Here is a 137,234-nt window from a genome sequence, read left to right on the forward strand (position 1 = left end):
TCCGCGCTCTGAGTTAGATCGCACAAGCTCATGATCGCAGAAACTGGTTTTTAATGAGTGAGCTGCCGAGTCGCTGACAGCCTGAAGATGATAAGGGAAAAGTCGCCTCGTCTTCAGGCGGATTTCAGTCTGCCCACCTGTCCCGGCGCGGTGGCAATTTAAATCTGAGGCATTCTAGCCGTAACGCGACTCGTCCTGGTTGGCTTCACTTTTTCTATTCCACGATTTAGTCTGGTGGGTCTGCGAATGGTCATATTTTATAAACATTAATTTAATGTTTATGAGTAACGGTCGAGAGTCATCAGATTCGTGAATGTAAGCGAAAAATCACTGCCTCTCTTGTGTTTATAATGTGAAACAAGCTAATGCCGGCTAAGTAAGCTAAGCGGTTGGGCCACTTAGCTTGTCAACAGGGCTGGTTCCCTTGAAAATGAAACCCAGCTCGCTCCACAATGAGATAAACTGAGCAAGCCATTGAAAAATAGAGAAGAAACACTTCTTTTGGGCGCTAGTGGTGCTCGTTGCTGATCAGTATGCGTTGAGTGACAACGAATGATAATACAAGGTAATGTACAAGCAAACGTTTGTTTGTAGGAGTTTATGGCTTTTCTGTAGATGTTAAATTCAATGAAATGTTTATTCAATTTTAAACTTACCCCAAAAGGTCTCCTCTTCATCAAAGCAGTTCATGAAAAAGGCGTAATAAAATGTTTGACTCTAATGGTAAAGTAGAATAAAGTTTGTGTATTTATTTAATCAGCAATGAAGAACAGTAGCTACAAAGCCGTTTCAAATCAATGACAACATTGTCGCACCAATCGAGAAACGCTAACATGATAGGTCGCTGAAACGAGCGTTACGTTATTAGGTAAGTAAAACGTTAAACATAGGCAATCGTAGTTTTTACTTTCGATTAAGGGCTGCTCTACCGCTTCCCGAAGCGATATAATCTCATACGAGAAAATTGTCGAGCGTTTCACCGTTCGGGCGTGAGCTGCCGTTGAAAAAAGGTATACGCGAATCGACTGAGACCACTGCGAACGATACAGAGACATCCTTAGAATGAAAACCGATATGACCAGTGAACACAGAGAAAAACCGATACGGCCAGCGAACGCAGATTACTACGTAAAAACCGGACATTCACAACTAACCGGCAAAATCCTGTCAACTCAATTAAGACGTCTATAATACCTCGCAAGATAAAATCGGATCACTTAGCGAATACTCTCTTAACCGCAAACCAAAGTCCTATAATGATCTGCCGTCCTAGACAGACGATGCTGTCGTACAATACCTAACAGGACACAAATAGATCCCATCGCTCAGATGCTCCAGAGTCGATTAAAAGTTTTCTCAGTGATTCAGATAATTTCGAGGCACGACGCAGGCATTTCTGCCGTTGGCCATAAAAATCAGAAACGTCCAGACGACAATAATTTTAAGAAATATTGCAACGCTACCCCCGTAGGTAATACCCCCGTAGGTAATACCCCCGTCTTATATGGCCACAACTTTGTTTTCACTATATTTTTTATAATGTAAACAAAATCAACTTACTGACGCACACTTTAAATTTTATTCGTCTTGATCCGGTGCGACCACCTTCTGAACCTTCTGCTCTTCATCAGTCGTAATGCTATGATATAACCGACTGACGTTCTGGTCGTACGATTAGTATCTCCGTATTTATTCTGTTTGTGTGTGTGTGTCTTTTTTTTCATTTTATATGCAAATGCCAGCTTGTCATAAATTTTTTCCAGTTTAATTCCCTTCGGAGAGCGGGAAAATTAGACATTGCCTAAACCAACCTATCATGAACGATTCTCGAATGGTTCAGCAGCGTGAAAAAAACAACGGTAGATCATAATCACCGACAACTGTACAGTCTGAGCGATGCGTAAACATCCCTCTGGCTATAACGCATTGGGCCCCGGTAGACTACTTCATAGATAACGAAGGAATATTGAATGAATGAAATGCGTGCGGTATCAATTCAATGATTTGTCTAAATTTCCATGATTGCCGCTTTATGCGAATGACAAAAGATCGGTTTATCTGGCTGTTTCGATTTTAGTGTTGCTTTTCGGCACAAGGTGGGAGTAAAAATGAACTTTCTGTGTACTCGCGTAAAAAAAGTGATATAGGAAGAAAGGAATACCCTTGATTGTTGCTACGATTCGAAACGGAGCCCATAGTCGAATAAACATACGACCGATTATGTCTGATTGGAAGGAACAACACCTATTTTTTGTACACTGCTGGTTCACATACCATAACATAATAACACTGACATTACTCCTACGCCGGCCCACCTCGATATTTAGTTAGCGACCCACCTTTTCAGTTTGGCTGGACCATGTCCATGGGTATCAACGTATGATCAGTATCACCACTAATGAGCTATGATAACGAAGCCAATGCACGCACATTCTTGGTACATCGTGCCATTTATCTACATACACTTGTGCGGCGATAGTGCATGTACGTCAGTGAAATAACGATCTTCCTCACCGCCGTAACGTCACGCAGTGCGTTATGTTGGATACTCTTTTGTACCAAGAATGAGACATTTATTAGCGGGGAAACGTAACAGTAGTAGTTGTCGTACCGTTGTCAAATAGATCAGGCCATTATATCGTTGCTGTCTGATGGCTGATCGCAGCTACATCCCTTGTTGTCCTCGTTGTTATCAGTGACGTCTGGTCGCTCTTCATTCATTCCTGGCCGACGTTAAATGAGTGGCCTGTTTTTGTCAGTTTTTGTTCGAGAGCTTTTTAAAGAAAAAAACAGTGGCTGGGCACAGTAGTCAAACGGTAGAAATAAAATTAAAAAGATAATGAAGGCAGGCAAAGCTAAGACGAGTTTGTCCTCGCAGTCTGCTGCTTATTTTTCTTTTCGAACTTTTTTCATCGCTATCATCGGCACCGTTAGTATCTTTGTATTCAGCTTTTGATTTACGCCAAATAGACCTGATGGCCATTATAGTGATTTCCACCACATCTATGATATTGATGCTTTTCCTTAAGCTGGTTACCGGTAGCTTGCTTCGTAAGCGCCCGCCGTTGACGTATACATCTAGTCTACACACATGTGTTGGTCTAGATCATATGTACCATATCATAACGGTTACGACTTTTACACGCGTCCATACCGTTTACTTCGCCGGGTCGCTAACGGACTGGTCGCAAATAAACCCTATGTTTAACTATGGTTATTTCGCCTTTTGGCTAAATGGCGCCATTCGTTATCGGTAGCAATCAACGAAAAGGCTAACTGCCCTAACATATACGCAACCACAAACACATGATACACTTTCAGGCCCAAGCACCTACCATGATGGCGCCTATTCCCAGTTATAATGCCGTTACTTCCACGGCCGCCGCCACCACTGCTCTTATTACTGCTTCTGCTGATGTCAATGCAGTCGTAGCTTGTGACAAAAATCATTATCATTAATGATTTGTGTAATAATCGTAAATTTACGCCAAATTTTCACCTAATTCGTTCAGCCGTTACTGGTTTACCTGCCATATCGGTAGTGAATCTCTGTATAGCAGACTGGAAAAGATCCGTCGATTTCTGCCCTGGAAAGATGAAGGGAGACGAAGAAAGGAGGAAAAAGTACCCTTGATAGACACGTACGTCATGTCAATTTGTGTGAGCCTCGTTAAAGTTAAAACAGAAAAAAAAAAAAAAACAAGATAGAAATTATAGGAGAAGACAGTGAGACTAACAGTCAGTTTCGTGATTACTTTTCTCGAGTGAATGTACAGTCTGTGGTTGTGTATGCGCGTGCAGCCTGTATTGTAGGAGTGCAGTGGACGCATCCCGGCGTTTATTTCTGCTTTATTGCATAATAAGTTTGCATTCTCGAATGTTACTCCCTATCGATTACGGTATAACTACTGAGTGCAGAGGTATGACTAGTATGTTGATTATTTGCTTTGAAATGGGTCTACCAGTAAACAAAGGGGCGATTTTGGCAACATGTGGCAGTGAGGTTCGATCCTGTGCAGTGGTATCGATGAAGTTCTATCAAACCAATTCAATCAAGCCAAAGGATGTGAATGCACCATGAAGGTTGGGGTAGCAAAGATGGCTTGCTTCGATTATGGAGGACTAATGGCGTCGAGTAAAATAAATACCACATGTGCGACCTCATTTTCCTTTATTGTATTACCTACTCGGACATTCCTAATCAATAACTATGTTCATATATAAACAAATGAAGGGTAGCTGCCCTCGTGTGAATAAAGAAAGTTCTTCATTGATACAGCTAAAATGATTCTATATTACTTTGTAACTGATACGAACTCGTCCTGGTTGTCACCACGTTACGCTACCTCATCTAGAAGGTGAAGGTCGAATTTAGTTGAACTTAAACACTCTACATATTCGAAGTTACCATAGGAGGAAAAGGTGTCACGACGTACATGTATACAACAGTTGTGCCAAGTCATAGAAGTGCTGTTCCCTTGTTCCCCTGTTCATTACTATGACGCAATGTGATCCTCCCATTTCAGAAGTCGATTATTGAACAACGACCCCCCAAAAATGAATAGATCAATTCGTCAATAAAGGACCTGCAAGACCTTCTAGAAATGTATTATTATAGTACATGTATATATATATATGTATATATAATGTATATATAGTACTAGCAGAATTTTGTTTTGCGTAGCAATAACAATTGCTAAATTAGCTCGACGAAAACGCATATGTCTCTTCCATGTCGAACTGAGCAATCAACGTGTGAGCGACCTAACAGTAGAATCCGTCTAATTCATTGGAAACTTAAGCAATATTGGTCGCCTACTTTTACACCGTAGCGATATAAACAGAAGCAGCAGCAGCAGCAGCACTGAGACAGCTAGCTAACTAACACTATCGAAATCAGCCCCTTTTGTTGGTTTCAACACTGTAGACAAATAAGAAAAAAAAAGAAGCTTTTTGTCTGTTCGGCTACACAAAACCGCCACAAAAACAATCGAAAAAAAACGATCACCCCGACAACTGGACGGCATCAGTAGTTCGAACGAGTTGCGCCTCCGATCGGCAACAACCGTCGGCGTGAAGAACGTCTGCAAACGGGACGACAAAGCGTCAAGAGCTTAGGCCGTGCGCGGCTATCAAGTAACAGCACAATCTAATGTTTGGCCATTTTTAACCAACTTAATACGACACATATGTACTGGTGGTCTTCGTTGGCGGTTCCCCTACAACCAATATAGTACCTCCATCGTGCGGCTAAAAAATCAGACGTTGGTAGCAAACACTGTATAAGGGAAATAAGACAAATTAGTAAACTACCATATGCTACAATAAAATAACAAATAGCATCAACAATATAATGTCAACAGAAGTGGAAAACTAAATAAATACCGTGTTGCCCAAAAACGTTTTCCGTATATTCTATATTCGTTCGTCTGAAAGTGTTGTCGTTGTTGCTGTTGCTGCCGCAAAGCAATCAGGTAAAGTATCTGACCCCGACTTAACGTGGCCCGACAGGGTTGGGCCTAAGAAAGCCGTTAGATAGAAGGACCTAGGAGGACGCCCACGTTAGTTTCGTCCGCATGGTCACAACGACAACAAAATTTCGGCCGTAAGGTTCGTACGAGAACGTACCAGTTGAAGACCACAAATTAATTCGAAAAAAGAAAACAAAAAACGAAAACTGGGTGGACTATTGGCCAACACCAGATTGGCACAGCTGATGCGATCCGATACGGTGACACTCCGGTGTGCTATCTGCCAGCCTCCAGCTGACGTAGTCGCTTCGGTCGATTGGCAATTAATTAATGGCATTAGCAACGTATCGGAGCCGGCGCCGGACGTCGGCAAACCTTGGCGGTGCCTTTCGCACGCGGTCCGAACTGCAAAAAGGGGCTGTGTAGCTACTGCTGGTAATGTTTATGAAGCTTCCGCTGAAGTCGGCGGCGTCGACGGCCGCAACAGCAGCGGCAACGGTGATAGAACAACACCAAACGTGTGATTAGCGTGACAGTGGGAAAATTGTGTCGTCTTCTAGCGTCTTCATTTGCCGACGTCGCATTGAGAGAAGCGTCATGCCGTATCTAGCTGGCGCATTAAATCAAACGTCACATATACATAGAACAAACGCATGAAAGTACATCATGCCTTACGCGTTCAGTTCCACGAAACGTATTATGTTAGGAAATGAATTAATGTAACAGCTTGAGTTAACAGGCAGAAGATCAACGGAATACGTTGGTAGAGAAGAAGAGGTCTACAGTAAATGGCCGGTGTAAAAATATCGTTAATAGCAGTAATAATAAGAATAGGAAAAATACCTATTTTGTATAATAATGCCGATAATGTGATTGGAATAAAGGTACCCGAGCTGATAATCTGATGACCTAAAAATTTTACCTATCTCATAAAGGTCGATTCGGGTTAAAAATTATTCAAAAGTTGTGCGGCGCTTTCTAGAGCGCGGTAGTAAGTATCTAGTTCCCAATCTGTTCTGTACATGTGTACGGTACCATTAGATGGATTTTTGTCATGTAAAACCATTGAGTCTTCGCCGGTGTACATAAAAATCCGCGGCGATTCACAGTACATAATCTAACTGTATCGTTATGATCAATTAAACATGAAGCGATTCCTGGTTCAGCTCCCTGTCGCTTGACTATCTGTCGTATTCGTGCCTAGCTTTACGTCTGCTCATTACAAACGTTCTGGCTGTGCCTAACATTTGCTCACAGGTATAGGTTTGATAACAGTCGGGCCCAAGAGAATAAAAAAGAAAATTTTGCATCTTCCGCCATGTTACCGGTCGCTAACGGACGGCGGCGAGCAACGCTTGTACGACCAGGGACACGCGTCCTCCACAGAGAAGCTCAACAGGAAATAAAGAAAACAAAAGTAAACAAAGACAAGCCCGAGAACAGCCTGACAGAACGGCGGAATGAAAGGGTCTCCGTAATTTTGACGCTTTCGATCGTCGCTTCGACAATACAGAGTGATGCTTTTGCCAAACATTTCTCTACTCGTTCAATATCGGTATCGCTGTTCATCCTGTAGCCGTGCTTGGATGCAATGATAAATGATGCATGGATTGTTATTGGTATATTTGTCGATATGTTATTGTTTAAGTAGGTTGATGTCGACATCGAAGAGCAGGAGGCGGACCAGCATCGGTGCGCGATAAAAAAACGACAACTTCGAAGAAAAACAATGACCAGCAGCGAGTGAATGGCCAAAAAGGAACGGAACACATGATAAATACAGTTCCGAAGCATCCAAATAAACGCCCACCATCACTAACAGCGGCAGATAACAACAACAAGCGAATGGCAGACATTAAGCCATAATATCAAAGATAGTTAAAGGTACCTGTACACGTATTCGCTTTCTCTTTGTTTTCCTTTTTTGTTTGTTTTTTTTTTTGTTCTGTGTTCTTCAAGTGACCGTATGACGGTGGATTATGATTACGAGCGGGGTGCAGTAACTCCGACCACTAGCGGCGTGGCCAATATTGGCGTTTAGTTTGGAACGAGCTCAGTGTAGCTCTGGAAGGTGGAAAAAGAGGCGGGAACGGTATATACAGAACACGCAGCAATTTTTAGATATATGAGCTTGTCTGAATAGGAAATGATGGCATTTTATCTACGGTTAGAACGATTTAAACGAGAACGACCTTGAGTTCCTTGGCAGAAGCTATAGTAGAAACGTTTATTAGACTTTTTTTCATATGAAATCAGCATGGCCTGGAAATAAGACAACCAAGTTGCTTCGAGCTAGACTTCGGCCTCGTATAATCGTTGTGTGTACTTGAATGCTGTACATGTATATAACAGTAACAGTTGAAGTTAATGATACAATTCAAGTCTGTATAAATTCAAGCCCAAATGGCCAGAAAACGGAATTATGTTTGTTTCTTCCGCTGGGCTTTTCGCTAGCTAATCGTTCAAGTCCTTAGGGACTTATTTCAAACTTCGAATGGAGCATCTACTCTTCGAATATGAAGCGAACGTTACATGTTCCTCATGTAAATTAAATAAAACCTCTTCTCTCTTCGGAATTATTACCGTAGGCGTTTTGGAAGTACGAGCGTATCATGGAGCAGGTAGGTCTTTGGACTAATTGCACGAGATACAGTAAGTAGGAAAGCAAAAGCTACTTCCGAAAATTAGCGCGACGCCATCGTCGGCCCTAATTTGTTGATTATCGATTGACGTCTAACTCTGTCCAAATCCGATCTGTAATAGCCACAATTCCCTTAGCCATACAAAAAGTAGACAGTTACGGTCCTCCAACAGATGATATATGTTAGCTGAAGATCTATAAAATAGAAAAAGGATACAGAACCTATTATGATTATACCCTTCTTCGACGGGGGCATGCCAAAGATATGGGCCACTTAACAAAACTCCACAGGTGCATATTACCGTGTCGAGTAAATGTGTGTATTCACTTGTTACTGATTATCAAACTAGATAATAAAACTTACAACTGATTATAAAAATTAGAACAAAACACAAGATATTAAAGGTAAGGTTTTTTAGAAGCAGATGTTGCGTGTAATCTACTACCGAAATGGTCTATTTGCGACCGTGCGACTTCCTGCCACTTTCTGTTGGTTCCGTTATATTGGGAAATTTCTTTTGATTGACAACCTCATTCATTGACATATCAGACGGGGTTAAAGAAAGCGCATAGCACTTAATTAGCAAACGCCGTACGTAACTGACTTGAAATCACTTGAAGACCATTTGCTGGGTTCAGACGCGGTATGTAACATCGCGGTATTATTTAGAAACAACGCGGTTCGAACGAACATACGTATTAGCCCCCCAGAAAGAAAATCATCTGTGTGTACATTCGTCCGCGTCCATTTCAGTTTAATCGCCACTAATATGTGTATCGATGGCATAAAATTGGCAAAAAAAAAAACCCTCAGCCATCACTCGGATACGTTTGGAGGACGGACGGATCTGAAAGGAAATCTGTGCGCAACAACGCTGGCCACGGGACTAGATATAAGGTACGTAGAATCCAGCTTACCCCAAAGCTGCAAATATTTTCACTACGGCACTGTTCAATCTCTACCGTTACATAAATTAGTGGTACTGTTATGTTAAGCAAAAATACAATACAAAGTAACATGTGTCACCAAACGTTTTGGATTGAATATACCCTAAGCAGATCAAAAGCAGCTAACTCGCTCCGGTGAGGAAAACGCTAACGCTACTTTTCCTATACGCTGCATTTAGAACCCAATGGGGCCGAAAGTGGTGCTCAGTCAATCCACCGACCCAGTCAGTGACGAAAAATATATGGTAAGTTTGTGTTTTTTTGGTTTTGATTCGCATTTATATCCAGAGAATTTGTCCGGCCTGAGCGATATCAAGTGCCAGCGGAAGTCGATCTTTTATTGCTGTGATTGACTGTGTTTTTTTTACTGTGTAAGAGCCTTCACACCCCATTATGTTGTCGTACATTTATATAGGATGTGTTCTGCATAATAAGTAATATTGCCCCAACCGTACAGCCCAGTCATAAGAAAGAAGCATAGGAAAGACGCCGATGGTAATTCGTCGTAGTGGCTAGTCTATTGAGGGTATAATGAAATGCTTCAACAAGCCATATCAAGAGGTTACTTACAATAGATATATCTTAAATCTGCCTACCAGCATATAATATTTTTAATAATAAAGGAACAAAAAAATGTATGGGGTCTATATCGGTAACTGCCGAAAGTCCGCAGGCTGTTCAGAAACCTACATGCCATTACATACGCTTAACTTACATTGACGCGATGATCATTCTTTAACCATGATATAATACATAGATATTATATGTTATGTAAGCCCGCGTGTAAAAACTATTACATTATAGCTGTTTCCTGGGGCATTCAGCAGAAAATCAAAGCGGGATATATTCCCATTGCAACAATTGACGTGAAAAGTCGGTATGACTAGCAGAAGAAACAAGTTCCACTTCTACAATAGGTTACCGCATAATTTGAGTTGAAACTGACGCTAGAACAATAAGCCCTGATAGCTAAGAATGGGAAGTCAGCGGCCATCATCATGCGGCAATATTCCGGGCCGACGAAGCGTACCGACATTTCTACAATAGTACAGTTCAGTTGGTACAGGTCAGCATCGGCAAAAGCTCTACCAGAAGCAAACTTGAAAACTTCTCGGCCCTTTGTAGATTAGTGATTTAAGAGGAGCAAAAAGCTATATGCGGCGGTTATATCACATGAGTTGACAGCATTTTCTTTTGGCCTCTTTTCGTACTCACTGCTCTTCTGATCGTCGGGCAGCCGGAGCCAAACACAGCCATACTGACTCGTCACTGTGGCCTACACCCATTGAAGACATAGTCACTACTACGAGCTTTTGCTGGCCCCCTCTGCCGTATGCAGCTTACGCCGCTGTCGCGTATCCATCATAAGCACAGACTGCTATAACGGTACCAACAGTATCCATTTACTCGCTGGTGATCGTGGCGGTTAAACGGGCAGCAGCTGGCAACGGCGGGCAGAAATCGGATGCGTATCAATAGAAGCACGTGGACGATGATCATGTGTTCATCTTCACCTTTGCCAACAACAGTCGCATTCTCATAGTCACCATCACCATAGTCATCACTATCATCATGGAGGTGATGATGATGATTATCACCACCATCATTATCATTCGTGTTACCATCATCGTAGTCATTATCTTCATCATACGACTCTTCAAAGGGTGCTCTTGGCTCAGCTGGCTGGCATCACTGCCGCTGACGGTGGGTTGCCGCCGCTGTTATCATCTCGTCCACTCTCACTTCTTCTTTGCATTTGCAATGTGACGATCACGACGCTGTTAGTCGGACGATGGTGGGAGACCTGTTGTACCACTGCCGTGGCAAGATCTCGGTAACGTTCTAGTAACAGCGGTAGTAGCGGCAGCGGCAGCGGCGGCGGCGGTAGACTGCAGTCGTATGCACCGAAAGCCTGCTGTATCCGTATGGTTTGCGGCGGTCGCCGGTTGGCCTTTCTACCTCCTCGCGATATAATTTTCGCTCCCTCTCGCAAAGTGGCGCTGGGTATGTGAAGTGGTAACCACGGCGTGCGGCGTCGTAGTGTCGTTTTGGCCAGGCAATCTTTGCCTGCGCTATCTTTCGTACCTTAAGTGCTGCTGCCGCTGCTGTTGGCGGCGGCAGAAGTACAGAAGAAGACCATTGCGAAGGGACGGCGGGGAAGAACGCATATGATGAAGGAGAACAGGAACGAAGGAAAACATTTATACGACCAGACGAAGCGGCCAGACGAACCGGCTGGTCGAGTACTGGTTAAGCGTAAGCAAGATGACCAAAACGACGATCTACACCGTCAGTGTCTTCACTGACTAGATTGATAAAAGACGGCTACGAAAGGGAAAAGTATTACTACGACTGCTACGCGCGCGAAGTGAGTGAACATTGTGTTATGAAAGAAAAGGATTTCTAGCGGTGACATGAAGTGTTGACGATGAACTCTACAGACCGGTTCTATGTACGCTGCCGTCTACGTGATACAGCTAAGAACATAATCGGAGTTCCTAAGAATCTGCTAAACATGCGTTGTATCACGAGCTTTTGCATAGGCTGTTTGCCTAACACGAGACACAGGTAAATTGCCACATCGGCGTTAGCTCGTGACGAGGTCTGGCGATCCTGTATCGTGTGTAGTTTATAGACGAAACCTGTGCTATTGGCGATCTTTATGTAACCAAGACAGCCAGGACGACCTTACAGCTTAGAATCTCTAAAAATAACAACGGTTTCCTGTATCCAGCGCACTAACTGCGCGTCCCAATTAAATGTATACAAATTACCACTGGCCTAACGTTGGCCTGGTATTAACGCCTTAAAAAAAGCTTTTAAAAGCCACTCTATCTATCTGCACGTTAGGAAAAAAAAACACAAACCATGTTTAAGTGCATCCTTTTGGGTTTTCTTCCTGACGAACACCTGCGCACTCGACAAGGTACCCCGCATTATTTGCCGTATTAAGATTGAAAGATGGAAGACAGATGGTTAATATGGAGTTGTATTTCTATGCAATACGCTGACACCTATCGCCTCATAATTCCCGTTAGATACTGGTATGGTATCACCCACGTATTCGCTATTTAGAAGATTCTGACAGAGTGAAATGTCCATCAACTTCAGTTGCAGATAGTGACGAGGATTTACAGCGGCGTTAAACGCGATTGTGTGACAAAAGGCTTCAAAAGAACAACCAGCCTTTTCAGGCATTGGTTGGTTAGTAGATGTGTGCGATACTTCAGGATTAGATACAAGGAGAGGCCGGCGGGTCGAGTTAGCAGGTACGTGTACGTAATTAAAACCCATCAATGAACAATGAGAGGAACGCTCTCTCGTGATCAATGCATTATAGTAGGCAATGACCTGCATAGTTGTGACATGTTTGTATGCGTAAACCGTGCGCAAATCCAGCTACAACACACTTCTTCTTATGATCCCTAAATTTTAATTGGAAAACGTTAAAGATACGCTACTTTTTGGGTTTCCAGCATGGTGCAAATACAGGTTTCCTCGGAGGGCTACAACGTCGGTCTTCACACGACCCCTCTATCTCCCGTAGGCGCGTAAAACTGCAAGCGCGCTTTCAAAAAAATGCTACACTTTATTAGTTCCAGTTCAAGTTTCATGTGCGATGATTTCCAGCCATCTTTTTTTTTTTAAAGATACCGAGTGTATTTGGTAATGAGCAGCTGAGGTTCTGACTCTCCTTCTCTGGTGACCACTTCAAAATACTGATGTACATAACGCATGTGTTCGGCTAGTCGATTTATGCAGCAGTTTGATCAATTCAAATATTTCGCGCCCTTATTTTTGAATGCACTATTATTATAAGTATCTGCATTTCATATCAACACAGCTGACCGCAGCGACACATGTTACACGTGCACGGAGTGGTTTACTTCGTGAAGCCACTTATGGAACTATGTACACTTCGCGCTTGTAAGGGCCTTGGTGGTATTTTGTTAGGTTACCTGTGTCAATTCTTGGATCTGATCCATCTCTTTTGTACGTTTCGCTACCACTTGCCACCATCTATTTGATAGAAGCTACAGAAAAGCCAACAGGTTCGCGGATAGAAGCCAAATTTCGCGGTTGACATCCGTTTGTTTCGGTGGCCGCCGTACGCTGCAGGCCAACAGTATCGTCAAAAAGTACATTCCTGCTTGCCCTTATTTCAGCGTCAAACTTCGCCGAATCCAAAAAGAAAAAACTTGTTGGCGATGCTGCGAACCTACCGGTACCTTTTGGCCCCGGTAGAAAATATCGTTAACTGAAGGCCACACGTTCAGCCGATTCTACGAGCAATATATACAGGTGAACTGATTAATGTACCGTAGGAATATAGGTTTCATTAATCACATTATTACATAAGTACATATGATAGCCCGTATGGTGCTTATTTGTGCCGACGAACAGTCAAACAGAAGTGTTATTCTTTTAATAGAGTTTTCATAGCAGCTATCTTGTCGTTAAGGTAACATCGACTTTAGTTGAAAAGGCTGCCGACCCAGTTGTCGAAAGTATACATTCGATAGTAATATTGCGTATCCATACACATGTGCCAATCGATGGTTTCGGACACAAAAAATAGAGCAAAATCTAGCGAAAAAAAAATTGAAAGTATTTCTTTCCTGATTAAACATTAACTCAGACTATACCATAAAAAAAATCATCCTATACCAAACGAGCTTCTTCCTACGACGGTCTTAAGCAACTTAAATACAAAGTCCTTATGAAGAAATAGCCACGCATTGGATTTTTTTAAGTATCATTAAATATATATAAATGTTTACTAGGTTTACAATAGATAAACTTAGTGCACAAACCCAAGTCTATTTTCAGACATATACTTACTCAACAAAAAATATACATATATTAGACGGACTTGCAGGTTTCGCCCGCGCCTATTCTATTGTTGATTGGACTAATTTGATCCACCGACATTACACCGCGACTACGTGATACACCATCAGTTATCTCGTTATAATTACTCTAAAAAAAACTGCTACTTTATTGGAGTTTTTCTGTCAGCCTGTTCAGCCAGGCACCTCACTGATTTCCAGACTTCTTCCACTCATAACATGTTGGCTTTTGGCACATTTCTGCAACGTGACTACGATTTTTTTAATGATGGCTGATTGATTCTGTTCCCAATAGGCACGTATTTTAGTCGGGCATCGGCCGATCCGTACGTAGGACAAGTTGGCCTTCCGCCGATTTTTGTTAGACATTGCGATCGATAGAGTGGAGTAATCCATTGATCTTGTTCCTGGAACGCTGGTAAAGCTCAAGATATTTTTCAAACGATTTTTTTAAGGAATATTATGTCAAAAGAGGATTGATTGTGTTCCCGGGACGTCCCCACGGGGTAACGGTCTTTCTCTGTCCATTTCTATACTTAGTAGTTGCACAACTTGCATTAAATAACCTAATAATAATAAGCCTGAGACATTAATTAAGATTGAATATTTGTCATCACTTTGATAAATAGTTACATATGTATTTTATATATATTTATATAAAATTGAATGAACACATAAATATTTGGTGTGTTTCGGTGTGAGCGTATCCATTCCGTTTGCCAAAAAAAAGATAAAAAAACTCAACGATTATTTTTTATCTTTTTTTTTGACATTTTGGTAGTTTTCATTTGCCGCTTTGATTTTTCAATTGAAACGTAATAGAATAGCACACGTATTTTTATCCCATTTTTGCATTAATGACCCAAAATGATCAAATAGATTTTCGCAAAAATATTAATCATAGGTGCAGGCCGATATAGGATTTTTATTCAGTTGGTCAAATCCGTCAACTGATATGAAGAAAACCTTCTATGTATAGAATACCATCTTAAATTTCAACATTTTTGATCCTGAACGTGTACTGCATTCTCATTCAGCTCATAAAAAAAAAAACCGAGAAATAGCCTTTCTATCGAGACTTCCACGTAAAAAAAATATTCATCACAGTTTTACGCGGGCGAAAAAGCTACTACATTCAGTTTTGGCCCTCTTCACGCTGAAATCTCCATTTTGCCTATTATTCGAGCAAAATGTATCGTATTTGTACTCATCTCGTCGATATCTATCGATCGGTGTAGGGAATTGGCGTCAATAAAATGCTATTTTGTATCGAAAAAAATATTTCTATATTTTGGTTTTTCTCTAAAAAAATATTTTTGAAAAACTATTTAACTAGAATGTTCATCGTGTAAACTGTAAAAAGTATTCAAAAGCAGTTCAGCCCACTGTCATATAAGCGAAACGAAGCGCTCTATGAGTTTTCGACCATTTTGGGACCGAAATATTCAGTGTCTTTCGACCCAGCTCGTTGAGACCTATAGATTGGCGTCAAAAAACATCCCTTACATAGAACGTTATGTTAGGTGTTTGCTCTCCGACGAGCTTTCCGCCTGAGAACTGAGATTTGGATATAGGAATATGTGCAGTACTTCCATTCAGCTTGTCGAAAACTTTCAGTTAGTATTGAGAACGACCCTCTTTACATGGATTCCCACGCAAACATTGGACGACCATATTTTTAACAGGAAAAATTTCTGACGGAACCGAAGGATAGCCAGCCTCAATGGCTACAGCTTTTTCATAGATCCGCATAAGAGAATCCTGCAGAAATCATAAAAAAATGGCAAAAATTACAAAAAAAAAAAAAAGATCGACCAATTTGCCCACATTAACATTCGGTTTCAAGGATTAAAAGCGAACTTTTGCCGGAAAAAAGTATTTATCTAATACTTAATTTTACTACTTGTGCAGCTCTATTTCGAATGAAACCCTTGTGATCCATCAGCCCGATGCGACCACTCTGAGGCATCGATCTTGCCGACACTGATGTGTGTATATAAATGCATTTCCCTAGACGCATATCGCCGGTTTAGACGTTAGTCTAGAACAGTTCTGATTGTGATGAGTACGTTTGTCTCTTGCATACGTAGAGGTTTCAACGAGCGTTCACTAAATAAAGAAAAAAAAAACTACGCTACCGTAACGTGACGTTTGACTGACAATACAAGTGATGATAGCCTCTTCAAGCAAGACGCATACGTTACCACCTAATTCTGATGATGCAACTATTAAATCTTTGATTTTTCTATACAGCGGCGTGCTGTTTGCATGTAGCATTCTGCCAGTAATAGCGGTAACATAGTATTAAGCGTGATCATTTATTATCTTCCTCATGTACGCGGTACATATTGTTAGCTAATTGCTTCCGTAGCAGATGTTGGCTCTGACCACATCGAGAAACTGGTCAGATCGACTTGTGACGATGGCTTATAGTGGCAAATGACGCCAACGTTTCGGCGTTCGCGTTTTTTTCTATAGATCGTCTTAAACCACCAGCATTGGTAGTAACAGTTCAACTATGGCGATATCGTTTAGACCAGTCGCTATGGCCAAGTACGTTCTGACGCGATTTTGCATGGCTTGCCTCGTTAAAGATTCACAATCATCCCAAGCTCTGTCGCTATAGAGAAAAAGAGCAGTTGATAACTGGAAAAAATAACGAAAAACACAAAGAGCAAATGAACGAAGAAGCCAAGCGACAGCGGGAAAGACGAAACGATAGCAGACGCCCTAATACAAGTTAGTTAGCGAATTGTAGTTACCGCGTTCACGGGTTGTGTCTTGAAACACAAAACGCACAGGTAATGCGTATGATGGTAGCAGCGTTAGTATGTTGACGCACTGATGAAGTTAAACCCAGTGACGCTTTCAAATAAGGTAACGGTAGAATACAAAGGGGCTCGTTTGTACCGGTAGTAATTTGTTTGGTGGGGTGGATAACGAAAACTGAGTCGGATAAGCTTGTCGCACACAATTAGCTGTTCGAAAAGAAGAGTGGCTCTTGCACAAAATAACAAAAACAAAGGCGAACATCCGAAGCCAATATATATATAGGGATTCGCATAGGTGATTCTTAAAGAAGTACCCATGGAGGGCTTGCGGTGGACGTTTTTTTTTTGCAATTCTTCATGAATGTTTTATTTTATATCTTCAGATCAATCGTTAAGTGGCCGCAGTTACATGAGAGTACATGATGCATATTAACTTCACTTATCGCCACTAGACAAAACAAATAGGCTTACAAAAATAAAAAAGACTCGTGTGAAGGATGCTCTATTTGAATTTACATTGCAACGTGTGTTCGATTTACACTGATCGTGCTATGCACGTATGTATGCTAGTAAAACGTATGTTGTTTCATGAAGTTACGGCTCTGTGTTTACGTAAGGTTAAAAAAACTGTTCCTATCCTTCTATCGGATGATTTTCAGCAGAGTACTTGCCACCATCTCTATCGACAATGATAAAAAGTGCAAACATCTGGCGATAAATAGTCGTCTCCAAATTTTGACAAAAGAAAAAATCAATGTAAACACACACACACACACACGCACACAGAAACACATTTACTTGCAGAGTACCCCAGACACAGTGGTACTAACAAACAGAATTATAGTCGCGCTAGAGGAAGCTGGGAAAGAAAAAAAAAAGTCCAAAAATAAAGACGATGTAAATTAGATTTGGGAAAAATGTTTGACGCAAAGGGATTCGTTTGTTCACAGGCAGCAGTGATGGCAACAACAACAACCACGAACGATTAAAGTCAATACGAACGTAGCGTTAGTTAATAAATATCACACCAGCGCCTGCCAGTTAATGAAGTTGTGTAAAGAATAACAATATCAACCCTATAAAAATAGTAACAGCCGAGAATCGTGACTCGGGATTTGCGGACGCTGCCGCACTACTGTTCCTGCAACTAGCGCCAAGAAGAGCCTGGTGCATAGCCGGTTAAACGGGCCCGCTAAATTCAAATTTGAGACACTTCGTCCCTTTTCTATCGCTTCAAACACAAGAGACTTTCCGATCGGCCATTGACTAATGGACGCCATGCACTCACGTGAATGCGTCATCCACATACGACGATGTTGCTGATCTAGATAGATCTATTTGGACAAACCACATTGTACAGTGCGGACCTTTATGCATAACAGGCTCAGGATGCATCCACTCTTTTCATCAAAATCAATGCAAAAGATATAGGTTTACCGACAATGCTAAATGGCCATAATCAGATATATACGTACATTTGTAGTCTAATGACCTAAATGTAGTCGCGAATAAGGATTAACTTAAATTTAAGTACATTGACAGTACGCTAAAATGGACCGCAAGCGCCCTGGTTAAGTGGAAGTGAGAAACGTTGTTGACTCTACGAATTTTCTCTGCTATTAAAAGCAAACGCTGTACTAAGGACTAATGTTAAATATTCGAATACATAATACCCATTGCCGTGCTTCGTGACCCCATAACACCCGGGCTTGTGGGCACTTTTTCGTTAACCGCATCTTGGGCCAAAATCGGACAGCTACACTCTGTAAATCTATCGGGAGTGATTAATTTAATCATTAAAATATGTTCCAAATAGTTTTACTCGCTATGAACTTGATGATACGTATTTCATTCATGTTGAAATCTTGAAAATAGCATTGTATTGAAGCGCTTCTGACAGGCGGAGATATTGATTATTTCTAAAATCACCATATCACGCTTCCAGGACTATTGATCGATGATGTCTTGTGATTACCGTTGTTTGTAGGGCACCAATCTTGAAACGTCTTCATTTAGACATTTACCGTAAAGTACCAATAAGAAACCTGCCCAAAAAAGGGTTTACCGGTTCAGTACGAAAACAAGAGTTTTGTGTCGCGAAATGCTACGTTTTACACAGTTGTCTAAAATTTATTTGGTTCTAAAATTGTTCGGGATTGGAATTAAAGACTTTCATCTGGCGAGGTACAATCTTAAACCGGTTTCTAATGCTCCGCTCTAAAAGACTCACTCTCAACATGATACAAGAGTTACAATATTTGACAAACAACCAAAATAATTTTAATCAAATAATAGCCATATTATAAATAATTATCCCATTTAAATAATGCAGTTGCTCTGCCTGGCAACTTTTCACAATTCAAAAAAGGAACGGTTTAATTCGACTGTGGAAAATAATCCATACATACGTGTATTTATACATTGTTCATGAAGCCGGACCTAAAGCCCTGCGTTCATGCAGGACCCTCACAGTCATTCTCTCGATTGCCTGTAATACCGATTTGTCGTGCTATGTAGTCTAACTGGAATCTGCACAGCTTCCTCATAGTAAAAGCAGCAGTAGCTGAAGTGGGGTCGTCCAGCGTCCTCCGCCATGGCCTATAGGAAACAAGCTTTTTTTGTCCGACATAATCTAAACACGCGACAGGCGCAAACATATCTGTCATTGCATAGCATGGAACATGTTTAACTAAATACTACCACACAGTGTTGACTGGCCTATAATCATATTGGTATTGCAGGAACGTATCGAATCGGTTAATGTCAAGAAGAAGTGCGACATACTAACGAGTTTCGGTTTTACGGCAGCAGAGCGAAATGATACTATAAGTTATATCGGACTTGTCGTTTACGGTAGGTCTAGGTTTTACAATAGCTGAATTACGTTTTACGAGTTACGTACGGTCTTTGAATATATTCGAGCATCTGTTGGGCTGGAAAAAAGTTCTCTCGCTTTTTACCCTTCCTGCTTTTCCTGGTTTGCTGCTTACTTCCGATATAGGATTCGAAAGCGCTTTTTCTACTTTGTCAGGGCACCTTAACGCTGTTATGTTATGAGTGTATTTCAACTCATACGAACTCCATGTTCCAGGTAGAAAGTAGAGCATTTTCGATAGCTTTTGTACGATGCATTTCGTCGAGACCAAAACCCAACGAACTTGGCTACTTCGTGAACTTTCTGAAGCCAGCAATTATTTGCAGTTCTGCGTTGCGCCTCAACGTCTGCTCCGGTATCGGACGTCACGCTGCCCTAATGACCAATTTTTGCAGAGAATTGTCACTGATGATGAGGAATTATGTCTGTACACCGAAACGAACTAAAAATCGCAACGTATGGCTCCAGGAACGAAGCCAGGGCTCAGGGTCTAACTAGATTCTCATCAGAAAAAACTGTTAGACGCTTGTTGTTACTGCAAGGGCGTGATCTACTGGGGATTGCTTCTTACAAACCGGACCGTTTATTTGCAGCTTTATTCAACTGGGTAACATCAAACTAGCTCCAGGAGAAAAAGCCCATAGGTCAGGTCATCCTGTCCTATTACTACATGAGACCACACACGGTGAACATCGTCAAAGCTGCTCTCTTAGGTTTCGAACGGAAGCCTTTGTTGGGCCCTCTATATTTTCCGGATTTTGCGCCTATTAGATTTCCCCGCACCCACCATCACCCCCAAAATGTAACCGGAGAACTTCGTCAGGACGAAACCCGCTACTCTCTAGCAAAACGATATGCGTTATTTGGAAGAAGGATGGGGAAGCGGTGTTTACGATATCGGGGGATAGACAACATAATCGTCTATTATTAAGGGAATTAAATTGTGATAATGAAAAATGCAGGAACTTGTTAGCTGTAGGATCGAGTACACAATTCACAACTGGCCTGTGATTGGCTAAGTGACAAGGACGCGGCATCATTGGCTTGCTTATAAACTCGTAATGTTAGCAGATGTATTGTTTGTACGGCTTTATGCATAGAGATGTGAACATTCTCATATTTGAGAATCTTCTTATCAGCGGTTATTTTAACTCGATTTCATAATCAAAATAAGCCATTGCAAGGAACCGTCACGGTTGGAAACTGAGTGCTGAATTATATTTTGCCGTCAAATAGGCATTGACGCTTTTTAGGCTGCAGTCGAAGCAAAAATAAAATTACTTGGCAAAATGAGCGCCATTTTGTCCTTGATGACTAGAGGTCATCGGTGCTTTTTTCTCTCCTCCATTAAAACGCAATTAAGGGAATTCTGCAAATATTGGGATAGATGGTAGCCTGATTGTTACGGTGGTTGCACTAAAATTTCTCATTTCTTTCTAAGCTAAACGTCTATGCGGCCTGTCATTGTCATGGTGAAGAAAGATGTCTTGCCCGTTTACTAGTTACGGTCGACCTTCTTCAATGGTTTGTTGTAATCTTGCTAACAGTAGAAGCCCAGATCAATGACTACGCCAGGCGGCCTTTACTCGTAATGCACGATTCCTTTTCAATCCCTCAAAACATGGCATTTCCCTTTTACGGCTTCAATCTGCGCTTCGCCACAGATCATGGGAGAGATTTATTTAAATTCGCGTGTAATTTATTTGTATCCAATTGTATTGTTAGAAATGACTTTTGCGTTCCTGTACACTTCGCCAGGTGAAAATGCGGTCGATTGAATTCATGTATGTCAACTCGTGTAGCACCCAAATAGCAAGCTTCCCTTTGTAGTCGGTTTCCTTCAAATGGCCTAAGACCGTTTCATGGTGGATGTTTAGTTCCTGGCGACATGACGGCTATTCAGGCATAGATCGTGCTCAGCGGCTGCAATAGTTTCATCGTTTCTTTCCCTCATTAATAGGAGGAGTAGCTTTCGGATCGAAGTTTCGAAAAGCAGGCAGAGTTACCGATAACGTACTTTTCACACACTTTCATATTTACTTACTTCAAAACGATCTAGCTATCTACTTTTTCGGCAAGCTCATACTAATGGCCTATCTAGTTGTGTGCTATGGGTCGTAGCTTACGAATTATTTCCGTTGATTTCTCATTTGGCCGTCAAATCGAGCTTGATGAGACCTGCTTTTCCAGTCGTCAACAGCCAACTCGGCTTTAACTCAGCTACAATTATATCGATGAATGTACATACACACATGTAGCGAAACTCAGTTATCACACATTCATACGCCTATACCATGAAGCAATGTGCTAGATCGCTGTTGAAGACGTATCGGGTGCCGGCTCGACCCGCCATTGAGAACAACTCCACGAGGAATCATCTAAAAAACGGCTATTATAACAATCATCGCACAGCGAAAAGTGTCTATTAAAATGAACGTTCGTGAATGGTCCGTCGAAGAACAATTATCAGTGTGCGAGAACAAGCAGCCAATGAAAGAACGGTACGGGAAAAAATCATCGAAAAATAGAATCTTTTACGGACAAGGTTTCTGCGTAAAATGAATCGTCTGTAATTTACTGAATTGACTGTTTATTTAATAACACGATATAACCAATGTATCGATGCCACACGATCGTATGCACGCGGACACACAGAGATACGCGGCTTCGTACGTAAAAATAGACAACTCTCACAATAAATCGGTGTCGAACAGAATCACCGGCTGGCAGGAAATGAGGCGAAAATGTTGCAAGAAGCTCTACTTTTTGCATGACATCTCCCGTGTTTAATATGGCTATTACTGCAGTACACATCTATTTGGAGCACTGCTGATAGCAGAAAAGAAATTGCTGAAACACTGACGTTTGCAGAAACGTGCAATTGACAGAAATTTCGTAGCTTTCGGCAAGACGGAGATACGATTGTCGGTCCTTACAAGAGTGTTCTCGCTAAGCTAAAAAAAAGCGGGCAGGGGGGGGGGGGGGTGAGTTCGTCGAAATTTGGTTCTCTGGGCCATCAAAAAATTGTGGCAAAAACATTTACACTTACCGCTTGAAAAATGTGTTCTGCCAACCAACTTCGTTGAAATCTTTAGCGTTTGTTTAACCGGTCCTCAAGAAGAAACAGCTAATCTTCTATCGGCTATTCTACAGTTATCGCTTCGAGACGCGAACTCGTTTTGGTCTACTGTAGGAAGTCTCATCGTTTAGCTATTGTACAGCGCAGCTATCCAATGAACTGTGTCTTGGTAAATTGATGGATTTGTCCTATAACTAGTCCATAAACGATAACTGGGTGCGCAAAGCAGGTGCAGTCTCCGTAAACAGCCCCAATAAAAAAAAAACAGATAAAACATATCAATAGACGCTTGCGTTCCTGATGTTCTATTGAAAGAAAGATGGACTTCGAAAATTATGACAACAATGCTGACAGTTCGGAATCAATCGTTGCCCTAGCACACAGGCGGATTTCTTCAGATCTTCATTATGCATGATGTTTACATACACACTGGAGACATATGTTTTTTCAAAATTCTGGTTGAAGGGCCTCTGTACTTTCAGATGGATTGCGATTACCACTATTATTATAGTATTACAAAACGATAGCTCGCACAAATGTTAAGATCGCTCCATCGCATTGTGAACTTGAGCTGTGCTCGATTAGCTTTTGCGCGAACAATAGTCTTAATCCTGACCTAATTCAACTGTCAGAAGTAACGTTTCTTAGAAAAAGTGAGAACTTCGTGACTTGAAAGCGTCCACGACGGGAATGCTATCTAGTTCCAGAAGTTAAACAATATTTCCTCAAACCCTTATCTGAACTTTTTGCAAAAACGATAACAACAATCAGTACGTTCACCGTTGTAATGTTACTGCTGATAATGAAGATTGCGTATGAGCCAGCAAGCTGAAGTTGGCATACGCATCGTCCCTAAATGGTTCGCTTTCCCGCCATGTCCATATCGGCGTCGGTACCGAACATTTAAACTGACCTATCGATTTTGCCATTAGTCTCATTCGACGATCTATTTGTATGGGTGACGCTCATTATGACTGCGTCCAAAACAGCGTCACCCGCAATTGGTCAACACTAAGCGTTTATGCAAGCGACAGGACGAATGATCCAGAAATGGTAGCAACAACAGTAGCAGCCGCGTCAGATTGACCGTCATTATCCTAGCGACTGAATATAAAAACATTACAACAGCATAAAACTATCGGCTACCAATTGCGCGGGATGGTGGCAATTATCTATCAACAACAACTAATATTATACAACAGGTCTGCGTTGTTCTGACATTGTCTGTGAAAGTAATCGCAAATCACTGACCTATGGTAATACCGGCAAAAGCTCAAATAGGACAAGTAAACAGATGACGCAACATGCAGGACAAGGCAGGTAGTTACTGTAAGGGTATCATTAGTTCTGCGTCTTTGATACACGTGTACTCAGACTAAGCCTTTCTTAACGGAAGTGCAGTATGATCGTTTGCCATCAAATGCACATATTGGAAAAAGTGTAGGCTAGTTTTCTGCAATAAGCCATGCAATGGACTTCGTCAAATTTAACTATAAATAATTTGTAATCAATATAATCATATCCTTCCAGCATAAATATCTTCACGAGCCCGTACACGATATTTGCGATAACAATTTACTCATCTGTTAAACGAACAAATGATTGCTTACCGACGATAGTTTCCTTGTGAAGACCGACAGTCTCGTCCTAGAAGCCTTCGTCTTCCTTTAAAGATGAACGGTAATCACAGCCTCAAGATTTGCAGACAGCGGAGATATTTCTTCAAGAGCGTTGAGGAGTTGTAAGCTTACCACGGCTGCTGGTACTAGCAAATACACGTACGGACATTCGCATAGTTAATATTGAGTAAAGATACTGTGTATTCTCACCTCGACTGAGCGGACCTCGGATAGACCGATCTTTTTCACCAAAGGATGCCATTGCATCATTCTCGTGTCGCCGCTATTACTGTGGCTATATCCTCTAGGTCTCGTTTTCCCACCAGAGGCCTTTCGACATGACCTGCACACGTTTTGTTTTCTGTTTCTGCTCGGGCTGCCGCTTCGCTCTTGCGTTCTTATTCCATCTTGGTGCTTTCGTCTGCACAAAACGGGCCAATTATCCAATCAACCAATGATATGTCTGTCGACGTATATATATAATAGTTGGCGTACCTTTCTGCTACGTTTTTAAATCGCTGTTACTGCGGCCGTTCATGCTGTTGTTACTTAGCTGCTCGCTCGCGCATGCTCCTGTCACTAGCGAATTTCACGTAAATCCCGGTCTACCTGAAAAGCTCAATGGGAAGTCGCATGAAGCGCCCAACGGCGCTAGAAACTGACGAGCTACTGAAGAGTCGTCTTTGGTTGCCTCTAACGTTACATTCAAATCTACAGTACGAGGCAGCGAGAGGCGGGATAAGTTATTGCAGCTAGACGAAACTTAATGCCTGAACTCGACGGCAGCTGTACGTTCGAGGAAAGATGCCTGCACTACAACTAGTTTCGTATCATAGACGACCCTCTAGATAGAAATGGGCAGCAATGGCTCAAACGTATTTCGGTTCTCAGTAAATATTGTTGCGTCGCAAGACGTCAACAGAGACCATACAACGACGTTTTGAAAGTACCATGACCGTCGGAAGCAATCGATCGCGTATAATATGGCTGATAATAGATTTTTCCTATTAAATTAGAGTAAAACCGGGTCAATGTGGAAGGATAAAAACGAACAGTTGTCATTTGGAGTAGTCATATACCAGTTAGTGTATAATCTAACAATAATCTCGAATGGCAGACGTATGTTTTGTTTCTAGATCGATAGCTTTAACGTGGTTTGTAGAATCGATCTAAAAGCGTTAAACCTTTGTGATATCTTATGTGAGCTTATGTAACAGCATCGCCTTACTTCCTACGATGATAACGGACTAGCTGTGCCTGTCCCATTTCATGCCATGTTCGCGATGCTCTACTTGCCGGCAGATCCACCGTTGCCCACAAGTGACTTTTGCAAAGAACATCGCACAGCCGACAAACTGGACCTTTGGTTCTTGCCTTAGAATGTATCAAACAACCTCGATGTTGTACTCTGTTTGAGATGCTCTAGACGGATCTAGATGGGGCTTATCGGTTTTCACGATTTTTCAGACAAGTTGCCTCAGGCAGCTTTCGATAGCCGCACTCTTTAGACAAAATTGTTCTAATCTCTAGGCACACGACCGGCTGGCGCTGTTGTAAAACAACAAATACAACTCCTCCCCAGTAGCTTTGTAATGGAAACAAGCTAAAATCCTCATAATTTCAATTTCCACGAAGATGATGCCCGATGAAGCTCCTGCCGCTCGTAAAATGTCTGTAGGAAAAAATTCATCTGTTACTTTGAGCCTTCGTGAGTGAACCCAGACGGACATTATCTTTAAGAGGCACAAAAAGCTGTTGAATCACATCGTTCAACGCAGTAAGTGAAATAAATCGTGTCTTGTGTATTATTTTATTCATTAGATTTAAACATTTCGTCCATAAACATGCTTCCACAAAGGTGAAGAGCATTAAATAAATTAAACCGTTTCTGAGCTAAAAGCAAGTTATCTATTCTAACATAATTTTACGGTAACATTTACCATTGTTACTAATGTTAGCTATACTATAATACCAAATTTAGCACGGGGGACCTTCATTGAATGTAACTTAGATAACATTATCTCATCCATGCGGCCGCCGGCATTAGCGAGAGAAATCGGACTAAGTAGCTCTACCGTAAATAATGGTTCACCTGCGACTGTGAACATCTACATAGATAACTGCCATTTGGTTAATGTCCACTGGCATATTCACTAAGTAAGTTGTTTAATCTGGTAGACAAGAATAATTCTTTCAGCCGCATTACCAGTTGATAGCAGTCACATTAGCGCATCTTATTACCACTTATCACCACTTTTCCAGCTCTGTCGGCATTAGGCCTTTTCTTATCTGTATCTTAAAAGCAAATTGCTAATGATGTATGCCTAGCAGTATATGGTAGTTAACTTCAATGCGATTTAAGTATAATTCGCTTTTAAACACTTTCAATTAGCCCGAGTCAAGGGAGCTAAACGGAGCTAGCGGACGGAAACCCCTAACAGGTCCGCTGAGGTCTGCCATTGAAAAAGCCATATGTTAGTCTGATTGGCCGAATCGACAGCTGTTATGTTATATCGGTTAAAAGTCCTTGATTTAGATTCACTCAGGCTTCTGGCGCATATTCGAAAATATCCCGGTCTTTCTTCTCTCTCACCAAACTTCGAAAATTTCGAAGACCTACTTCCGAAGGTGATCTATGCATCAATTTACAAATGATTTTCGACCAATGAAGTCCACCAGGAAGGCTATTTGCGTCTGTGTTGTTTTGACAATATAACAAGTATTACCATTTAGCATGTGCATGGTAAAGGGCGAAACTGTTAAACGTTTTTCCTTCGCCTAGCGAGTCGTTTGCGGACGCCTTAAGAACACTATGTATCATTGAACATTATTTGTCTAATTGCGGACGGCGCTAATCAGATGTAGGGTCCTACAAACTTTATCTGTAGTGTAGTAAATGGAACAGGTTACTAAGGCTGTTGACGGCCTGTTTCGTAACGCTCTTGGCTTCTTCCGGAAAAATACGTCTATTGCATCATATTTTCTCCAAAAAATGCAGAGCCGAAGAAGAACTGCTTTAAATGATGATGAAAAATCCGATAGCTTTTCGCGATACGTTCCTGTGACGAAATATAATAGTCCACTTTAAAATTCTGTGTGCGAGAGCTAACACTTCATGGCTGATTATGGTTTTCTAATTATGGAATTCAAAAGACGACTATAGTACAAACTTTGGTACAGTTCGGTAGGATGGAATGATTTTCTTGGCTAATATGTTTTTATTGTTATTTATTCAGGCTAGTAGGTTCGAATTCGTCCTAGGCTATATTATTTAATTTCGCAGCTATTACTTTAGCAAGATAAACATTTTTCCGTTTCCAGCAAATGTTCATTAGACAATATGGCAAGATAACTGTCTAGAACATATCACGATGAGCAAAAGTGCAACTAAGCAGACGAACCTTTCCAGCATACCCGTACAGCTTCATTGAAAGCTTGGATAGATCAGATCACATGAAATGATGAAAATTTTCATTTTACTTAAATGTAATCTTCATTTAAAATAAGACATACATCGATATTTAAAATGGGGCTTCTGTGTATTTACTTGCACGTACGGACACCTATTATTTGCAATCGTATACGAGTATAGCTCAGAACGAACTCGAAAAGCTTTTACGTTCTTTTTAGTTATCTGCTCTCAATCAAGATGGCAAAAATTATATCGAAGCTCAGTGGTAAATTATTTATAAATTTATACATATATATTTTTTTTATTTGTAAGTTATTATATTTTACTTTTACCCAATAAACCAATAGGTAACCGATATTTCCGGTGTCGTTTGACCCGGCCAGTATAGGGAAAAATTGACTTGGAGAACGTTCACTCGAAGGACGGTTCAACGAAAACTAAATGCCGCATAAAGGAAGTTACTTGTTTGTTTGAGTTAACAGAACGGAAGATAATACTTTAAATTTTATATATTGGGCGTTACCTTTTTTCTGTAAAATCTTAGCATTTTCTGTGTTTTTGTCTGAGTGACTGGTAGGTGAAATCAGTTGCGTGCCGCGAGTTTGAAAAATACAATACGAAGCTAATTTTGATACAAAGTTAACCTTCAAGAACTACATTTTAAAATACCCTCGGTTTTAGGCGAACGAAGAATCCTTGTGTCTTAATTACGCAGCGACAAACGAAAATATAAACAGGTTCCGGTGAAGTTTCCTGCGGAGACAATGGAAGTGCCTCTGTCGACTGGGGAGAGCCCCGATTTCCCCTTAGAAGACATGAAGTATGGGTACACCATAAACCATAAAATACTTGGTCAAATATGAATGACTGGTATTTCACGCTGCTCTAAAGAGCCATTCTCTACTCTACAATTGTATAAGGTTGTATAGGACTAGAAAAAAGTGGGTTGATGTAAATAAACTTCCTTAAGAATCGCAAGGATAACTTTAATAGCAAACTTAACCAGTCACCATTTATCACCTCCGCACACCAAAGAAGTAAATCCGCTGCTTGGCCTACCAGTCGAAGGGTAGCGGGACTTCTGCGTGCGTCAGTGTTAGAGGCAGGACATGCCCAATAGAGAAACCACTCAAGAAAAAAGAGGGCTCAAATGATATCCATACGTTGTGCGCCTTGTATAAAACGTTAGAGACTTGTCTAATTTAGCTGAGAAGGAAGCTTCGTTATCAGATATTGGTGTGCATCTTCCGAGCGTACAGATGATCTCTGACAACCTTCCACAGGGCCCACTAAACGATAAAGGTCTCTAAAAATTGTGGATATTTTTTGGTTCACTGAAAAGTGTGGTGTCATCAGCGACTATATGTTAAACAAATCTTCTTTTGCCACTGGACAGAGTTTCTATTTGTTTTTGGTAAGCTTTCAGTTTTTTGCGTTAACACTAACAGATAACAATATCTGTATACATAGCAGCGGGGAGTACAAAATGTTTCCGAAATGTTTCTGACGCAGCTATCGCTATATTATTTTTATGGACCCTTTGCGAAGTTATTTACTAATAAAAATCTATTTTGTTTGCTGGACTTATGAACAGGCAATAGAATGCAGAGTCAAAAGGCAGCGTGATTCATTTCAAGTCCTGTCAGAATTTTACACATACGATCTTGACGAAGCTTGGATACGATATGTTCACGATTGTTCCTATACTACTCCGATTCATACTGATAACACGTCAACCGAAACAATATTTCGTGTTTACTCTATTAACAGCTGTTTTTGCAACAAATACAATAACAATAATTATTGGCATTATAACCGTTATTATGTTTGTCATTACCGATTTATTAGATCCTTTTTCCCACTAATTCTTCCAGCAGGGCATGAATGTGCGTGCTTATAAGCATATAAATGAATTTGTCTCAGTGGAATGGATCTGAGAATTCTGACGCTTACGGGTGCCGTTAGTCCGTCACTTCAAAGGATGACGCATGTCGAAACGTGCAATGCAGATAGACAGTCACCCCAGCAGTAACATCGAAAAGTCTTGTCTTCATCGATTGCTCCCACTTTGATTCGACTCGCCTGATCCCATTTTGCTACGTAATGTAAAAAATACCCAGTTTGACCTCGCTATGAAGCTTCACCGAACTGCAACGGGATTATACCGCTCACGATGTCCTGCCGACATCATCCTCTTCCAGCATTCAATTCGGGAAGCGTTAAGGCATATTACGATATTTGCAGTTTTGCTTGCTGATGCTCGATGATATAAACAGTAAACAGGCAGGATATTGACAGCGGCAATGCCGTCGTTTCAGACATAAAGGAAACAATATTTGTCTATACACGACTACCTCTAGAGGTTCCTGCTAATGGCTCCTGATAATAATATTTCAATCAATTGAATAAAGTATGTGTTATCGTTCTTTAAATGTTCTGTAAATGTAAAAAGCTGAGTTAGCACGCGTTCATATGGAACGCTTGTTAACTCAGCTTTAACGTTAGCAGTGCTGCTTAATCTAAAACGTCGTGTCTTTTTTCTAAGAACAAATAAATGGCTTATGAAAAAGATAAAAAAAATTCGTCAGCCAGTCGGTGGCTATAGGTTCTATATAAAAAAAAAGACAAGCAATGAAAGATATTCATAATCAATATGGCGCTGCCAGTGATAAAGTCAACGAGATAAAATAAACACGTAAATAAGTTGTAAAAAATGTCAACAAAGTTGTACATTTGTCCTCAGTGTGTCGATTCAAATCAAGGAAGGTTAATTGAAATGTTTGCGAGTAAATACGGGTCCTTCCAGTTAAGTTGATGAGGAACCCTAAAAGCTGAAGGCGATTCTATGATAAAACAAAGCCTATAATACAGACTGAACATTGGCATTTTGCCAGAGACTGATCGTCGTGGAAGGAATATATGTGGAAATGTCTGCGTAAAATATATAACGATCAATTATACGTCATGCACGAGATACGGAATCAGAGATCAGACAGCGTCGAGAATTTATGAAGAAATGACTGATTGTACCGTTTAGTACGTTTGCTTGTTTTGCAGGATTGGACGACATATCGACTCAAGGTCTTGTTCGATACAAAGCGAACAGCTAAGGATAGAAGGCAAACTAAAAACACCGAATGAAATTACGTTAGTTGTGACTTCAAACGTGTATGTGTGTATGCGTGTATATGAGAACGACAGATATAGCATGTAAGCTTACTTTGATTAGGCAAAATTGAACACAATAGCGTGGAGACTTATTCCAAGTCTCGTAGACATGGGTGTCAAAGTTTGTTTATTATTATTATTATTATATTATAGTAAGTGACTGGGACGATTTTCGGATAGTTAACTATGATAGTTCTTAAGAGATGCGTAGAAAAAAACAATTTTTTGTTCGAGCGAAAATCGTCATCTCTATTAAATCAATAACGTTAGGGTAGACTGCTGGTGAACAGCTACGGACAGGGCTCTGTAACGAGCTATGTCAAGCAAACAGGGAAAAATAGGTAAATGTTTAATTGATTTGTGAATAGTAATAGTTGGAGTGAAAACTTTTATATCAACTTAATCACTGCTGTTTTTGCTAGCCCGCAATGCACCTTTGTCGAATAATATTAATCCAGATTTGCAAAAACCTCTCGGTCACAGTTTTTTTTTCTTTCGAAAAAACACGAACCCTTTTAGCTTAACAAGGTTGCACGAGAGGCTTCCTCTTCTTCTCGTAAGGATATAAAAATAAAAGCTCAAAGTTTCAGTTTAAAACTGATACGGCGGATTCGTGCGTAGAGCGCTTGGCTTACACTCATAGAGTTATAGGTCCGGTCCTTGCACTTGAAACCCAGCGAACTCTCAGCTTTTACGGCGTAGTCGGATTCGACCAACACGTGTATTATTACTCATAGTAGGACATATTCGATATTGGTCCCCACCGACCGACCACAGACAGATGTCCTAAGAGTTACAGTGATTATTAGCACACTATTATCTACAAATCCAATGACAGTCTAATAGACAGAATATGAATGTAACGATACGTTCATCTTTTATCATTACAGCTTACTATCAATTGAGCTCCTCTGCAAAATTATCCTATTCAAAAGCGTGATTTTTTTGTGTCTTTTACGTTCGGTATCCACTTCAGCTATCAGACACTATTTGAAACGGCTGGTCGCTCCCAGCAGAAAAGAAACGAAGCGTTTCTTCGTCTAGAGAAGAACAAATTACCACGTGTCCCGAAGTCTACTAGTCACATTGCCCCTTGCGCAATTACGGGGACACGTGATATATATGAAAGCGTAACGGAGAACACAGTTCAGAGACAACTGTTTCCCGAGCGGATCAATTACATCTGTGTTTAAATAACCGACATATTGTTTTACTGCATTGTATTGAACTTTCGGTAAAATCCTAAAGCGTGTATACTCATAATCGTTCTGATACGCACGGACCGGGTATTGATGACCCAAAATGTTAAACGTCCTGTTTTTATCCCCAATACCGTGCAGGAACGGGGGTGAAGAGTCGAACTGAACAGGAGCAAGTCAGGCCCATAATTCAGAAGTGCAGGAAGTGGGTCTTGCATCTACTCTGGAGGAATATTTTTTTTGAACTAAGTGCTCCCTAAATGGCGAGAGTAATCATATAGTATAATTTATACAGTATCTAAACATATAGTATAATTATTATAGTTAATAACTGAGTTTCACAGACTCGTCATTTTGACGATACCAAACGGCACCAACGCCAAGTATCGGTCTGTACGACAATTTTTTTCTTTGTGAATGGCCGTTTAGACCTTGGCATAGCTATGTTTTGCCATAGCGAAGTCCTAATATCCGGTGCACAGAAATTTCTAAATAACGTCGCGCTGTCACTTAGCTATCTATCTTGGCAAATATTTGTAAGAGGCTGTACAAGATTTCTAGGAAGGGAAGCCGCGAAGCTTTGACGTCGCCACTTCAGTCGATCTAAAGCTTATATGGTCTATGAGACTAAGCCGTCTGGTCAATGTATGGTAATACGTGCACACGTCAAATTACACTCGAATCCTGTAGGGCTGCATCCCGAACACGCAACATGGATGTAACCATTGTCTTCACTATCGGAATAAAAAGCCTGTATGCAGTAATTTGTATTTAAGAGCCTGACTTCTTTGGAAGGCAGTGATATGCGATTAGCGCTAAAGTTAGTACCAAGCAAGAATTACTGAAACAATACAATATTTTTAAAATCATTACGCCGATTCCTCCTGCTTTGATCATACTTTCACGCTCGAATTTATATGCGCGTGCCTTGATGAAGGCTGCGATCTGATAGAAGGGTCGGTCAGCTGAGGAAGGCCACCATTAACACGGCAGTATGTATCAACGGGACACGAGATAAAACCATTTTGTTTCTAAAGTGTAAAAATGGCATTATGGTAAATGAGTGTCGTTCCGAAGACGCGTATCGTTCAGCGTGGCAACACCTAGAGTAGAACTGTGAACTTAGCTTGTTAAACGTTAGGAAGGACATGTGTCCAACAATAATAACAAATAACCCTTACTATGATGAAGAAGTAATTTACAATATTTCGTTAAAAACACCATGGCCGTACGTTGTATCGCACAGCCTCGTGGTAATGACAATCGCTCGCGGACTAGTAACGCCACGTGGGATGAGTGGGGACGAAAAGTATTCTTTCAACTTTAAAACTCGTAATCTTCTTGCCTCACGAGTAACGAGTAATAGCAGTACGCTTACCAACGTATCGAAAAAGTTCTCATTGCTGAAGCCTGTCTAGGCTGTCGTACGCAACGCTTACGTGTCTTAGGACACGATGGAATCATCGGGCTATCCCACATTTTCACAGATGCTTTCATCCACGTGTTTTCACGACTGAAAACAAATGATCTATAGGTAACATCTACCATTACAAACCGATCAACACTTATCTAGGATAGATTTCATACTAGACAGACACAAACTGGAAGACAAATCTGGGGGTTTGCCAGGGCCCTTTGCGTCAGCTTCGAACTACGCTGGCCTGAACCTTGTGTGGACATATGCAGAGTATTATTACTATCGACAATTATCTATGAGTTGTTTGTTATTCTGTAATTGCATATATGATTCACGGTGTATAACGTAACTGATCATGGTTTATAAAGATGATTACCAAATATTCGGGCCCATGTCCTAAAACTATTCTTTTTTTTTATTTAGATACAATGTAACTGTCAACAGGCTATCGCATCCGGAGGCTTATAGCGGAAACGAAAGGTAAGTGGATTATTGGTTACCTGTTCTTTGACCGTTTTACTACACAGAGGAAAGTAATGCAAGAGAAGAGTTGTAGGGTTTGAGGTACTCTCTTACAGCTGTCTCCGCTGATGCCACTTTATTAAGAGGGTCCTGCTTAAAACTGCATGTCATTGTCGTTTCGGAATTAATGCTTCTGCCTAACTGTAGGTAGGGTTCTGATCTATGACTTCGCTTCGTTTGATCAATCGACCGTCAATGTGGTCCAACAAATTCTGTTTATTCAGCCACTTCATCGTCGAATAGAAAGCTTCATAGCGTCCCATAAATTGAGTTTCAGGTTATCTCACAATATGAAGAATTTTCGTGGAGAAGAAGTCCGAGTTAATTTCGGCCTAGAAATAAATTCTTATTTCTAACCAGATAGGAGCATCAGCAATCAATGAGAGGTTGCAAAACGGCCGACGTTTGAGTTGTTGTCGTTTTCGACGCAGCAGCTCAAGGTTGCCAGTACCTGCCTTTTTCTGCGCGTTTTTCGTCCGATAACAAAACCTTAGCGCTGTTGTTAAGCTCGGAAAGAACACACAGAACAACAATTCATACATCGCCACCAGCCTGGTTATCAGCGTAACGCCTGCCTGCGTTACGATCCAGTTTCTCACCTCGTCAATTTTGCGCCTTTGTCGTAAACGGAAGCGAGTGATTTGCGTTGTTCTATTCTATAGATACCGCCGCAAACATCGTTATGCTACCAGCAAGGGCGTTTAACAGTTGATCCCTAACAGACTAATAGTGGTCATAGAGTTTCTTGGATCTGACCGTCAGCTGCCACAACGTAACAGACACACGCGCGCGAGGTGCGACAGGACACAGCCGTGTATAATGCGAACCAACAGTTTACGGTAAACGAGTGAAAATTGTGGCCACAACAAAATAGGCAACATTACGATTAAAGTTAGGACGTAGGGGGGCTACTCTTTTCACCGTTGCTACCTGTCGCTTTTCTCGTCAGAGAGACACGCAACGCTAAAGGAGCAGGCTCCGCTGATTTTTCATATTACCAATTTATCTTCGGCGGCATGCAAATAACAGGCAGCTTTACATATCATATTTTTTTCGAAGATGTCTCATAAAAGGAGTTCTGATTTATGGACTGGCAAAATGTTATTTATATATGATGTTAATAATTACGCTTAAATGAGAAATGAGCAGGACAAAAACAATGTTCGTAGCTAAAGAAGAAATATGTACAGACTCCCTAATCGTGTACAAAAAATACTCAACATGTTCAGTGACGAAGGTGTTGGTTCCATTCGGTAGCTCGGTACCAAAATTTAGGACCGTGTCAAAATGAAAGCGGTGTGCTATAGACGTTGACGGAGAGCTAGCAAGATGCAAAACAGCTAAAATTGCTTACCTTAATGTGAGTTTTTCTGGCCCGTTAATCCCTCTTCTCAAATCTCGCGATGGGTCATACTCCCCTGTCGAGTTTTTTGTAGGCCTATTGCTAACAACGATAAACAGTAGGCTTTAAAACCCAACGACAATTCAGCGTAAGCGGACCTTTAAAGCGAAATGAAACAACTTACTTACAAGTTGAAACCGCTAACTGTGGATATTTTTTTTACCATAACATTAACCGCGATAGCGTATTTCGGAGCAAGACGCAGAGCGTTTTAATCCAAGTACTCAATAAATTGAGCGCATGCGATGATATGCATAGCGTTCGTTGAGCCCTGTGCAGTGCCGGAGTGCGAAGACAGCTAACGTACATAAAAGACAAGACGCTGCTTTCACTTTTCTATAAAGGTAATATATTTTTGCTTTTAGTTAAATTATCATATGGCCCCTAGACTTTTAAATGTCTCACACGTGCATGGTAACGTGCATTCAGCGTAATATGACAGTGGGTTTTACCTGCATGTGTCTTTGGCGAACCCCAGCAATTACGCTTGTTTCCAACTGTCTGGGCGTCTTTTCAATTGCGATGGCTCTTCGTTTGGTGGTGGAATTGGCCATGAATCCAAGCCAATGAACTACCATGAATCAATAGCAGCAAGGCCAGGGACGCTAGTCATATTTATAAGTGAGTAAACAGGCGCTAGCGGCTCCGTTCGGCAATGAGCAACATCAGCTTGAAAATCAGCGGTTTTTGTCCCGCTTCTTCTCGATTATATGTTATGTATGGGATCGCTTCATTTTCTTTTCCCTTGTCTTTGTCCTAAATTTCTCCCTCGGCGACACGGCTGCCGTTTCGGTCACTTTCTGTACGATGTCACTAGTAACTAATGCTAGTGTGAGGTTGTCGAAAGAAATTTGCACTTCCTTTTAGCTCACACCTATTTATTCGAAATGCCGTAATGAGTCGGCGGACGATAGGCAACTGCATGTGCCTCGATGAAGTGCATCGTTTTTGTGCAGAACCTGTATTTTCTGCCATGTCGGGCTCTCTATACGGTGGTGTCTGTCCGCAATGATAGGTAAACATGCGGGCCATCTGATTGTCGTCGCATGTTAGCAATTAACCGTTCGCTATTCACGGAGGATAAGCAGCAGCGAAGATCGGCTAGGATCGAATATGCCATAGACTTGCACTCAATTGATGTTATTAGAAGTCGTAGTCTTCTCATCATCGTTGTCGGTCGCTGCTCGCCATCGCCAGCTGGAAAACCCGCTAACCTATAAAGGCTAACCTTTGGTGCCACGATTCTACTGCCAAAACCAGTCCTAGCGTCGTAACCACGATGACAAACTCGGATGAAAACAGCGCAGTTAGCTAAGCGTGCTGGATCAGAAAGTTCGTCTTCTGGTATTAGCCAACCCATCACCCAACAGCTGATGTAGCCGCTGCGGCTTTCCAGCAGCAGCGTCAATAGCGGCCACTCATATGAGGAACCACCTGGGCAGGACCACTGTGACGGTCCATGCAGCCGCCGTTACGCGATTAACAGCAGCTTGTCTGAGCCTAATGGTAAGCCAAGCAAGGCGAAGGTAAGACGAAATAAGCCAGGCCATGCATTTGATTTAGACGCCGATACAGCGAAACACAATCAATGTCTGAGCTGGGTCTATCATTAGAGCCATAATCTAAGCATTAATAGAGCGATGGTACCCCTCTGTTGCTATTCATATCGTAGTTTTCTGTGTAAGTATTTGTATGCATGTTTGTAAGTGTTCTGAGCCGGTGCTTCAAATGATAGGATTTAGTTGCTTGCACCACATTATTTCAGTGGATGTTTAAACAAGATGAGCTTTTAAGCTGAGCACGTAAACGTCTCGCCCTTCTGCTTCGATAAGACCTTATCTTATCTTTACCCTTTGTTTTTTTAGGATCGCCGAATATAATGGAAACGTGTAGCATACGATGAATATGTTAGGTATTCTTTTGCGACAGACGCTCAGAAATGTTTAGTTTTACCAGATCAGATCTCTGCTGTATGACGAAAATTGCATGAATGTTCATGCGGAGAAAAATCGTTTTGCCGTTAACCAAAGTGTCCCGATGCAAAAATCGCATGTCGAGTAGAGGATCTTTGGCTAGTAGAAAAAGTAAGCATGCCTCTTGCATCCATCTTGACTAACAGCAAGCTCCTAAGGATAGACCAGTGCTAGCGATTTGAAAATCTCCATTGAGGGTGCTTATTTCCTCTGAGCAAATAATTTGCATTAATTGGGCCTGCTGTTCGACAATCGAGAGTACGGTTTAGTAAAGCAGATCGAAACTATAGCGTCCTTACCACGAAAAATTTTAACATCAAAGTCAGTTTCATACAATTCTGCTATATGCAACCAAATTTAGGCGGTAAAGACATTTATCCCGGCTGCATTTCGAAAGAACATTTGAACTAGGAACTTTCACACTCAAAAAAATCCTCTCGTTTACGTTGTACTTCCTTTTGTGCTGCGAGCCCATCCACTGTCTACGACGATTTGTTATCGTCGTTAACGTTATCCCTAACCAAATCGAGCAGAAATAAATGAACCTGTTATATATTCAACTATGTAACAGTCCTGTTCCTATACTGCCAAGATCGGTCCTCGGCCTTTGAATTACCGATGTACCCCCTTGATCGATCTACGCGTTTAACGGCAGCTTTGGCTCGGTGACCTTAGCGTACGCCAAAATGTGTTCGTCTGTAACCGTATGTTCGATTGTTTGTTTTGTGGATCGGTGCTACGTTAAGCGAGCTTTACGTTTAGCTGAGTGCCAAACGCCGAACTATAAGTAATAATCACTGACATTATTTCGACTTCGGTACACTTTCATTATCGTCATTCAACTTCACTTCGCCATTAACAGTCGCCCCGGCTATCGCTTCGATTCCGCCACTGCCGCTATCAATGTTCTCGTCATTAACGCTCCTGGCTACTCGGAATGGATCCGCATGAGCCTTATATAGTAGTTCATTTGTATTACGAAGCATCGAAGTCCAGCGTCGTCGTGGCGTAATACTTTTCGTGGTATCGTCTCTCGTTGTTCCAATATCTATGATGGGCTTCCCTATCTGGGTTCATATTCCGACGGCCGACTTGGCCGGCCAAAAGCAATTATCACATTGACAGCAACTACGGACAGATATATCAAGCAATATTTACGTACGGAAAGAAAATACTATTAATTAGTGTGTGCCCCACTTTCAGTCCGGACGTGGGATCTCTTTCTCGTAGTAACCCGATCAATACGAATTAAAGAACAACAAGCTAAATGATGACGCTCCAATAATTCTGGGTCAAAAAGCGACACATCCTGTAAAAGTGAAAACCGTTGTACAACTGGTCGAGCACGTGAATATCAATCAAACTCCATTAAAAATGGGTTATGGGTACCTGTGCCATTTACTCCAAAACCGTCATTCGAAGGAACCCCAGCCCGCGGCCATTTACAGCTGATAATCAGATCGACGCCAGTTAAATCCGAACTTAAAAAATCGTAGATAGAGAAGTTGCACCGATAGGAGCGGTTGAAGCAAAAACGTGCTACACTATTTTTATGTAAGCAATGTTTAAGTAATAAATTGACCCACATTTTAACTTCGTAAATTAGCACGTCTCTTCATTATATAACACTCACTCACAAGCGTTCCAGACCGACCTCTTTTCTCCAGTCTACTTTGCTTATTATGACTTGTTATGTGAAGTAGATGATCATCCATCAGAAACCCAAGATAGGCCCCTACGCAGAGAGGACGTAAAATGTACCCCGTGAAGTGATACCTAACGTGGATCTTTTGACGGTCCGAAACGCTTGATCACTTCACTTCAACAAAGTGATAGGCCGGCGCGCCTGAAGGATTAGGTTGGTGTTTTCTAAACTAGTTTAGCCTATTCGTCCTGGTAAGGACGTCTTTTGGCGCCTGCAAACAATCACAGCCGAAAGATGGTAGCGTAACACGCCAAAATAACAGATCGTATATAGAATGGTACGTTTGCGTTGCTTGTTACAACTGCAATACATGCTAAAACTAGATGATGGAACAGGTGATAATTTGAGACTCTACCGTAGCACAAAACGTATTATAAGCTGCGTAGCCTTCAACAGATGACCTATTGCACTCGATCTGTATATGGTCGACAGCCATACCATTGCTTTCAGCGGTCACTGTACAGGTGCATTGATTCAGCATAAACATCTGGTAGTCAGAGCAGTGACGGTAACAAAAGGCCGTTTCGAACACGTGTTAAGAAACCCGCCGATTCTTCGGGTGGTCAGCGCTAGTTGGATGGGGAGAAATTTTGCTATTATCACCTTAAAAATAGCTATAAAAATGCATGAGCGAAAAATCGCATTAGAACAATGAGGAAAAACCAATACAGGCCATAGTCTCAGAACGCGCACTATATTGCCGTAACCAGATTGGCAGGCATCATCCTCACTTGTTCTCAAATGCAAACTTTACCGGGAATAGGGATATCCACCGGTGGCTAGTGGTGACCGGTATGAAGTAGTTGAACGGCGTACTACGATTATTTTTCGATCAAATTTGCACCTGATTCGTCCAAATTATCAGACAGGCATATTAAAAAATTATCGTTATATTAATTCCGTACGCGTGTTAAGATGGTTTTCCAATAACAATTACACGTTCTTCCAGTGATCGACGACAAAAAGGGATAATTTAGTGCGTTTCGTTTCAGCGTTCTATAATTACACACAAACTAGAAACATAATAACGTTTAACATGTTTCTAATAGTACACAGAATTCCGTTTATTCAGATAGACAAATGCTAGCTACGGAAGCTAGCTGATACAGCGAGATCCAGTTTAGTCGAGACAATAAAATAAATGATGATAAAAAAAAACACCTTTCCTAGGTATTCTAGTATAGTAGAACGCTGTCCCGATCAAAAATTTCCAACGTACAGTTGGAAATACAGTCAGTTTCTGTCTATATGGCTAAATGTACACTTGTTTTTTTTTTTTCATTTACACGTTTCCGTAAAATTGTAGCCATGCAAACATTAAGAGTTCCGAAATCGTCACAATTTTACATAAAATCTTAGACCTCCAGCTTGTATAGTTTGCCCACAACGTACCCCACCGGCGTTGCCATCCACCAGCCAGTTCTCCGTTGACCTCCTTGACATCGTGAGCAACCGTCGAGTACTTGTATCACGTAAAACGCCAAAAATAATAACAACAACACCTGCCGCAGTGGCAACATCGCAAACCAAAGGGGTCCGTGCTTCATGCCCTATTACGGCTGTTACCAATCAATTTAAGCCGTAATCGTCTTAATGTAGCCACCGCTTCAACTGTTCTTTAGACCTCTTCACACTTTCTACCTTTTAAACACTCATTACCATACAGTTGGTCCGTCTCAAGCCGAACCCCGCACACAAATACGGAGACATCACGCGTGTATCCACAGGAGATGCTCGCGCGCATTACGCGACGGTGCCTCCTCTGCTATACTAGAAAAAGAAAGACGAACATTAACTTAGCTTAAATACGTCAAAGACTGCGCCACGACCTGACGCCTGACCACCTAGAGATTTACAGTTACAACGGAATAAAGTATATTATTAAGTATAGTGAAGGAGACGCAGAGCGGAGAGAATGATGCAAAAGAAGCTTGTGCAGATGCTAGCAAATTTTATGTTCCTAGATAAAGTGTAGGGAAATTTAGTCGTAATGGATAAATCATTAGCAATGTTCGTCATAACCCGGCGTAGCACTCAGCAGTCATCACTCGGAGGGTCAGCGTTCAGCATTTTCCAACCAGCTGCCATTGTTACCAACGCGGAACAGGTAAGCTGCTGTGCGTCAGCGTCATCTACAGGACCAAGTAGCATTCTGCAGTACCCCTGCTCGTTCTAACGGTCGCTACCGCACGACCGTCACAGGTAACAACGCTCTACGGACGTGCTATCGCTCGTCGTCTCGTTGTTCAATGCAGGAGCCTGAGTTTTTGTTGACTGGTGGAAGATATAGATGTGAAATGCGCAAATAGTTCGTGTTACGTATGCCGCCGCCGCCGCCGCCGTTGCCGCTGCAATCGTTAAGCTTTGCTAGTAACAGGCCTAACAGCTGCAGACGGAAGAATAAACTTCTCTTTACTGGCAACTATAAAACACTGCAATTACATTGGATGCGTCACTTACGCTACCAAACAACAATGATAACAAAAAGAAGTTACGATAGTAATGAACAAAGATTGGGGGCTGGAGGGGGCTGAACCTCTCCGTTTTAGAAAGCTACTAACATGAACGTACTGATTTGTCGTACTTTATCTGTCTTCGACCTCTAACTTTAACTCCACCACAGGACAAGTATTGCTGACGCAATCTATCCCCCAGTTAGTATGAGATATATTATAAGTGACGCCTAATTATTACTGCGTTTACGACATAATGTCCTTGCAGTGACTAGAGGCCTTCAATTCGATATCGTATTATAAGAATTTCGACAATTCTAAAAGTTCGTATCTACGAAACAAACAGAAGATCTTAATTCCTTAGTCCACAAAGCGCGGCTTGAACTGAAGGCATGCAGTTACTGAACAAAGCACCGCAGGCTCACAGATTTTCGAAAGTACATCTGAAGCACTAATAAAAAAATCTCAGTTTTATAACCGATAATAATTTACCCCATTGGTGACGATCACCGCCGTTTTAAATAACAGATTTGGCACATTGTTGGCATTACGTTAATTACACGGTGCAGTATCGCCAATATGAAGAGGACATGTGCTTGTTTTCTTTTTTATGTAAATTTACTTTAACATAATATATTCCGAATTTAATTTAAACCAAATCGAGAAAGGGTATCAATATTATTGAACTGCAAACTCTCTTCTTAATCCTGCTAGGTTTTCGGTTAAAGGGTTAATGGAGTTGTCTTCCTCCATGTCAGGTTGCGCTGAATTGTGTCACCTTTGATTTTTATCAAAAACAACACTCTGCCGTCTGTAAAAAAGGACCGGTCTAAAACAAAGGAAGGAATCGATTCACGGCAAATGAGCAACTAACTAATTATCGGTTAGGAACATCGTCATCGAAGACGTCTACCATTGACGGAATTCCGTCTCGTGGCTGGGTCTTGTCTTGTTATATTTCCGCATTTTTTTGCATTTTACTCACAATTCAGTTATTACTCAATGGCGTAATAGATCAGTTTCGGCCGGCCCTCATCGGCCGGAGCTAACATCGAATAGCAAAACATGATACAACGAAAACGAGCGCCGAGTGGATTGGACTTAGAATGAGAACGTATCTGTTGTTTTTGTTTTTTCTTTTTTTTTTTTTGTTATTTCTAATGATATGATTATTATTATTGACAAGCAGATATGGATACAAAAAACCAAGACAGTGAACGTGTTTCGCATCGTGCAGGAACGTCTAATCGATGCTTACATATGAAACGTGAGAAAACAACCGTAGGAAACTGTTAGTGCTTTTAGGCAACATTACATTGCTATCGGTATATATTACATTGCTACAGGTATGTAATACCTGTATCTACAATTTAGAAAAATTGTAAGAACATAATTGAAAATTGCTCTAAAGTGTCGATGTACCTCGTGCTACACTTAAATCTGTGTTGATTAATACCAAAATCAATCAAAGTATTGGGATTGTGTTACACGTAGGCAACTGCTTCTTAGAAAATGTCTATGTTTGTATCTTCGTGTAATTTACAAACAGCAGTTAAAGAAGGCCTTAGATAAATAATCGTTTAATCATAGCAAGTAGATGGACACAAGCAGGACAATATGGCTACACGTACTCGATACTGGTGACCCTCCAGGCCCTGCCTCGAAGTGTTGTCGCAGTTGTTCGCACTATAATAAATTCGTTTCTATTCTTTACCTCTGCCTGCGGCGGCTCCTGCACGAGTCGATAGAGGATTATCGCTCCGCCAAGATGGGAACTAGATGATCTCCTTACGGAAGTAGAACACAGTTCCTCTATAACTCTGACACAATGTTCTTCTGTTATTTATTTGTTCTTTATTTGCTTATTTCCTTCATATGTTCTTCGTTTTCACTTGCTTGTCCTACAAATCCTTCGAATTCGTTCCTTAAAGAAATCCCGTGGGCGACAGAGCAGTGTTATTTGCCAGCTCCTCTCAGTTGTCTCGTAGCAGACACACCTCGTCACACTCACTATTTCTGATCCAGTATCAAATTCCTTCCTTTTGCATTCTGGCCGTTTATTCTATGGCCCCCGGGCATTTGTTTATTTTCATAGTGCCGACGGAATTCACCCGGTGACCCAGTCGTATTTTCGGTTGTCTCCTGTAAACGTTCACATGCCGTTGGCCGACTTCCAGCTAATCTTTGTTGTTCAATCTAAGCAAAGTACGTCCGTATCCATCACCTGCGCCCTCTGCGACCAGTGACGCCGGATCTCTTCATGGCGGTGATATTATGTAGCTTGAGTCCGAGCTTTGACTTGTATTGTATCTCTCGACAGAAAAGTAAGCCAAAAAGGCCTTTTGAGTTTTCTTAAGCCGTCCTAGCAAACGCGCCACCAACAACAAATACCGTAAGCCGTTAACTTACTGAAGAGTTTGCGTCGGGAAATTTCTCGTTTTATTTCATTAAACTGGCTATAGAAGTAGTCGTTCCACCGTCCGAATGGCTCTTTGCCTTTAAAGATTAGCATAGGGTAGAGCCTAATTGCGATCGGAATCGATTTTAAGTAACCTCGTTTCGATCATAAATTGAGCCGGCTTCATCTCGACTCCGATGTATGTACAGAGATATAATATACGTTACGCTAGTGGAAGGTCAACTTCAGAATAACCTTAAGCGATCCTTTATCGGGAGCGTTCATTGTACAAAATTGTCTCCTGGTTGAATGCGGTTCTATTATATTAATGCAGGTATATCATGGCCAGTAATCCAATCGGGAGGCTATCGCTGATCGAGGGCGTTCACGAGCGTGCTAGGTTGCCTGATTCTGTAAAGTTACCTGACAGATGAAGATCCGAGAAGACAGCAATTTGGTTTCGAGTTCCTTGGGAATATTTAGGTACGAGGCGCGTTGGCTAAGGTGAAACCTACAAATGATCGTTACTACCAATAAAATAAGCTGCCAAAATTTGTGTGAGATTTAAAAATGTGAAATGATTGCCAAAATGTGAACCCTGATGGAAAAAAAGGCCAGAAAAGTAATGTAAACTTAATTAGTTTCAAGCATGATTTCAAAGGGCAAACGTTTATCCATGTTGGGTACTGATTTATGGCGTTACGAGCGGAACGGTTTATTGCTCGCTGTGACCACATCGAAATGGATGGACTAACATATAACTTTAAAGTTTTTCTGACGTTTTCGATGAGCGTAAAAACTTGGTGTCATAAAGCATTGTATTTATATTGATGTAGCTATTTATTACATCGTGATAGGGTCTTGCAAGCCAATCTGTCTGCGGAGGACCTCCTCAGTTTTTATCAGCAACTTCCATCTAGCGTATAGGAGTAGGAAAGGTTTAATTATTGTATAACATAGATAGAGAAGGTGTACAATACATTGTAGCCTAAAAAGTATTCGAGATAAATTGATGTATTTAATCACTCGCCTAAAAAGCCTTGTAAGATTCCTTTTAAGTAACAACCTTTAAAGGTGGATAAGAACAAGGACGCGTGAAACATTTTTTGACAATCTCGAGTTAGTGGACCTAAATGTGAACTTCATCATACATGACACAGGCGCTCTCAGGATGGAAGCCTTGGTAGTGAGCACTGGCAGTGGCAACAGCAGCATCTGTAACACACTTCCATAAAAACAATAATAACAACATTATATGGTGGGGTGGACCACTTTAAGTTTCAGTTCACATATAGAGATATGTGCTATTATAAGCAGTATGACATCAATATCTTACGGCGAGGCTGTTTATTATAGGGCATACCTTTGATTGTTATTATTTTCGAAAATGATAGTTATTGCTCACTTTGCTTTCAAACACCATAGGCCACAGATGAGCCAAGTTTCGTAAACTTTACCACACCGATATTGCTCTACGAAGGGATGGATCGTCGCGTACTTATTCTTTTCCCAGGCAGGCGAAGATAAAGGGACCTTGTACGTCGTCCCGAAGTACCAGACTTACCCAGTTTCATAGAAAGGGAAGACACAAGCTCATCGCAAATTTCAGACGGATCCATGTGGCTCGAGATCGAGTAATGAGCAGCCTTTTTACTTCGTACCAACTCCGGCAATGTTATCAAAATCTCGTTTAGTTTTCATTTGCGATAAATGATCTATTGCGACTTCATACAGAGGACAAATGTAAGCACGTACAAACCTAAAGAAAGGAAACTCTTTTCAAGTACTTTTAAACAAAAGCGATCCTGCGGCCTTACAGGCCAAGCGGAGAGGCTAAATCGAGATTGATATCACAGGCCTATCATTTACCGATTGACGCGTTAAATACTTCCAATCTAATTCTGTGTTGGATACACGGAAGTAAATCTGCTTCTTGCTACCGTACAACATGTTGTCGCTGTCGTTAGTTATGAGTGCCGGCTTGACCTGGCTACTCCTACGCACGCATCTGTTTCAATACATTACCACTTGTTGTCATTGTCGGATTTTCGAAAGGGTGCGCTACCTTTCCTTTACAAGACGTTGTCAACACTCTATTTGGGCGTCATATCGCCATTTTATAGAAGTGCTTTCGGAATGGACAGACTCTATAGATCGGTCAGCGAACATCTGCAGGGCGTAAATAAGACAAAAATACGCAGCGGTTCTAGTAAGTATGTGTAAATATTTATATTCTAGCCAATCGTTATTTTCAATTTTGTGGTAACGCCCAAGTGCCACTATAGCTAACCGGATTGAACACTGTTTCTCAGTTTTACGTTGTAGCACACCGACGGAAAGACCCGAAAAGCTATGGAACTGGAGAACGTTTTCAGCATCATCCGAATATACGTGAGTTAAAAAAAAAAAAAAAAAAGAAGTTATTCAATTCGCCCACTCGGATAGTAAACATTTAGATCTAAGGTAAAATGACGTTGACTGCGCTGACGCAGCCTCTTCCAGGTCATCTATTTCGCGAATATATGATACAATCAGCTAAGTTCTTCTGCTTATTTAACAATAGTTATAGGTAGATGATATCGATTTAGTGATTCTACTTATAATTGTTATTACGAGCGTACGACACCATATGATCGTCTGTGGTTTTCGAGGCTCCTATTAGGCTCGTCAGAGTGACGCGACGCCCGCTTTCTAGCCGTGAGGCTTATTATTGGCTGTTATTTGTCTGTGCTCAGCTTCTACTAGCCTTCTTTTCGCTTTGCGCTGCAACTCATCAATGCCGACCGGGTACGCAGTGCAGGCTCCGTAGCGGAGGTATTAGTTGATGATGCTAACACTCAGACACACAATAACAACAGGCGAACGAGGACCGCTTAGCTATTGTCTCAACTAGTAGTTCGTCCACCCTCGCAGACTCTGGGTCCCGGCAAAGTGACGATTACAACGATCAACGGAGACAGACGAATCTAAGCAAGAGGAGACTTCTAATTGTTCCTGGCTATAGCTCGATGAGAGGGGTTCAGTTGATGAAAAATGACTGCTCGACGTAGCAGTGCAAGTAAGCCTCCTTCAGCACTGAAGCATCATCTACCGAAGTCTAAATAAAACACATCGAAGACAAACTGCCATTTGCCCAGTAGCGGGCAATGAATAACGATTTGCGGGCACGGCCATTTTTTCCATGAATTTCTGCGAGCAATCTATGGGTTTTTTTGGATCGAGATCAAAGAGGTTCTGCCATTTGCCTTCATAAATATAGTAGCAGAAACGAATGATTCTAGTTAGTGCAATACTTGAATGGTTGACCGTATTAGTTTTTTTGTCATTATGTAGTTCAGAGTAAACTAATTTGGCCTGTAATGTATCAAATCTATCTTGGAGCAAACACCGGCTATTCAGGATCAAGTCACAAGGATTCAAGGGGTAGCTGTAACTTGGTCCAGCTGCTTCGTCGACAACATTAAAAGAGCCCCTATTGGAGATGACGTTCATTGGCTGAAACCAAATATTAGTTGAATTTTTATAGTCTTATCGTACGCGAGACTCCTCTCATCGAGCATATCATAAAAAAAATCTAAGGCAGCTGCTACATTACTTAAACGAACTCGAACTGTTAAAGGCCATGTATCGAATAAATGCTGTAATAGAACTCGTGTCCTTAGTTATCCTTTTTTCACCCTTAAATCTATTATACCGTTGGGTTCTCTTTAGCGTCGTGCACAAGTCTACCTTTTAACTGCCATCTTGCTATTCTCAAAACGGCCGTATTTGGAACCTAATATAGTTCTAGTTTGCAAATTGATCATTAGCCTAAGCCGTCATTAAGCCACAGGCAGCGAGCGCCCGTCCTATGCAAACGTTTTCCTCAACGATAAAGCAACAAAAGTTTAGAAGTGAATGCAGATCATTATCACTAACACTAACTTTACTCCTATGATCCCATGAATTTACCAGCGTTCTCTGACTTCATGAAACGCACTACCTGCAAGAATACCTTTTTCGCGTGAACTTCGCCAAGGGGACCGAAACTAATGTCACCATCGGAGTACGGCCGCAAACGCAGAAACTCTATCTAGAACTAGCAGCTAGCTACACGAGTGAAGAAGATTCTGTGGCGTCGATATCGTGGGTAATATATACGTGTAGCAGTGTCGCGCCGCAGCCGCGTCCAAACGCAAACGTAACACTAGCAACAACAGCCAGAGTCATACCACCGACGATAGCATAGGTACGCCTAGTATATCCTAATAATTGTCGGATGTCGCTCCACACAAACGAACAGACAGGCAGGCGGGTGGACAGACAGACAGACAGACAGACAAAGTATTTGACACCCGCTAGTTAGAAACCTGTAGACAACGAGAGACGAATGGACGGAAAGAAGAGAAAGAAAAGGCAGACGTGTATCCAGACGCGTCCTGATCGCATGCCCCCCGCAGAGGCTAACAGTAACAACCAAGTCAGCAATAGCAAGAGCGGTCCTTGATGACAGCGACACCCAGCGGGCGACGTCGGAAGCTGCTGCCACCGGCGGTCCGCCGATGGCGAACATTTATCTCGATACATCTGAGGTTTCATCTCGCTGTACCCATCTGATCGGCAACTGGTCCATTTGGTGCTGATGTAGATCTGTCGCCAGGCTGTTCGCGCGACCCAATGTCGCCTGCGTATTCTCCATACGTTATCGCAATAGAGCTCGAATAGCAGTTGAAATAGCATGGCTTTACAGCAAACCAAGAGAGTACTAACTAGAATCCCTCGCACGATCTGGCGACCGGCCATACCATACATCTTTGTGCAGCCAGCAATACCGGACTGCCCCAGGTCTCCTTCGTTACCTACGTATGAAATTGGAATGAGGACGAAGCAGAACCGAAGACGAAGTAAGTACGGTCCTCAAGAGATAACGCGGTTCAACATGAAATACATTTATCGTCAAATTCCGCATATGCTTCTATCCTACTCCGTGAAGTTGAAGGCTTATATCGGGCATTAAGTGGGCGTTGAATGGATGTATTCTATGTTAGCGACGCAGGAAGTGCCGATCACCGTGCTTGAACACATCACATCGTGTTGAAGTTGCTTTGAAGACCTGCGTCGTATAGAATACTGTATCTGTGTGGTAGCGAACGTCGAATTAACTAAATAGTCAATCGAGACAGACCGCTGCTGAAGTAGCGCGTTCATGTTTAACGCTTTCGATAGTGGCTAGGGGCAATGTCTTTTTGGGGGGACACAGCCTCGTTGACAAGATAGACAAGTTTCTTGTCTGGTCGGCCATCGAGATGGCATCAATACTGACCCAGGTTTACTACAGAGAGGACCACTGCTACTAGACTTCGCGCACAAGCTGTATATTCGTGCTGGGAGCCTACAGCCATTCGTATTGTCAGAAGTCACGCTTACGGTCGTCTACTCATTCGAAGCAACGAGAAACGATAGGACCGAAGACGTGAAATGAGAAATTTATGTACTCTAAACTGAACGGAAGGTAAAGAACAAACAACGAACAAAGAAAAGCTAGCAGGAAACAAACGGCCAACAGGTTCGCCACTTACTCTAATGTAAATACTAACATCCGAGATGGCAACAGAGGCACTTCACGGAAAATGCCATTGGAGACGATTACTGGCTACACATAAAACCTAGACAGCCTTAGGCGACTAGCGAGTAGGACAGTACCGCGGTTACGACGATGACGACGACGTCAACGCAACTGGTGATAGGCAGAAAAAGGACATCGTTTTTCTCTTCTCTTTTACTTTCGTATTACATATGTGTAATGCGTTTGTCGTCGTCACTGACTGCTGATATCTGCTTTTGTCTCACTACCTGATTAGCATCATGGCTCTCGTTTAGAAGAAGCGAATGCCCCAGGAACTGTATGTTGTTATGTGGGATACTTTATGCTGCATGTTTTACAGGGGCAACCTAACCTAGATCTGCAGATAATAATGTACGGTATTCACCACTTGTCTAGCGCTTGTCTAGTTCTCTACTTAAGACAAAGAGAGGAGGTCCGCGCAGATTTCCTTTCTCGTTATCTGAGTCCCTGCATCGACCTAACCGTGTAACAGTACCAGCGGTCTCGCGTCATCCATTGAAGTTGTTTTAAGAATGATTCTGACCTTGACAGAATACTGTGATTTACCGACAGGAGTAATGGAACGCAGTTCCTCAAGTATTTGAGTTGGTACCTGTAAAACTCCGAGAAGACAAAAAGAATATGATTCAGTCCCTATTAGCACATCTACGAGCGGACTATACCTTTCTTATCGTAACCGCTTGTGATAATGCAAAGAGACGCGTTCGAATTATACGCCAACTTTCGAACGCTCTCAACATATACGATGAAGACACGATGCATCGTAAGACAATTATTGCGCTCTTGATTGCACGCCACCAAGCCCATCACGCAGTACGCTTATCCAATGATCCGGTACAACGAAAAATGTTGCATTTAATATTTTCAATACTAATCCTCTACGTGATGGACCACGCACAATTACTGAGGCATTTTTGCCCAACATCACAACAAGCGTATAGTATAAAGCTTACAATACAGCTCATCCGACTAGAAAATAGTGTGCATGCACAATAACTTATGTACATTTCTATATTATACGACAAACACGAATGTGACATATGAAGTGAATCTTGTCAAAGGGGCAAACCGGACAGAAATCTGATAAAGCAAATGTTGGTCTATATGAGGGACATCCTGGAAGTTGTATAGGATGCGACTCCGAATAAGGACTATATAAGACACGGACCTTCCTTTAACCCAAAATCTCAATTTAGGTCATAAGTCCGGCCGTATATTTCCTAGAACATTACGTACTACGGTTATCGTTTTCTCAGCTTTTTTCCCTACAGTGAAATACGTGTTTAAATATTCGATAATGTTACCGTTTAGGTAGATGCATCTTAGATCCTACAGCCTTCTAACAAACAGTGTTGTCGTTACCATTCTTTATTTATTGTTGAAGTCGCGAATCAGCGAGCTAAAACGAAGTAAGGTATCATCAAAAATCACGAAACATCAAGTAAACACATTGTTTTTGTCGCTTTAGACAGACCGCTACTGAGATGACCTATAAAAGATTCGGTGGCACACAATGGTACAAGCTGAACGTGCGGATCATGCACACACAGCTATACTGAAACATTTAGACACGATGCGAAGGCTTCCGTTTACTGATGGTCGATTTGAGTGACCTGGCTGGTCCCGCTGATCGATACGTGAAGTTTCTATGCTTACGTCACAGCTGACATATCTATTTATATAGAAAATAGCCGCTGAAACTCTAAACACAATCCAATGTTGTATAACAGGGTATATATATATATATATATATATATATATATATATATATATTTAGCCTGTATTTTACCGCTCAGCCATGTAGCCTATATGTGAATTCAAGTCTGTACTCAGGCTTCGGTCTAGGATGTGAACGACTAGTCCTTAGGCACACCATATGTATGAGAGTAAACCTTTATTTTAGCCACTGATACGTTTTCATAAGATAAAACTTTTTACACAATGGTCTCATTTTTCAAACTGCGAGTTCATGTTACCTTGTATGTCTGAATGGCTGAAACGTCGTTACGCCATCTACAGGAACTATTAAAATTATCTATACGATGGCTAGCATGTAACTAGCTTCTGTGATCGACCAGTGCCGTTAGTCTGCCTAGCAACGGCCAACTATGCCTTCAAGACGACGTCGTCGACCTCGTCAATACAACATAAATCCAAATCAGCCCGCCTCGATGGTGGTAGTTTGTTATGCAACCACATGATTCGCCGTAACACGAAAAAGCAAAACGCCTTAATGCGAATGCTCTTGTCGTCGTCGTCGTCGTCAATAGCAGCAAGAAGTCGTAGCCACGACAACAGAGAGCGATCGCTTCGGGAGAGCAACTGAACAAGGTAGCGAGATTTCGCCAGCGGCGGCGGCGGCGGCGGCGGCAGCGGCGGCCGCGGCAGCAGCAACAGCAGCGGTCACCACAGAAGCGACGGCGGCCAAATCCCCGTTGTACCTCTCTCCACGTTGAGCTTTCCTTTCTCTCGTTCCCCGTTGGGATACTCCTCCTCTCCCAAAACGGCTGTCACAGTTGACGAAGTTCGTCCATCAGTCGCCGGATGGCGCCACCAGCTCGGAGCCACTTCAGAGCTCCGGGGCGAGTTCTTGGAGAAGGCCCGGCGCCGTGAGCTTCAGTAACACATCATCCCACGCTCCGATCGCAGTGGCACGACTGGGTGCAGAGAAGTTGAGCGCAGGCAATTATAGATGACGAGATAGGCGATATTGGCAAGGTGTTGAAATTGCGATAACTAGCCACTGGACTTATGAAAGAGTCGCGGCTCTCCTAGCTGTGCTTGGGGTCCTTTTCAGCGATCTACAGTGTAAGAGGTCTCTCCACCTCTAATGCGATTATGTGCGATCTTTGTTTACAATTGATAATACATGATAAAAGCAACAAATCTGGCACTGTTAGGTTATTAAAACTGCGCCCGAAGTTTGCATATCTGAGGTATTAGCTAAATCAACACTGCAGAGGTTCCAGCCGCTGTGAATAGATAGGTTAGTTGGAGTCTAGGGTAGATTCAAATACACAGGAATTCGAAACTGATTAAAACCTCAAAATCTTGATTTCGAGGCCTATGCAGGTTTCGAACCTGCATTTCGAGCCGAGCATAGTCACAATTTATATCTTTCCATAAACACTTTTTCTCTATCGGATCATTGTCGACCTATTACTTTACGTATACACGATACAATCACAATTTCTGTCACAGCTGTATTGTTTAGAACTATTTTTGCTCGTACTACATTTACTCTTGCTCTGTATAGGGTGGTAGGTGGGACAGGACGTAAACTGTTGACAGAGGATCGGGCATCGAGTGATCAATTAGACCTTGTGTATCTGTTTATAGTGATTCCTGATATCGATGCTAATAGTTGATTTTTTGCACGTGGACTTCAATACCTATCTAAAAATGCGTTATACAAACACACAGTGGCAAGAACGTTGCAAAAATACGAAGTTATAATCACATGGTCGTTGCGACATATTATAGTCTTCCTTTGAATTGTAAAGAGCAGATATATATATATTCTCATAGCCTAGAAGAATAACTAGATGTCTCAGTAAATCTGACAATTTTCAACAAGGACGCTACCGAGTCCTCTAGAATCGCTTTTCGAGTGCTGCGAGGACATCCGGCTGTTTCCTTAACACAACAACCTGGGTATCGGCCAGTAATTTTTCACTGGATCATTACTGTGGTGGCATTACAGGGCCAGACTGAAACAAACATGTTAAAATTCAACTGTAAGTGAAACCAAGAGTCCACACCACTTTGGTATTTTATAGGGCAAAGGGATATCGATAATTATTTTCCTTGAACAGGACCATGTTGACCACATCTAAATCACCCTACCAGGTGGAGCTGCCCCGCGACATCCCTCTCGTCCGGAATTAATCTTGACCGATTCGTGGGTTGATGTCGAGAAGTTGATATTAATTGAAATCCAATAACGGCAACATTGGCTGTCTGAGTTTCCCATTAAGCCAGCAAAGGGCTCTCGACGACCCAATAGCCTCTATCATCTGAACTCCCCTCTAACTTAAACTTCAACAACCGATTTCGAGATCCTCCATAAGCATGACCAGGCGGAGTTGCAGCATAACCCCGTGATATCTGCAAGGAGTAGCCCGAGGGCATCATGCAAGGACGACCGCTATGGCCCTAAACTAACCGCTTGTGGGGATCGGCTGGCCCTAAGTGTATCGGTCGCATCTCTTTGTGTACCGGTCTCACCCCCGGACGATAATAACGCACCCCACCCATGCTCTGTTCAGCTTCTAACGAGATTCCGATATTATATGCTGTCCCTTTTTTGCGTGCGTACGATACCCCACTCCCTTCATTTCCCACGTGGATGCGTGAACACGCATTTACCATACTTAGGAGACACTTAAGCGCCCATTACAACACATGGAAGCGTGGTGATAACGGCGCTTCGATAATACGGCGCCAAATGGGACAGTGTCATTATTTAATCTGAATTCTTTAACTTTCTGTCTCATCCTCTAGATGCCGTTGAGATGCCTCTAATTAATGTGCGAGTTTATGTCTGTCTGTGCCGCTTTGCCCTGTGCTTAAATATGTCGTCATGTAAATAACAACAGATCACGAACGTACTGGTAATTTAACAGTGAGATTTCACCATGGAAATAAAAGAAATGTTTTTTGCCTTAAATAATAGAGGACCTTTTTGTATGTATTGGCCTATCGTTGCAACGTCCGTTTGTAATAATATTGTCGTTGTACTGACGCAATAAAGCTCTAATAAAGAACACGACTATTTTTTAATAGATTACCATATGACTATTAATACGCATATGAAATTTCGTATTCTAAAAAGCAGCACTCGTGTGCTACCATGGAAGAACATCACTGTGCTGGCAATGACAACAAACCGTATTTTTAAATTTCCATTATCCGACCACTCATCTCACGGTCCGGATTGCCGTGTCAACGATTATTGGAAATCAAAGACGGGGCAAATTATTTCTTATACAATACGACCCGAATTTATCTGTTTGTTTGCTATGATTTGTCCTAGGCCAAGCCATTTGTAAACGCTGTAGTAGTAAAGCTGAGAGGCCATTTTTGCCTAGCTCATACACATGTGTTCATATATCATACTTATTTAATAAATAAGTGATTGGTTTATCGAATTTTAATAACATCACTGCGACGAATTTGCTCGTAGCATTGTATCCGTGGTATGATAATATTTATTTAGGTACTATTATATATATATGTATTCGTTGAAGGGGACTAGCGTCTGTACAGATTTATATATATATAAAAGATCTGTACGGCAAAATGTCGTGTGCACACTAGCCGAAGAGTGGACACCAACATTATCAAAAGCTGTTTAAGTATTGTTTCAACAACTGCGCTGTTAACGTTCGATATGTGTAGAAATGCCTCTTGTATATGCGTTCAACGTCGAAATCGCTTTGGTGTTTGAGATAGTTTTTTTTGTTACACGGAGATCTTTAACAGAGACGCACCTGAAATACTAGCTAGTTATCAAATCTGGTTCTTATTTTTATTGTGCTATTGTTTCCTATGTATGGATCCACTCATAGCTGTTGTCTTGAAAAATTCAATTTTGAACGTTAGCTTTGTTTTTCTTTTCAGTTTTTCTGTCTTCCAAAAACCTGGTCTGTCCCTTGTTGGCTGGACAGGGAGGGTGCAGGCTTTTATTCTTATTAATCAATAGTTTTATTTTTCTAAATTTGCAACGAATTTTTGCTGTGTTTCGCTCTCTTGCTACTGCTACTTTCCACATCGCCACAATGGGTGCTCGTGATGATGAGTCTAATACTGATGTGCTTACGGCGGGTGCTTTGGGGGTCCTTGTGATGGCGGCTCCGTGCAAACCTTCTACTACTTCCACGAACTGCTTAGTTTTTTTTTTTCGCGCCCTTTTCTATTAATAGCCATACAAGAATCGCCTTTGCAAATGCCGTATGAGTGCAACGCTTATTAGGAAGCTTTTGGCATACCTTCATTAGTCTCAAGTCTGCCTTTAACGTTATAAGCTATGCGCCTTCTGTTTCTATCGATTAATACAATCGACCCTTACCCTTATCACCAGTGAGCATTTACCCTTCTAACAGTTAGCCATTACTGCCAATAATAACAACTACTGGGACCTTTGGCAACATCGTTAACTGCGTAAGCGTTTTACAAACCGCAATTGTCACAGTTGTTCCACGATGGACGAAAGCAGTACAAATTAGTTTCACCGTCAAAGGGAAGCGTTCCAGCGAAAAACATTGAAGAGTCGCCGAGCTCCAACAACTGCGCTAATGGCAGCTCTACAGGGCCGATGTCAATGGCAGCAGTAGCAGCGATGTGAGAACGAAGCAGAGCCAAATTGTTCTACGAGGACATTGCCGAGAGTAGGCCATCGTTGGTTAACATGGAGCGAACATCTTCTCGAGTAAACTCTGTCCCTGTGTCCTTTTTTTCGATCAGGTTCCGGTCACTGCTCTATTATCACGGAGGACTTTTTGCCAATAACGGCGCTGGGAGTTATAGAACTAGCAGTTGTTATTGCTCGGTTTCATGATGGGTAGCCAACTAGCCAGCGAACGATCGATACCTGGCGACAGTTCCAGACGTGAATCTCAGAACAGTTTGATGCTAATAACTAGTAGTGGCAGTGGACTCCTCTCGGTCGCTGCTGCTCCTGCCTGTGCTCTCGTTACTGTTGCTGCTGATGTGTTGACTACCCGTTTCCTCGTTAACCCGTCAAACGCTGAGATTCTCCTTTTTTTTTTTCTCGCATTTATTGTTCTTCTGACACGCAGTCGCTCCAACTACAATAACATACACGGCGACGACGACATGAACAGCAGAAGTAAAGCTTTTGTACTGCTATCGCGTCAGTCGACTGCTTCGTCGCCGTCAGCGTCATCGTCGTCGCCACCGCGCCACAGCCTTCCCGTAGCGACCCTTTTACCTGGGTAACTTTCTTTACTGCCCTGTTCCATTGGTGTCGCTACTGTCTGTCTGTCTGTCTGTCTGTCTGCCTGCCTGCCTGTTAGTCTGCCTGTCGATTTCTGCCGTCAGGCACAAAACAGCGCACCGCGTTCTGTGGCTGCCAATGTTCGTACCGCTGCAGCCATTGCTGTTGCCGCCGCCGTCACCGCCATAACACCCCGCACAGCCATCGTTAACCACCATCGCCGTCGTCTTCAGTGGGAGCAAGCAGCAGGCCTGCAGCATTGCTGCGGTAATCGCCATGGCCGCTATACTTACAATAGCTATATGCCGCCATAGAACGTCGGAGCAGCAGCGGCGGCAGCAGTGCTTAGGGGCATTGGCGGCAGCAGCGTAAGTTTGGTCAGGCTCAGCCGCATCACCGGCTCCGCCACAAGCACGACCGCTACGATGGCGCTCCAACAGCGGCAAAGCGGGTATCTCTCTGTCTGTCTGTCTGTCTGGCTGGCTGGCTGGCTAGCTGCCGCCCGGCCGTCTGTGCATCTATGGGTTTGTCGCTCCGCCTTAGGTAGGCACCGCCCCCGGCCCTCTCGCCAGGGAACGGCTGGTACCGCCTACGGCGCTCCGCCCCGGCCCGGTCGGCCGCATCGCTCAAGCACAATGGCAGTTTTGTGAACGCTCCGGGCGAGATAAGGCACGGGTAGTGGTGGTGTTAGTAGCAGCAGCAGCGCCGCGACGTGAGCTCAGCTGAGCCGAGCTAGCTAAGCGAAGCCGAGTCGAACGAGCTGCCGTCAAGCCGCCTTAACAACGGCCTCTGCCTAGTACTGCTCTCTAGTGGGTTGAGTACCAGCACACTGCAGCAGGCTCCCCAGGCCTAGAGCAGATATCCGGCTAGCTAACGTTGCCTAGCCAGAGCTAGGCCCGAGCCGCTTCAATAGCAAGAACCAACGACGAACGAAAGTGCTTCTCTTGGCCTGTCTGAAATTCTGCCCTGCGCGACTAACGGCTTGGAAGACTCATCCATAGGTGCTGGTGGTGAAAATGCGGTAGTAAACCAGGTGCAGTTGACGAAACGTGACGCAAAGTAACTCAAAAGCAAACGAGAAGCTCGGACGAGCGGAACAAGTGCACAGAATCCCCAATACCGGTTTAGGCGAACGGAAACGACCCGTGTCTGAGTTGCTGGCGGCACCGGATGAGCACAGTGTAAGGGCAACCAAACACGCGAAGATAGAAAGGTTGCACACAAAGTACAGTTTCTGCGATTGTAATTTGCAGCTAAAGCGAAATGGAAGTCTTGCAGTGGTGATTTGGTTTTTTGAGTCTGATTTTTGTTGGATTCAAGTTGGTTTAACGGTTCGAAGGTGCAGAGGGACGAACAGAGGGAGCTCCAAGCTTTAGGGGCTTGTCGCAGTTGTGTATTGGCTGCGAGCGAACGTCAACGAAAGTAGAGCAGGAATTACCCGCTCACCTGGAACAGCGACAACGTCGACAATAAACAATCAAATTCACAGCATAATCAAAAAACGGGAATCATCCTCGTTTATTCCGGCGGAGGTCCGTCGAGGTCCTGGTTGACGTCGACTAGTAATGTATCAATACTTAAAACAGCAACAAAATTGTGCTGCGTTAGCAACAGCTAACAACTGAGTTTGCCGTACAGACACGGAAAAACGCAAAATCGTGTACTCGACACGTAATCCATCATATTATCTCTATGCTATCACTAGATAGCAATCAGTGCGTCGTTGATTTTACATGTATGTACAATTATTTATGCTCGATCTCAAACATAAATCCATCCGGTTGCCCCGTCTGTGCGAAGCTGTCTTTGTGATGTCGGTGCGAGGATTATGGTGTTAGTGAAAATAAGTTCATAAGGAACAACCGAATATACCGGCTAGAGATACAAATACGACCGTATCGTATCTAGTCACCAAAACAAACACTGGAGAATAGGTAAGCTAATCCATGAAAATCCACACGCATCAATAGTTTTATCTTAGCCGTCCACGAACCCCCGGTCGTCCCTGGCTATATATACGCATCTTGTTTTTACCACAGGCCCCTGCCGGCGCTGTCCGTGTTCCTCTATTAATAAAGTGGACGAAGGGGTTGCCAGCGAAGGTTCAGTACGAAGTCTTTGTTCTGTATTGAATCACTGCCGGCCGCCGCGTATCATTTATCTGATACGCTGAGGCAACAGGGTTAGTTACATTGTCACCTATTTTTATTGGCTACTATTATTGTTGTTTTTATGATGTCGCTATCGAAGATAACAGTAATGATAAAGATGCTTACAGAAGTTTTGCTCAGCGCCATTTATCAACGCATAATAAGATAATGATACCATGACCGGTAGCTCATATCTTGCGCTAACATTTGCTAGTTTTTGTACAAAATACCATAGATGCGCTAGGATGCCGGCAATTGACATAGTCGTCACTCGACGCTGTGATAATTCCCACGATATAAGAATTATCCTCGCTCTACGGATAATAGTTAGGTTTGATTTGTGCTTTTTTAAGTCACGTTACATTGACCTCACCCACGAACACCTTCACCTTCAATAACTATGAGGTTAATTGAGATTCGACTTTACAGCACTGCCGTAAAGTCCATGAAGTTTCTCCATCAAACCTACTATACAATATCTCTTAAACAGGTGGCGTGCCTTTACGCGGTGGTGGATCGCTCTCTAAAAGGCGATACATTTGCGTCTGTAACAACGCGCGCAAAACAGGCGTAGTACACGCCTACCACCTACACCTTCATACAAGCGCATATCTGCGCGCACATTTAGCTTGGCAATGATTCGGTTTTTCGGGTATTAGAAGATGCCTGTTTTTCTAGCTAATCAAGACCGCCGATTAAACAATCTGCTATGGCCTGCAAGGCGGCCCATAGCTCAGCTAGTTGGCCGCCGCCGATTTATGGCTTAGCCTGGTGTTTTTTGCTTCGGTACTTTTCATTTTTCCTACACGCGCTGTTATTGCCATAACTGAGATAACCGAATTTCGGATTCGCGTCAGAATGAAGGAATAAGACAAACAGCTGAGTTCTCAGACTGACGGAGTATGAAGCTACAGACGAGGTCGTATTTATATATGTGTGCTAACTGTGCGACCTCGGTTAGGCTGAACCGTTCCCAAATGGCTCAGTAGTCTTGCTATAATAATTCTGTTATTTGTTTTCGTAGCGGTATAGCGGACGGAATATAGGACATCACCTGCTTAGTAGAAAGCTTTAAGCGGCGAAACAGCGCAACCCGTCTAACCGATCTAGAAAGTCAAGATGTACCATATAACACAATATAGAACAACAATAACCAGGTATCCATCGTCGGACTATCAAAGCGCCATTCAAGTATTTATTCATTTATTTGTTGGCTATTTATCATATACAAATCTGTGAGAAGAAACCGATTGATACCAGTGTTCACACATCTTGGGCACACGAATTTGGGTGCGCCCATCGGGCTAGCATCGACCCATTTAAGTAGACGCAGTGCTGCCGCGCAACAGGGTGACGGGCTGTTGCAGATCGTTGCCGTTCGAACTCGTTTGGCCCATAAATCTCAAATGCGTTTCATCTGCGAATCGAGTGGTGCCGAGAGCTATAGAAACCGTCGTTTGTATGGTTACACGTTTTAATAGTTAGCTGTCTAATGTGAGTCTGCGCAGCAGTTTGCAAGACGACGTTCTTTCGACTAGCGAAGTTTGTTGATCTCGTATTCGCCAGTAGAAGTCTAAGCATGGAGGGGTTAAGTTTTTGATGTTTTCATTTTCCACATGCCTTTCAAAGTTTCGTCGTACGAAAAGCACGTCATTTATGCAGCTATGTATGTGCACGCACTTGCTGGGTCGCATGTGGGTCTAACGGCATAGCATTATGTGTGCTGCCTCGAGGGACTGTTTTGCGCTTCTCCAGATCGTGGTAACGGACGATGGTAATCTCTATAGGATTGTTCATATCGACCTCCTTTATCCGGTGCGTCCCATCAACAGACATGAGACAAAAGTCAATAACTGCGGAAAGCTATAGATACAAATTATTTAAAGTATTTCAATTGCTATTAATATTATTAACATTGGTACACAGGAGGCATGGCACGAGTCAGGTGAGCCCGGCAGCGCTGCTAGCTCTTACCGCTATAGGTCCTGCTTGGAAATCTAGTTCACGCTTGAATGTCAGACAAAAACTATGCATTACGTTAACAGTATTTCCCAACATCGCCTTAATAAACCTTCGTCCACGACCCATCATATTTCGCTACGCCATTGTATCTGTAGTCCATAAGTATGAACAGATCCTGAACAGCTTAATTCATACGACCAGTACCAAATAAGCGTTTTCGATAATTGACGTTAGCACAAGAAAGGCCGTTACAAAGGAACAACGTACTTCATAGTGAGTGTTCTTTTAGTGTTTCTTTCGGCCAACCAAAAGGTTCATTTTACACCCGCACAGACACATACGCACAAACAAAAAAAAAACTAACGAGTAGATCGATATGTCAAGACAAAACGTGAATGAGAACGATATGCTCAGTGTTTCCTTCGCGCTACAACCCTATATTCCTAGCTAAACCTTATCAGCAATGAGAAAGCTGTACACAGTCATTTTCCCGTTTATCCGCTGATAGATGTAGACTTTGGGGCGGCGACAACATTCAGACGAGAGCCCACGTCCATGTCCTGCTTCCAACCTTTGGTTCATTTTCGGTCAGACGAGAATTTTAAGTTGTCGTTGCTAATCCTGTTGCTACTGAAGTGCTCATGTTAGAACAGTCCTTTCTAAGCGAGCTCTTCCTAAAGACAATGGCCGTGGCAGCAGGCCGATTTTTTTTCCATCCAAGTGAACAGACAATTACACGCGCACTCTGCCCTGGTACCCGTTGCCCAGATGACGGGCCGCCGAAAGTCGTTCGCTCCAAAATGGCGTCAGACGGGCGCGAGTGGGTCCGGGATAGCTATGTGAGATTGAAGGGCCGAGATATCTTCACCCGCTAGTGAGACAAAGATATGACGAAGGCTTAAGCGACCTAGCAACCAGAAAAAAACAGGAGTCCAAATGTGTCCCCATCGTCGCAGTTATTGGTATGCCGCGAGGTCCATAACGCTTCTTCCGTGACATCTATTATGGACCTGTTCCATATACCACGTTCAACTCCCATTTTGCCCGATGATTCGGTGCCACTATATAACAACTAGCACGGTCGCTGTTACGCCTTCCTACCAGGAAGGAGAAGCCATCGAGTTTAGTTTGTAGAACAGGCTTAAATCGAGTGCAAATAAGCTTCGGGTTTTCAAGGACCGGCTCCAGTTCTCTGATCGCTAGCACCACATGAACCTGCTGCTGCTGCTCCTTTTAGGTCGGCTTTAAGTCGTTGGAGGCTTTGAAATCCGACCTAGCAGGAAGCATACGCAAACATGGGCGCTCGAGTTGATCTACGCGTTCGTAATAGACGACAGTTGTTGTGGATATTGATGCTACTATGCCTCGCGGCTGTTGTATGTTCTATCGATAGAGACATACCGCTGCGCGAAGCTTGTTCTTGCGTACGGTTGCTGTTGTGTGATGCCCGCGCTTGCGCCCTTGGTCATTTGACCGCTGAGCTAAGCAGACGATGTGTACTTGTCGCATATATACGGAACGACAGCATAACATATTAAACCCAACACTGGCACGTCCTCACGTACCCAGTGTATGGATTTACAACTTGTACGAAGATCATGTATGGGACAGCTGAAAGATCAATCTAGCATGGGCAAAAGGCGTAGCGCGAAAAATGATCTCTCCTCCAGATCTGTGCTGCTTCGAGAGTACGTCCACAAGATCATACTGCTAAAGTCAATTATTAGAATTAGACATACGATTGTAGTAGTGGACGAAGACGAACCTGCCGAAGAGGAAGGCTCGAAAGGAAGCAGCACGCGTCCGAGCAGAAGACAAACAGCGTTTGACGCGGCTTGACGAAACCGTCGATGATTCCCAGGGATTGGGGAATCGATGGGCTGGCCGGATATGGGCAGCGTTAGATCCGAGTCGGGAACTGGCATAGGCACCAATAACAGCAATGATATAACGGGTAGCTTGATAATATATTCTGTTGCGTTATCAAAGTCAAGAAAGGGTTTGTTTCCCTCAGACTTTCCGTCTAGCTAAACAACGCCTCGCAGGTTCTTTCATTGTAGCTATGCTATCAGGGATCAACTCATAAATAACTCCATGAAGCCATTGCTTGAAGATAGATATGATTGGATTGGCTAGCGCCTATTCTTAGCAATAGTATATTTCTAGAAGAAATAAGCGATCATAAGACGGATTAAACAATTCTAAAAATCAATAGAACAATATAACGAGTTCGCACACACCGTCCAAAACAGCACATCTATGATTATTCCACCATTATTTAGGAATAAAAAAAGACCCTTCTCAGCAACACTGGAGATACCACGGTGCTTTGTAATCTATACGCCAAGCCCGCGAGCTGTTACTGTTAATTACCAAAGCCGTCTAGGACCCATGCAATGTTACAGAGATTTCGGATTATCATGATATCCAGACATTGACGTCAGGTTTTTGCTGTCGTGTGACACCTCCATACCGTCGCCACCTTGCTCTCTGCCTCCCCATCCACAGTCGAACTGGTTAAACTATCGGAGAACAAAGCGACGACGACAACGACGGGATAATCTAGTTTATGGCAAACAAACCCTCTACTGCTTTATGACGTCGTCCAATCGCTTTTGCTCTTCTCCTACCGGTTATCGACGTATCGGTCGAATATCGAGTAATAAATACGGCAATAAATTCCACGTTGAGTTCGCAAGTCAGTGAGACGCCAGTGACAAACCAAACGAAAACGAGGAAGAAGGTGGTGGTGGCGGCAAGCAAGCATGACTGACGACCACAGGGATGACGAACCCTGAATCTGTTCATGATGACCCCAACATACCGGTACAACGAAAAGCGACCTTCGCACGCATTGCTTAACGTATAGTTGATAGATACCAACGGATCCCCAGTACGCTTAGCCGCCGCCATTGAACTCGGTGTGCAGGCGGCGTAGGCGACAGAGCCGGTCATCTTCTTGACTATATATCGACACTGATCGACCTTATATATATATGTATATAAAGGTCGATCGCTAAGGAAGAACGGATAGCTCTTATCTGATTAGCGCATGGTGCTTAACAGTTTTGTTTAACCGGGGTGTAATGAATGTGCATATTAAATCTGATAAGATCGATTATTATGTGACTCTGTTTCTCGAGGTAATGTCTTACTCATGTGTGATACGAAAGTTAGCACCGGATTCAGCCAGTGGCATTGGCTGTATGGGTAATTGCCGGCGGATCGAGCTGCTCTTTAGCCTGCCCCTTCTGCGTCTTCACGTTGCCTCTAGACGTTTTTCTTTGACTTGAATGAGATGTGAAGAGACGATCTCAGTCTGACAGCACCGAGGTGCTTCGTCGATGTCGCTGTCGCTGTGGCTACAGCTGTTGTTTAGGGGAGGTTGTTACTGTTACCTCGGAGGCCCAGCAGGGCAGACTTGCCCACATTCACATAAAAAAAAAAGTAGCATCTACGACAACATTCTAATATAAAAGGTTAACGAGCGCAGACTAACCGAAGGATAGGACAAAGGATAAATACCCTGATGTGCTAAACAGAGAGGAGCAGGCAGTAGTTCGTCAGCAGCAACAGTCCTCCGTCTACTGATCATCACCATTCATGGCGCTCTATGCTTTCGGTATATATGTGTCAGACTCTTTCAGAACCTTTCCTCATTCATTGATTTCTGTGCTTAGGCTTTATGTGAGATGCGATTCGTGCTGACCGTGGTACTTCGCGCCAACTGTATAGTGCCGCAATCGGACACAGCTAGTTAGCCGCTAGTAACAAAATGAACCCCACCAGCAGCATTAGCTGCGCGGCACTGAATTGTCGAAATCGTTCAGATGATACAAGTGTTTATGCATGCGTCTACATATGTCCCCAAGCCTCTAATGGCGATATTGGCATTGCTTTCTTTGAGCCCCCTGAGAACCTGTGGCCGGTCTGCTTGATTGACAGAGTGCCTGTGCCGCATAGCAGCGGGTAGCCTTAATCGCGAGCAACGAACGGCCCCTAGATCGCTAAAATCAATTGGCCCAAACATCTCAGTTTACATAATGACAGCCGCACTAACAAGCGGACCAGCCTTCAAGTCTATTGAAAGAGATGTACATCAATGTAATATATCAGCTTTGACCCTCGTGTTTCGTTGCAGTAAAAAATGACAGCGTGAACCAGGGCGTCCTAATTTTTTTCTTCGTGAGAAGAGGGCCGATGTTACTGATAGCTCTTTGAACGATACATTTTTTAACGCTTTAGCGATCGCGTCGCGTAGAAGATCAATCGAATATACTTCCATCAATCATATACGTACGTAAACAGACGAACGTATATATGGCGTCGGGATTTTATAATACAATAATAATGGTGTCCTTTTTTTCGTCTGTTTAGCCGAGAGTTATTATAAACTCAGTGTTAAGAAGGGGGGTGCCTGTAAGAATATTGAATACGTTTAGCCTGTCTCAGGAAATACGCTGCTGCTCTTAGAACTTCCTTGAGTCAATTGTTTAAGTTGAGTAACTATCTGGCACGTGAACTCGATATGGTAAACAGGCAACCTTATTTTGATAACGCCGAGTTAACTGAACACCTACACTTGGCAGGGACCCTTCTAACTTGACCCCATGTTTATAACATTGTATTGTATACATACGCTGATTTTTTTTTCTCATCTACTGATCATAGGAATCATGATCATGCTACCGACAACAACCGTAAGACAGGTGAATATATACTTGATTAGAGCGAGATACGTGTTTGTTTTAAGGCGATAGATATACAAATCATTATAAATATTCTTGACAATCTTCTTTATTGATCTGTTAAGAATAAGGCTGGAACAGGGAGAAAGATGCTAGTTTGTCCGTGTTTGTATAGATTAGATATTCGATAAATTTATGTTATGTCCTCATGTCACCTGTCTTAAAATCAAACACCGTTCACTTCTTTGACTTTATTCCTCTATGGCTTTTTTGCCGTCTTCTTATGCGTTTCCTTTTTTTTTTTTTTTTTTTTTTTTTTTTTTTTGTCCTCGGACCATCCGCCGTTCAACCGGTTTTCAGTGTTTCCTCGCGTTTTAAAGTAGATCAAGTAGAAGTGATGTATCATTCGCGCAAGCTGACGATTTCGTTGAAATCGTAAATCCGTTTGGGCTCGTCATTCGGTATCGGCGTTTCGTTGTCGCCAGCGCTTTGGAGCTCCAGCAGCAGTGTCAACTCGTCGTCGTCGTCTTAATCCTTGTCGCGCACCAGCTCAGCCTGAAGCTTCGGCAGTTGTTGACGCTCCTGCGGTCAATTTCGCTGGTTAATTTCGATCTGTGCGTCACAACTGGCCCTGCAGCCATTAGCTGCGTGTGCTACTGTGTAGTATTTCTAAACGGTTTCAAATGAGACTTGACGAGATTTCCCCGGCCCGATTGGAACCAGCGCTGCCGCTATGTTGGCCCCGGCCGCTTCTGCCGTGACCGCTGGCTTGACTACGGCCCTCGGAGAGCCTTATTCCATATGGCACTGCGTTGCCGTCACAGATAGACCACGCTAGAGCCACCATTACGGACAATGGCAATAACTACATGATATCGTGATAATAAAATTCAAAATAATTATGCTGGTAGTAACAGTAATAGCTGCTCAGCGGCAAAAAGGGTATAAAGTCGTCACTGCTGGGCAATGCCAACTGCTGCGAGTGGCCATATCTGAACTGATACAACGTCAGCAACTGGAGAAAAGAACGAACGTGTTGAAAACGCTGATAACAGAGCTTTATCAAAAAGAAAACGGACGACGCAGCTCTTCACAGCAGATGCTAACGCTTGAAGGCAAAATGGTTCTACATGCGTTATACATACAGAGTAGACACAATCATAGGCACGCCTGCGCACGTACACACACACACGCACACACACACACACGCACACGCACGCACGCACGCATACAGAGCTCAACGCCACTTACCACCTTTGCTTATTCGACTTACTGATCGCTTTTGGTGATTGATGAACAAACAGCAGCGATTTGTTTCAGTTCCTTTTTCTTTCTATGGCTTTTATTAGAATTGCGTTGTAAGCTTATCGACCCGATTGATGTCATGAAGGCAATTGGCACCGATCCTTCCACCATCAGACGAGGATTCGATGTTTAAGGACAATCTATATATATATACTGTTGCTATTAGACTAAGGATATAAAGTAGGAAAAAAGCTCGACTGTAGTTATAACTTGTAAGAATCTCCTTACAACACGTTGTGGATGACAGTATATATTAGTCGGTTAGCGTAAAGCAGACGCGTTGAATCTATGAGAATATGATATATGAGGATGTTTTTTCCGTTTCCTTGCTGACCTTTTAGGATTCGTAAACGACGACGACGACGACGACGACGACGACGACGACGACGACAACAACAACAACAACAACAACAGCATCAGCAGCAGCAGCAGCAGCAGCAACAACAACAACAACAACAACAACAACAACTGTGTCGTGCTGTGGGGTCCTACTGATAGTTGTGCATTCTAGCTGCGACCGAGTCCAGCAGCTGCGAACGCTGCTGCTGTGTCCGGTATGACGATGGAAGGATCTTCCCCGAGTCATCAAAGCGACTCCTGCGCTCAGCTTCAACAAAGTTGGGCTGCAGGTGGGGGTGTAAGCGGTGTGGGACCCCAAGGGGGTGTTGGAGCCGGGGTTTATGAAAGTGCTGAAGACATGGATGTGTTCTTTCACTCAATCGATGGCAACAACCCAGCATCATACTACACCTCAGGAGCGGCACGAGCTGCTATCCAGCAAGGATATAGGAATGCGGCTCATTGTAAGTATAATTACGTATTATGTAACATGCTTCTATGATAAGTTGAATAGCTGGATTCCAATATTTCGACGTTCGATGCCCGTTCTTAACTAACAGATGTGGGGCTAATGTGTTTAGCAATAATTTAGAAGGTACAGTGACCGCATTTCCGAGTATAAGGTTTCGATCCAGCAGGATATTCTGTATTATATATATATATATATATATATATGTAGACGGGGACAAATGGGGATTGCGTCTTGTTCAAGGTCCAGGATCGAATACGGGCATAGACATGCTTCGTTTCGTCCTAAAACAGCCGTCTGATGGAACGCCTAACGGCGGTATTAGACGAAACATTTAATCGTAGTGAAGACATGTTACGTCAGTTAATAAAATATATACTATTAGTCTACTAGACTTGAGAAAACGTAAGAAGACAAGATAAATGAATTATGATCATATTATTGCCTATGTTGTGGATATGGTGGTGTAGATTAAGGTCGTAAGTACGTGAACATGCTTCCCAGACACCTCCAGTAAAGTCGCGGTATACTGGGATCGTCTATCCATATTAGTACATATTGAGCAGAGGTGATTTTTTTGCAGTCACAGCATGAAATGCTTCAGCAAAATGACATATGCGTCACTTTTGCGCTTTCGATTGTTTGACCATGTCCAAGCCTTCTGCCTACGTTTGTCAACTATGTTAGCTAAAACTAGCGACTTTGGTTAGGTGGCAATCCTACAATGAACCAGTCGTTTCGACCAGCATCACTACGAGCCATCTGGTCATTGAGTGATGTGTACAGCCGTACTGCACATCCCGTCCCACGCTACATAGCACATCCTCAACAACATGGGGGTGTATCGGCCCATCTTTTTAGTGCCACTGTCGGCGCTTTACGTTTTTTTCGCTCCTTACTTTTCACCACTTTCAATTCGTAGCACGTTTCCGTCAATCACCAGCAACTGGTCTGTAGTGGCAGCCATTGCTAATCTGTTACGTACCCACTAATAGGTACCCGATGTTATTTCTCATCGCTGAGACCATGTAGTCTCTACTGCGGGCTCTCATTGGCCAGCACGTAGTCCACCACTAATCGACTCAAGTCCTCCGATCAACGCGTGCAGTTCACAAAACACAGATGTGCTCTTCAGCTAGGTCCCCTCGACCTCGTCGCCGCCTTCTCTTTGCCACCCCACCACGATGTTAACGAAGATCTGCGGCGGCTCCGATCGCTACCCAACTCCGACAACAGCTCTCTGGCTCCCGGGGCAACGATGCGTGGCACCGTTGGCCCGGTCCGGTCCGGCCCCTTCGCCGCGAGCTCCTAACGACGGACGGCCAGATCCCGGAATGTATAAATATATACGTTTGTGGACCGAGCGACAGGCTGAGCCTGGCCAGCGTTGAGCGCTGCTGACGCAACACCGCCGGAGAGACCGTACTGGACGTTCGCGTAAAGAAAAATTTGCCCCAGCACGTGGTCTAAATAGCACCTAGCCAAGGCTATTTGCTGCTACTATTATGTTGAACGTTAAAGAACTGTTGCAACAGACGATGTGATCATGACGGGACTTTTGATCTTGTCACGGCTACCCAAAGAAGAGAATATTTCTTTTAGCACCTACTTTAAGGGCAGAAAACGTACAGCTTGAAATTTTACCGCAACAGTTTTATTATAACGACATAATAGGAGTATGTTTTACATTCATATCAGTTTATGTATGCGTTTCTCGGCCGGGAGTAAGGAGGACCATTCAATCAATCTAAGTGATCAGTCAGGACGCCACAATAAACTGCATTTGTCTTATCTCTTGTTTTAGTCATGCCAATTACTTGACCTATAAAAGCAAGCCAGACGGCATCGCGTCCAAGATGCTCATGTCGATGTACTGCGGTACTATGGCGCTCACGTTGGCGACGACTGGTGAATTCAGGCCGAAATCCTTTTTCCAAAATCCGTGCCGCCTACAGTACACATTTATGTTTGCAAATTGAACTCAAGTAGAGGAGGCGCCGCAGGGCAGGGTGCCTGCTGCCGCAAGTCCGTCGCGTCGCCACGATGTCTGGTCTCATTGGAGGCGATCTCATAGGACTGTGTTTTTCATCCCGTCAAGTTAGTCTGTCCGCGTCAGTGAGTCAGCCAGTGGATATTCGATAGTCGATTGCCGTCAGAAACTAGACGAAGTAGGCGCCTTTGCGCTGCTCGGCTCCGTTGCCGCTGCGACCGCTTTGCGTTCGAACGAGCTCAGAGTTAGCTACCGTTGAAAATGTTACGATTTCTTTCGAAAGCGGCCGTCGTATATCCTATCATGTAGTGCTGGCGCCGTTCATCGCCAGTTTGTTGATCCGATTTGTGGCGAGCATCCAGTTATCAACGGCCATAGAAGCAAAACATAAAGTATGAGAAGTAATGGTGGTACCCTGTCTGCTACTTTGCCTGACAGTCTTGGGCGGCAAATTGTGCGCAATGAGCGCGGGGGGCGGAAAGTGGGAGGTTGAAGATCGTGTAAACGCGACCCGGTCTATCGCGTATTTCCTTGTTAACAATGATTGCTGTAAACGGTACGCTTCTTTGTTTGACTCTTTATTTTTAGCCAGTTTGCAGCTGAATTGCTCCTCGCAGCTCCTCGACACTGCTTCTCAAAGTCCAGCAGTTTCTCCTCGAAGCCCCAATCGTCTGCTGCGAGCCGAGCGGCTACTTCGATACGGCCGCTGTTGGGTCGTACTTGCAGAGTTTCTTCGTTCATCCGGACAAGAGCAGAGAGCAAGCACCGAATAGTGCTGCTGAAACGAACTCGAAACATGCATAAACCTCTGCTCCTATTGTGGTTTGCCCCAGCTACCGATGGTCGGCAGTCGCCGCTAACGCTTAGCTCGTTACAATGAGCTGCCCGCAGCAAAATTCGTCGAGGGCAAAAACTACTATATCTCAGCAGCAAGCGTCACCCTGGCGACTGCTGTGCCAACATGCTGCTCACAGTCGTTACCAACACCCGCTGTTATTTCCGCGTGACCAATATGGCCAGTACTATCTGGCTGTGGAAGAAGACCCGTAATTTCAGCTCCTATAAGGCGAATCTCTTCGATGCCATTTGGGAAGTCCGGGGAAAAATACGAGTAGACGCAGATCACAATAGCTCTAACGTGGCCTGCTTCTGTTGTCCTTCACTAGTTGCCAATAGCCCGGCGGAACACGTATGCTTTGGTGGTTCCGATAGCGGGAAGCATCATTACGCCAGATTTCTTAGCTCCGCATAGCATGAAGCCGTCAGCAATAGGCCGATTGTGGCGAATACGTTAAAACGTGCGGCTTTTCTGGTGACTCTGGAAGCGTGTGTATGCGTGAAACTGGGCATCGTCTTCCGAGGTCGTCACTAGCTATAGCATTACCAGTACCGCACGCGGAGTCGCTGTTATGGCTGATCTCGGTTTCGGTATCGCTCTAGGCGTCGATGGCTACCACTACCGGCCTTATTGCTTTTCTAGTGTTCGACAAGTGTAGAATAGCGCGTTTGCAGCTGATAGCTATATACACAAATACGCAGAGACTCTACCACTCACATAGGCAATGGCGTCAGCGATGGTAGCTAACAGGAACGATCCAGCAGCGCCCTTTGCCAGCGACTGGAACTTAATGCTTGTGCAGCAGAAACTTTTCCTGGTCGACGGCAGCTAACTTAATTATTGTGGGTGCCGCTCTCACAGCCCTGACGAGCTCCAATCCCCTTCTTGACCAGGGCCACCGCTTTCTTTTAGGAGTTTTCTCCAATTTCCCTTTTGCAGCAGCGGCGGCGGCGGCCCTCCCATTTAGACGATCGTCCAACATCGCTCGGTAGCTCGGTAAACGTTTGAAATCCAGAGCCGCTGTGGTTCGTGGCCGGTTAGTGCCAGCGTCGTAGCTGCTTCTGCAGGTTTCCGCCGGGAAGTTTGCCCCTGCGCCTGGTATTGCACGGGCCCACGAGGTCCAAAAGCACGAGAGAATGAGCTGGAAAGACGATCCCCGAACGGTTTGGGCTCAGGATGGACCATGGACTACCTCATTGCCACCCCATCAGAAGCCCACGCGCCAGACGCCCAATTGATGTTCAACGGCTTACTGGATTTTATCGTTCTCACCCTGGGCTTTGGTTACTCGTTGATTTTACTCCGGGCATTATTCTGTGAGCAGGGACCCCACAGTGAGTAAGGGGCGCACGACTCATCAGGCGGTTTCTTCTCACAAGCGAATTCTACATTCGAGTACGATACGATAATATTTAAGGCAGTCGGATACGGGGTACTTGCATTGCAGCGCGGCGTCTAGGTCACGACATGCAGGCTGACGATTGTCTTCTCCTACTACGAGAATAACGGTGCTGAGGATTTTTTGTGATCGGCTGTTGTCTGCAAGCTTTTGCTCTCTCTCTTCCTATGTTGTAGTTGTTACGAGGCAGCCGTATAGTCAACAATTTAAATTGTTGACTATACGGTATCACACCTTTATATACGTACAAGCTAGGCAAGATGGCACAACCATAAATATGTTGCCATTCTGAATAATAATCTTTACATTTATCCTTCCAATATTTGTATCCATCGTTACTTCCTTGATTATCTTTCCGTCACTAGCCAAAGCTCTATCCTCTTAAGCAACAGGTGGATGTGCTATGAAGACCAACCAACAGCTGTGACTACAAACTCGTCGACAAGCGCGGGTTGTCATCTTCTTGTTGCGCTTTGCGCCATAAGTGTCACCGTCGGAGAATCATAGCGCCTAATGGTTTGCTCCCCAGTTACGCGCGGATATCACACTTCCTTCGAATCCTATCTTTTACCAATATTTGTGTTGCAAGTTCGCACGACTTGTTAATCCTGGCCCTATGTTTGACCGCTACCGTCTTTCATGGCCGGCTCGCCCTGCGCGTTGATTCATTTACTTCGTTTGTTACAGTTATCCCGTTCGCTGGTGCTGTTAGACAGCGTCGTGAACGTCCCCGCTGCTCTATCTCACCAACGATCCAAAACCTTCCTATATGCTCATAGTAGTTATGTAGTCATACAAAAGGGTCGATGATAACGAGAGTCTTCAGTGGCTGATTGCTTGTCGTTGCCTCGACTGAGGAACGGTCGACGGGAGTCGGTCAGCTCGAATTGTGCTAGGGGAACTGTTGTTGCTGGTCTCACACGAAGATCACCTCCGGTGGCTCCAAGCGGTTGTCTTCGGACCTCTCAGCCCGTTTGTCTAAGGCTGTTTTGCTGCTTCGTCTTCTTTACGCCTTCTTTAACAAAAATCGTTTTGCTTAGCCCCTGCCGCTGACGTTATTGTCGTTGATGTCGACTTGTTGGCTTTTCTTCCTCCTCATTGGCGCAGGACCGAATTGACGAAGGGAGCTCTTGCGTCGCCTGAGCTGAATGCCGGCGAGCGACCAGCGGCCAGCGGGTGTTTCACAGAAGCCGATGATTAATCGAGAAAATTTGCCCGGCAAGGTACGAAATTATGAAAGATTGTTGCCGCTGCCGCCACCGTTGTAGTTGCAGTTTTAGCAACTCTACTATGTGAGTACGTAGTCTCCCTGGTCGCTTGATCATGCCGACGTTGCATGCTCACCCTACCGCCTGTACTACGGCCGATACAGACGCGTCCGCTGTGCGTGTTGCTACTGTGACTCCCGATGACGAGTTGCTGTTGTCCGACCTGCTCAGACAGATATTACGACGTAGGGACGGCACCAGCGCCACTGCCAATGTGTCGGAAAAAACAGCAGCAGTTATTGCGACAGCAGCAGCATAACGCTATAACTGGCTTCTGTTGTCGAGAATTGACGAACGCCGTTGGCTGCTGTTTGTCGTCGTTCGCCGCCGCCGCCGCCGCCGCCGCCGCCGCCGTCGTCGTCGTCGTCGTCGTCAACGCTTTGCCAACCGCCGGATAGAGCAACAGACAAAACCTCTCGTCTGGCGGTTGCAAAGCTGCTGGTGTCGATGTTGGTGGTGGAACGAGCTGGAGTTGGTCGACCAAGCCAACGCACATCCGCGCATGTTCCCAACGCTACTGTATAACGCACGCAATTCTTTTTTGCGATGTTCTTTCTTCTCATTCTCGTCACGGTGGCGGGTGTAGTTTGTCGTCCCGGCAGTGCGACGCTCACAAACTCTGCCGTTGGATTAGTCGACGAACAGCAGTGCGGCGCGACGCAGCGCTATATCATCCTTGGCCGTTCGGTGCTGCACAAAACTAAACAGAAACAGAGCAAACTCGGGAAAAAAACGACAGCCACCGGTCAAGAAGCAGACTGCAGTTGGACGCGCAGTCTCTTGACTTTGGCTACAGTAATCGTAGCAATGCCTGAAGAGCCTGCTCCAGCGCCGGCGATGAAAGCGTAACAACAGGGCAGAGAATCGTACAGAGCTGCAGCGACGACAGCGTTAAACAACCAGTCAGGCAAGTAAGCAGACAAGCGATTCTCCCTACCATGAAAGCAATCTGTCGGGGAAACGAGCGTTTCTAATACTAGCAGTAGCATGATACAATAGAACTTTTCCCTCGACCGGATGCTGCCGATGCCAGACCACGGAACCGAGGCCGATCATTTAATCGACAACAGCTCAGAGAGGTATCTAAGGCGAACTCTACATCGGTCCTTTGTCCTTTTTTTGCCGTGTTGTTGTTGTTGTTGTATTTACCGTCATCGAGGCAGACTGACGGGTATATCATTTAAATTATTATAGAATATCACATGATATATGGCTTTCGTTTTGTGAGATAATATCGCTTTTATTCCGATTGTCTACACGAGCTTGACATAGAATTTGGCGCCGTTGGCGTGCACGAAACGCACGTACACACATACGTGTATATAAAACGATTTTTGTAGTTTCTTATTCAGCCTCTGTCTACTTGTACAATGCTATTCAAACGATGGTACAGCTGCCTTAGACAAGCGTATCAGATATTCATAGGCAGGAATCTTCACCCTCGTACAGACACGCAACGCAGAGAAAGGCGCAGAGTTGCTTCACTATCAGTAATTGAGATGACTGCGAGCTCACCACTGTATCATACCTGGCCCAGCACTTGGGCTGATCGAAGCAGCACATTCTATGAGGTGTCGGTCCTCCTGGAAGGGGAACACATTAAACTAAAGAATGATCAAGGACTGATTAGCGCATGGAGAGACGGAAGTGTCGCGAAAACGCAGATAAATGCTTTCTCAAAGAAAGGCGAGGCGTGATTTCGCACCGATACGAGGTCGTTCGGTGAGAGAGCGTCAAGGATATTAATCGTGTCGTATGAGGACGTGAGTCTCTATTTGTCTCTGTGCGTGTTTACGTCGTACGACCGAGACTTTGGTCGTGCCGTTGGGTGATGATTGGTTATCTAGCTTACTTTCTACGACGCTAATGTATGCCCGGCCGTCCGCGGTAGGTGTGCGCTTCGTATGCAGGTGGCTGAACATTTTTGAGAATACTACGTAGGTGTACATCTGCGATAGGTTCTCAACTCGACAGTCGTCTTAACCTGTCTCATTGGCGGTGCACCTTTGATGTTTTCAAAGGCATTCTCCCGTTTTGAAGCAGCTATAAGCAAAGGAAGCCTGCTATTACGGATAGCGACTGTGACCTTTACGGAGTAATTAGATAAAGGTATTCTAATAATAGATACGTGTTTACTTAGAAGTAATGCCAATATGACAGCGAGCGTTAGTTGAAGGCAACATATTCACGAATTGTGTCGACACGGTGATAAAGGTAAACATCTGGAGCAGGCAATGAGCGAAGAAGGCGCCAGGGTCAATTGTGGACAACAGCCGCTACCTACTGAAACTAAATATTAACAAACCTTGATGGTAAACTTCTACTGAAATGATGATAATGGTAATAATCGATCGAGCGGCTTCAGGACTTAAAGAATTGCCGCAGAACGCCACTGGATTTCTCCCCTTAGCGTATGTTAAATATGAAGAACAGAATTTAATGCTATTACTACCTCACACCGGCCTTAGCAATTCGGGCTATCGGGTCGTTTCCAGTAAAAGCCACGCATATAAATGATGCAGATGAAGATACGGATGCTTTTCCGTCGCGACCTGGAGATTTACAATTATCCTTGCGGTCATATCCCTGTGCACGACTGTTCTAGTGGTAGCAGCGTATAATTGTTTCATGAGATTTCGTGATAAAATCGCGTAAAATGTATGTGCTTGTCGCCGAAACTATGAATAGCCGCGGCTGGTGAAACGACATAACTAAATGAGTCTCCCTTCATCTTTACGATATAAAGACGTGCCTAGGTCTCTAGCGCATTAGTCTTTGGATTAGTTAAATTTCACTGCCACAACTGTAGTGTTAAATGTCCGCGTGGAAAAATAGTACCAGGCAAGGATTTAGGCATCGGCGGTAGGACCACCGAAATAAGACGTCCATCTCTACTAAAAAGCGTTTCAGTTACGTTTTTAGGGCTGCGTAGGGTGAAAAGAGAGACTTGCGCCATGGAAAGCAAGTCTGTCCTGGTCTGGTTGTTGTCAAAGTCGGCCGCGCGCAGCAGTGGTTTTAATTTCGCTCAGGATCCCCCAGTCCAGAGGACGAAAACGCTTGGAGTAGGGCTAGAGATGACTAAGTGGATTCGGGATCACAACGAAACCAGCACAGCAGCCGCGTGTTCGCAAATCGGTGACATACCGCTTGAGTTGGCCACCATTCGCCAGCCAAAAACCTCGTGTCGAGGAGAGACTATTTTACGATGTCCCTCCTCGACATCGTTGAAGTCAACTGAGGTTAGAGTTTTTCTGCTCCGAGGCCCTCTTAGTCTCATAGGACATTTAATTTAGCCAAAGTTTCTCTGCATCCGTTTGCTGTGGCTTTCCTCGCCCCATTTGTCAGCTGGTTGTTTCTGTCGGTCCTCACAAGTTAGTCAAGCTAATCTTCGGCCTCATCGTGTTAGTCGGCCACTAGCCAGGGCCACAAGGGGTGACTGAAGTGAAGAGCCAGTGTTCACCACAAGAGCGTAAAACAGGACAGAGAAACAGCATAGAAGCCACAAAAGAGTCTTAGTAAAAACCCTGTTTTTCGTTGGAGTTCATTGTAGCCGCTTGCCTCTAATTGGTTTTGACAAACTCAAAGCTGTTTCTTTACCCACAACTAAGCTCTCTTGCATAGAGAAACGTCTGCTGGTGGAACCAACCACGTAGAGACTGACTGAGTAAATCCTGATATTCCTTCGTGTTAGCTTCTCAACGCAGCTAAGTTCCCTATCGTTGTGATAAGCAGTGGTAGCGAATGCTGGTCCGACTACGGATAGACGGCGCATATGATTTTGTAGCTTCGATCTCCTTACTTTCCATTCTTTTGGCCATCTAACCGCCTCACTGCTAATTTCTAAGGAGAGACTAGGGCAAAAACGAATAAATGTGATCTTTTCCTCATCAGCGAAAGCGGTGGCAATTTGATGTGGCGTTACGCAGATGCTAAGAGTAAATATGGATCAGGGTTCCTTTGTGTAGTTCTAGCTTTTCGTGACGCTCTTTTTGGGACTAACCAGTCTGGGCTTTCAGATTCTGCTCGCCGCCGATAGCTTGCCTATCGTCGTACATGCAGGTGGATACATACAGCTGGTGCAATATTGCATAGGCGCACATGCGTTTGCCTGTCTGCTGGAAGCTAAGCCCAGGTCTCCTTCGCTGTTCGTGTGAAAAGACCATTGGGATAAGTAGCCTCGACAAGCATTGTATCATATCTTGTCCAGCTTGCACTCAATCTCGAGGGAGAATATCTTAATCGGGTTAGTCTTTCCTGTGTGGCTGTATTAGCTACGGCCCACGGTTTCTCAGTAGTGGTCTGCATGCATGATGATCCACGGCAGCCGAATGTTACAGTACACTTAGCATCCCACGATACCTATCTGTTTGTTTGTATTCCACCGCGTTTCACCTACTTAGATTGTGGTCACTCTAAGCAGGAAGTAGAGAGTAATAGGCCTAACGTGAGTCGTAAAGCCTCGGAGTGCGCGGCAAATTTCAAACTGAATACTTGTTTTTTTCAAATGCACTATTAGCGCGTATAAAAATAGCCTGCATCATAATCTGCTGCGCCCTGTTGTTTTGTGCGATTCTGTTGCCCGTACTACTTCAACGTTATTTGCGTTACTACTTGAGAAAAGGCAGTTTCCCCTTAGTTCAGCCTCCGATTTAGCCCGCTGTTCGGAAGTGACGGAGAAAGATCATGAAAGACGGGTAGAGCGATTAAAAATGTAGCAGTGTGCCGTTGTTCACTATCCTTTAGACTCCACAAGCCCATAATCGCAAGTACACATTCTGTTGTGCTGCTCGTTATTGTATAGGGAAGCCGCTAGCACCATTGCTGTTAATGCCTCCAGTGTGAGGGCCGGCCGCTGCTCTATAGGGGTCTATTCGCCTTCCATAGCAGTGATGCGCGGGATTGCTCGGTTGTCCTCGATGGCCATTCTCACCGATTGTGTCTCTTTCTGGGTAAACGTGGCGCGAGAATATGTAATGTACATATATTTAGGCGAAACCCCGTGATGGTGGCAGCCCAAGGGGGAAGGGGGAGGTTACAGCTCTCGGTTGACCCTCGCCTCAATAGTGTCGCCCTATTTCAATGCGCGGCTACCAACACCATTATCCAAATGAAGTATTCTGCACATTTACCGACCTCACCATGGACTTGCTCAAATAACATGCAGGCTACTATGTGCATGTGGTGTGCGAAGGGTCGTACTCAGTTTCTCGAGCCCTCGAGGGATTGGGAACTTACTAAAACTCCATGTCTGCCCCTATCTGTGTTCGCCGTTCAGCAGCCATTATTGGAGATCCGTATCTCGGCGGAGTCTCCACCCTGTCTCGATGAGATCGAGTCGGAGGCGGAACCGCTCTTGGAGACGAGTCGGCCTCTGTGCAAAATCGCCTATTGGGGTTGATCGAAACATCTTGTGGCATGGAGATATACCAAAGTGGAAAGAAAGCCCACGCACGCTACCGGTGAAAGGTTTAAGCGAATAAACCAATGCTCCTATTGTTCCTAGTATTATTATTATTATTATTATTATTATTAAAATTTCATCGACGGCGAACCTGAGGCGATGTTCATTTGGCTTTCTTGGTAGTTCTGTGTCGGTCTATATGTATTACTGGTAGCGGGGTTTCTGCTAAATAGCGGGGATCGCGCCGAAATAAGGAATGACGATTTGGCCAGTTGTGTACATCTTCATTTCGCTTTGACGATGGTTGACGGCTTTCATTTTGTCTGTTTAACGGTTACGCTATAACTCCAATCTTACTCATCTCAGTGAGCAGATTATCACCTTTCTTTCTAGATTCGGTGGTGTAATTAGTAATTGTAACAGCTTTTCGTCTATTTATTCCTCTTCTTTTTGGTGCCCAGCGATGATGCGGGTACGGGGATTGGCCAAAGCGTCCCGAAGATGAGAAAAACAGATATCATTTTATTAGGCTGTTTACTTTCAGCTGATCTAGGTGCCACAGTCACCACATAGTGGCACTGGTATCAACGGCAGAAACCTTTGGGTAATTATTTTTCGTCGAGGATGAAGGGTGACGACGATGTTGGTGGTATCTCAAATTGAATTCAGCATCTAGTACTACCGGGCGCTCAGCGTGCTTCTATCTGAAATGGTCCTTTCCGACTAAACTGTCGAGTTAAGAAGTATGTTAGTTAGGGTAAGTGACTGCATACAGCCTGACATGATAGGATAAGAACCGTATTTGCGTTTACGAGGCAGAATTCGTTGGCGCCAACATCTGTTCGGAACTCCGGAGTCGGGCGTTCGTCGTCTCGTACGTGTGCGAACGCACTCCACCGTTCAAATATCTGATATACTTGTGAAAAGTCAAAAAAACGGATCATCAGGAAGCCATACACCGATTTTACATTCGCAAGAATACACAGACTGCGCACTGCATGCAGATATATATATATATATATATATATATAACGAGTACTCACGAGCTATTCTGTCCCCTTTGTATGCAGATATACCTGCGAATCTACTACATAATACTGTGTAATTCAATGCTACGTATCAAGATGACATGGGTGTGTTTGTGTTTGTAACAGTTCCCCGTGTTCGAACAAGTATGCGTGAAAGGTTCCCTAAGGATGGCTATTTAAGCGGCAGGTATCGTCTTATAAAATATTATCATCAGCATTACCATCATGAGCGTCAACGCACATCGTCAGCGTTTAAACGCGACGGCGACGACAAGACCAGTTTGAGGAACCCTTAGTTGAACACCCAGAGCATCCTTTAGTCGCTTGCCTGTCTGCGCTGTTCCGCTCGAAGCGACGGCGCGCGGCCATGACGGCGGCTGCTGGCACTGCCGCAGTTCCGGGGTGGCCCAGCCCACCCGAAGCCTCATCAGAGAGAGTCCATGGGGTCGTAGCCGATTTCAATAGCGGTGGTGGCCGGAGTGCCGATGCCGTTGCTTCGGTGCCCCACGTATGACAAATTGCCGTTTCTGCTCGGCAGTGCTAGTTACGACAGCAGTAGTGGCAGCAACAACCTTAACAGCGGATCCGAATCAGACCAGACCACCCGAGTCACCCTAACGTCGTTGAAATATATATCGCCTATGTACGTGGCGAGATAAACGGCCAACAACGAGCGGCGACCGACCTACAGCGATGTAACAACAACATAGGATGATTACTACGCAGCGAGCAACTGCCACTTACTCATCATACATAGCCGGTTACGATAGTTTTTCAGCTAACCAGCGATCATTTCATATCTGGCTCAAAATGCCGCCGTGCCAACGATGCCTAGCAGCAGCAGCAGCAGCAGTGTCTTCTTCGCTTGCGGCTTCTGATGCTGCTGTCGTTATTTCTGCTACTACAACAGGCACTGACGTCAGCCCTAAATGCCCTCCTCGTCGCTAGCCTTTCTTCCTCATGTTTAGCTCTGATAATGATGGCCGCCGATGAACGTACGCCATATTTGTAGCTCGCTCCGGGTTAAGTTAGCGAGAACGACGGCGAGCGGAATCGCTGCTAGTTTTGCTGTTCCTGAAACAAATTTAGTAGATGGGTACATACTTGTCGGTATCCATACGCGGGCTATGGTAGCAGCGTCGACGTGTTACGCGACAGAATGCTATGTGTCTGTGTTAGCCGTCTATTAATGGGTGCCCTCGTTCGCGCTCATCGAGAGAATCCGAGTAGGATTATAACAGCGGCTTCTAGCGCCAGGGTTGGGGAGAGTTGACTCAGGGGGACGACTCAGCGCCGGTGACGATGGCCAGTTAACGTCGGCCGGTTAACTGAACCCTCTAGCTTTCTTTGCCGTCATCGCAGTGGATGCTGTTGTTGACTTGTCGGAGTATCAAGAAAATAACAGCACCCATCGTACTGCTGGTATTGACGTTGTCAGGTTTGCCGTGCTTGGTTTCATTGTGGGTGATACTGCTGCTGCTGCCGTTAGAGCCTTGCTCCTACGGGTATAGCTTTTGCGGCCAGAGCGAAGGGCGACGAGACAGAAAATATGAATTTAAAAGATATTATTTCACGACAGGCCGAAAGACGCCCCTCGGCATGGGTGGCCTTCACTTGTGTGCTTCACTCAAACAGAGTTGAGTTCGGGAAAACGATGATATCGATGAAAAAATAACTATCTTTCTCTCGTTCGCTTTCTTGGGAGCTCGTAGAATCAACGAAAACTAAATGAAGCCACCGAAATACGGTGATTTAATACACGGCACAGGCACACGTACACGGCACGAATCGACTGCATTTTTTGTGTGAGAGTAAAACAGCGTGCCTGTTCGTCTCTATGCAGATGACAATACACGTTTATCACAACATTTACTCCCCTTAGTAATAGAAGATGAGTGAAAAAAATGCTTAAAAAATAACTATTATTATTACATTATATAAGCGCTGTAGCAATGGACAAAGCATATGCAATATTTACTGCCCTTGTCAAAAAAATTACGAGCAGTACATCGAGAGAATAGAAGAAAAATGAAAACTAATGATGGCCGTAATAATACTATTGGTATACATAGATGGCAACAAAGAATAACACCATGCCGCCCATACACACATCGTCCCGCTACCAAATAGCCGGATCGATGTGATACAGACTGAAGTCTCAGCCAATTTTGTGCATCTATACGGATAATTTTATGCAATTTTGTTTTACCATCAAAAAAGAAAGATCGATGAAAACAAACAGCGAAACCGTTGGTGGTACATCGTGGAAAAACAATACGCTAAACGTATAGGATTGTCGTCTCCTCCTTGGCCACAACAGAGGCCACCGATGAGACGATTAAGTGGATACAATCGAAGGTTCATTTAAGCTTTTTTTTTTTCTGGTCAACTTTCGTCCCGTTCTCGTGCTTGTTTCCATGTAGCGGCGATACGTTGACGATCCAAAGCTGCATTGAAGTGAAAGCCCGGGAGCCATTATGACGCGGTGGCGGGTACTCAGACCGTCGAGTACAGCCTGGATGGCGCTAATGAGTATTTACCCATCAGCGTGTTATAGTAGGATGCGCATATGGTACGGCAGTGTTCGTACTGGTTAAATAAGAGCAGTACGTTTACGGAGTACCCCATCTGCTACGAAACTATTATGCAAATGCTGACAGAAGATGGCTTTTGGCCGACGGTAGTTGGCCGACCATTCGAAAATTGCAGTATGCCTGATCATGCCATTCCGTTGCATTCCATACTCCATTTCATTTTGATCCCGATCGGCCATTCGAGCAGACGCTAGATTTACATCTTGACAGAGGTGGCTACGCCAACAGAAACGTTAACAACGAATGTCTAGAAGGGGGCCATTTGCAGCTGTACAATTCGTCCAAAGAAGTTGGCGAAAGGACCGCATAGCTTGTTGATAGCGGACTGTTTTAGCAGTTGCTACCACTGATAAAGAAAAAAAAAAGAAACGGGACTAACTAGACCATAATGGAAAATGAAGTACTGAAAAGTTTTTTGTCGGTCAAGCGTACCGAGACAAGATCTTGTTGGCAGGGCTAGAGACCCTACTGGTAGTACTGCTATCACTGTTTGATCGGTTATCGGTCATCGGATTTCCAATCTCACGATGTGTTCTACTTCAAGTCACCAATGCTGTGGTGGCGTCAGTACGTGTTTATTAGTACTGACTATTTATGGGGCAAAAAACCAATTTCTGACACCTCTATATAAATATAGCGGTAGCGATGTCCGCGGACGTTCACATGCATGTCAGGTCGATGCGGTGATGACAGCTTTGCGTGCTCAGATCGCCCAGACTGGACTTACCAACTGGCTGGTTGGGAATACCTTTAGTGATCAGACCAGGCACAGAGAAAAAAAACACAGAAAAATCTGAGCCGTTGCAGAGTTAGGTGGTAAGATGAAAACTCACTGTCATGTGTTCACCACAACAAAGCAACGATAATAATAATAAGTAATCATCACAACTATCATCCTTCGTGTCCGATCGCTGTGAATCGTAGTGATTAAGCACAGTTGATGCCGGCTTTTTGGGGGTGACGTTGCGTACAGCTTTCAATTTGGCTTAAATAATACCCGGCTTTTTGATTGAAATACGGATATCTTACTTACAATCAAGTACTTCACACGAACGGTCGCCTAGTAGTTTCGTGCGGGGCATATAAGATCCAGTCAATGGAAACCTTTGTTGAATATTATTGATATGTAAAGCACACAGAGGAATATACGCGCTTTTTACGGAAGTGTTTTATGAATGCGTTTATCAAAAGCCATTTGGATAACACCGATAAAAGCGCCACCTCCTTCCCTACATTCACAGATAACAACAGCATCAAAGGTAATAAAGTAAAAGTACCACTGGTCAATCATATATAACCATGTCGCCTATATGGTTCTATCTAGCAAAATATCTAGGTGTTCTCGTTTTTGCTCGTAGCTGACACTCGGAACGACAGGCGGAGCAGCTCGCCAGGGACCGTCGCTCCAACGCATTGTATTACACAATGCGACAAACAACCAAAAGGAAGCTGATCGAAGAGAAAGAACTGTTAGATAGACAAAAAAAAAAAAAAAAAAAAAAAAAACAGTAGCGACAATAACTATTGCAATGGCAGCAACGACCGAAACGCTAATAAGATCGAGGTAGGTCCGATAGGCTGTCGTTCATGTTAGACTTATTTATTGTTATTGGCCGTTATCATGATTTAAAAATGATCCGCATTTGTACCGCTAGGATGTATTATGTCGCTGTCATCGGTCACTTGTCGCTTGGCGATAGCATTAGCATCGAGAAACCAAGCTAACTTAGCTAACTACTTACCGAAATATCGATACGCTCAAGTATGCGGTCGGCCTGATAGCTGTAGTGAGGTACCCTTTGGTTATTGCCGTGCTCGCATTCGTTCGTTTATAGATATATATATATCTGTGTGTGGCATGAAAACTGCTTGACTGTTTTCCCAAAATGTTCTCGACACTCGCCGCGTATAGATGTACGGACCGTTTCGCTGGCGAGCGGTTTATCTTCCACACACGGAGTAGACGATGGCTCAGATACAGCCAGCTCTTGGGCCGATCGTGGCCCAGTCATTACAACCAGAGGGACGCTGCAGCCGGTAGTCGCTGCGTTATATTATAGTAGCTAAGTTAACTGGGGTTATGTGTCATAAATTGACTTACTGACAACAACAACAACAACGTGATCACAGGAGAGTCTGGTCCTAGTTGTATTTGCCACCCCCTATTAACCATTGCCTCAATATGCTTGCGAGAGTTGGCTCAAGACACATCACCGTATCCGGGTTTCCCCATTTTGACGGTTGAGCCCAGTTCATCTCATTTGACTATAATCTATCGAAATTAGTTGAATATCGTTGCTGAAAATTGCTGTCAGTAACTGCGGGCAGCACGACATGCGCTTGCTGTTTAGCTTCCAGTAGCAAAGTTATCTGTGAAGCTGATAGCAAACTATTCAACAAGGCGTCTACTATGATATGACGTTTGCTACTGCTGTCCACGAATAGGTGAGGACGTACACACCCAATCTGTTTTGCAAGAATAATTTACAACATACCATATGACAGCTTAACACCTCGAAGCAAAATGGTATATAAACATCGCCTTATAGTGCAAGTCGCTGCTGGGAGTTGTGGTAGCTTCGGAGCGAACGGGCTTATCACCTCGTTGGCAGCCCTCTGGAAGCAGCAGCACAAGTGAACTCTCAGAAAAAACAAAACCACTTGGGGATCAGCCGCCAGACCCTATTACTGGTAGTTAAATGATGAAATAATATCCTGCAGGTCGGCAACCTGCGGCGCCTCTTTCTCTTCTTTTTTTAGTTGTTATTCGGAAGGCAGTGCACTGCATATTCCAATGAACGACGCTGCTTACTTTACTTTTCCCTGGCCGGCACTCACTTACGGTGACTCCCACCGGTAGGACGATGACTCCGTTCCGCTACTCCTGTTGCGACGGTGAGAAGAAGCCTTCCCAGCAGGAAGCCGGCTCCACAGCGCCCAAACCTAATTGGCCGAATGTGTACTCCCTGTTACACTCCTGTTGCCCTAGTGCCCTTGCACTGGGTCCTGCGTCCGGTTTGTATCCGGCGCACTCGATTGCATCCTTTGTTGGAGCACGCTTTTGGCGCGTGGCGCCTCCGAGGGAATAGATATCCTGGCGTGGGGAAATGATCAGACGATTCGAGGGTTCCCCACCAGGTGCGTAGGGCGCTGTACTTGAAGCGGGCAGCATTTAAATCGCCAGCTAACAGAAATTCTGTACGAAGGAAAAGGAATACGGCTGAACCCCTCTCAGCTGTGCTGGTCGAATTAGGACGAACGAAGCGAGGAAGCCTTCTCTGTTAGGTTGCCAATCGTCTTGTGACTCACTGACACGACCACCGTAAAGGATCTTCAGTGTACTGCCTGCCGAAGAGCGCGGTCGCAAATATAAACGTTTCAAGCTTAGGCCGCAGCTATACTGCAGCGGACAATTATGGCTACATTATAGTGAAATGAAGTGAAGTGTGCGGCTGGGTGGTCCTCAGTGTCGAAACACTAATTATATCGTTGTCAACTTTCGTCAATGAATAAATTGGGGCAAATGGGCCAAGTCGTGGGCAACAGCAGGGCCCACTCAATGACACTCCTGTGGATGCCGTTGGTAGCGGAATATTGATTTTCAATATTCGAATCCTCCTGAGAAACGCTTCTCGGCAGGAGAACAGCAAACAGCGCAATGCCTGCACTGATTCGTTCAGTGACGAGCACGTAGTGATGTTGATTCGTACATATGAAGGAGGCCTGCGTGCGCACAGGCACACACGTACGGACACGCGACCTAGCAGACTAATAGATAAGGATTATGACTTCGGTATGGTAACATAGGATTTCAGTAGGATGATAATGATGTTGACAAATCACTCCAATCCGATACCTCGTTCAGTGCACATGTACACCCAGCGCGTTGCGTGCTGTGCGATTATTAAACGAAAATTCGTCCAAATCGAGCGTTGCTACATGCCACATTCTGCATGCATACAAATATAACATATACTTATTGAAGGCATGCAGGCACAAGTGATCTGTTCGACGCCAGCCACTTGCACATTTCCTTCGGATAGGTCGAGGACAAGTGTTCATCGACCACCAAACAACCTTGTCCCAAAAAAACACTACGTGCACTACATGCCAAGTGCGGTGATTGAAGCCCAACTAATCGTATTTGTCGATCGGAGCTAGCGAAAGCAACCCTGCTGAATACTTCGGCCAACATGACTACAGAAGTTAATTTAAAGCTATAAAATTGAGAATACATAAAACCTCTAAGCACCTGAGAATGAAAAACTTGCATCGCGCCAACGACATGACACGAGTGAGCAAGAAAAAGAAGCAATATAATTTGTACTTTTATATGAATCGATCGCTATCCACCACGTTGGTGACCGGTTTGCCTTATAAAGATATCGTGAAGCAACAACATCCAGGGATCGCCTGCGGTAACCTGCTGTGCTCGTGGATTGTATACGGGATTGTGTGCGGTGATTGGCGGTCATGTCACGACACAACAATTTGCCGCAGTGGTTCAGGGTCGTCATGGCTCGAGTCATCAGAACTAATTCTTAGAGTCAACCTAATTAATTTTTGCGTTGCCCATCGTCTCAGAATCAGACACACGGAGACGGTGAGTTGGCCACATTGGCTGGCAATTTTGTCGCCACGAAATCCAGGTAGTAATCAAATGTTGATCCCCAGATAGATGCTCCATGCACCCAAGGTGCCGTCGCTCCGTTGGGCGTGCCAAGTTCGCCGGAGCAGCTATGGTCGTCTTTCGAATCGCGCACTTCGTTTCGCGTACCATTCGGCTTCATCAAAGTCGAACCTCGCGTAGTCTTCGCTCAGCTAACCCCGTTCGTACTTATACGTGTATGTATAAAAGAAGGCTTGTTGAAGGTATGAGCAAGATGAAGCAATGGATATATAAACAAGTTTGAGCTCAAATAATAGCTTTTACGCAGACGGCCGTTGGCCACGTGCCACAATTGTGAAATCGGTTTTGATGCACCTCCTCTATATGGCGGATACCATTCTCACTGTATTTAGTTCGCGCTATGTGTCGTACCTCAACTTCTCTCCAGACGGGCAAATATCGTAAACAACGGTTGCGGGTTGACACTTCGAACAGGGATTTGTTCATGGTGATGGAGCCTTTTGTCAACTTACGTAAACTCACGACAGTGTAACACTATATGCCTGTAAATTGTCTGAATTGTTCGAATTAGAATGACAGATCGTGCCGAAAACTTTCCCCGTTTCTTCAGTCGTGAATCAGTTTCGACTTTGCGACTGGCTTAAGGAACGAATATCGAGGCAAAAAGCTGTCAACAATGATGGTCCTGTTGTTTTTTTTTTTTGTTCTCTCTCAATGAGCGACAACAAACACATGGTTGATTTTGAATTCAAGCTTGCTTGGGCCCTTGTTGTTACATTTGTAGCTGCGGCCGTTGTGTTATTGTCACGGGTGCTGTTATTGACGACCTCACAATTCATTCAATGATTTCTAACGCTACAGGCTGTCCTTATGTGGCCGCTGCTTTTTTGCGGATCTTCTCCCGTGCTCGTTAGAACGTGTGAATTGTGGGTACAGGTCAAACAAGTCACAATAATAGTTGTAATACAAACAACACTCACAGAGGCAATACGAAGCAAGAAAGCTTCGTCTCCATACGAATTCGATCAGGTACGCTTCCAGGGTTCAAAGTCTAGCTTGGCTTATAATCGGACTGTATCTCAAGAGCAGGCGTTCGCGACCGAAGTATGAAGTGGCAGTTCATTTCATAAAGAGGCAGAAATTTTCCTATCGGATGGTCTTGGTCGGAGTTTGAAGTTGGTGAGGAAGCTTTGCTGACGGTCGTTGTCTGCTTAATCGTGTTGGGTACTCGTGACGAACGCGCCATTCGTCACTCTACCGGTTGGGTACTAATGAGGCGAAGTTTCGGCTGGAATTAATCGACCACGTTTGTATACCGGGAGTTTTCAAGGCCTACGCACGCAAAAACTGTTGAGCCTGTATATAGGCAACCAACAGATCAGTTGTAATCGTAGGATAGAATCTATACATGGTGCGTCCGACGTACAATATATTGTATAACGGCCTCATGAAATGATTAGCCACCTCGCAGGGGTTATTCAGGACAGCCATTTTGTAAAACGGTTGGGAGAACAGGTGCTTATTTATACGGTTAGCCCCGTATAGTAATTACGGCGGTAGTGCTTGTTCTTTCATGCCGAATCAACAATTAAAAGTGACAGGAATCTATCTTTTGCCAGCATCGCAGAAAAACTTGGCACAATTGCGCTCGCCCAAGTGGCTGGTTCATTGTCGACAAAACAAATAGGGGAAAAAAATTGTAGAAAAGACTAAAATCAATAGAGACGTCAAGAGATGTATTTTACACAAGTCGCTCAATCCGTACCGCCGTAGACGCGTGACATACGGTACGCGTCTAGGTGCGGATAGATGCACACCTGACTACGACTGATCGCATCCAGAGCCACGGTCAGTTTGTCAATTCGTCTGATTGACGTCGCTGTTACTCTGATTCTGTAGAGAAAAAGCGCCACTTATAATAGATAACCTAACGCGCTGTGCGTGTATATGCTCACTTATATCCAACGGCGATGCCTGTCGTTTGCTTGACGTCTGTTTAGAGGGACCGCTGGCCGCGCGACGAGTAACCGAAGCTGGGCGCCCAAATAAAGAGACGAGAATTAAGCCATTAGCTTTATGTGTTTCTCTCGTTCGTCTTCGCCTTTGGTGAAATATATTGCCACCGACCGCCCCTCGCTTCGTCGGTTAGTGTACACGCTCACTCTGTCTTTTCCTATCGCACTTTTTTTTGGGGGTCTCTCATCGTTCACGCACTCTCGCGCGGTCCCGTTCGCCACTCGAGCAAGTGAGCGGGCGCGCGGAGCAGCAGGTATCCGCTGGGCACCCGCTTCTTGTAGCCAGCAACAGCCTTAGCAAACGAACGTCTACTGGCTGCAAGGACAACGAAGGGCGGTAGCCATTGTGCTACAGCTAGAAATCGAACCTACGACGAACCGAACGACATGTGGAGAGCATGCCAGCGAGAGACACTGGCTTGACATCGTGAAACTGGGCTAAGGTTGGGTGGGCTAATTGTGATAGGCGTGAATCGAGAATGAATGGCTCGATACGTAAATAAGCGAAGAACCAATTGAAACGTACATCCTGTAACGACGTTATAGTTAATTACATCGCAGTACTTAATAGCTGAGTGCGAATAGTGATACGTCAGTAAATAACGAGGAACATCATTTTCGACCGCGAGCACGTGACCGATCCTCGTCGTTTTGGTTTTTTTTTTTTGTTAAGTTAGACTAGATAAGTGATTAATTTTTTCGTAGATAATCGGTTTTGTCTCTCTGAAATTGTCTGTTAATTCGACATTCGCTGGCCCTGATTGCCTCGTTGTTCGCTATATGCCGCTCCGTGCTCTGATGAATTGCCTCGTAACGTAGTGGCTAAGTTTCCCCTTGGTCTGACCGGTTCACTAATGTTGCCGTCTGCTCTAATAGTAGCCCCATTCGGAGCGGGCAAGAGCGTATGAGAAGGCGTGCATCGCTAATGTCAGCCGCTTCAATTGCATATCGTTGTCGTTAGTATTAGCAGCAATAGTTCAGGTAGTGCCAGCTGTTTTACGCTGCTGACGGTGCTCAGCCATTACTCGGCGATTTCGTCAATGGGCCAGCACGAAAAATGCGAAGACTTCGAGGCTGTAGCGTAGGCCAGCTAGCCAGTGTTGCTTAAAGGCTTTCGACCAACCTGTTTCGTGAGCTCGTCTAGCTACGATGCTCAGTATTAGCTCGTACCCACTTACGCCTATTAGGTATAATGTCTGCCTGTTTATAGGACAGGCTGCTGTCGTCAGGACAAGGCATTCGAACAGCTACTTACAGACACCATAGATAAATATACGTGTACACATAAACGAGTCCAACAAAATGAACTGGACAAAATATAAATACGAAATACGTGTTAATTTTTATTTCTCTATCAATCCCTTGTGCCTACACAGTTCTGTTGCCTTAGTAGGCTTCGTCATTGGATCATTCGTAAATATGGGAACTAGGCGTCGATGAACGCTATCCTCATAAGGTTCACTTTTGTCCATTGAGGATATCTTCGTCCGTTGCCGACACCCCAATGCAACGACGGTACAGTATTGTTTAATTGTGATTATATTGTAACGTTCATCTACCGCGGTTATCTGTGGCCAGACGGTCCATCAGAATAAAGACTCTACCGCGGTTTATTCCGTTTTCTGCTCGTGTAAACTGATTTATTCTATTTCACAGTTGGGACGAAAATGGCTCATCGTCGTCCGGTTGAAGACTAAAACGCCTTGAAGACTAAAGACTTAGTTCTTTCCCGTCTCAATATCTCGTTATTATCCATCGTCTGTAAATTAATATCGATTAGCTCAGGTGGCCGCGTCTCGGGTTTGTTATTGTTACGGATATTACTGAAGCTGGTCTCGACGCTCCTATCGTGGCTGCCGTCGCCGTCGCCGTCGCCGTTGCCGTTGCCGTTGTCGTTGACGCTCATGATCAGCGTTAACGTTGTGATTTTTTAATGACTATCTCCGGTGGAATTTATTGGTTAACGTCATAGCTTGTTCTGCGTTCACCGCTTTCCGTGTTCACGATCTGGTTGCCGGGGTTCGCCGCTGCTGTCGCTATGTCCGCTCGCCGATTCGACCATCCATCCATCCGCCTGTCTGCCTGCCTGGCCATAGTAATGCGATGCATAGTGAGTTTCTACCGGTGCCGAGTGCCGTTCGCGGTGTAGTCCGGCCGTACAGGGTGCTCCAAGGGTCCCTATTTGCTGTCTTGGCTGACCGTACAAACGTTTGACGAGAACGCGATACGATGTTGGGCTGTCTCGCATGACGACGGATTGTCCGAGCGTCGACGAGTGATCGCCGCAGAACAGGGGTTGTGAACCCTACTGCTTGTGGTGTGCCTTCCACTGCAGCCGCTGGCGTTGCTATAGAGAGCCGCGCTGTCGGATCTTTTTGGCGTCGACGGGGCACCAAGAGCACCAATAACATCTCACTCCAACGGGACTCAGGGCCATTTAGGTGAATTTATGGCCCGCTTAATGTAATGTTTTAGCAAGCGAGACGGGTTGTCGCTCGCGGCCGCTGCTGCTTCTGTAATATAATATAATATCATATCCTAAATGTCTCTATTCGTCTCGGAGCTCTCTGTTCTTAGCACCGACGTTGAGCAATTCGGTATTAGCCGTTAGCCGCTTGCTTCTGCTGCTTGGCCGGCCGGCTCTGATATCCGTGGCGTCTAGAGGACGGAACCGTATTAAAGAAAAAAAACTACCAACTGCTCTCATTCGGTCACTATTACGATGCGGCTATTCAGGAGTTGGACTGGGTGAAGTAGACGGACGAAATAAGTTAAAAATGCAGCAATGTGAAGACATAGAAGCACGGGCGTACATACATGTTTAAATTCGGATCGACAGTCATATATGTCGGGCCTTATACATATGTAAGATGCGCTAATTTAGAACTGTCTTAGGCTGATGCTATAGCAGCACCTAGTCCCTAGGCCGGCGCTTCTAAACGAATACGTTCATGACCCGTTTAGAGAATAAGAGTCTCCGGAAAAAAGGGATACGCCATGCGTACGATCTACGCCATGCGTACGATCTACGGGACGATCTGTCAGTTTACTTATCCGAGCTAATGATAGTCCACGCCAACCTCCTAAAATCACCTAATTAATATAGTATTATCGACATTTTGGCACAGGCGCAATATTTCCATTTAAAGCAGATTAGAGAGGTCCTCAGCTACATGCACCGAAATTTTGAACCGAACGGCCTAATAGCGATTGTTTTTAAATGTGTTTGTGCGAGAACACAAAATGTCGTCTGTCTTCGATATTTATGCATAGTTATTGCCTTTTTTGCTGACGTTAACTTAACTGAAAATCGTCTGCTCAGAGGCGGCTCCGTACGATAACGCTAGGATAAAGAGCAAGAGCTTGCTGGATTCAGCGATAAAGCGGAACGGTGTGGAGTAGTTTAGACGCTGCAATTACCGCTATTACAACAGCAACGGCATTGAGACATTTGCTTTTATTTATTATTATTGTTATGGGTTGTACATGAGATGAAGTTATTACGCCTTTACGGGCCGCTAGTTTTTCATCGTTGTGTCGGCGACGAGAACGACATAGTGAGAGTGTGAGGCAATAGAGCAGCTCAAACAGATCTCTTATGGAGATGGGCTGTGGGAGCTAAACGGGAGAGATTAAAACACTTGTGGAGAGCCGCTGTTCCTTCTGGATAAAATCATGAAGGGTGACGATGGCGGCGGCGGCGGCAGCACCAAAATGTAGGCTAACAGCCGACTACAGGCAATGGAAAAACCTGCAGATGGGCAACGATCGTCCAAACCACAGTTCGTCCTTATGGACTGCCTGTTGTATTTGGTCAAGTACTGCATTTGACTGGAGTTCTGTTGAGAAGAGACGGCGCAATCTCTTTCGTCTCCTTCTTTACGGTAGCTGTTTCCATGTTTGACGTCTCTGATAGCTCTCGTCATCAAGTGACATAGGACCTCCGGCAGTTGGGCACCGCCATATAGACAGCGAGCACCCTCGCGTCGACTCCGCTGCGTCTACGAAGCCAGCTACGTCAATACGACGTTACTAGTCACCAATGTTATGACAGTATTGAAGACATTGGAAGTGCTGCTACCGATGGGCATACGTAATGCTTTTGATAATGGCCGTACTAAACGAGAAGAACGGAAGGCAGAAGCCATATAGACTCATGTACTTGTTTTGGCTTGATCGGCTTTTCTCTCAGTCTATCTCTCTGTCTGCTTCTCATCTTGATTTTCGCCCGTTTCACTTCGATATATCGGTAAGTAGTACATGGGCTTAGATTGGACGAAACAGAGAACCGTAGGGTCTATTCCGTTCGTCTGGCGGCCAATAGCGTTGGACAAGTTTGACTAAACGGCCGAATCGAGCAAGCTGAAGCTGGCTTGGCAGGCAGTAAACACAAGCAAGATCGCCTTCCTTCTACCGGAATGTCTAAACTATCATTTACGAGCAGTAACAATAACAGCGGCGGCGGCGGCGGCGGCAATAGCAGCCGCAATAGGTTGAAGAGTAGCGATTCTAATGTGATTCGTCCTAAAAAACGCAACGTTTTTACGCTACTGCTGATGTGTGTTTTCACTTGAAGTGTTTTTTGTTTTTTTACACGTGTTCATACATGTTTATTTGCAGGAGTAACAGGAGTGATTACGTGAGCTAGAAGCACAGCACATAGAAATTAGACAATCAGAAAACACGTGTGTGTGAAGTGGCGAAAATGAGCTACGAAGTGACGCTGCTATGTTCCTCCAGAACAGAAAGCCGACCGTCTTCACAAGATATTTCTTATCGAGTTGAGACATTTAAGGCCTGGTTCAGCTGGTGAGGCAGAGCAAGGGGTAAGCATGGATACCTCACAAACGATCGCCTTCATTTTTTGCATTTACATCAGCTGAGTGATCTTTACATTTCTCTATCTTCATTCGCCCTATTCAGTTCCCACTTCATCGATGTCGATGGTACGACCCCACATCTGCCATTCGATATCTGCCAGCGCTCGAATTCCCTCCCTGTAAATGGCTCGCTTTCCGTTGAGGTTAAGCTATCGGCAGTTGACTTCTGCTAAAAATGCCGCTGAAGATCATGGTTTCATAGTTGTCGTGAGCCATCATCACACGCAGTAGTTCAGCGGTTCGGTTGCTGGTGGTGACATTGTGATACATATATGGCATATTGTACGAAGGTTACCATGTAAAGCTCGCGTAGAAATGATTTCGGCCAGTCTTCTTCGTAACAAAGGCAGCAGCAATGAGCGCCGAATAATTCGGTCCTCTACGGTTTCGACAATTGAAGGACACGCGTAGCGTGTTAACGATGACGAAGCACCTCTCAACGAAACTGCCGCCGGTGGCCATATCGGTCGCTAGAGCACCATCAGCGGCTGCCGCTGTGAAGCCAGCTCGCGTCAACTGGCAACGACGTCATCGTCGTTCGCAGGCAGCGAGTTAGCGATAAGGTAATCGACGATGTGGTAAAAATCCCTCTACCACAACACACGAAGGCACGTGGGCATAGAGTGAAGAATCGCTTAGAAATAGATAAAATTGTTGAAGTGATGGAGGTTGACGAGAAAAGAGCCAGTCATCATCTTATTGTTTCCTTCGCCACTTACATTGGCTCAATGCGAGCAAACGAAGCAGCGTTCCTAATATTGGTACGATTGCAAATTAAAGTTACGGAATTACTGTAGCTCGTCTACGTGAGACAAGCACAAGAACAACGATGACGCACGATGATGATGAAGCACGAAGCTGGCAGATGCAAATGCGGGTATGTCGTAAGTTATTTCCAAAAAGGATTTCGTTTATTTGTAACAGATCCTAAGCTACTGTTCTCCGATCGTAGAACGCCACGGCGAAGGCATGCGCCAGTTGCTACCGCTACCGTCACCTCCGTTATAAATACAGATGAAGGTGGCGTTTATCCTTTAAGTTATGGAGAGATGACAAGTGAAGACAACAGTCGGAGTGGTGACTGAGATGAAATGATCCAAAAGTGAAAGATGTGGTAAAGCTGGACTAGACCGCCGCTGTCGGTAACGGACCGTCTGAGGAACGACGTAGAATTGCCTACGCAACCACGCTATCGTTGTGCCTTTGCGGATTGTATATGGTAGCAAGCCAGGCTACTGTGCCTACGGCTATATATTATATTATAGATGGAAAACAGGCAGCGACAACGACAACACTTGGAAGCACGAGGAAAACTAATCATATAAAGGCAACAGCAGCAGCAGCAGACCGAAATGGGGCAGGGGCAATTATAACCACTGGATCGTTAAAACAACAAAAACAAGTCATGTTCAGCCGCCGCTGCTGTAAACAAAATTAACGTTAAAGATGACGGCATTGCACTCATCATCAAGGATCTACCGGTAGCGTTGGCCGTCCCTTGCAGCTAACTGGTCTGAGTTTCTCTTCGACATATATATAACTTGTTGTAATGGCTATGGCAAGTACACCTAATGATATTTATGAGTCCTAGCAGCAGTGGTCACAGAAAGTAGGAACAATAACCAAAGGAGCCGCGATCACTGACCGGCAGTGTTGCCTGGTGGATACCGCAGTGACGAGAACAGCACTTTACGACAATTTGAAAATATTCCATTTTATTTGTTATGCGGATGTTGATTCTGATGCTGAATAATCTAGTAGCAGCGGTAGTGGTTGTTGTTGGCGATAAAGCAGTCGTTCGTATATAATCTAGAGCGTCAGCCTTCGACCAGTGATGTGGCTGGCGGCTGATGGTTCTATAGCTAGGAAGGCTTTTGTGGGCTCGTTTTTTGCTTAACGCCGAAGGGGAAGCGATGGAACGCGAAGCAAAACAGGGAGCGGGCGGGTGGTCGGGCGAGAGCGAGCATTCGAGTAAATGATGGCCTTAGAAATGAAAACACAGAATGGAATTAATCATCTCAACGATGCGCACTTCACACGACAGCTGCCATACTGCCACCTTGTATGGCCATAAGAGCAATGCTCTTATGCCACCGCGGCCAAACACCCGACAACAATAACTAGACAAGCAGCAATAACTTCACACAAATGCCCACCGCCTGGTGGTGAAGGCAGCAGGCTGCTGAGGTTGGTTAAGTGAGGTGCATTAGCAACAGCAGCGGCAGACCCTTACAAAACGTCATCTCATTTAAAGGGAGAAGCGACGACTATGCATGGATAGGCTGATATTATACTCGTCGCCGCTGGCGCTGCGGTGACTTGACTGTTTGCTCGGGGAAACGCACAAAGGGGGTACGAAGGAAGGATGAAAGTCAGTAAATAGACGGCGCATTTTGTAAGAGAGCAAGGTAATTAGTTAAAAATCACTTCCCTCGTTGATTAATTATTGGAGAGATAACTTACTAAACGAGCTTTCGCTTGTATGGTTAGCGCTGATACAGCTAAAAGCTAACTGGCTGGCTAAAATAGCCAAATACGTTGAGCTGAAACACACCAGGGCATAAGAGCGGCATCGCTTTTTTTTGCCCCCCCAACTACACGTAGTACGAAATAACGAAAAAAGCTTATCTAAATCGTATTTTCCTAATAAAGACTCTATACGTATCTACGATGCGTTCATACAGAATAGATTATAGTGGCAAACACGAATGTAGTTGTAAATAATGCACATTTTTTTCTACTGTTTCCGTTACAGCAGCGCGCAACAATATGGTTCGGCCACATTTCCATACGCCTGTCCATCCTTGGATCTCGGACCCCGCGGGCAAAGCATTGCCGTATGCCCACGGCTCGTCGTGGTTCCCAGCAGTGCAGGGGGCGAAACCTCCACATTCACCCCCCGGCGCAGTGTCTGCGCCCTCGTCACAGAGTTCATCACATTCATCACCGCACCTCTTTACGTTCCCACCGACGCCGCCCAAGGACGCGACGCCCGATCCATCGGCGACGGCGCTGCCAGCGGACTACGCTTCGGCTAGCCTGGCTGAGGATGTTAAGGCAGCCCAGTCATTTAAGCAGCGTAACGAAGGTTCGTTCTTGGCCGCTCATTCGGCCTATTACCAAGGCGCGTCGGCTTATCCAGCCGGCAGCGACCTTGGGCCCTACCACCCAGGCTATCATCAACAGCTGCTCAACAGTGTAAAATCAATCCAGCAACAGTACAACCAAGGTGGCTACGGACCCGCCTCGAGCAAGCCTAAGAGCAAGACGAGGTCCAGTGCCGGTAAGATTGAGGTGTTCTCCCACACATGCTCTCTTGCTGTCCTCACTTGAACTCGAAAGTCTCTTCTAGCTCAAGCATCAAATCTGTCGCACCGTCTATATCACTTGACTTGACCACGGTTTACGCTAAGCCATTTCACTATAACTCACTTTCTCGTATCTAACTATTTCCTCCAACTTACGCTTTCGAGCTTTATGCTGTGTGCTTCATTGGACTTGCAAACTAACCTAACCTAGCCTTAGAGTGAGGACAGAACGAAATCGGGGGACAATAGAGAGCAGGTAGGACACACCTCACCTGAAAAATTGCCGTGTGTTTTCTATTCTTGTAGAGCTATAGCTTGGGCCTTTACGATTCTGTCGCCTGTCACTTACTAACTAGTTCATTAACACGATACTATCGTATGGCTTCGCTGTCGCTCTCTCCTGTTTTGTCTGTGTGTACGAAAATATCTCGGACTGCGATTGTTGTTTCTATCTCACCATTTGCACGCTGCGCGCTTATATTTGATTGACCACTGCCGACACCAACTTTCATATCAATCGATGCGTCAAATGAACCAACCACACGGCCACGTTACGTTACTACACGTCGCATCAACTTCACGGCACAGGACGCACCACTACAGACTCACGTTCGACACCAGGTAGCTCCGGCCTGTGCAGTCCCCCTTCCGCTGTTGGGGGCCTAGGAAGCGGAAGTGTTGGCGTTGGAGGTCCAATGTTGGCAGAAAGTGCAGTGCTATCCTTCCCGCTGGAGCAGGGCTCGTATTTCTGGGGCGCCAGCCCGCCTGCCACCGCACCCGCGGGCCAGCGCTCCTCGGAGGTCTCATCGTTCGGAGGTAACAATACGACATGAAATAAAAGCCCCCAACATCATCCCATAATTTCCACGAAAAGACTCCCTCGACTGAAGTAGACTTCTGTAGGTTCCTTTTGTCGTTTATGTTTGAGCTCCTCAAAAGCTCTCTCGTTATTGAGGCATTCATTTGTGTTCGCGTTTATGCACCCTCTCCCCAACCCCCAATCCTCCCATGTTTCGCAACAGCTCGTAGATCCAGGATCGTCATCAAGATGCCCTGATTGATTTCCTTGATTATGACCACTGCCAGTATCGAGTTGCATGTGTCCCTGTATAGCACGAATTTGTCGGAAAAACGAATCGCTACTGAGCAGAAGAAGAGATTTTCGTGAAACGAATGATCTTCAGCTTTGATGGAGTACTTAGACGTGGTCTGATGCATCGTGATGCCATTGGCCATTGTACGTGAACTTCGTTTCCTTTTTTTTTTTTTACTTTATTTTACCCAGCGAATGGATTTACTTGATAGCAGTACTGAGTTGAGTTGGAATGTAGTAACTATTACGTTTGTAAAGGATGTTCATATACCATTCCGTTAGTCTTCCTCTTTGTGACAACAACAACAATAATGACGGTATGGAGCAACTTTATCTTGTGTTGTCTCGCCCATTTAGATACATATGTTACTTGTATTTTTCGTCCTATTTGTTTTATTACGTCCTTTATTTTGCCGTTGTTGTCACTGTTTTATCAAGTGCGTAACGATGAGGCTTTGGTTAGTTATCAGCTGTTATATGACATCATTGAGTTTTTTTTTTTTTTTCGGTGATTGGATAAATAACGATGTTCCGTTCCTTCGTCTATGGATCAGTTGCGTTTTCCGTGTGGTAAAAACGAGCTTCTGTTGGCATCCTTTGTTTTTCTCATTTGTCCATTGGCAGGCCTTATCGTCGTTCCTTTATCCTTGCGATATGCAACATTTTGTAGTGGTAACGATGGATAAACTACTGGCGAGTTGTTCATGAGCTATGGGCTATGCACAGATGTTGGTGATATACAAAAGCTCGTGAGAAGCCTTTCGCGGTACGACATTTCTGCCATGGTATCAGATGATTCAGCTGACACCTCGTAGTTGGTCACTTCTACAGTGTAGCAATGGCGGAAAAGGTGTAAGACAACGGCGCTAAGAGCAGAATAACGAGTGCCCTACTCATTATTTGGACGTGTTATCGCAGTTTCGGTAACTTCGCTTATCTAACACCATTAACTATAAATGTATTGTACCATATAGATGCATCAGCTATTACCAAAGCACATTGACAGGGGATGGCGATAATCTCCTCGTCGACTCATTCACCCTCTGCATTTATTCATCCTCCCCCCGATATTTTTTTCATGGGTTCACATGACTACCGAACTGAAGTTCTTTTCAAAGACGAGTGAAGCCTCACCCTTCCCTACTACGGTAACTTTTGCCGATAGTATAGACGAGCAGGCTACAGGCAAGGCTGATCTATTGAAGACATACGTGAGCACATATCATCAACTTAACATCACAGTTTGTTTAGATAACTTAACAACGACAGAAGCGGCAATTCAGATTAAATGCGGTATCGGACTATAACGACAACAACGGCACGAAGAGATGTGCATCGATTCCTTCGGCCTTTCGTCCGTTTACCGTTGTTTTGCGCCCTTCAAAAAGGTCTCGTAGGCAGAGTTGCGCGCAGTTGGTGGGGCATGTAGAAAAACAGATACACCAAACAGCTTCGAGCATCCAAAAAGGAGAGCACCAACGACATGTTGGTCGCCAGGCGATCTGATAATGCTTGTCTAGAGCTCTATTTCTATGTTTTTTTCTGTTGTGTGCATTTTGCGGTACACCAAATTCATTGTGCAAGAAGAGTTTACACACACACACAATTGCTTCGAGCTTGATCCCTGTTGTTAACAAGCGTCATGCAGCGGACAACGCAACAGGATACAGCCCATAGCCGCGTCTCATCAAATAGATACATCTACTATTTGTGACTGCACTATAGACGGACACGTGCAGACGTCACTGCCCGTGCGATTCAACAGTGTAACTAATACGATGGAGCAAACGAGCGATGATACTTCTTGACGGCAGTTGATCATTATCACTCTCGTCAACCCGTAAACACAGAAGCGTCATCGACATTTCAATCCTGTTTTGTTGTCAGTTGTTGTTGTTGTTGTTGTTGTTAATACACAATCAAGGTAGGCCGTTGCTCAGCAGCAGCAGCAGATGGTGACGCTGATCTTGTAGCAAACTGATACAGTGAAAGCGAAGAAGGAAGAGATGGGACGTATTTGACGACAAAGATGCTAGAATGGGCGGGGGGGGGGGGGGTGAACCTCCGATGGGTGCTGGTTATTCTTTTGCACGTTTTTGTCATGTTCACGACGAACTCAGCAGCACGCGCCGCCGTCGCCGCCGACGACGGGATCTAGCTGACACAAAAGAGTGCAGTTGTCGTTCCGTTTAGTGTCCCATCATCATTTGGCTGCATATACATATAGCCGCAACAATAAGCAGCGTCATAGCAGGGCAAAGTCTATAATACTATTGTTGTCTATGGGCGGCAAGCTAACTATGTGATAGCGCGACGATACAATTTTTCCAGCAAAAAAAAAGCAGGAAAACACACAGCGGCCGCAAAAAACCCCGAAGCATCAACAACGCGAGTAATAACAAATGGACAACGACCGGATGGCTGAAAATGTTTTTTCTTTACAGCTGATTGCAAAGATCTACTGCACTGCTTATCTTTTCGTAGAAGAACTACTCGTTTTGTCGCCCATCGATGCGACAGAACACATCGAAAAGGCGTTCATCTGCCACTTTAACCCTCGTCGGTACTGCCGCAACATCCACGACGTCACCACGGCGCCAATGCTACAAGTACTGCTATGATTTCGTGCACGGTCATCTATTTGTTCGTTGGCTCGCTATTGAAGACTGTGCTTGGGGCCTTTGCCGAATGGCGCTGATGCCGATGAGGAAGCAGTTGTCGTTTCTCTTCTGATTTCTGCCGCGACTACCATCAGCGCTTCTGAACTATACCATTTAGTTGAATAATAGTTCAGTAGCTGTGATAGTAACTGCGGTTGTAATGATGCTTGTACCACTGACGGTGGTAATGCCATGCCAAGCGTGTATGTGCGTATTTGTTAAACCATAGTCGAAAAATGGGAGTCAAATAAAAACCGCCTACCGCCAAGCAACTTCGTTCATTTAACTGCGAGTTCAATTGGATTCTGCTTCTTCCCCTCATACACAGCGTTGTATCCGTCCATACGTGTGCCGTAATTCTGTCCGCACGCGCGGTGTTGGCAACTGCGTTATCTAACCGCTCAACAGCAAGTTGGCTCACTTTCCGTGTCGATACGTACATTATCGTACTATTGGAACCTTCTTCTCACAGAGGGGCAACGGCCGCGCTTCCTTTCTTAAAATCGAGGGACATAAGGGTCAGAAGAGATCAACAGAACTTTACTAACATCTGTGTATTCAACAGGAGAAAACAAGCACATCTAATCAACGAGTCAAACACAACATCGACGGCACCGACTTGAGCTTCAATGATGTACGGAGGAGGCGCGAGCGATTTGAGGCGTACTAACAACACTAACAGCAGCTGGATACTCCAATAACGGTGGCAACAGAAGGTTGAGTTGAGCCGCTGGCAATTAGAGACTCTTTTGTTAATCACAGATCGCCGTCGATCCTTTCGCGGCCGCCGATGCCCATTCGTTCAGGCGACCTGTCCGTAGTACATCGATGTTATTACTACATCTTACCAATCGCATGTACGACATACGTCGTCGTCCAACAACCATTAAAGCGTTGTGTGCCAATTTAATTCGATCCCCAGTTTCGCCGGTCTTCTTCACGTCATCGGACTGGCCTATCACCCCAATTCTTGTGGGCCGGCTTTCGTTTTATTATTGTTACTGTCGCTGTTGTATTCTGCCGGAAAGGCGGATCTTACGGCAGTCTTCGTTGCCGTCGTTGCATGGTGTGATCCAACGTCGTGAAATAGTTTGCCAAAAAACCGGCGGGCACAACGAGAGAGTGTGCGAAACTTAACAACAGGCCAAATAAAGAAGAAACAAGACAAGAAAAAGAAAATGACGACGATGACGAAGAACGAAAACAGAATGAAGAACGAAACTCGCTGCGAGGGGCACCCAACCGTCTTGAGGAGTCCAGTTGGATAGGCTCCGCAGTGAATCGCCGCTGCTGCCCAAAGATCAGGACCGCAGAACCACAATGAGAGATAGGGAGAGAATGGCGGGACGCGATTGTTTATTTTTAAATTAACCCACGTCTCTTTTATCACGATTAAGCACCGGTGGCGGCAAAAGCGATACTACCAGACAATGCAGGCCACTTGCGAACAGCTATAGAGAAGTAACTGTAGCATCAATACTGGCCGCAGCACCTCGACCATACCCGTGTCTTTGTAGTGTTCATTTAGACGTATCAACCAGATGTAGTATTGCAGATGCCGATGATACACACTTCAAATGACGAGGCATAAGGCCTGAAGAGCGTGTCGTACCATTAGATACCGCCTAAGGAAAAAGCAGAAAAAAAGAAAAGCTGTAGCTATATCCAATGTCGTGTTTTTGTCGACTGCATGCTACCTATACGAGGAGTGGCACTGAAACTTTACAGCCAGTAACGTCTCCCTTAATAATGAATAGGGGACACATTGCAGCGAATCGGCGTATACTATAGAAGCAAAGAGTTTAGAACGCCCGCAACAGCCAAGTCTTGGCTTCCTTGATGCGTGTTTAATGGAAGAAGAAGGGTTAGTTAGGACAAACGGTCTTCGTTGTTGAATACATGGCCTAAATATTGATGCCGAAACGTCCCTTAGACATAGAGCTTTGTGCAGCTTTTTTCGGCTTACCAACATGAAGGAGATGTATTCCATTTTTCGACATCGCGTCGTCAGCCTGAATACTATCATGGATATATAGGGGTACCTTCGTCTACTAATCACGTTTTAGGACGCTGTAGCAATGTTTCTCATAGAGAAGTGGGTGGATCGGAACAGGAAGTAAATAACGTTTAGCAGGAAGATTAATATTAGACAGTTTCAGACAAGCTTCAGTGGCAGTCTCTTTAGCTATGGGTCAGACTGTCGTTGCAGACCGTAGGTCGTCGAAAGTAACCCTAGGTGTAAGTGGAGAAGCAGTCAGGCTGTGACAGCAGAGAAAAAGTCTGCCGTTTCCTTGATCCCAGACCGCTGGTTGACAATACTATTAGATGTTCTACACAATCAGCCTCTTTGTATCGCGTCGTTGCCGTGCACTGTGTGTGTTTTTTGCTTTCCTCTAGTTATTGTTGGCCTTCCGTAAAAATAGTTTCCGATGCGAGATTGATGAAACGTTCGGAACTAGTACTTCGATTTCTCTCGACACGATGTTATATTGATTCTACCCGAATGAGGCAACAACTGGCAAAATCACAGAATGAGTTTGTAGCAAGTACGCTGCTTGTGGAAAACCAACGCTTTTAACACAAAATCTTCGCTTAGCCACCTAAATATCCCTTTTCACTATTTTTTTATTATAGCATTAATTATAGCCTTGCCAATAGCGTACTATCGAACGTTTTCGCTATACGTATCATGAACAATGTCTGCCAATTTCCACGTCAAGTTACTTGTCGACACTATGCTAGTGGTCACTCACAGCAAAGGTACACGATTATAGATTATTCACTCAATGCATCTGATAAGTGAAGATTCTGACAAAACTTCCGCTTCTCCCGACAACGCCGACTTTAAAGCTCAAACCGGACACGTACAACGCTAGCTGTTATCTTCCAGTGGAACGGTAGTGACCCTAGTATTTGAATGTAGCGTTTCCTTATCATCTTCATCCAGATAGATTTCCCTGGCAGACTGTGTCCCTCTTGTCGTTCCCCCAAACGGGACGAACTAAAGAGTCTTTACTTTGAAACTCCCAAAGACTGCAAAGATCGTCGGTGGTGACCTTTCATTGAACTAGTCATTACATAGCACAATATAATTTAACAATGTGTTTTTCAGCCTTTCATCACAGCTGGCGTAATCAACAGCATTGCTAGCGTTCCATATGGTTTGGTGGTATATATCTTGTCAGTGCACGTACATTTTTTCTTAAGCTTTTGTTCGTTCGAGACTGCTTGTTCATTTGTTGTCTACTTCTTTTCCCTTGAATGCGTTTCTTCGGAAAGCTCTAAAAGCGGTGCATGGGTCAAGCGGTTGTTGTAGCCACAATAATCGTACGACGGGTTGCTACGGCGTCAAACCCTTAGTTGGCGACCAGACGTGACCAAATAATACGAGATGCGTAATTCGTGTCTAATTTTTACTAACTGAAGTGTTTCTTGTTGACTGTTGTTGGGTTTTGCGCTCCTGACAACAACCATCAACTCCAGAGGGCAGAGAGTGCGTGAATTGCGGAGCCACGTCGACGCCGCTATGGAGACGCGACGGAACGGGCCATTATCTGTGCAATGCATGCGGTCTCTACCACAAGATGAACGGTCAGAACCGACCCCTTATCAAGCCCAAGCGAAGACTGGTCAGCGTAAGTATCCATTCAACTTGGTAAAAAAGTAGAGTATATGTTTATTTTTCGAAACAGAAAATTTTCCTTATGTCACGCTGAGTAATAGCGGGAGTAAAGATTTAGACTGGGATGTGCAAATAGGTATTATAGGCTTCGTTTACAAGTAGAGAATTTATTTTTAATCTTCCGTGAAGAGAAACTGTTTCAACAATTATGGTAATCAGACCAGCGTTAACAATGTCCATGTTCCATCGAGAATGTTTGCTTGGCTATTTACACTTTGGGATTGGGAAGTTATTTCGCGTTGCTCCTTTTGTTGTAGGTCCTGTTTCAAAGGACAGTGGTACCTTCAATGACAGCCAACAGCGTGTTTACTGCCTAAAGAGACGTTATATGTTTGCATTACATGCAAACATATAACGTCTCTTTTATATCCTGTACAAAACTCGGTCCCGAACTGCTTGTATTTGAACTTCGCCCCAGCCCCCATTACACGGCCGAGCAAGCGAAGCACCAAGATGGACCAGTATATACATTCAATGCATATATATTGAAGCTATTACATTGTTATCTACTGTAGATAGCCACTAAACTGACTGGTTGACGGGTCTGTCTTCTTCGCCTGTCTCTGTCGCAGAACGTGACCACATTACCTCGCGCCGCCTTCGTTTGAGTATCATTATAAATTTAAAGCGACCTAAGCCTCGAAAGAGAGGAGTTCTTTTTCTCACAAACCTCACCCACCCCCCTGCTGCCCCTTGTCCGCTGTTGTTCAATCTCTAGCTTCCGTACTTCCTGTTTTGGCAAAATGCCGCTGCAGCCGAGGCCATTGCCTTCACCGTTAACGTGGCCTGCTTCCCTCTACCACTATTAGATAGTATTAGTACTACTGATATGCACGCTGCCGCCTGGATACTCAACCGACTAATCTGGCGGGGGAGTGGGAGGGGGATTGGCACGCATCGGCACCACCGCCATTGTTGTTAGGCCCTGGCCTTGCCTCGACTATGATGAGAGCATAAAGCAAAAAAATACCAAGGGTCTGTACATTGGACAGGTATATATAACTGATTCAGTAGCTTGGCTCGACGTTTCGCGCCATTATCGAGAGGACCTTCTTTGGCATATAGCAGCGACTAGACCGCTCGAACTGTATTTTTTCCCCACGGATCGACACAACTCGTCTTTTAGACAGAGGCACGTTAGGCACGCTACCGCCATAATTTGAAAGGTTAATTGCTACTGCAGACGATTCTGCGATTGTCGCTTTGTTTAGTTGCTGTTGCTGCTCGTTAACACTGAACGAATAATGCGGCGGAGAATTAGGTTACAGGTGGTCTCCTGTCACTTCTAACCAGGACATTGCCGCTTTCTTGATAAGGAAAACCATAGCAACATTAGCGACTGCCACTGCCGCCGTATTCACGTCACAATTCAGTCTGCTAACAGTAGCGTAGTGAGGGATTTTAGCGGTGGGGACCAAACTGCACCACAAATTTTCCGATCGTAAAGTTAAATGCCCCTGTACCGGCAGCGCGGATTGTTTTAAATAGCGGCTCCCAACAGCAACCAGCGTGGCGGCCACCCCCTCTCGGACGGATTAAGTAATGGTAGCACGAAAACCGAGGAAAACAGGCCGTAGCTACCGCAGTGTCGGTAGTCTCAGGAGCCTCGAAGAACCACCAAAGGTTGGTGGAACGTTGGTAAGCGATATATGAAAACAGGATATAGTCAATAGGGGGGTTAACGCAACGCGAGGGCTTTCATGGCTGACTGAAGTGCTAAAGCTTGTTCTGTTTAGTAGCTCTTGTTTGATGCTCGTATTAGTAGAAAGCGCAAGCTACAAACATATGTCATGTTGAAACGAAGGCATTTGGTCTTCTAATAGTATTGAATATATATAATTTGTCGACAGAAGTTACTTTGGCAGTCACACAAAGGAAAGGTTGCTTTATCTATGTGTCGTCATATATCAACACGTATCCGCCGGCCAAACATCGACATAGACTGAAGAGCACTAGTAATATAGAAGGCGTTGAAAAACGTCTAACTGGTTAAAATAAAAACAGAAGAATTTATGGAGCCAGGTAGAAATAGCAACGTGACTTTAACGACAGCAGTATCTGAGCAACGAAAGCAGCAATTACGAGGGTTGAATAGATTCATTTTTCCTCCAGCAACAACAGCGTCAGCGACTGCGGAAAACGTAATCAGATCAATTGTGATCTGCAGCAGCTTTGAAGACGCTACTCTGTCATTTCGGTCGGCAAACCAGCCGCTAGGTAGTAGAAACTTGTCCAACCGTACGATGGCACTCTTCGCTGCTTTGCCGTTATCTTCCATTTGTTTGCCCATGGCTGGCATTCACCGAATGTAATCGCAGTTACATATATATAAGGTTCCTTTGCTCTGAGCGTACGTTTTTTTCGGCTTGGCACGTTGTTTACTGTTTTACGGCACTGGAAACTCACTGGATCTCATGAAGGAATTTATAATGAGAGTATATACTACTATGCATCGTAGCTAAAGCTGTATGTCTTAGTACGCGCACGTACATACGGCACGCGTGGCGTGGAAAAATCCACCGCCACCATCACTTAGATTGTTATGGACGCCAGTGGACTTCTGCTATGTCAGTGTTCGTGTTCCTAAGCGTCACGCAACGCTTAACTTGCACAGGCAGCGATAGCAACGCTGATACCTCATTAGCAACAGCCGGCAATCCAGTGAGGTAACCAATTAGATGACTGACTGATTGACGGTCTGTGCCACTGCCCGCGGTTCCGTCAGATCCTCGACTTCACTTCGTCCTAGGGAAGCTTTGTTGTCTCCTACAGATCGGCGTCTATTGCCGAGGCTATTTTGTGATGACCAACAGTTAGTCGCCTTCAGCAGACATCGGGAGCGCAAACCCAATACATTATAGTCGCGAACGTATTGGGCGCAAACGACCACTAAGTGGACGCCAGAGGCCAGCGCGAAAGGTTTTTGAAGGAAAAGCACAGGACAGTCCTGCAGCTATAATGATTGTCTTGCTGCGTTATCCTGTCGTTCGCTATTAGTACCGTTGTACTAGATAATCGTGGACGAATCTAGGTCGGCGCCATCCCCGAATGGTGTTACTATCGCTTATTAACTAGAACTATGGTGTTTGACTGTTGTCCACATCCACAGTGGCCATGGCACGCAGTAGCAGGTAAATGGCGGCAGTAGAACTGTAATAGATATTATGATTACCCGAGCTACAGGCTAATGGAGTGCAAAGACTTAAATTTAGACAGCAGAAAGTTTCCTTATTTCATCGCTGTCAGTGTTATATAGTTTCTTATGCAATGTATTCCCAAGCTAAGAATGGGCCTCAGAACTACTCTAGATAGAATTGAATGCCCATATAGTAAACCCATCCAATGATTCAGTATTATAGAAGTTCATGCCCCAGATCAAGAGCAAATTCTGCTCGCGCATATGACCCAGCGCACAAACGCTGGTCGAGATACCTCTGTCGTGTAAGCGTTTCATAATGCACGACCATTATGTGTGCGTTGTACTAGACGGTGACAATGCTACAAGGCGTCTGTGATAAAGTGGTTGGCACTCCTTTTCCTAGTCGCTATCTGGCTGGTCCATCCCATGGAAATTTTGAGTTCGAGCTGTGTTTTGAGTATCGAATATTGCTTACAGCTGTTGCCGCTCGAACTTAGACATGGTCGGCACTAAGTGTGGGCAATCCATCGACACTCGAAGACAAATGAGTGGTCGGGCAGGAACTCATAATAGCCTAGTCCTAGTCGGCGGCCCAATGGTCAGGTGTCAGAACAACGATAACTTTTGTTTGTCACGGCCACTCTTCTTTCCTCGGTGTCGTGGCCTTAATTAGGTAGAGGGGAAGACATTGTTTCCACTGGGGTCGCGATATGTAGGTGGATACACAAAATAATATGACAAAATAGTTGTTTAGTAGATTAATACACGCTTGTTAGATTTTCCTACTGGGTCTACACTATGCTGTGCCATACTTAGATGCACATAATGTAAAAATAAATTATTTCGGGTTTGTTTTTGTTTCGGCCCCCCCTATAACAGCAATCGGCAGCTCGACGAGCGGGCACCTCATGTGCCAACTGCAAAACGACGACAACGACACTCTGGCGGCGAAACCATAATGGTGAGCCCGTGTGCAACGCCTGTGGACTCTACTACAAGCTGCACAACGTAAGTTCTTCTTTTTTTGACGACAAATACTTCATGCAGGTATGATTCCGTACGACGACCTAACCTGAATCACACTGATATGTGTGTGTGTGTGTGTGACCGAATACATTTAAGCTAAGTATTGCAGAAGAGAAAGCTATAGATGATAGAACTAATATGATCAGCTGCACAAGTTCGGTACATTAGACAAGTGGAAAAAATACTTAATCCCTACCTACGACAGATTCGAAGGTAGATTAGATTGGCTATACTGATCCAACTGGTCGTTGTTGAACTTACCGACATAGAATCTAATGAGGCGAAGTCGTTGATCGTCTCTCTACTGCAGGCTGTTACACTGGTGTACCGTCGCATCAATTGTATTCGCTTTGTCGCTATTTATCTGTCCTCTATAAAGATGAAGTCGAGTGTGCCACAGTGTTCCTCCATCGGACCTAAGTATCCTCTGATCGTGATACTCGAAAAAGAAAAAGACGTCTAGCAAATAACAGGGAGTTGTCCACTCGACTAGCATTTGCTATTCTGAAGATATACACCCGTTCTAAGCTGTGTCGTACTCCGCCCAGAAGAACGAAGCCCACCTACCGTTGAATCAGTTGAGCGCACTTTACGATTGAGCGGGTCAACTGGGTTTTAGGATACCGCTTGCTCTTTTCTTGTTTCGCGCGTTTACTGCTTGCTACTAGTACTACTACTACTACTACCACCGAAACCTACTCCTTCAACGAAACAAGGCTTTGCCCCCTTAAACGTATCGTCAGCTTGACCAACGAATCGTCTCTAATCTGGCTTAAAAGGGCGGGTAATATACCTTTTCGCGTGTTACACTGTAGTGTATTAGGTTTCTCGAGTAAGATAACATCATCTATGAGGTGATTTGGTCGCAAACACGTGTTCGCGCGCCCCCTCTACCAGTACGCCCCTTCTATGGAGTTCTTATGCTGAATGAAAAAGGACCCTTTGCCTTCACACACATATATATTCCTTCAGTGTTTTTCGAGGTGTTCATCTGCAGGGGAGACACCAGTCAGTTCGCCATTGCATCTAGAATGTCATTTCTGCTATCAAAGTCGCTGCCGCTTGTTCTATTTGCTCATTTGGTCACTCATATGCTCGATAGCAAAGGCGTATTTCATGCTGACATATCGACGGTGGCAGCGGCACGTGATGACTACTGATCTGTTTCTCAGTGTTTCATTTGATTCTAGTCGTTGTTTGCTTCGCTCGGCTGGATCAAGACAATACTAACTCGATAAAGCTAGCGTTAGCTAGCGTCAGCGGCAGCGGAACTGTCAACAACTGATTGTGACACTCCATCATTCCGTGCCGGATGCTGTGGAGATGGATGGCTTCGTGCTCCAGCCGCTCCGGTGCGCGCGCTACCATTCGTAGCTATAGCTGTTGCTGGCCGCCAGCAGCAGCAGCAGCAGCTGGTGCCGATGACGGGTTGAAGAGCTGTATCGCCGTCTTTTACCTGCCTGCCCGCCTGTCTGACCAACCTGTCTGGCTATCTGACCATGCCATGCTATTAAAGATGACCACGAGGGGCTATTTGGCTTCCCACCAGCCAATGACTGCTCGGGCTGATAGATGCAGGAAAGAAACAAAACACAACACTGCTAACAGCAGCATGAGGAGCAAACCAACGGACGAACGGACGCACGCACGCACGCACGCACGCAACTGTCGAATGAGACATTATGCAGCAGTAGGACGAGCGCGGGCAGTAGCGGTGACGGGCCGCGGCAGCTATGCTAACGTAGAAAGAAGATAGCGGTAAGCTTGATCATTGGACATTTCGCCTTTGAAGTGGCTGTCTGCATGTGCGTACAGGGTGCTTGCCGTGGTCGACCAGCACGGACTAACAGCTCTTAGGGAGCAGATACAGAAGCAGCACTCACAGACGCTCTAACGCAGCATCGTACGTCAGCCACAGCAGGATCGTAGTGATGGCTAGAGGCTTTGAATCGAGGTAGCGCGAGCTAGCCAGCAGTACAAAAAGCGATTCGGGTATGGCCTACAAAGCAATGGAAGCCGACGGGAAAGCATCTGCACCGACCAACGAGGGACTTACCACTCGGGTGTTGCCAGCAATGTGAGTGTGCATATTGTGCGGACGCCTAACAGTCTGAACGCGAACTGGTATCTGGTCCTCTCCATAATGATCGTTGCACATGCTTCAATGTGACCCTGTGCTGCGCCGGCAATGGCCACGCCGCAAGTGTTGAGAGACGCACGTCTAATTGTGTCTATATTCGTGTAAATCTGTCGCGTTCTTCTTTTTCTCGTTCTCTTTTTGACTGGTTGTCTGTGCTTCGATCAGTCTGATTGTGTGCAACTATAAGTATGCACAATATATGGCGTTATTGCCATTGCCGCTGCTAGGGCGACGAGACGAAGTGGCTGACATTCAAATATCAAAGTCGCCGTCGACGCTTAGCGTGAGTAATAGCAGTGGTATGGTAGCGTTCACCGCTGCTGTGTCCTAACCGAAGGCCCGAACAACAAATTCAGAATTTTTGGCAGGTAGAATAGAAAAATGAAAGCTATATAAGCGCATATGAAGAGAAACAACGGGGGAGTTAGGAAAACGTACGCAGCTATATGGCCGCTGCCGGCGCGCGTTGAGCTACAAGTCAGTCGTCATAGCCAATTGTCAACACAGGACGATTATGAAGCGTGGCAGGCGTTTCTTTTTTCTGCGTTTTCTGCAATGGACAGTCGCAGCTTCAGCGAGAGACAGGGGGTCCGCTAGTAGATGGGTCGGGCAGTTAATCAGCGATGGGTTTCGGCATCAGCCGCGTCAACAACAACAACAACAACAACGGCAGTTGGAGCTACGAGAATGACAAAGACGACGCGAGCGGACTGCTGTAGTCGATTCATCGGAGAAAACAATAATTACGTCGCCAGCCAATGAAACAGCCACATGAATATTGGACAATTCGTACAATATCACGGCGATTGCCGCCGCCGCCATCGATAACCGTGTAGCCATCATAAAAAGGCATTTCAACGGGCAGTCACATAGGTTCTTATAATAGAAGAAAACACATCTTGGGCGATAGAGGTGCACCCGATAGTGGTCATTTGTCGTCGATGGATTCCTTCCCCAGGCGTGCAATGGCCACGAACAAACGACGCGATCCTTACGCAAGCGAATCAACGGCTGCACGGGAAGATCAAGCGAGAGGACTTTTTGTTTATGGGCGTGTCTCAGTAGACGTGTTCACGTCTGTCTGTGTTTGGAACGTAGAAAAAAGGTGTGCGCGGGAGGTGCGTTTCTCAACTGAGAGATGCCCGCCTTCAGCGAGAACCGAATGGCCACTGACAAGATTCTAATCTTGTCTGTCGTCTGAAAATCACTGCACTGTCCTCGAATGGAATTTTTTCTTTCAATTATTTTGCTTGTTGTTTTGCTGTATATATATATATATACACACGTGAGTGCTCTAATAATACAACTAGAAAGAAAGGTAATTTGTGATTGATTCATCTTATCCCCTAGGAAGACATGTGGCTAAAACGATCTTAAGTACACTCGGCGTGAAATACTGTTTGATTTGGAAGACATTTATCAGCGGATTTCAAGGATGCGTAGTAGAATTGGATTAATTTTGTTAGTAAGTCGGGGCTTCCCACCCACTACTAATTAACACTGCACCTATAATACAGTATGATACGGTGCCATCGCGCCTTCATGCAGAAGTCGGTCGGCTACAGTGTGATTTACTCGTTTCAGTCCCTATGTTGTGCGAGTCATGGCGCGTCATGCGCTATTACTTTCTCCTGCTACTTTTGCGGCAGTGTTGTCGTTGGTGAGAAACGTCGCTGCCACACGATGCAGGTCAATACCGCTGAGATCTCAGCCCTCACTAAGCACACAAACGAAGGTGAAGCAGACAAACGACGCCAACGGAGACAGCGCGACGGCAACAATATCAGCCTACCTCTCGTTCAAAGCAGCCTCGGTCGGAATCGCGCATAGTTGATGGCCTGGCTTTTTGCAGGTATCACGAGCAGTAGAAGCACGAGCTGGAGGCTGATGCGTTCGTCATCGCATCTCGCTGGCGACTTCGTGTACTTGTTTACAACCTCCCGGAGCCTCGGGAAAACGGCAGCTGCGCACAGCGGCAGGGCGAACCGTAAGGTTAATACCTTCTGGCGACAACGACAGTAATCAGGCACCTCGTTCGTTAGAAAACATTCGTAATGGGATCATGCGCAAGAGGGGATCTGAGCAGAGCTGAGAGTTGTCGTTTGATTTTTTTCTTCTACTCTTTCCCTCTCTTCAACTCCTCTTTGATTTGTCCTTTATTCATTCGATCAAGTATAGGGTCACAGTGAGCTATACCAAATGCTAGTATAGACAACTGACCCGTGTCGTATCCTGCTACCACCTCGACCATTATGAAAAGTGCATTTTCATCCTTTCTTGAAGGATTCGTCAGTCGGCGCTGAAGACCTATGAAGTCACAACGGCAACGACGCCAATGGCATGAGTAAGCAGGCGACTCGCGCCGCCGCGTTACTCGATCGCTAAACGACGGGTGCCATATATATGTATATATGGAACCCGTCGTTGGTGCCATACCTACTGTATAATATATATCTTATATACTACGTATGGCACTAATTGACTACAGGTGCTGTTATCCTCTCTGGCCATAGCTTGTTTCCTTTCTACCTACTTACAATATAAAGAACAGCTGTTGTCGTACGGGATACGACAAGAACGAAGTGGCGCAACTACTGCTATAACTAAGATCAATACGACCAGAAGATGCCGATTTCAGCTGCGTTGTTGCCGCTCTTCAGCCTTCTGCGCGGCGCTGTTCCTTACCGTAAGAATTGCACAGACGAAAGTCGTCGCCATCGGGGACACAACAACATTTGAATAAAGCGTCTGCTGTTTGCGTCGTCGCTTTCTATTTGCCGGCGTGTTGGCACGCAGTCGCCAGTGGTCCTAGCGGCCGCTGCTTGAGGACTGATAGTTCTTGCTACTGCTTTTATCCTAGCTACTCTCTGGGCGGCAGCGCATCGGACAGTTTCGTCGACGTTGTTCTTTGTCAAAGTTTTCTCCTCCTTCGCGTGCTTCTTCAACAGCGAACGTTGACCTTGGCGGGATGTTCCGACGCCGATGGACGTACCAACTGAACGCGGCCGATGTTCCAGCCTTCACAGGCCTCTCGCCCGCGTTTAATCGACGCTTTGCTCGATAGCACTCGTTGACTCGCTTTAATCTGCCGTCCTTTCGGGCTCCTTTTCCCCGCCCGTGTTCGTGATCATTATGGCAACAGATTTCGGCTGGTAGCGGCCACGGTCACTGGTTTGCCACCACTCACTGAAACATACGTGGTCCGCTAAGTTTGAGAGTTGTCAATGATTCTGCTACAAATTCTCAAATGTTCTTTCTGTTGCTCTAGCTACACCTAATGTAGGAGTTGTTCCTCTAATACACGACGTCTGCCGAAATAAATTCTGCTGGGAAGGTAACCGGCGAGGCTGAAACCTATAACCACACTTCTACTAAGTGAGCCTAGTTGTATATGAAGGCGTGTGAGATTTAGATATTTGTTAAATTTATGTATCTCCATATAGATATATATATGGTGGCGGTGTTGCTGTTTTAGATGTATGAGGTTTCTTACCTCTTTTCCACGAGCGCTACTCTCTTATTCGTTCGCCTGTGGATATATTGCCGCATCAGGAAACAGTTTGTTGCCTTCCGGTGAAGCTAGTGGGTGTACAGACCCACCGTTGAGCTGCTACGCAGGACAGGACGGTTGAAGCGATAGTAAAGTCCTTGCTACCTTCGCAATGAACGAACCGCCGCTATGGCAGAGAAAGCGGTACTCATATAAGGACGACGCCACGCTTTGGTTGGCTCGTGTCTAGCAGGGGCAGCAGTGGAAGCTCCATCTATGGCTGTTCCAGCATGCGTCGTAACCCAAGCTAAAGGCATGAAGAGGAGGGGCGAACGCCCTACGACGACTTGCCCCAGGAAATGACTCGTCGCGATGGGAGAACGAGTTTATCGAAGCAGCTAAAATGGAAGTTGCGGTACAAGTCATAGCAGTGATAGAACTAACAGTAATTTTGATAGCAGCAAGAGTGCAAGCACCCTTAAACGGAGCAATGGACTATCAGCTGTCGTTATACTGGCATTAAACAAGGGTACTGGCCTGATCCCCGCCCACTTTTTACCCCCCAAAAATTGATATTCAATGGTCCAAAATTTACTTGTATACATAGACTCGCGTCGTATACAGTCTATAACAAGGTAAACGTGTCGATGGCTTAATGAGTACAAAGACAACCTAAACAGGCCCTCAGGCTTTCAGTTGCCCTCTACTGCGTCTCTTAACTGTGGTGATCCCAGCAGGTCAAATCAGCCAATTATGGGTGAGTGGATGGATAAATTCGTACAGATCTAGAACTTTCCTGTGATGTTAGGTAACAAGGGCAGTAAATGGACGCCATACGGCCATAAGGCAAACACCGCTGAAGTCCCAGCTTTAGCAGAGCGCAGCAGTAGCAATAATTGACAGAGGTCTCTTTATCTTCTGTTTAAGCTGACGCTATAGATTGAGGCTGTGCTCAGATGCGAATTGACGCTGATGTGAATTATGTACGAAAGCAGACAGCCATGACCACGACGAGTGGCGCCACTCAGCGGGAGTCACCAGCCCCCGCCGGGACAGAATCTTTATTGGAGCAAGACGAAGGACAGAACAACGACAGCAGACAAGGTAGTCAAACGTTGAGAAAACAAACATTGAAACATATCAACGTCAGCCCGATCACTCCAAATTCACTAGAAAATACACCACAGCAGGAACAATAAGGACGGCTTTGTGGATAAGCTCTAGGACAAGGATCATGATGTCGCGCCCACGTCGGACAAGACGATCTATTTCTGTTAGACCAACACTAATAGCAATTCTCTCGTTTCATTGCTTATAATGGCCTGCTGTCTCAAGCAGGCTCGGCGATACAGGAAGCGTCTGATCTATTAGATATGTTCGAAATCTTTCTTTTTTTTTCCTCATATATATATATATATATATATATATATATATATATATATATATATATATCAATTTTTACCAGCTCCAATCCGCAAAACATATAACATCGAAAATTTCATATCTTATTAATGGTGCCATTACGATGTCGTTTGCACAACTGAGTAACGGTAGTTTGGAATAAAATCAACGCGTCAGGTAAACGCACACTATGATATCGCCATCAGCAGCGGCGGCGGCACCGACGGAACAATTGCAAAAACATTTGAGTAGTGTCGCCGCATAATGGCATAAATAACACTCATCTTGTATTTATTTAAACATTACACAAAAACGTTCAGATGTAAGCAGGAGGCGTTCACACGCTACTTGTGTCCGTTTGTCCGCCCATCGAACGGAGTCAGTTACCACGATTCGATATATCTATGGTTCACTGTCGCAGCGTCCTGGACCACCATCCAGTAGCGTCCACTGTCGTTCGTCCGTCCGGTCAACGCCTGACTGTTGTTCCTGAACGTGTGAACCGGCACTTTGAAATGGTGCCATCTCTGCCGCCGACAAAATCGCTGTAGCTCTTTGTCCACCGGGCTCTTGCCACACGATGGCAATCAAACGACTTCGAGCGTCGTTTGCCTCGACCGACGACTTCAATACCAATAATAACACTCGCAGCAGCAGCTGAGTCGGGTGTCATAAACTGTCCATGAATAATTCGTTAATTTACATCGCAACCCGGAATTGCGTGTCTATTTGTGTCGGTGTGACGCTGTCGCAGTGCTGTGTTTGTTCAGGGCGGACAATGACGCACAGACAATGAAAAACCCAGTCAGCAAGAAATGGGGTGGCCAATACTGGCCACCCGCCTCGATACTGCTGCTGCTACCGGCGCGTCTTTTGCCAGCCGCCAACGAGACCGCGAGAATGATGATAGTGGTAACAACATTCGAGTGAACTCACGAGCTCGTATTTGCCACTTCCATAGTTTGCCAGAGTGAGATTGATTGGTTCGCTGCGCTGTTTGATGCCAAAAGAGACTTGCCCGGACTTTCGCTATCCCCTATGAGAGTGCCTAGTACGAATGAATCTGTTCGGGCATCTGAGTAGACTGGTAAGCAGCTGTGGGAATAGTGGCAAACGGGGATGGGTCAGAAACTTCGCGCATTATTGATTCTGATAACCCAATTACATCAAATACGTTTGGAGGAAAATTCGCAGGTAAACGGGCTTGAGACTGAACATGTGGTACCTCCTTATATACACGTACGCACATTTGCAAACAGTCTGGTATGATTGCGTGCACGTATTAATTAGGCTGTACTTAAGTTCAGGGCTATGCACTGGTTAACAATACGGTCCTGTTGTTGTTCCGCATGAATTACAGGTGAATAGGCCGCTGACCATGAAGAAAGAAGGCATTCAAACGCGCAACCGCAAACTCAGCTCGAAGGCGAAGAAGAAGAAGCCATCGGGCTCGATGCTGGCGCTGCCTGACTGCCTGAAGCCGCTTGGCGACAAGTCGTTCTCGAGCTTCTCACCGGCAGGCCAGTTTTCGATGGGCATGAACATGAATCATTATATGGGCGTAAACCAGGGGGCGGCACAGTTTCCCGTCGGCATGGGCGGCTCGTTTGTATCGTCTAGTCCGGTGTCGTCTATCGGCCAACACATGGGAGCGGCAGGCCATGCGGGTTCGCTGAGCTCGCAGATTAGCCAGAGCATTTCGTCGAGTCTGGCCGTTGGAGTGGGCCATGGAGGCCAAGGATCAACGGCAGCCGCCCTCAATCTCGGTGCGGGCGCTGGTTCGGCGGCGCTCAACTCGATGGTAGGCGCCATGGCGTAGGGTGTCCCGCCAGCCGAGGAGCTCCACGAGGGCGTCGAGGACGACAGCCTTGATGGCCACGATGGCATCGGCGATCCAGCACTGGCCGAATCTAGTGCCGGTCCCAATAACAACAGCAACGGGAAACAGTCAACAGCGACATCAGCCGTAGTGGCAGCAGCACACGCGATCGCTGCGGCGAATCGACGCTGAACATTGGTTAACAATGGATGTTGGCGCCCAATATCTACCTCTACCCAATTTATTTTCCACCTTGAGAGCAGGCCGAACTGCGCTAAACAGGCGGTGACATCGATAAACATAACAGCGATGATGATGATGGGAAAATCTAACAAATGAGTACTGCTGTCGCCACTTCTTAGAAGAGTTCTGTGTACTTTATTTACTCGCCTGCGATTCTTCAACCGTGATGACCCAGTTTGCGACCCATGATTAGGTTTAGGGCCGTCTGCTAAAGAAAACTCAACTAATGCAAAATACTCTGCGTTGGTCGAATGCGACGAACCCTAATAGAAACAAAGGGTATGAAAAAGATAAGAAAGTAGAAAGAGCTCTAGTAGGAAGAAGAAACCATAAGAAAAGGATAATGACGATGACCAAGTTGAGGTCGGATGAAGCCAACGTGTCGGGTTTACGTCGACACGCTGCTGAAGAATAGTGAGACGAAGTCGGACCCCCGAGCAAACCCCGGTTGGAAATAATTGGAAATGTTTAGGCGGAGGCGACGGCAATGCGGGCGTGTTCATTTAGACGGAGCACACAAACACAGCCATCGACGCCCACACCTACACACAAGCACAGTGCTCTACAGACAAGCTAAATAAGGTACGGCCGAAACATGTTGCAGGAGACGGAGATTAGTACTATGAAAATGACAATAGTAACAGCCATTACTTGACACAGCAAACACAACGATAGTACTGCAACGATGGATGAACAGAGCAGAGCAGAGGCCGTTGACGAGCTAACGACTCGCGCAATTTCTCTCTGGAGAACGAATGCAGAATGAAAAACAACAAAGGGGAACGAAGAGTAGGATCCCTGATGGTCTTTTCAGAGAGGCAAAGAGAAGAAGCGACATGACGCAGTGGCAGATCGAACATCCCTTCTACTGTCTGCTGTGGCCTCTGCCTGAACAGCAAAAAGCATGAAATCAGAGATGATCCATTGATCTCGCGGTGGCGTCCGACGACACCCCCTACCCATGTACAGAATCCTCAGTGTCCGCCCCAAAAAAAATACACCTAAACTGCATACATATTATACATAATACAGATAAACAGAGCCGCCGAAGATGATATACAGACAATATTAATAGAGGCGACGCGTGAATGAAAAGGTTGCATATATAAGACAAATAAGTAACAAGCAAATATACATTGCCCGACATGCGGTCAATAGATGGCGCATCGGGCACTGGATAGACAAACATTATTAATATTATCTTCACCTATAGAGTGTGATGGTATTCATGATGATTAAGGGCTGAAAATTGGCTCGCTGGTTGGTCTTCCTGTCGTTTCGTCAGTGTGCTATGATTGTATGTGACCGATATGTATGTAGGATTATTGTGGTCACCATACCCAGCCAGTAGAAACTGCAATGACACCAACAGCGACAAAACAACAATAGTCAGAACGATAGCTACGTGATTAGGCAAAAATAAGCCAGCAACGAGAAACAGCAACCGTAACGGCTGTTATAATATTGATAACAATGAAGACACATTGATATAGGGAAAGTGACATCAGTCCTGGAAATACTAACAATGAGGATATACAAGTTGGAAACGAAGACCGTGTTCGTGAAAAGGTATCGCGGCTATGGTCGGTAATAAACACGAACACGCACACATTTACGATTATTCGAAATACGACAACGAATAAACGGGTATCTGCGGGCGAGTGAGCGAATGATATAGACGTGCACGTGTGCATGCGTTTCTGTGTGTGTGTGTGTGTGTGTATGCGTGGGCGTGAGCATGTGTGTGTGTGTGTGTGTCTGTGTGTGTGTGTGTCTGTTTGTGTGCACGCGAAATCGAGGGAAAAGTTTATGCGAAAGCAGCAAGAACAATACTGACCGAATTAGAAAACACGGTTGAAACAAACAACAGATGATTGGTGGAGAAGCAACGCGATAAAAGAAATTGTTCGTGTAGTGCAATACCCACAGGACGAGATGCGGACGAGCCTCAGCACGAGAGCCCCTCTCTGTGAGCGGAAGCGTGAACTCGCCAGCAGCGAATCTTTGGAAATTGATCGGCCAGCACAGCCGTACCATGCAAACAGACAGAGATGGATTAGTTATAATGCAAAAATTAGCAAAGAGAAGTAGAACGGACGGGACAGACGAAAGATAACAGGGGGCTGACGCCACTAGCCGTGAACCTGGCAGATGTGATTGATTCGAATATGAAATTATCTTATAAATGTCGTAAGCGATCGCTTATAAATGAAGTATCTGAGGGGCTTTTTGTTAGTCGATAATACTTAAGGTACACAGTGTCTGCTGGGTTCATTCCTTGCGCTCGAGTAGTAAAGATAAACGGTTGAAAAAGATGCGACGTATCGCATCTACCCTTCCGGTGCATGCGATGCTCGATCAATGAGGCTTCTGAAGATGATGATTTCGTCTTCGTGGTCGTCAAAACGAGTGCTTTCTAATCGACTGTATCCAAATCAGCTGTGACCTACGAGAGATGGCTACTTTCACTAAGGAAGATATTCTTCTCAGACCATATTCGATATCCGCGCGTTGAAAATTCAATTTTGAAAACAAACCAACAAGTCCGAACCAATTTTCCGATTAGCAATACAAAAACAGCAGCAGGTAACCGAAAGCAAAAAAAAAAATAGTTGGTGAAGATTTGACACATCGAGACGATAGCGGCACTCGGATGTTTGTAAATGTTGTAAATTCTGTCGCTAATGACTAAAGCAAGGTAGAAGACTGGGAAAGATGAAGATGATAATGGCGTACTCATACATAGGGCACCAGAAGCTCTAGCGAGGGGAGGACGGTGCAACGATAAATGATGGGACAATACTAAACATTTATGTAACAACAAATAAAGTAATGAGCAAAGACTGACGAGAGTGAGGGAGAAAGAGAAACAATTAAACGAGAATAAATTAAACTGGGTTCGTGCTCGACCCGTGTCCTGTGTATCATAATAAGTTACCTAGGTATTACAAAAAAAAAGAGAATAATTATAGAAAATTATGTGACTTGTCAATGAGCTGTGACCATTCACCATGACGACTTGTGACGACACCAGCATACACGTTAAAAACAATAAAAATACATAAAAAAAAAAAAAGCAAAACTGTCCTAATAAACAGCATTAGACTAGCCTGAAAGTTGGTTTTTATGGCAGGCGTTCAGACAGAAGTTGTGCGATTTCGACGACGACAACAACAACAACAACAACAACAACAACAGTAGTAACAACAGCAACAAAATGTTGGGTAAAATCGGAGGACCCAGGCGTCAAATTCCAAATCGAAACAGACAATACCAAAGAACGACTGGGTTTTGGTTTTGCGAGAACTCAAAACCTTTTTCGGTTCTAGCCAATGAAGCAGTCCATCGATGGGCCCGATGAAAGCATTTTGATGTTGAGAGTTAATATTAGCTTGAGACAACCCGTGATAGCTGATGAAACAACGTAAAACAGAAACGTACGACCAAATAACAGAGTTTCCCCTCAAAGCAACAACGATTATGGCAAAAGCAACATTAACAATACACCAGCTACGTCAGTCACAATAAATGATTAAAAAAATAGATGAAGGCAGCGAACGAATATCAACAATGCCGAAGTAGCAGAAAGAAGAGCTGCGATGAAAGAGGCAAGGACGGTGGCATAACTATACAAAGCGAAAATATGGTGCGTCGTATCTAATAGGCCTATTTAATGGACGAAGCCGTCAAGTAACGAAGAGAATAAGATGATCAGCTGGGAGGCAGCGTTATTTTTTCGTCGTCGTAGTTGTTGTCGTCGTCATCAAGAAGGGCGAAAATGACCATATACTCTATGTGTATCTGTAATACAGTGTATTGCCGGAGAGTACGCCAACAAACGGCCCTGCCGAAAGTCCAACTGGCGGGCACGTTCGAAATGTACTGCGTACCCAGTTCTGCTGTGGCATCCATTTGTGGAATCAGGTAGAAACAGCGACAAGTGGATCTAAGGAAAGTCAAAAAAAAATTGAGAAGACAACGGACATGGTGTCGTAATAGTGGTGTTATTAATAATAATAATTATAATTATAATTATTATTATTATTATTATCAAAAAAGGAGTGCTATTCATGTAAATATAGTTTTAGCATGATACGATTAAAAAGAAAATAAAATGTCGGATCACTGTCACTTAAAATATATTATTGGCTTATTACTTCGTACGTATTTTGTCGTCGCAGTTCATCTTTATCTAACAGTGAGCATCTGCCAGGTTTGAAAAGGGGCCTGGACAGACACTTTGTTCCATATTGCCGAAACAATGCTTAATAGCAATGCCGAAGGAAGAAACATTAGATTAGGTATATATATACATACATACATATATGTGTGCGTAAGTTGTTTAGTTCGTTATAGAACTTTACTTTGTAAACTTACGCTAGACCATGGCTACCTGGGACATTCTTTTTGTTTTTGAGAATGGAACGTTAGCCTTTGGAATTCATTCGACGCGTTCTCTCTGTGTGTTCGATCTGATACCATTTAGGTTTTTGTTTTTTTATTTACGAAATCGATGTTACCGGTGGTAGGTACTGCAAAGGCTGGTTATACGTTTGAGCTATATGAGACAACCTATTTCTCACAAAAGCAGCGCTGTTTCACGCGTTGCTGTTATCTTCGATGTTTTTATTTTTAAGATTTGACGTGTTTGGGTACAAAGGCCATTTTAGACACCTCTAAGTTTAAATAAGCCATAAATATTCAGCCATATGATTTTAATCGACAATTCTATCACATTGATTAGATGTGCAATCATGTACGCATATGCCACGAAGCGTACATATTGCTCTGTACTATAAACCCCATTCAAAGTCATAAATAAAACGCTGCCTGAAGGACGATCGGTGTTTGTCGCCCGTACGGGCGTTCAGAGATTTCAGATATAGATAATATAAACGGAAACAAAAAAACAAGTGTTATTTCATTTAAGAGTCTCTTTTTACTTTGGCTCTTGTAAGTGCCTCTTGGTGCACGAGCGTACGAAGTCCTTGAAGACTGATAGCTGAAGTACAATAACTCTGTGAAATTTTCCGATTAAAGAACTATGTCAACAAAGTTAAGTCATGGAATGGCGGCAAAAAGTGCTAAGGTGGATATTATTATTATTCTGCGATTGGCAAGCGGCCATCACGTACACATTATAATCAAAACATAATTAAACAAAATAAAAGTCGGCCGCCTTTGTAAAGCTGAGCTGTCTGCCATGTTAGATTTGATCCGGCACTCCTATATACTTTTCACATTTGACGTTTTGCACAGGAATCAGCTTTGTATTTAGCTAATTCAATAATTAGCTGGCTTACCAGCTAGGCAATGGCTATACAATGATCTTAGCACTGGGCACACAGAATCGTTTCTCTACCACTATGCCGCAGATGTTCATTATTTCATCGGAAGTAGTATTTTTAGATTACCGAATAACTTACGATAAATAGTCCAATGCTTGTTTAAACCCCACTCAACTTCAAAACCGGGGTACTCGGGTGCACCTGAACGTTGTTGAGCAAGTGACTGTAAGTTGATGGTCCGACGACGGGACTCGACATTGTCTATTGCCAACGGCTGGATGAGATTGAGATCTTTGTTAAATGTTGACGCTCCAGATAAGGTTTGCCTAAATGGCTACATTACGAGAAGTTAGTACGCAGAAACGGATTGTGCATCTTGCGACCTACATAGCGTACGGCAGTTCCACATATGCCAATGACAATGTACTATAAATAAATCAGGCTGGAAATGGTTACGATAAGAATCTACCGTGATCGAAATAACATGGTGGTATGGTAGGACATTTGGTAAACGACTTGAAGGCGGATAGACTATAATCAAGTGGTAAAAATATACTAGATATAGGAGATGGGCTAAATATCCAGGTAAAACTAAGTTTTCTGCCCAAAGTTGAATGCTCGTCTACGCGCTCGATACAATTGGATCCAGTGGTTTACGTACTGCGTGCTGCAACGGCCACTTCCTACATATTGTGCATGCGTATAACTCACACAAATTTTACGTTTTTTACGCCAACGACCACGTGACCGGGGCTCATGGGTGTCCACGCAACTTCAAAATGTATTTTGGGACGTTTGGTCGGCTGTTACGAAATTTCAATCCATCTACCTTTGTCGGAAATAGGGAACAAGTTATTCGTTTTGAAAAGAAAGAAACACTATTAATGGCGTCTCAAGGTGAAGTTCTATTACCACCAATGAAGTTCTATTAGATAAAGAGAAAACAAAAATACACAGGAACCATTTAGAAGTTTCCTTGACTAATATTTGTCCTATGCACTTTTCTATTCAGTACGTACTTTCAGCAGGTTTGGTAAATTGCAAAAGCATTGCACACCCTTTATTGTGGACTGATAATAAATACGTGTATATATATATATATATATGCGCAGTGCACATTGTATCAGTAAGTAACTCTGACATGGTCATTGCCTAACCACAAGCGCAACGAGTATTTATCACGTTTTTTGGCGCCCACGAAATCAACATATTCAATTTTTCTCAGCCAATTAGTGCCCATTAAAAGTCTGGGGGCTTTGCTCTTTCAAATGCCCGCAGTACCCCTGCGCTTTCCAAAGGAGACTGTGAGAGAGCCGTGTGGGGTCGTGGCCTCTTTTTTTTTAGCGATGGCAGGAAGCACAAAGCTGAAAGAGTCCTTTACATTCACCCTCTGCAAAAATACGCCATCAATTAACGGATGAAAGGGTTGATGGTAGCATTAAGAACCACTTAACAATAGAACTTTGCAAAGAAAAGTATATTACTAAGACACAGTCAATGCAATATCTAGTTTAGCAACTGTAGACAAATTGTATTTAATACAGAGACGAAGAAACACGTGATACAATCTTCTAGCGTACTTATAGAGCGCTGTAATAGCTTGTACTAGATCCTAAAATCGAAAACCCTAGGAGATGCTGCTTTAATACGACTTTGTAGTAACTGCATTTTAAAAACCAATGCCCATATACAGGATACCTTAAAAATATCTTTAGCGTTTACTATACATTAGAGACAAGTTTATGGCTTTTAATTTGGGCCATTTTTTTACATGCCATATTTTCAGTCGCAAGGCGTACATAGCAATAGATTTTTTTTTTAACTTACCAGAGTAACTTAACAACTGGTAGCCTTAAAGGCTGGTATGGTGTATATGCACATGTTGAACACAATGTAAGCACTAGATATGACACAAGGCCTTTATTTTGCTAAAGTAGGCTCACAGGTTTGCCGTACCCCCCCCCTCCCCCCGCGGCGCCATTTACCAGCATTTTCGTGTTGTTTATACATACTGGTTGGTTTACATGCCTTACAATGTTCCTTTTTGAACGACGCTGCTAGCTAGTTTTCCGACTAGAGCCGCAGATAGACCACAAATTAAGATATGCCGATTAAGAGAACACCCTAAACGTCAAGGAATTATGTAAGTTGGTAAGTAAATAATAATTATGGTAAGTTCAGGAAAAAGGACGCTAACTTTTTTTGCAATTAGGATCACAGACATCTTTATCTCCTTTATTTTAAAGTGATACATTTGTCTTCATAGTTAATATAACTGTAATAATAGGTGAAATTTTATGTAAATAATGTCTAGCTCATAGAAACGACAAAATTGACACTTTAAATTTACCATTTTTTCCGAAATTTTTCTAAAACGTCTTTATGCATATCTCGAACATTTCCATAACAAACTTCGATAACTTTAACGATATCTAATAGTGTTTAATAAAATAATAGCGTTCTTATTCCCGGAATGCTGAGTTACATTCTCCACGAAGACATCGAAGCGATATATCACGCAAGTACAACCCGAAATGGGATCCAAGTTCATGCGTAACGAAGTCCCGTTCAACAGCATAGAAGAAGTAATCCACTGAAAGAAAATCAAGCTTTGTAAAAGAAAGTAAAAAGAAAATAAAGATTGTCTCACTATTCAATAATCTTGTCTCACTTTTCCGGCTGCATTTTTACGGGACCATTTCCTACTACTTAGGCAACACTTGTTCCATGTCCTATTGACGACCAACGTTCGAATACGTAGAAGCTGAATACAACGCCCAGTTCTGTTATACCACGAAGACAGCGCCGCTCAGACTGTTCGTGGCGCCCTCTGTGGATGATGGTGTAGGTTGGCCACAGGCGGTACATTTGACTTGTCCCCGACAGACACAGTACTACAGCGGCACTTCGGGCAGACAGATTTTGGCTCTTAATGCTGAGAAACTATGAAAGACAAAGCTTTTCTTGCCCCCTGTTGTAGTCGTTGTTAGGCGCGTCCACACACAGCATGTATGAAAATAAAGCGAGGTTTTTCTAATGGACATAAATGTCGTTGATGTCCAGAAGCAGAAGTCTTCATCGTATAATTATATCAATTGTAGCATGTACGAGACAGAAAATAATTACATGTATTATAATAGTGAGCATTCGGTAAGCGGCGATGTATAAACAAGAACATATATTTCAAATAAAGAGAAGCAATTATACTCGTTAAAAGTTTTAGTCACTATTCTGCAATAGAAGCACAAAAGTAACCAACATGGCTGTTTTCTCTCGATAAATCCTTATCACCTTTTTAAGTAAGAATTACTCGTATAATTTATCACACCCCTTTTTCCAATTGAAGTTAACTAAAAAACAAAACTATGCGATTGGAAACAGGTATTCCCTGCATGAATCCATTTCTCCTCGTCCTTACTACCCATCTAAAATCAGGTGAGTTATAATCATGCATCATAATTTGACTAAAGAGAAAATTATTGGCATTTACAGTACGCTAAAAGACTACATAATGACACGTTGTTTGACACGTTTGCCCAATGGCAATTTTTAAAAGAACATTATAAATATATAATAAAGAAAAATATATCCTAGGATTTATTTAGCAAGTGTAATACACAAATTGTATGAACGAAAAAAAAACAACCAAGGTGTATATATATAAATGACACAAGTATTCCGTTAATCGTTTACAGGCTTGCGTGTGTTTTTCGCCTTGTATATATCGCTGAGGTAAGCACAGCTGGCCTTGATATTAAATGTAGGTTCCATAAAATATCAATTGTTGTAACAGGTAAGATGCGTTAGAAAGGTTTTTAAACAACGAATTCCTTGTTGAAACAGAATTTGCAGGACGGCCATTATCGTCTGGTTTTGACTCTTCGAATCGCTTGCGTTAGCGCCTTAATACAGATAGGTATACACAACCACTGTTTGAAAAGCGCTTCCTCGGAGCCTTCATAACTACCAGCACTGCTATCATCGTCAAGGTAGTTTCGTTTGTCAACATAGTGCCATGGGATGACGGGAAACTCTGTTGCGCCAACGAAAGCCGTCGTTTGTTACTCAGCTAAGCCTTCAATAGCTCAAAATCAGCTTGTCCGTCAATTCCCTTAGTAGGTCCTTTTACCTTCTAACTGTATTTGATTTATTTGGTATTGAGTATTCGCTTGTTCGTGCTTGGATAACATAGGGACACTCAGTGATAGTCGCGACAATTGCGTAATGAAGTTGAGCACGAACGTAGCGAACGTCACGTTCTCGGCAGCCCTCGTACAGACCGAACAGTGAGAAAACAACGTCAACCATCTTTGGTTATCACTAGCTAGCGAAAACGTCGCCACCGCAGGCAACAGTGGTATCAGGGGCGCGGCAAACATCCCCACATGATCATCTATGGAGAGGACGGTGCAACAAACTCTACCCCAAACTAGTTTCGAGGCGTATGGCAGCATATAAGTCAATCTTAGGTATGTTTACCGCGTGTCTGGGTTACAGCTGGTGCTGCCTGTAAGGCTTGTTGACAACGGAGCACGTTTTTGACTTTGCCGCATTTCATGCCGATCAAAGGGTCACGCGGTTCGCCTATAGCCGATTCGAACCCAGACGTAGAGATCGACATGGCGCATGATATTCAGTGGATCAGGGGGTGACGGCGAGCAGCGACTCCGAAAGCTGGGACCCCGCTTTTCAGCTCCAAACTAACAGCGGCCGCGACGAAGACAACATTCGAGAAACGCGACCAGTTCGAGAGAATAGCCATGCAACGGTACTGCTCACTGGAACAGCGTCTTTTGCCGACGTAACCTTCCTGCCCTTGTTTTGAAATTGCCGCCATTGCGTAGAGCATTCCTCTAGCTCGTACGCTAGTTGATTTCGACGACCGATGCAAGAAAAAATGCTGGCCGAAAGCACAGTGACGGCCGGCGACGATTGATTGATGACTCGTTACGCACTCCTCCTCGGCGGGCACAATAACCGTCAAATATCAAACAAGAGCAGCAGCTATCTCGAACCAACGCCGATAAAGTTAGCCAGGCGGTCAAGCCATCATTGCATGGAGTTGAGTTGAACGGAGACTCTTTCATCCAGTACTGTTAGTAAAATAATGATGGTTTCTGTGGCTGGCGACAGCTGTGTCATTCGCCATAGGGAGAGCTGCAGACGGGCAGAGAGAAATATGTATATGTACGTGCGATGAGCAACGACAAGAACAAACCGCTTTATGCTTACACAGCGCTGATGGACTGTTGCTAATGGGAATTTCTTTCAAATTTACCCCTCTGATTGCAGAGGCCGTAATACAGGCACGTCAGTAGTGGTAGTAGCCGACTTCGAGGTTTCCTCACCAGATATTGACTTCTATTGACTAACTGATTGAAGACGAGACCAAATGAGTGACTAGGTCGCCGTCGCCGCACAGCTAGGCAGGCCAAAGGATCCGGACGGAGCACCTTGATCGGACCAACAGAGTCAGCCGGCGGCTTCATGCAACATCTACATTAGGACAGCGATAACAACAACAAGAGCAACAGGATCAGCACCAACAATTGGCAGCAACTCAATGAAATAGTGGCATACAGGCCCCGATTGGTGAACTCATCATATCGTATCAGTATTCTCACCGACCGCTTTTCGTGCGAGAGGACTCCTACCACGCCTCTAGGCACGAGCAGCCCCAAACAGGTTGTTTGGTATCCGAAGGCCGGCAGCCGCAGACGTAGCAGCGGCAATGAGAGAATCGCACGCAAAAACCAGGAACCAACAGACGACCGTATGCTATAATAGAACTCTGCTTGTAACCAGCGCGTCATCGACGTCACCGTCATCTGTATGATCATCACTTCAATTGGCTATGATACAATAACTATCAACAACTGCAGCAAAGAAAGCCAGCCATCTATTACACAACATATATGTAATGGATAATAGTGAGATGGGGTCTTCAATGGAATGAGATTGTGCTGGTTAGCTAACAGCAAGAGCAGCAGATAGGTTTCGACGGACGGCTTGATTTGTGCGTGACTCTTGGATTTTCTTGTATTCATTATCGTTATTATAGCAACACTATAGTTTTCTTTCAGCTTAGTACAACTATGATCTTCGCCAGAAACAGCATGGTCCGAGCTCGAGTTTGTCGGTCGTTGCATAACAGCTTATGTGTTACAATTATGTAAAAGGCAGAACGGAACAAGATGTGCACCATACTGCATCGTCCGTTAACAATGTAGGTTCTACGTATCACTCAGAACACGAGTCCACCGTTTTCGGGTGGGACTCGATATAAAATAGCGCTACTTAGTATCGACAAACTAAAATCGTTATAAACGTTATTTAAGTAAACAGAACCAGCCGAGGAGAAGGTGCGCTTCGACGCACGCCAAAGTGCACCAAAGTGGTGACTTCACAGCAACTGAAATACGTGCGAACGATGGTGCTGATGCTGTTATTTTTAAGCATCTGTGTTACTGCGTCGGCCGTAGAGGACAAGGGGATGTTATCTATGAATTGTCTGAGACGGTTGCCGGGTGTTCCGGCGAAGTACGAATCGAGCAGATGCCTTTTTGGGTGCTGGCAGTAGGTCGCTTTATTCCGCATATATTATATTGATGTTTGACATGGCACGATGCTCGTTCAAGGTGCACCTTCCTACTAGGTAAATTCAAAATAGCAACGAGAAAAGCGTTCACGCAATAATAACAAAGTCCCGAACGTTGAATAATAATAAGTACTTCAGTTTATGTTACCTTCAGTGTTTTTTTTGCTTTCTATAGCCTAAAGGTTAACTTTGTTCAACGTCATGTTTGTTCATGCAAGTATCGTCGACCCAAACTGAAAAACTAGTTTATCATCATCAGGGACTCAACTTACAAACAAGGATTGGCAATTTGCAAGGCTGTACATTGTTTATATACAGTACTACCGCTGGCCCAAACAAATATTGAAAATGGCATGCAGCTATCTGAAAACCCCGTTGAATCAACAGATTTGAGCGTTTGTATAAGCGAATATTATTTAGCCTATTCAACAGTGAAGAGAGAGCCGTTGACAGTGTGTACAGAGAATAGAAGTACTTTGCGCCGTTCTGTTGTTAATTATAGTAGGTCAGAATGAAGAACTGCATCAATGGTCAACGTTACTGGTACGTTCGGCGAGTGATCAGGAGGTACCATACAACAAAACCGTTATTTCAGGTTGCCGACTGGCAGTAGTAGGGTAGGTTCGTGGCGCGATCTCCTTCTCGCCCATCACCTACATGCTGAATCAATTCAATAAGCAAGACCGGGCTAACTTAAATCGATATTTTATAAGGAATTCGATGGGAAACAAGAATACTACTTGTTTGTATACAGATATGGTATGACTCACCACATTAATGCCTATTAAACGACTTCAATTGGCAAAGAGCGGGTCTTCCTCAAAAATAACGAGTTAGAAGTTCAGTTCTGGCCTGACCTCCCTGCTTTCTGACTGAGAGAAAAGACAGGACTCACGCGTACTTGAGGCGGGATAAAAATGAATCGTGGAATGAATGAATGAATCACCTTTGTGAGTTGATTTATTGTCTGTTAAAAATCGGTATTTCGGTACTGTTTTTTGGACCGGCTGGCCCCAGCCATTCCGAAGCCACAGCTACCAGCATCGTTGTCCTGCTAAATGACTGCGGCTTGTCATATACGATAGTCATAGGAGTTCAGGTCGATGTATCCATTCAAAGAGACGCCGCTATAGTTAAATTGCCTTAGATATTCCACGTAACTATACGCTAGGCCTGGTCGTGTACATACGAGTTTGTGTACATCATAAATGGAAACATTACGATCATATTGCCCGCAATTTCATGCGAAAGACTCGCGATAGAAGACAGGCCTAATCCAAGAAGTCTTCGATTGGATGCTGCTTGCTTCCGTTGCAGTTGTTCAATATTGTTCCATTAGTGGTAATGTCTGCACAAGTTTCGCCTCGTTACCTGTTCGTGGAGATGAAGACCTCACAACACGCGAATGCCTTCATCGTCCTTATTCTGACCGTCAGCGACGGCTGCAGCGACAGTTGAGAGACGGTTGAATCCTTGCCACTAGATAGGAGGTAGTAACCAGTAATACGAAAGATCGAGATGGAGAAAACATTAATTGTCGTTCAGTTTTGGTTTGGACCTTGTAGCCGCCGTTTTGTGTCGGTCATCCATTCATACGAGTGCTTTCGAAGCGAGCACTGTTGCTGTATGAAGTATCAGACAGACGGGCAAGTGGGGTCGTTCGAGTTTGGCATGGCACTTTTCGCATACACAGATAAAATGATCGTTCCTGTTACCGAGAAGGAACCGGCTGTGCTAGGGCAAGAAGGCTTGGAAGAGAGTGCCGACCACCTACGACACATAAAGCTCTACTGACGCTAGGTACCGACTAAGGACTCTAGCGTAGTCAGCACCACCAATAACGATAACACTGACCAACGACCGACGCCACAGGCACAGAATGGTATTTACCAACGATTCCGTCCATATACCGTAGACAAACTTAGGCTGTCATTACCGATATAACTGGTGTTACTACGTAATAATAACACTAATAAGGAGACTGGGAAATTGAACGATGGGTAAAAAAGCCAGTTCGGACATTGACACGCGTACGACTGGTCGGCGACTAACAGTTCCCGTAGTATTTTGTCGGTAGGCGATGCTAAGAAGCGTGGTCTCTGGTTGAAGGCCGTAGACTGTAGACTGCTCGATAGCGACGAATTTCTTCACGATTTGATACTGAATCACTGCTGTTGTCGGCTTTTCGCATATTGTATTGCTTGCTTATAATATCGTTCAAATGCACTCCGGCTGATCCTAGAGTCTTCTATTGGTTCACCCATTCAGCGGTGCTGACTAAAATGACAGGGCGGTCATGCTATGAACAAACTGGACGTCAGTTTGACACCAGTGGAATAAAAAAGGCAAGAGATACAGGGACGATCAGTGCCCAATCGCCGGCTGGTGGACGGTGTTTAGTCAGGACGTCGCCACTGAGAAGCCGATGGATCTGTGCTCGATCGGTGAAATCGTTAAGCCGACGAAGCAACGATGGATAACAAGAAAACAACAGAAATTGTGGAGCACACAGCAACAAAACGGATTCTAACCTTCTCGTAATTAAGCTACCTCGTGAAGCGAACGTCGAAATTATTGATGATATTCGATTGTGGCTATTTCGTATGTAATTAGTTGGCACGGGTTTTCGATGTTCTCGTTGTGATTACCGTGTGAGCAATTTTTTTTTTTGACAGAATGAATAACAGACAGCCATTATAAATCCATCCATCGCGCAGCCTGTCAGTAGATCGGAAGAAACTTACGGGACTAAGATAAATACAAGATCAAGCATACACGGCCACACAAATACAATCGCGTAGGACAAGTGTTAAGTTCAGCTAACGTATAGCGTGTCCAAGTATTGTACTTCATCGAAGTCAAAAGAAGCTTTGAGGATAAGGTGTGGATAGAGGAGGATCCCGGATCCAAAAAATACAGTGAAAAACACTTTAAATGCTTTCCGGCGGATCGCAGCAGATAGAAAGCTGAATATAAGCCTAAAAACGATAAGAAAATAACGACTCCCCCATACTTTGGATATGAACGATCCGGATGAAACCGATCTACTTTAACGGTTTCTTTAAGAGTTACCTGCAGAGGGCCGAGTGCCGTAGACATTTTGCGACTAGAAAATTAAGCACATGATCAAATTCTGTTCTTGCCTAACAGCTTCAGGCTGAAAACGTAACTTAATTACAGATGCCGTATTGTAACTGCTAGAGGCTCTTCTTCCATTGGCAAAGGCCCACATGTTCAAAGTGTGCCCACATGTGGCAAAGGCACACACAAAGTTATCTAACTTGCGTGAGTCTCTCAGACAAGACGTTCGAGAACGCAAACACTTAGCATACGGGTCGTATTGAAAACACTAAACAATAATTGCTTCACACGCGTTGGCAGACGATCAAATGCGGTCTGCGGAGTAAGAACGGTTCTACCTTGGACTGAAACATTGAAAATCACTACCCGAACGAACGAAATTAGCAGTAGTCCCTGACGAACGTGCTACATTCCTGAAAAGGGACCTTTTTTCTGAGTTCGAATAATAAATTCGTTTTTTTCTGGAAAGACAAATTGAAAATGCTGGACTAAAGCAGAGGAATTATATACATACATATGTATATATATAAAGCTAAGGGTACCACGCGTCTGGTTTTACATAATCTGCGTTTCGGGAAAGTGTTCCTTGTAAGTAAAGCGATTACTTCTGAGCTCATTTCAATCTTGTGCCCCTATTATAGGTAGCGTATTCATTATATGCAAACGAATTGATCATTACCAGAAAGGAGATCGTAAGACTGTCACCAATTATCCAGCCGGGTACCGACAGAGGCCCTGGTTAATGCCGTCCGATGCATCGCACCACCGTAATCAGGATTTTCGACTCTCAGTAAAAAAAAACAAAGCCGAACCAAACAATAGGGTTAATTGAAATATGGAATGTATGTGCTCACTTTGAAGTAATAGACAGCAACTTCGGTCACATCCTCAGTTACGCCTATCATAGCGCGCCATAATCATCATGTTCCTTGTGTATGTATACAAGATGGAAGTTAATGATTTACAAATCACGGGTATAAAGCATGCCTTGGAATATCATTGCAAATCACACGACTGTCACTCGTCGTGTTGATCTTCGAAAATTAACAACGCTGTATACCTAGTTCACTTTTTAGCCAATGCGCGATATAAAGGCGAAGGTAAAAAGCAACAAAACAACAAGGAGTTATCCTACTACCTTACCAACTCTAACGGATTCAGGTTTGCCCTGAGCTGGTATAGTCGTAACTGAGAGAGAGAGATTTCACTCCGGCTAGAATTGAAAATGAACGCGACCAGCCCTATTCCACGACTACACAAAATGTCCCATCGATCATCGTCTACATGTAATCCTCGCCCAATGGCCTATGTAAGTTGCGTGGGACGAAAGTGATTTTTAAGGTTGGTTTGAATTGGGCTTAATTGTCTAAATAGTTCTTCATTCTATCGCTACGACGATGGGTGAGGTCGTGTTTTTTCGGCAAATGGAATCTTGGATAGCACCTAGTCCTCAATGATTTTGTTGAAGCTCAGCATCACCGAGGCTCAATTGTTTACCTGAAAGCCATTTGTATTTACGAACGATGCGGACCTATCAGACGAGGAAGCGCCAGCTATAAACATACGACAAATATACACCATCAGCATTCTAACACTAGGATTCGAACAGTATAGCCATAACGTGAGTGAAAGGCCATGGATTATTTTTACCGCAGGAAATAGGTTTTCAACAAATTTATAAGCAGAGAGTCAGATCCGCTTAGCTGGCAGAAGGGATCAATCTGTGTTTATGTAGGGATGACTCTCGTATGAGCAGTGTTCCATTCCAACGATGACAGTTAACAGACATATAAATTACCGTTACATTCAGCCGTTTCAGTATTACGACGCTAACAATAAGAACGCCAGAGACCAAACATGTATGATAAAGCATATTACTATTCATCATCAGTAGATTACGAGACGTCCACTATGTATTCCTTCCCATCGTTTTCTTTCCTACTGGACGGTGATAGCATTGCTTGTCTTCATCATAAACGTTCCCAAGCGACGTCCGCAGTCGATATCCAAATGGTTGCGGAAAAAAATGCTAACTAATTTTTAGTTTTGGCTCATCAGTAAACGTATATATACATCACCTGCACCGACAAATTACCCATTGTTTTCAACAAATAGCAAAGTTTCAGTTACCGATACGTCTTCCTCTGTCGACCTTGCCGTAGTTCAATAGATCATCCCGTCACCCTATGGGATAATCTATTGATTGTGAGGCTTCATCAGTGGCTCAGGCGAGGTGCTTGCCGAAGTCGTAGCCTGTCAGCGCCCCCGTACGACTTTTGCGACGTCTTCCTCGGCGACATCATTGATAGTAGCAAGCCGATGTCTCCATCACGCGGCACGGTCGCTTTTCCCTGCATTCGACTACCGTGGGCGACCTGGAGCAGTCAGTTCGAGCGGCGTCGTCTGCGTCAACTTAACCCAAGGGTTTCTAGGTAAATTGACATTCGCGCTAGTTAGAACCCATTTTATCTTTGTAACACCCGTCGCCTGATTTCTATATCATGCGATTAGCTGTGCGTGTGCGTAAAGTGGCAACAACGACCAGGTCTGCGTCTGTGTGCGGTACACGCAATTGATGATTACCTGTTTCTTCCTTTTCTGCGCTATCATCACCACGGTGATCATCAACATGATCGCAATAATCATCATTACGCTGTTGCTGCTGACGATGTTAGTCTGTTTATAAAGACATCATCGCCCGACAAAGCGAAAAGTCGACAAGTGCTTGTTGAGTACATGGTGTGCGCCAAAATAGCTAGCCCATTGCCGCCGAGGAGACGACAAACGCAACAAGTGCAGCAGCCAACATTTTCGGGCTCGATGAATAAGGGGCAGCCGTCTGGCGCTGCGACGACTGAGACGATAGGCCAAACACCGTCAGGCCGGACCGAGCCAAGCACCGATGAGCATATCGCTCCCCGTGGGACAATGAGTGATCAATCGCCCGTCCTCATCGCCACCGTTCAGCTTGTCCTGGCTCTGATCCGCGTTTCGCGTGCCGCTATTGAAGAAAATGTCGACGATCGGCGAGTCACGGCGATCACATGTGTAGAGTCTCCTGTTAATGGTATATAGGTATAGCTATTAAACCGTGTTCAAACTCGTTCTCTTTTTGTTTGGCAATCTAAGTCTACATGACGGCTTAGTTACTGCGAAGTACTGAACGATACTTGAAAAATCACCGACGCAGTGACGTATTCCCGAGCAATAGTATTGTTTTCAACTGTGATGGGCCATCTTTTCTTGTGATCACCATTGCTAGTTAAAGAATCAAAGTAATTGTTTGTCGCAACCCCTATTCCGACCCTTCTAGGTCTAAATTTTCCGTTCTTACCAGCTACCCGCAATCAAATAGGATGCTCGATTCACCAAAAGCTGTTTAGTCGGTGGATCGTTTCCTTACATGAGTACAGAACTGTACTCAACCGTAAATCCATAAAAGTTCGATGTTCTACTACTCTACCCTTATCCGGCCTGTTCTTAGGACATCTTCGTCATCGCCGGCGAAATAATATACACCAGTGAGTTTCATCTTTTTTTTCTTTTGGCTAGCTCCTTTCGCACTAAGCGGAGATCGTTTCTGTCCGGAGACATTTACCGAGGAAATGAGGCAGGTGTCCTCAAGCCGGCAAAAATCATCGGTTACCACCAGGGCCCAATTCACCCTAGTAAACATTTGTGATTCTTGGCGCGAGGATGCAAGACGGTGAAAGGACCATGGCTATCATCAACGCAGATTGCAATCCTGCCTATTTTTTTTACCGGCTGAGTACTGATTATCGCTGCTATAGAAGCTAGAGTAAAAGCTACACAAGCTATCGAGTTAAGCCTATGTAGTTAGGGGAAATTATCTAGCGAGCTAGGTATAGCCTTGGGCCTAATGTTGATGTGAAAATCGCGTTACTCGCCAGAAAATCTCCTACTAGCGTACAACTGGCAGGTCAACCTATTGTTGTTAACGTCTTTTACAGTTCAAGCATTGTCGATTTTACTCGTAAAGCTGACCAAGGTCGACTTCCTGTGACCGATGTTGCTAGTGCTAACACTAAACATGCTGTCGAACCGTAGGATATTTCGCCGCTGCCGTAGAATATAAGCGAGAAATTTTATTAGAATTTTCCTATACAAATATTCTTATAGAAAAACTGTACGGAAGTGTTCCTGGAAGATAATTAAGATTAATTAATAAGTAATAGAAGGTAGAAAATTAGTAAACATATTATGTTTACGATATATAACGATACTCTCCTGTATGTCTGCTACGACGCTGTTGGTTAATGCTGAATATTGTGTGTATCACATACGATTATACAAACGACAAGGTCCCAGACCCAGGTCAAAATCCAGCTTACCCATATGGACAACCGTAGTTGTCCAGGTAAGTGGATACAGGTAGGTACAGGTAAGTGGATCGACGGAGTGGGCAGTAACCTGTTTCGTTAGCGTAGAGAACCCTTTAGTAGTTGCTGTAAGGTCATGATCTAGTAGGAGGTCAGTGATCCGTACCGTAACAGCTAAAATCTAACCTAAAATAGGCACCGTAATTTCTCGGTATTTTATAAATATTCGTTCAATACGAATCAAAGAGATCGTATTTTAAAAAATAACCAGAAGCACGCTGAATTATAGTGTTCCTTACTTGAGAATGGTTCTTAAATACGTAGAGAAGAAATTGTCCACAGGCAAAATCGGAATGAAGCCTGCCAATGTCTAATACATGAATGAACGAACACAAACTTGCGACCTTTTAAGACATAGAGCCCCACAAGGAGAGGATATTAGCATTCAATTGCGTTCCTTAAATATATCGACTGTATATAGATAATATATCAAATATAGATGGT

General features: G+C 44.2%; 1 protein-coding gene across 4 annotated transcripts; it reads left to right on the forward strand.

The window, feature by feature from the left end:
* Nucleotides 1-11,099: 11,099 nt before the first annotated feature.
* Nucleotides 11,100-121,565, forward strand: LOC111265177 (transcription factor GATA-3). 4 transcript variants are annotated; one of them, XM_086970379.1, is made up of 8 exons: nt 11,100-11,986; nt 12,172-12,329; nt 33,874-33,930; nt 66,913-67,374; nt 96,178-96,705; nt 103,967-104,118; nt 108,184-108,312; nt 116,722-121,565. In XM_086970379.1, exons 4-8 carry the CDS (start codon nt 67,128-67,130, stop codon nt 117,178-117,180), a joined length of 1,515 nt encoding a protein of 504 aa, XP_086826505.1. In that variant the 5' UTR covers nt 11,100-11,986; nt 12,172-12,329; nt 33,874-33,930; nt 66,913-67,127; the 3' UTR covers nt 117,181-121,565. The 4 variants fall into 4 exon arrangements, with proteins under 4 accessions (XP_086826505.1, XP_086826504.1, XP_022697342.1 ...); XM_086970378.1 differs by having other exon boundaries at nt 11,100-11,628; XM_022841607.2 differs by having other exon boundaries at nt 11,100-11,628; nt 96,181-96,705.
* The last annotated feature ends 15,669 nt before the right edge of the window (nt 121,566-137,234 follow it).

The sequence above is a fragment of the Varroa jacobsoni genome, unplaced genomic scaffold, assembly GCF_002532875.2.
Source record: "Varroa jacobsoni isolate VJ856 unplaced genomic scaffold, vjacob_1.0 scaffold_941, whole genome shotgun sequence".
In the NCBI taxonomy this organism is placed as follows: Eukaryota; Metazoa; Arthropoda; class Arachnida; order Mesostigmata; family Varroidae; genus Varroa; species Varroa jacobsoni.

Excerpts from the sequence above, each read along its gene's own strand:
- LOC111265177 (XM_086970379.1), top strand. The coding sequence starts at position 67,128 with ATGACGATGGAAGGATCTTCCCCGAGTCATCAAAGCGACTCCTGCGCT. Across the intron at positions 96,706-103,966 it reads CAAGACGAGGTCCAGTGCCG|AGGGCAGAGAGTGCGTGAAT; the intron begins GTAAGATTGAGG and ends CATCAACTCCAG. Across the intron at positions 104,119-108,183 it reads CCAAGCGAAGACTGGTCAGC|CAATCGGCAGCTCGACGAGC; the intron begins GTAAGTATCCAT and ends CCCCTATAACAG.